This window comes from Aegilops tauschii, chromosome 1 (genome assembly GCF_002575655.3).
Source record: "Aegilops tauschii subsp. strangulata cultivar AL8/78 chromosome 1, Aet v6.0, whole genome shotgun sequence".
Taxonomy (NCBI): domain Eukaryota; kingdom Viridiplantae; phylum Streptophyta; class Magnoliopsida; order Poales; family Poaceae; genus Aegilops; species Aegilops tauschii.
The window spans coordinates 480,088,931-480,233,109 of NC_053035.3; the positions used below are offsets into that span (position 1 = coordinate 480,088,931).

Consider the following 144,179-nt stretch of genomic DNA (forward strand, 5'->3'; position numbering starts at 1 on the left):
TGTTCATACACAAAATGGACTTGCCGAGGCATTGATTAAAAGAATTAAATTCATTGCCCGACCGCTCCTTCAGGGTTGTAATTTACCAACTACATGTTGGGGCCACGCGGTGTTACACGCGGCTAATCTCATCAACTTTCGACCGTCGGCCTACAACATCCACTCTCCTGTTCAACTTGCGCAAGGGTCGGCACCGAAAATTTCCCACCTTCGTAGGTTCGGTTGCCAGGTATATGTACCAATACCACCCCCTCAGCGATCGGCGATGGGCCCGCTCCGTAAGTCGGGGATATACGTTGGTTATGAGACTGTGTCCATAATCAGGTATCTGGACCCCATGACAGGAGACTGTCACACGGCTCGTTTTGCTAATTGCATTTTTGACGAGGATCTTTTCCCGACTTTAGGGGGAGAGAATCAACCCCTTGATGCTAAAAGTCGAGAAATCACGTGGCAAGCCACGGGGATCCACGCTCATGACCCGCGCACTGCTGAGACTGAGAGAGAAGTCCAAAAGATAATAGATTTGCAGTCTTCAGCAAATCAACTGCCCGACCACTTTAGTGACTTAAAGACTGTGACAAAATCGCATGTGCACGCGCGCAATGCACCGGAAAGGGTTGAATTACCGAAGAAAAATGATGGTATGCCCGCTCCCGTCCAAAGGCCTAAAAGGACGAGAAATCCGGCTTCTCAAATCCCAAGTACTCGGGGACGCCCGACGAAAAAGGATAAGAGAGATTTATCACAGCCTGTCGCCAAAGTACCCCAAATTGAAACAGGGAGCCAGTCGAGACCTGGCACAAGTACGGAAAATTCAGTGCATGAAATTCCGGACTTAAACTTTCCCATAGGGGAAACACCCAGCGGAGATGTGAGCGCACACATTGGCACGGGAAATCTAAAGGACCTTGCTCCCATAATGGGAAATTTGGTAGAGCAAGTGTTTGCGCCTGATGCGCTCCATGACGAAATGTCCATAAATTATATTTATACGGGGGAGTCCCTGAACCGAGCAACGGTGATTGTCGACATCAACTTTGCTACGAAAATTGCCTCAATCATAGATCTTGACCCTGAGCCTAACACGCTCGCTGATTGCAAGAAAAGGTCGGATTGGAAAGATTGGCAGCAGGCAATTACTGCCGAATTATTCTCTCTCAACAAAAGGAAGGTGTTCGGACCAGTTTGTCGAACTCCTCCCCACATTCGCCCTGTTGGCCATAGGTGGGTTTTTGTTCGAAAGAGAGATGAAAATAATAAGGTAGTACGGTACAAAGCAAGGCTCGTTGCTCAAGGGTTCACTCAACGACCAGGTGTCGATTTTGAGGAGACTTATGTTGGAAATATGCCCTAGAGGCAATAATAAATGGTTATTATTATATTTCTTTGTTCATGGTAATTGTCTATTATTCATGCTATAATTGTATTGTCCGGAAATCGTAATACATGTGTGAATACATAGACCACAACCTGTCCCTAGTAAGCCTCTAGTTGACTAGCTCGTTGATCAACAGATAGTCATGGTTTCCTGACTATGGACATTGGATGTCATTGATAACGGGATCACATCATTAGGAGAATGATGTGATGGACAAGACCCAATCCTAAGCATAGCATAAAAGATCGTGTAGTTTCGTTTGCTAGAGCTTTTCCAATGTCAAGTATCTTTTCCTTAGACCATGAGATCGTGCAACTCCCGGATACCGTAGGAGTGCTTTGGGTGTGCCAAACGTCACAACGTAACTGGGTGACTATAAAGGTGCACTACGGGTATCTCCGAAAGTGTCTGTTGGGTTGGCACGGATCGAGGCTGGGATTTGTCACTCCGTGTGACGGAGAGGTATCTCTGGGCCCACTCGGTAATGCATCATCATAATGAGCTCAATGTGACTAAGGCGTTAGTCACGGGATCATGCATTGCGGTACGAGTAAAGAGACTTGCCGGTAACGAGATTGAACAAGGTATTGGGATACCGACGATCGAATCTCGGGCAAGTAACATACCGTTTGACAAAGGGAATTGCATACGGATTGATTGAATCCTCGACACCGTGGTTCATCCGATGAGATCATCGTGGAACATGTGGGAGCCAACATGGGTATCCAGATCCCGCTGTTGGTTATTGACCGGAGAGGCGTCTCGGTCATGTCTGCATGTCTCCCGAACCCGTAGGGTCTACACACTTAAGGTCCGGTGACGCTAGGGTTGTAGAGATATATGTATGCGGAAACCCGAAAGTTGTTCGGAGTCCCGGATGAGATCTCGGACGTCACGAGAGGTTCCGGAATGGTCCGGAGGTGAAGAATTATATATAGGAAGTCCAGTTTCGGCCACCGGAAAAGTTTCGGGGGTTACCGGTATTGTACCGGGACCACCGGAAGGGTCCTGGGGGTCCACCGGGTGGGGCCACCTATCCCGGAGGGCCCCGTGGGCTGAAAGTGGAAGGGAACCAGCCCTTAGTGGGCTGGGGCGCCCCCCTTGGGCCTCCCCCCATGCGCCTAGGGTTGGGAACCCTCGGGGGGGGGGGGGGGAGCTTCCCCCTTGCCTTGGGGGGCAAGGCACCCCTTCCCCCCCACTTGGCCGCCGCCCCCCTTGGAGATCTGATCTCCCAAGGGCTGGCGCCCCCCCAGGGGTCCTATAAATAGTGGGGGGGGGGGAGGGAGGGCAGCAACCGACGGCCTTGGGCGCCTCCCTCTCCCCCTGCAACACCTCTCTCTCTCTCGCAGAAGCTTGGCGAAGCCCTGCCGGAGACCCGCTACATCCACCACCACGCCGTCGTGCTGTTGGATCTCCATCAACCTCTCCTTCCCCCTTGCTGGATCAACAAGGAGGAGACGTCGCTGCACCGTACGTGTGTTGAACGCGGAGGTGCCGTCCGTTCGGCACTCGGTCATCGGTGATTTGGATCACGGCGAGTACGACTCCGTCATCCACGTTCATTGGAACGCTTCCGCTCGCGATCTACAAGGGTATGTAGATGCACTCCTTTCCCCTCGTTGCTAGTAGACTCCATAGATGCATCTTGGTGAGCGTAGGAAAATTTTAAATTATGCTACGATTCCCAACAACTTATTCCCCAGTCATGGATGGAGTTACCTTTAGATACTTGATCTCGATGGCAGTAAACATGGGCTTGAAAATGAAACTAATGGATGTTGTCACTGCTTACCTATATGGTAACTTGGATTCGAACATATACATGAAGGTTCCAGAAGGTATCCCTGTTCCGAACCATGATCGAGCAAATAGGGGTCTATACAGTGTTCAACTTCAAAAGGCACTGTACGGACTCAGACAGTCCGGTAGAATGTGGTACAATCGCTTAAGTGATTTCCTTCATGAGAAGGGCTAAAGATTGCCCATGTGTTTTTATACGGCGATCCCAAGATGGATTCTGTATAATCTCGGTGTACGTGGACGATTTAAACATAATCGGTACACCTGAGGATATTGAGGAAGCGAGTTCCTACCTGATGTCGGAATTCGAGATGAAGGATTTGGGTAAAACCAAGTTCTGTCTAGGTATGCAACTTGAACATTCCCCTGATGGGATTCTAGTGCACCAGTCGGCCTACACCCAGAAGGTGTTGGAAAGATTTGGATTTGATAAGGCATATCCTTCTAAGACCCCGATGGTCGGAAGATCTTTACAGCCAGACAAGGACCCGTTCAGGCCAAAGGAAGAGGGGGAGGAAACTCTGGGACCAGAGGTTCCTTACCCGAGTGCAGTTGGAGCACTCATGTACCTCGCAAATTGTACACGGCCAGACATTGCTTTCGCCGTCAGTTTGCTTGCTCGGTACAGTTATGAACCTACCAAAAGACATTGGAAAGGTGTCAAGGACGTCTTCCGTTACCTGCAAGGGACCAAAGATCTTGGTCTATTTTATAAGAGGAATCAAGACCTATCTATTATAGGCTATGCCGATGCTGGGTACCTGTCGGACCCGCATGATTGCAAATCGCAGACTGGATATGTTTTCCTTTGTGGTGGAACTGCGTTTTCCTGGAAATCGTCCAAGCAAACACTTGTGTCGACTTCCACGAACCACTCGGAAATCATGGCACTATTCGAAGCGTCAAAAGAGTGTGTATCGCTTCGGCGGATGATCGGCCACATTCAGCAGACATGTGGGCTGAACACCGTACAAACCCCTACCATTATCTATGAAGATAATGCTGCTTGTGTTGCACAAGTCCAGATGGGTTATGTGAAGAGTAACCTCACAAAGCATATTAGTCCCAAGTTCTTCTATGCACATGAGCTGCAACAGTTGAACGAGGTGAGAGTTTTGCATACTAAGTCCTGTGACAATCTTGCTGATATGTTCACTAAACCATTACCGGCATCAACCTTAGAGAGGTGTGTGCGTGGAATCGGTATGATGAGACTTAGAGAGATGCAAGGTTCAGGGGGAGAAACTTCACAAACTCGTCGCTAAAATCTCAATCCTGATGATCGAGTACTCAACTTGATGGTTGAGTGGATTGTACTCTTTTTCCCTTAAGTGAGTTTTCCTGATGTTTCTCACACGAGGTTTTTGACGAGGCAATTCGTGCAATACAACAACGTATACTGTGTGCTCTTTCTCCACATTTTTTTCCCACTGGGTTTTTCGGAGTTTTGAGGCATGGATATACGGATAATTACCCAAGGGGGAGTGTTGGGAAACCGGGGCCACCGAGGGTGGCGGCAGCCTCGTGCGTATCGCACGGGCTAGCCCCTCCCGTTTCCCCCACTTTACGTTAAGTGGGTACTTATCCCTTGACCCCTACCCCTATATAAAGCAACGAGGAGCCATCATTGTAATCTTTGATCATTGATTAATAAAGCTGGTCTCCTCCATCTCTCTGTGTCATTTTACTTTCGCATACTTCGACTACTTCGACTACTTCGTCTACGACGCTCGCTCTCGCTCCGCAACCTCGGACCGGACTCGCCGGCGGAGTTGCGGAACAAACCTGTCCCGGTTTTCCATCGAGCACGGAAGGCCGGTATCCCGCGTCACAGGTGCAACTTGTAGCGGTTAGAGATGTCTAGTGGAACATATCTATTTCGTTTCACCGATTGGTCAGAAAATGGATGCCTATTTCGTTGATCTATGTACTGTATTTTGCTGCATCGATTGGTCCCTGTCGTGCCAAATCTGCAGCCCCTGTTGTGCACAGTGCAACCCTCTTGCATTCATGTCTGTTGGCTTTCCTTTGAGAAACACACGTTGGATGAACAGTTGCTTCCTCCAGGAAGAAAGTCGGTTGTGAGCTTCTGATTGAGAGTGTTTGGCATGGACTCGTTTAACCGTGCGTGCCCGCAAACTCCGGCGAATTTTCCAACAGGAATCTGTGATGTCAAAGCTAGCTAGGTGGCAACAACTAGCACCACCCCCATGGGACATTTGGACCCATGCATGCATACATACAATATATATACTGGACTGGAGTGCCTCCATCTGCGTGGAGAGACCACTGCATCTATCAGCAATGGCAACGATCAGGGCCACCACCGTCTTCGTCGCCGCCGCCGGACCGTCGCAGGCTCTAGGTAATTCAGCAAGCTCATCATCCGTAGAAAATGTTAGTCGCGTCTCATGTCCTGTGTTAGAGTCACCATGTGGTCAAGGTGTTCATCGTATTTATTTGGCATGCTTAGTTGGTTTGGAGTTGTGATGAAACTTGAGGCTGCGGCAGTGTGTGCGTATCGTGCAGAGCTGCCAGGGGGGCATCATTTATCAGCGGGGAACGGGAGAAGGGTGGCGCCGGCTTAATCGTGTAGCCGTGTCAAAGGCTGTTGCTCGTGGCCTTGCTATCGGCCAGTAGAGAGCAAATAGACGTACGTGTGTCTCTCTATTAAATGACTTGTAATCAGTTGTGTAAGCTAAGTAGAAGAAAAGAAAAAGGCAAGTGTGTGCGTGACACCAAAAAGGTATGTCCATTGTATCCTGTGTGTACTAGTGTGTGTCTTCTTGGGAGGGGATTTTCTAACGGAACCAGTTTCTACCGAGATCCTGCATGCACGCCATGTGTGCACGTACACATATGTGATACGTATTATCAATTGCTATACTATGCGTTGTGTGACTCATGTACATCATATTATCTTCTCTCTGTGACGTGTGGGACAGCTAGCCCCACATCAAAATGACTAGTGGGTATGTTTTATAGCCAGAAGGTAGTATGGCATGTTTTGAACCAACCCAAAAAAATTCCATTTTACTACCCTGAAAAAAGTTGGTGGTTCATATAATCCCCTGATCTTTTTTTTGGTTCCCTTACCCCCCTAAACAATCCCAAACCGGGCAAAAACCGTCCCTGGCTGGTTTTGCCCATACCGGATGCTGACGTGGACACAGTCAAAGGCGGTATTTGGCCTGCGGGTGGGTCCCTCTCAGCTAGACACTCTCATTGACTGTTGGGCCCGGTCAAATATGACACATGGGGCCCACATCTCGGTTGCACGGAGGTTAACAAGGGACTAATTTAGCCCTAATTGCATCATTAACAGAAGGGGACCCACATGTCAATGTCTCAGACTAACCCTAGTGATGAAGGGGACCCACATGTCAATGTCTCAGATTAACAGAAGGGGACCTAAACTAATGATGCCACATCAGCGCGGTCCTGCTCCGAGGTCGCCGGCGTGGAGGGCTTCAGCGGTGGCGCATCAGCGCGGTCGTGCTCAGGCGCAACCATGCGCAGAGGAGGCTGGGGCGACGGTCAAGGCGGCTGCAGAGGTCGTGGCCTCCCGTTGACCAGAGGCGGCCGGCCAGGGGTGTGGATGCGGTAGCATGGGCTGGCCATGGACGTGGAGGTGGCGGCGCTACAGCGATGCAGGCGGCGCGGGGAGGCGAGGGACGACCAGATCTGAGGGTGGCGCCCCCATCTGATCTGGTTCCGGCCGGATCCGGACTCCGGCGGCGGTGTGAAGATGGTACGGCGGCGAGCTTGTGGCGGCGGAGTGACCTGTACCGGAGAGAGAGATACGAGGGAAGAGAGAGGGACTGAGGGAGAGGAAAGAGAAGGGAGGAAGGAGAAGCGGGGCGCTCGGGGCCTTGGAACTCCGGCAGTCACCGGCGTCGGTCGGAGGCAGGGCAGGGTTCGAGTGCGAGGGGGCGATGCTCGGGGAGGTAGGCGACGACAAAACGCGGTCCACCTGATGGAGGCCCACCCACAGGTCAAAACCACCATTTGACTGTTGCCACGTCAGCGCCAAGATGAGTCAAAACCATCCAGGGATTGATTTTGCCCGGTATAGGATTGTTTAGGGGGTGAAGGGAACAGAAATAAAAATCAGGGGGTTATGTGAACCACCAACTTTTTTCAGGGTAGTAAAATGGACTTTTTTCAACCAACCCGAAGGAGAGTTACATCTCACCCATCCACCCACACTTCTAAGATTGATTATGTAGTTTGTAGCAATTATATCTCTTGAACCAAATATCCGATTGACAAACCATTTGAATATTAGTATTCACAATTTAAATCTTCAAAAAGAAGATCAGTTTTGAATACTTTAGAAAAAAAATCTAATTCCAATTATGAAACCATATTGAAAATTATATGAAACTATTACATATGTGTTTCATCGTGTTTTTACATGTTTCATTATTTTTTCCATTACATTGTTTCACTACTTTTTCATTCCGGATTTCAATACTATTTTCATTCAGCTTTCATTTCTATTATTGAACCTTTCAAATAAGTTTCATTTTGTTAAATTATCTTTCATGGTTGGGCTCGGTACAAGTGTTCTCTTCACATATTTTTTTATATGATATTATTTCCATGTCATCGCAATTTTACATTTTTTCAGTATTTATTCATACATTCCCTTTTGCATGTTTCCCGTTATTGTTTCATTCCACAATTCATCCATGTTTCATCTCGGATTTTATATAAGTTTTATTATGGTTTATTACATTATCTTTTGCATGTTTTTATTATTTGTTCACTCTGGTATCAATGTCGTATCATCTCACATTTCGTATAAATTTCATTATGGTACCAAATATGAATTTAAACTTGTTTGGTACATGTTCAAGTTTGATCTTCTTTTAAAGATTTAAATGCCATGGACACGAATCTGCAAAAGGATTCTAAATTGGATCATTGGTTCAAAAGTTAAAAGTGTTATAAATTTTATAATCAATATCTAAAAGTATGGGTGGATGGACCGAGGGATGAAAGAATAAAATAGTCTGAGTGCAATGAATGTCTGCTCCTATAAAGTGGGTGGTCCCACTAAAACAGTACTCCCTCCGTTCCTAAATACTTGTCTTTCTAGGCATTTCAAATGACTATCACATACGGATGTATGTAGACATATTTTAGAGTGTAGATTCACTCATTTTATTCCGTATGTAGTCACTTGTTGAAATGCCTAGAAAGACAAGTATTTAGGAACGGAGGGAGTAGAAAATAGTTGAATTCAGTAGAGTACTCGTATACTACATTATACGTACTTGCACACATGGCATGCATGCAGAATCTTGGTAGTAACCCGTGCCGCTAGAAATTCATTACGAGTTTCTTCTTCCCTTCCCTGGGAAACTCCAACATCATCTACAACACGTTAAATCAATTTCTACTCCCGGCATTCACAAATAAAAGATGTTTTCAATATTTTAATATGAACTACATATGGGCCGAAATGAATGAACAAATACACTAAAACATTTCTATATACATATGATTTACAAAAAATTAGAACATGTTATATTTGTGAATGGAAGGAGTACTATTAACCAACAATGACACGCTGCATGCAGGGCTACCCTGCCTGAGAGTGGCCAAGGCTACGAGGCTGAGTTGCAGGTGCAGCTACTCCAAGGACCTCAAGAACAAGGTGTCCTCGGCTCTGGCTATAGCGGTAGTCAAGGGTGCGCCGCTGCTTGCTGAGACGAGTGCCATGATGGTGGCGGCGGGCCCGGTGCTGACCCCGACGCTAGTCCTAGCGCTGGTGGACGAGCAGATGTGGGCCGTGGGTACTGAGGTGAGCAACGACCTGCTGGGGTGGATCCTGGTGCAACATACTTATTCCTGGAAAATCAGCTAGCTATATTCTATGTCGATGTTAAATAACTACAGTGTTAAGGGGTGTGTATTTGTAATGCGGATGTTGCCGCTGGTATGAAGCAAATTCAGTTGTATTAATCTACTTGTTGAATGTCTGTGCGTTGTCACAGGCCTTATAGAAAATATAGAATGGACTATATGGAGATATAGTGATACCATTAATGTAAGAAAAGAATTACACAATAAAACCAGGTGTTACCGACACAATTAACATTGGGATTTCAAAAGTATCAGACCCAGTGACAAAAGACTCTACCACTTGCAAAGCATGAGAAACACCAAATAGCCATGTGTGTTTAATAAACATGCAACTAGATTATTGACTTCTGGTGCAAGTGGGAGACTGTTGGAAATATGCCCTGGAGGCAATAATATTTGTATTATTATATTTCCATATCCATAGTTATAGAGTTTATATTCTATGCTATAACTGCTATGATCTTGGAATATGCGGTTCAGTGGAAAATTCATATGCACGTGTGGAATGATAAATGGTTAAATAAAAGGTTCCTAGTCTTGCCTCTAGGACTAGCTTAAGTGTTGTTGGTGATCACGTTTTTCGGATTTTAGGATATCGTAAAGTGTAACGATAGTCCTAAAACAACATTGAAATTATGACTATGGAAGAACGATCATATTGAATCGACTCAAGCTTGTCTGTTATGAGTTGAGTTAATATCGCATGTAATCAATTGTAATAACACGGAGTGTTATTGTGTGAATTTGCTCCTTAGACCATGACAATATCATAGTCACTTCTTACCATACGGTGGGCTTTGGGGTTGCTCAAACGTCACTTATAACACGGTGATCATAACGACAACTTACATGTTCATCGGAAAATTTGACAAGGGGCTAGATAGCTCGAGAATGAGATTTGCTCCTCTGACGATGGGAAGTTATTCTTAAGGACCTCTCGGTGGGACGACATCCATCATCGTCTGGCCAGACACAGGTGACTACATCACGTGGATGCCGGAATACTAACGACAAAGAAGAACAAAACCGATAATGAGGATTTCAGTATAGTGAGCATGTGTTGGCTCAGGAGGATACAGATGCATCCTGGTTTTTCTGAAGTATCACGAAACAAAGGGAATATCACACGATAACCATAGGTTCACTTGAATATCATTCATGTGCTCATAGGGATCGATGTGGATGTCCACGGTCCTGCTGTCGGTCATTGAGCGAAGAAGTTTCGTTCATGTCTATGAGTTACCAAACCTATAGGGTCAAAAGCTTAAGGAAATCACGATCTGCTGAATGTTAGTAGGAAGGGACTGATGATAATATATTTGTGGAATTGTTTTATTAATATTCAGAATAGTTCCGAGAGAATCCGGAAGCGTTTTGGGATCACCGGAAGGGTTTTAGAGCATATCGGGTAATAATGGGAATTACCGGTAAATAATATATGGGTGAAAAATGTTTCCGGGGATGTTAACTATATATATAATGGTCTGAAAGAATTTAGAATAATTTTATATTAAAGTTAATATCAACGGGGTTTAAAAGGCCAAGAGGTGGAAGACAATTTGGGCCACAAAGGGTCCAAGTGCGGAGGCTCCTCTTCCCTAAGGAAGGAGGCCAAATTGGGCGGAAAAGGAGCCCTCCCTCTTCCCTTCAACCTATATATACTTGAGGTTTGATGCTCTTTTAAATGCACAAGTTTTGGAGCCTCCTCTAGTTCTAGTTGGTCCTAGTTGACTAATTAGAGCTGGACCAATATCTTAATCCTCCTAATTAGAAGCCCCGTGTGGTTCTAATCTCCTCCCTCTAATTCTTCACTGATGATTAGCTCTGGTCGGCAAAGGTTGCACGCTTGCCACCAAGTAGAGAGGTCGTGCTTTCGGTCTTCGGTTCGAGGGACTGTTAGTGGGTAGTTTGCAGGATCATTCATCGACGGTTCGAGGGACTCCAAGTACGATCTACACCGACACGTTCTTCTTCTGCTGCAACTCGAGGACAGTAACGATCATGATCACAACCCGTTATGCATCTTCATATTGATCTTGGGTGTGCGTAGGCGCGATTTTTTCCTACTATGTTTCTCAAAATATTCAGTGTACTATTCATTGCGAATCCTGCTGCTCGTAAATGTTCGGTTTAGAAGAGCAATGGTTAGGATTGATGCTCTAGCTCTAATTTTAAACGGGTACACTATATAGCGGTATCGATGTCTAGTTTTTCAATACAAGTTGTATCTTTTTGCATAATCTAGAGTAATTTTTGGAATACGTTGAACACTTTCTAAAAACATGATTAACATTTTTTTGTCAAAAATCTGTTTTTGATGCGCACTTTTTTCTTATACATTGTACATTTTTTATACATTGAATCTTTGTTTGTAAACGTTAAACACTTTTCAAATACATGATTAACATTTTTGTCAAATATATGTTTTGATGTCTACTTTTTTTGTACATGTACTTTTTTTTGGTGTACATATGAAATATTTTATACATATGTTTAAATTTGTTAAATACCTGCTAAACTTTTTTTCAAATATTTGTTTTTGATGCCTAATTTTCATACACATTGTAATTTTTTTGTCTTCATCTAAAACATTTTTACATAGTAATTTTTTTTCAAATACATGGTTAATAATTTATAAATATGATTTTGATATTTAATATTTTTCATACAGGTCGTACAATTTCTGCATAGACCAGGAACATTTTTTTTACACATATTTAATATTTTTAAATACAAGATTGACAAATTTTCAAATAGATGTTTTTGAACATTTTATTACATGTGTTAAAAATATTTCCAACCAGAGAATACCCCCTCCCACTTATGCGGGAATTGGTTGATAAATATTTAAGTTTTTTTTGAGGGATAAATATTTAAGTTGATAACATGAGAATCAAACTTTTTAATACGTATGACTTATTATATTTTATTATGCATAATTAAAAATATATTTATTGAACATAAGTAGAATAATTAAATAAAATATTTTTCATGAATGGTTGAAACTTGTGGTGGGTCTTTTCCCATGCATGATTACATGTTTACGTGGACCTTATCCTACTCGTAATTTTACAGTGAGGTGACATGCTTACATGTTAAGGTAAATAAGTTAGTGATGGTGACTCTCTTAGGTATATAGGATATGTTAAAAATTGTCATTAACATTTTTTCAATTTACGCTAACAATTTGTTTATATTGTGTTTACATTTTTCCAATTCATGATTTCTTTAAAACTTAGTAATTTTTTGTTTTTAAATATATGTATTTAGATTATTTTCAAAATTATATGCAAATGCGAAAAAAGAACGAACGAGGAACCTTCTTCAACGTGTTGTATCTCTCCTTTCCTCCTCCTCAAGAAACTACTCTCAGGCAACTAAGGTTTCTCCTCCTCCCCTCGGCGTCACTGCTGGTCCGCCTCGCCTCCCATGGCCTTTGGGCCTTGGAGGTGTGGAGGACCCCGGCCCCTCCCGGCGGGAGGGATCCAACTCCGTTCTTGTTTTGTTCAACGTCTCAATTAGGGTTGCATGCGTTGTAGCGGCGATGTCCCCTAGTAGGAATAATGTCTTCCACGTCTGATCCTTATCCTAATGGTGTGTCTAGCTAGCATCATCAGAGGGTGAGTGGTGGTGTGTTTCCATCGGATATCACGGGATTGGATCGGTGCTGGTCTTTGGTGGGTCTGTTTGGATCCAGTTTTTGTTCGCCTTCGGTTGTGTGTCTACATATTTGATCCTTCTAATCTAAACTTCTCTACATTTGTGACGGATGGTGCTCTGGTGTGCTGGTACTTTGGGGCCTTAGCACGTGGACTTTCGGACTGTCTACTGCAACAACGTTTGCCCGGCTTCTGCAGTGGAGGGGCGATGATGGCAGCGCACCTTCAGCTCGCTTTAGTGCTTGTAGTCATTACTAGATGGTCCACGGACATGGTGTAATTTGTGTTACTTCTAGCATTCTGTGTATTGCCATTACAGATGATGAATAGATTGGGAATTTCTATCATACAAAAAGAGAGAGAAAATGAACTAAGAAGCAAAACTAGAATTGAAAGAGACGAACGAACGAACGAACAGAAACCCAAGTTGCAACTAGGCCGGCCCAGTAGTGCGTCCTTGACGCGAGGCTGCACTAGGTCTCGCATTAAGCCACGCATAGCCGCGCCCCTCCTGACTTCTTAAAGAAGAAGAAGAAGAAGAAGAAGAAGAAGAAGAAGAAGAAGAAGAAGACTGCCCCTCTGGCCGGAGCTAGCCATGACCAATAGGCAATAGGAGACCTGGCCGGCCGTCGCCTCCTGCATCTGCGTGCACGCGTGCGTGTGTGCAGTGGCGGACCTAGGAATTGAAGTTAGCTAGGGCGAACATTTAACATCTAATTTTTTTTGGGTACAAATGCAACTCTATTCAACCAAAACTCATAGCATTCAACAACAAAAGAGAAAAATTCGTATTTATTTCTGAATTTATTTCAGAATTTCCGGTGATGTGCATTCAGTGGAAGGAGACGTTCCCATCGACGACGAGGTGCATACGGTGACTTCGTAAATTTCAAGATGATATGTCGGCTTAGTCTTTCGAATGTGCTCATAGGGATAGGGTGTGCGTGTGTGCGTTGATAGGGGTGAGTGTATGCGCGTGTATACGAGCGCTTGCGTCTGTACTATGTTAAAAAAACAAAAGAATAAAGAATGTCTTAAAACCTACTCCCTCCACCCGCCAAAAAAAAACCGACTCCCTCGGTTCCATAATGTAAGATTTTTTTGACACTACACTAATGTCAAAAAATGTCTTACATTATAAGACGGAGTAGTAGTAAACTGCTAATATGGACTCTTGTTGCTTGAAATGGTCACTTATGCCACAATACGATCCCATTTCAATTACCAAACGAGACATGCAAAATTGATCGGGGAACGGCTGGGTCTGGCTAGGTCGAGGGGAACGGCTGGAAGCGATTTCTTTATCGATTGGAAATTTCGAGAGCAACTAGTTAACGAGCGCTCCTTCGGGAGCCTCGCAACGATCAGCGCCACTTGGCGCGATCTCAGCCATTCGCCACGTGTCGCGCTCTGGACGCTCCCTTCGGATTTTGTTTTTTTATTTTTCCGCATGCGTTTTCGGCTTTTTAAACGTTTTTTCCGGTTTTTTCGACGTTTTGGTTTTCCCCCGGTCTTCCTTAGCTTTTCGATAATTTTTTTTTGCATGAAAAAAACGCGTTTTCTTTTTTTTTTCTTTCGTGAAAGTCACGGTTTTTCTTCCGTGAGAGGCACGGTTGTGCTTTAGCGAGAGTCACGGCCACGCTTTTCAGAAATTTTTTGTTATTTTTTCTTTCGCGAGAGGCACCGTTGTGCTTTCACGAGAGTCACGGCCGTGCCTCTCGGAAAGGGAAAAACAAAACATGTTTTCTATTTTTTTTCTTTCGCGAGAGTCACGGTTTTGCTTCCGCGAGAGGCACGGTTGTGCTTTCGCGAGAGTCACGGCCGTGCCTCTCGGAAAGTGAAAAAAATGCGCGTTTTTTATTTTTTTCTTTAGCGAGAGGCATGGTTGTGCTTTCGCGAGAGTCACGGTCGTGCCTCTCGGAAACGGAAAAAAACGCGTTTTCTGTTTTTTCCCCTTCCATGAGAGTTATGGTTTTGCTTCCACGAGAGGCACGGTTGTGATTTCACGAGAGGCACGAGCGTGCCTCTTTCGGAAAGGGAAAAAACATGCTCCCGGTGCGTTTTTTTCGCCCGGTTTTTTCGTCCGGTTTTTTTATGAAAAAAAGTTCGTTAAAACCTACTAACATGGGATCTAGTTTTGAAGATCTCGACGCGAGGAATCCAATGATGAAAACGGTTGGAGATTTGGACGCACGGTATAAGAGATAAAACATTTTGGATAAACGGATCTACGAAAAAAGGGAAAACTTTTAGGTTGCGACAAGTGGCGCGCTGCATGTGAGCCATTTGTCGCGACATGTGAAAGTGGAGTGTTCTTGGGGAATTTCCTTCTCTGTCGTCCCTCGATTGCAGATCGATTGGGCACTTGGGCCTGTACAGTGGGCTGTAGTAACTAATAAACATAGCCCAATCCACCAGCGGATCAGCCCAAATCTCTTTCTCCCTCAACCCTTCGATGCAGTCACACAGAAACAGAGAAACAGCGCCGCCGCCGCCGCTGCCTTTTTGTGTTCTGACGCCTGCCAGGGGAAAGATACATAGGTGAAGTTCGATACTCTGCTGCCGGCGACCCGGGGCGGCCGCCCCAGCTCGCCCCAGTGGTGGGTCCGCCACTGCGTGTGTGGCCTTTCTAGTCTCCACGAGTCTACCTATACATGGATTCGACCGTGGGTTGCAGCTAGCTAATACGCGTTGCTGCCTGGGGCCTCCGTTCGAGTTTGACTCCAGTACTATTTGATCGGACAGGCGCGTGTCGTGCGCCCCCCGGTGCAGCCGCCGCCGTCTGACTCGGTCGTGTCGCCCCCATCTTGCTCCCTACCACCGGAGCGACTAGCCAGCTAGCGACCTAAGCATGCATGCAGCTCGGTGTGGCGTTGCAGGCTGGCGCATCGTCACGTCGACAACACATGGCACGGGGGCAACTGAACCACGAGGGGCGTGTTTGGTTGCCCGCATAGGCCTCGACCAGGGCCGCCCGGAAAGTGATCTGCCTGTTTGGTAGCCCGCATACACTATTGGGCCGACATCGCACGCTTCTTAAAGCATCTCTGGGCCTGGCTCACTGGAAACGCACGAATCGGCAGTTTCTCTAGGGCCAGGCCCGAGCGGTGCACGTGGGCGGCGGCGGTTGCACGCGCGCGGCCATGCTCGAGAAGCCGCGTTGCTTACCGAAGCGCCGACAGTTATTAGCCTCACCGCTCCTTCTCCCCACTCTTCCCCACTCTCCCAACTCTCACCGGCGGCGGTTGTCGGTGTCAAAACCGGTGGATCTCGGGTAGGGGGTCCCGAACTGTGCGTCTAAGGTCGATGGTAACAGGAGACAGGGGACACGATGTTTACCCAGGTTCGGGCCCTCTCTATGGAGGTAATACCCTACTTCCTGCTTGATTGATCTTGATGAATATGAGTATTACAAGAGTTGATCTACCACGAGATCGTAATGGCTAAACCCTAGAAGTCTAGCCTGTATGACTATGGTAATGAGCCTCTATCTCTTCCGGATTAAGCCCTTCGGTTTATATAGACACCGGGAGCATCTAGGGTTACACAAGGTCGGTTACAAAGAAAAGAATCTTCATATTCGGTCGCCAATCTTGCCTTCCACGTCAAGGAGAGTCCCATCCGGACACGGGTGCAGTCTTTGGTCTTCGCATCTTCACAGCCCATCAGTCCGGCCCATGGCTAACAGACCGGACGCCCGAGGACCCCTTAATCCAGGACTCCCTCAGTAGCCCCTGAACCTGGCTTCAATGACGAGGAGTTCGGCGCGCAGATTTGTCTTCGGCATTGTGCTACCTCTCGAGCACTGCGTTGGTTTTCCCTTGAAGAGGAAAGGCTGATGCAGTAAAGTAGCGTAAGTATTTCCCTCAGTTTTTGAGAACCAAGGTATCAATCCAGTAGGAGGCCATGCTCGAGTCCCACACACCTACACAAACAAATAAGAACCTCGCAACCAACGCGATAAAGGGGTTGTCAATCCCTTCACGGTCACTTACGAGAGTGAGATCTGATAGAGATGACAAGATAATATTTTTGGTATTTTTGTGATAAAGAGTAAAAGTAAAGAAAGCAAAATAAACGAAGATAGAAATAACTTGTTGTTGGGAGATTAATATGATGGAAAAGAGACCCGGGGACCATAGGTTTCACTAGTGGCTTCTCTCAAGATAGCATAAGTATTACGGTGGGTAAACGAATTACTGTCGAGCAATTGATAGAATTGAGCATAGTTATGAGAATATCTAGGTATGATCATGTATATAGGCATCACGTCCGTGACAAGTAGACCGAAACGATTCTGCATCTACTACTATTACTCCACACATCGACCGCTATCGAGCATGCATCTAGAGTATTAAGTTCATAAGAACAGAGTAACGCTTTAAGCAAGATGACTTGATGTAGAGGGCTAAACTCATGCAATATGATATAAACCCCATCATTTTATCCTCGATGGCAACAATACAATACGTGCCTTGCTGCCCCTGCTGTCACTGGTAAAGGACACCGCAAGATTGAACCCAAAGCTAAGCACTTCTCCCATTGCAAGAAAGATCAATCTAGTAGGCCAAACCAAACTGATAATTCGAAGAGACTTGCAAAGATAACCAATCATACATAAAGGAATTCAGAGGAGATTCAAATATTGTTCATAGATAATCTTGATCATAAACCCACAATTCATCGGATCTCGACAAACACACCGCAAAAAGAAGAGTTACATCAAATAGATCTCCAAGAGAATCGAGGAGAACTTTGTATTGAGATCCAAAGAGAGAGAAGAAGCCATCTAGCTAATAATTATGGACCCGAAGGTCTGAGGTAAACTACTCACACATCATCGGAGAGGCTATAGTGTTGATGTAGAAGCCCTCCGTGATCAATGCCGCCTCCGGCAGGACGCCGGAAAAGGCCCCAAGATGGGATCGCACGGGTACAGAAGGTTGCGGTGGTGGAATTAGGTTTTCGTGGTGCTCCTGATGGTTTGGGGGTACGTAAGTATATATAGGAGGAAGAAGTAGGTCGGTGGAGCCACGAGGGCCCCACAAGGGTGGAGGGCGCGCCCCCTGCCTCGTGGCCTCCTCGGTGATTTCTTGACGTCCACTCCAAGTCCTCTGGATCACGTTTGTTCTGAAAATCACGTTCCCGAAGGTTTCATTCCGTTTGGACTCCGTTTGATATTCCTTTCCTTCGAAACACTGAAATAGGCAAAAAAACAGCAATTTGGGCTTGGCCTCCGGTTAATAGGTTAGTCCCAAAAATAATATAGAAGTGTATAAATAAGCCCATTAAACATCCAAAACAGAATATATAATAGCATGGAGCAATCAAAAATTATAGATACGTTGGAAACGTATCAAGCATCCCCAAGCTTAATTCCTGCTCGTCCTCGAGTAGGTAAATGATAAAAACGGAATTTTTGATGTGGAATGCTACCTAGCATATTCCTTAATGTAATTCTCTTATTTGTGGTATGAATATTCAGATCCAAAAGATTCAAGATAAAAGTTTAATATTGACATAAAAATAATAATAATTCAAGCATACTAAATAAAGCAATCATGTCTTCTCAAAATAACATGGCCAAAGAAAGTTATCCCTACAAAATCATATAGTCTGGCTATGCTCTATCTTCATCACACAAAGTATTTAATCATGCACAACCCCAATGACAAGCCAAGCAATTGTTTCATACTTTTGATGTTCTCAAACTTTTTCAATCTTCACGCAATACATGAGCGTGACCCATGGACATAGCACTATATGTGGAATAGAATGGTGGTTGTGGAGAAGACAAAAAGGAGAAGATAGTCTCACATCAGCTAGGCGTATCAACGGGCTATGGAGATGCCCATTAATAGATATCAATGTGAGTGAGTAGGGATTGCCATGCAACGGATGCACTAGAGCTATAAGTGTATGAAAGCTCAACAAAAGAAACTAAGTGGGTGTGCATCCAACTCGGTTGCTCACGAAGACCTAGGGCAATTTGAGGAAGCCCATCATTGGAATATACAAGCCAAGTTCTATAATGTAAAATTCCCACTAGCATATGAAAGTGACAACATAAGAAACTCTCTATCAATGAAGATCATGGTGCTACTTTGAAGCACAAGTGTGGAAAAAGCATAGTAACATTGTCCCTTCTCTCTTTTCTCTCATTTTTTTATTTGGGCCTTTTTCTCTTTTTTATGTCCTCTTTTTTTCCGTCCGGAGTCTCATCCCGACTTGTGGGGGAATCATAGTCTCCATCATCCTTTCCTCACTTGGGAAAATGCTCTAATAATGATGATGATCACACTTTTATTTACTTACAACTCAAGTATTACAACTCAATACTTAGAACAAAAATATGACTCTACGTGAATGCCTCCGGCGGAGTACCGGGATATGCAATGAATCAAGAGTGACATGTATGAAGGAATTATGAATGGTGGCTTTGCCACAAATACGATGTCAACTACATGATCATGCAAAGCAATATGACAATGATGGAGCGTGTCATAGTAAACGGAACGGTGGTAAGTTGCAAGGCAATATATCTCGGAATGGCTATGGAAATGCCATGATAGGTAGGTATGGTGGCTGTTTTGAGGAAGGTAATGGTGGGTGTATGATACCGGCGAAAGGTACGCGGTATTAGATAGGCTAGCAATGGTGGAAGGGTGAGAGTGCGTATAATCCATGGACTCAACATTAGTCATAAAGAACTCACATACTTATTACAAAGATCTATTAGTTATCAAAACAAAGTATTATACGCATGCTCCTAGGGGGATAGATTGGTAGGAAAAGATCATCGCTCGTCCCCGACCACCACTCCTAAGGAAGACAATCAATAAATAAATCATGCTCCGACTTCATCACATAACGGTTGACCATCCGTGCATGCTACGGGAATCACAAACTTTAACACAAGTATTTCTCAAATTCACAACTACTCAACTAGCATGACTCTAATATCACCATCTTCATATCTCAAAACAATTATCAAGTATCAAACTTCTCATAGTATTCAACGCACTTATAAGAAAGTTTTTACTAATCTTGGATGCCTATCACTTTAGGACTAATTTCTCAATTTAAGCAAATTACCATGCTGTTTTGTAGGACTCTCAAAATAATATAAGTGAAGCATGGGATAACAATAGTTTCTATAAAACAAAACCACCGCCGTGCTCCAAAAAATATAAGTGAAGCACTAGAGCAAAAACTATATAGCTCAAAAGATATAAGTGAAGCACATAGAGTATTCTAATAAATTCCGAATCATGTGTGTCTCTCTCAAAAGGTGTGTACAGCAAGGATGATTGTGGTAAACTAAAAACAAAGACTCAAATCATACAAGACCCTCCAAGCAAAACACATATCATGTGGTGAATAAAAATATAGCTCCAAGTAAAGTTACCGATGAACAAAGACGAAAGAGGGGATGCCTTCCGGGGCATCCCCAAGCTTTGGCTTTTTGGTGTCCTTAGATTTACCTTGGGGTGCCTTGGGCATCCCCAAGCTTTGGCTCTTGCCACTCCTTGTTCCATAATCCATCAAATCTTTACCCAAAACTTGAAATCTTCACAACACAAAACTTAACAGAAAATCTCATGAGCTCCGTTAGCGAAAGAAAACAAAACACCACTTCAAGGTACTGTATTGAACTCATTCTTTATTTATATTGGTGTTAAACCTACTGTATTCCAACTTCTCTATGGTTTATAAGCTCTTTTACTAGCCATAGATTCACCAAAATAAGCAAACAACACACGAAAAACAGAATCTGTTAAAAACAGAATAGTATGTAGTAATCTGTAACTAACGCAAACTTCTGGAACTCAGAAAAATCTACCAAAATAGGAAGACCTAGATAAACTTTTTATTGATCTGCTGCAATTGGAATCAATATTTTATCACGTTCTGGTGATTTTTAACAATTGTTTTCGTGAACAGAAAGTTTCTGGAATTTTCAGCAAGATCAAATAACTATCATCCGAGAAGATCCTATAGGTTTAACTTGGCACAAACACTAATTAAAACACAAAACCACATCTAACCAGATGCTAGATCAAAGATTTATTCCTAAACAGAAGCAAAAAACTAAAAACTAAAAATAAAATTGGGTTGCCTCCCAACAAGCGCTATCGTTTAACGCCCTTAGCTAGGCATAAAAGCGAGGATAGATCTAGGTATTTCCATCTTTGGTAGGCAGTTCTTCAATAAGGCACCTATGACCCCTAGGAGTTTCTTTATTTTTATTAATTATCAACCTTCTAGGCACGAAATCGAGAAAATCATTTGTAGCAAACGGTTCCTTAATGATAGCAAAAAGATGGGGATGAACACTTATTGATTTGAGATCCGCAATTTCCTTACTAGAGGATTCACCCTTATTTTTAGGAACACACATAAACTTGGAAATTTTGGTAGGAGGATTTGGAGTATTCTTCATGGAAGAAAAAGCGGTTCCCAAGTTGGTAATGATACCCTCAAGCTTATCGATTCTAGTGGAATCTTGATCTATTCTTTCATTAACTATGGGTTCCTTTTCTTTAAAAAATTTCAACGTGACTCCTACCTTAGATCCATATTGGGTAATTTGGTTGTGGATCTTTTTATCCAAATTCTCAATCAACTCTACGGTAGCAACTTTATTTTCAATAATTTCAAGTCTTTGCATCACATGCTCCAAAGTTAACATAGTTCCATTAACCAAAAGAGGTGGAGAGCCAAACAAATCTGTCATAGGATTGTAAGAATCAAAAGTATGGCTACCTAAGAAATTCCCTCCGGTAATGGTATCAAGAATATATCTATTCCAAGGTGTGACGCCTACATAAAAGTTGCGAAGAAGTACGGAAGTAGATTGCTTTCTAGTAGATTTATTTTGAGCGTTGCAAATTCTATACCAAGCATCTCTTAAATTTTCTCCTTCCCTTTGTTTAAAATTGATAACTTCATTCTCGGGAGACAAAGGAGTAGATAAATGACTGGCCATGACGACAAGTGAGCGGAAAAGAGGCGAACGGAAAGAGAGGGCGAATAAAACGGCAAGGGTGAAGTGGGGGAGAGGAAAACGAGAGGCAAATGGCAAATAATGTAATGCGAGGGATACGAGTTTGTGATGGGTACTTGGTATGTCTTGACTTGTGCGCACTCTCCCCGACAACGGCGCCAGAAATCCTTCTTGCTACCTCTTGAGCACTACGTTGGTTTTCCCTTGAAGAGGAAAGGGTGATGCAGTAAAGTAGCGTAAGTATTTCCCTCAGTTTTTGAGAACCAAGGTATCAATCCAGTAGGAGGCCACGCTCGAGTCCCACGCACCTACACAAACAAATAAGAACCTCACAACCAATGCGATAAAGGGGTTGTCAATCCCTTCACGGTCACTTACGAGAGTGAGATCTGATAGAGATAATAAGATAATATTTCTGGTACTTTTATGATAAAGAGTAAAAGTAAAGAAAGCAAAATAAACGAAGATAGAAATAGCTTGTTGTTGGGGGATTAATATGATGGAAAATAGACCCAGGGACCATAGGTTTCACTAGTGGCTTCTCTCAAGATAGCATAAGTATTACGGTGGGTAAACGAATTACTGTCGAGCAATTGATAGAATTGAGCATAGTTATGAGAATATCTAGGTATGATCATGTATATAGGCATCACGTCCGTGACAAGTAGACCGAAACGATTCTGCATCTACTACTATTACTCCACACATCGACCGCTATCGAGCATGCATCTAGAGTATTAAGTTCATAAGAACAGGGTAACGCTTTAAGCAAGATGACATGATGCAGAGGGCTAAACTCATGCAATATGATATAAACCCCATCTTTTTATCCTCGATGGCAACAATACAATACGTGCCTTGCTTCCCCTGCTGTCACTGGGAAAGGACACCGCAAGATTGAACCCAAAGCTAAGCACTTCTCCCATTGCAAGAAAGATCAATCTAGTAGGCCAAACCAAACTGATAATTCGAAGAGACTTGCAAAGATAACCAATCATACATAAAAGAATTCAGAGGAGATTCAAATATTGTTCATAGATAATCTTGATCATAAACCCACAATTCATCCGATCTCGACAAACACACAGCAAAAAGAAGAGTTACATCAAATAGATCTCCAAGAGAATCGAGGAGAACTTTGTATTGAGATCCAAAGAGAGAGAAGAAGCCATCTAGCTAATAACTATGGACCCGAAGGTCTGAGGTAAAATACTCACACATCATCGGAGAGGCTATGGTGTTGATGTAGAAGCCCTCCGTGATCAATGCCCCCTCCGGCAGGACGCCGGAAAAGGCCCCAAGATGGGATCTCACGGGTACAGAAGGTTGCGGCGGTGGAATTAGGATTTTGTGGTGCTCCTAATGGTTTGGGGGTACGTAAGTATATATAGGAGGAAGAAGTAGGTCAGTGGAGCCACGAGGGGCCCACGAGGGTGGAGGGCGCGCCCAGGGGGTAGGCGCGCCCCCTGCCTCGTGGCCTCCTCGGTGATTTCTTGACGTCCACTCCAAGTCCTCTGGATCACGTTTGTTCTGAAAATCATGTTCCCGAAGGTTTCATTCCGTTTGGACTCCGTTTGATATTCCTTTCCTTCGAAACACTGAATAGGCAAAAAAACGACAATTTGGGCTGGGCCTCCGGTTAATAGGTTAGTCCCAAAAATAATATAGAAGTGTATAAATAAGCCCAAAACAGAATATATAATAGCATGGAGCAATAAAAAATTATAGATACGTTGGAGACGTATCACATTGCAAGGCGGGTTCCCCTTTCCGAACTCCAAGATAGTCTGCGGACATGAAGATTGTATCCGGACCTGTAACACACACCACACACAACCGCAGAGAGAATATAATACTCCCCGAGTCCAATCCGCTGACAACTTTTTACAACGTGACATCACGTCTGCCCGGTCATAATTTCGGACCGTTTTGTTCTGCCGTTCCACGTTTCGAGACGCGGTTGCCATTGGCACGTCTTGTCGAAGCAGAGATCGTGTCCCCTTATTGCGGGAGTCTCATCAATACGGGTATGGGTAACCCAACCGTGCCGTTAACACAACCCTTGGGAATAGGCGAGTTTTAGGGCGAGTGGGGAGGCGTTTGGCATTCGCGGCCTTTATAAGGGGATAAGGATTCGTCCTCATTCACCTACGCCTTCTCCTTCCTCTGCCCATCCATTCTTGAGCTCTAGCGCCCAAGCTCTAGCTTTCCCCGCCCGAGAAAACACTCCAACCATGTCCGGATCCGGAGCTGGAGGCAAGTGGATGGCCTCCTCAGTTAAGAAGAGAGATATCAAGGAACTCCGAGAGGCCGGATACCTGGCCAAGGAGATCGTCCACCGACTCCCGGCCAAGGGACAGATCATCCCTACCCCCGAGCCTCATGATAGGGTGGTGTTCCTCGCACATTTCGTCCGGGGGCTGGGATTCCCTCTCCACCCGTTTGTCCGCGGACTGATGTTTTACTACGGGCTAGACTTCCATGATCTAGCCCCCAACTTTATCCTCAACATCTCGGCATTTATAGTCGTGTGCGAGGCCTTTCTCCGTATCCCGCCTCACTTCGGCCTGTGGCTGAAGACCTTCAATGTGAAGCCTAAGGTGGTGAGCGGTCAACAAGCAGAGTGCGGAGGCGCCATGGTGGGCAAGATGCCCAATGTCACCTGGCTCGAAGGCTCCTTTGTGGAGACGGTGAAGGGGTGGCAGTCGGGGTGGTTCTACATCACCGAGCCACGCGATACCGACTGGGCGGCGGCCCCCGAAATTCTGATCCGGAGTTCCGATGCGGCTCACCTCTTGGCAAGAGAAGGGCCTAACCTGGGGTTCTTCGAACGAGCTGACTGGGCTCCACACGTGCGTCCAGAACATGATAACTAAGAAAATCAAACTTGTCAACATGGTCCAGGTTATGCTCATCCATCGGATCCTTCCGTGCAACGCCGGACCTGCTATTTGTGGGAGTTCGATCCGGCCAAGCACCAGACGCTGCTAGAGCTCTTCGGCACGACACATGAAGACATCTGGAAAGTGCTCTTCAAGGCCGGCGAGGCGCCACCGCCTACGACCGAGGATCGTGGGCTTAGCTTAAAGCGCCAGGCTAATTCGGTAAGCTCTTTCGTGTTTTCAAGGTATAGCCTTCACTGGCATATTTTGAGGAAGGAGTCTAAGCCTCCCTATCGATTTCTTTTAGGCCTGGACCGACATAGCGGGGCGGATTAATTGTCCAGCTCTGCTACCCGAAGATCAAGAAACCCCACTCCTAACGAAGATGCTGTTTCCGGCACCTTATGATGTGCCAGAGAAGAAGGCCAAGAAGACGGCTAAAGGGACCAGGAGTGGCCTTCGCCAAAAGGGTGCTTCAGACATGTCATCCGAAGACGAGACTGACTCTTCGGCCGCCGAAGACGACGGCGAGGGGGAGGAAGAAAGTGGCTCCCCCCTGAGGGGGGAAGGAAGAAAAGGGGGGCCGCCACAAATCTGGAGGCGAAGGCGCCCAAGAGGGGGAAGGGCTCCCTTGCGGATAACTCCGCGTGGGACGTCGATAGCAGTCCGGAGCGAATGCCCCAGACCAAGCCTCGGGCCGCCTCGTAAGTACCCCAAATCTTATCTGCATCAGATGCCTGGCCTTTCCGCTTTGTAATATTAATATGTTTAAACCGTGCCATTGTAGTCCGGCCCGCGATAGCTCCCCGCTATCCTCAACAGAGGGTTCGCTAGACTCAAAGGAGATGGCTAGCATGTCACCACCGCCCGCTCACTCTGTCTCGCCCAAGGGTGATGACGAGGTGGTGTCCCAAAGGACCTTCCCAGAGCGGGGGGAGGTTCCGGAGATCGTCAGGGTGGCGCCCCAGGATGACTCCTCGGCCGCCGGACACATGGGGAAAAAGCCCCCATGGGGACTGGTGATGGGGGCCAAGTTCCATTCGGCCCTCAGCCGGATACCATTCCGGAGACCTACACGGCTCCGGAGTTCAGTGAACGGCCTTCCCCGAAAGGAGGAGGTGTGCCTGTTCCGCCGATGACCTCTGTCCAACCAGAGGCACCGGATAATCTGCTGGAAGCGCTGGGAGGCGCCTCCATTGTGGATGAACACCGTGCCCTTATGGGTACGGTGATCGAAAAGGTTCAATCCGCCAAAAGCGGACTGACCGAGGCCTGCGCTAGCCTTTTAATGGGCTTTGAGGTAATAATCGTAGAAAGAATATCAGAGTGTAGACAGTAGCCCCTGATGCTCTGTTCGGTGTTCGGAAAGAAAAAGCCAAACCGAGGATCAAAACAATTTTGGCAGGAGTCTAACATAATATGTCTATGTGAATGAGCAGGCGTCGCTGCTGGCTGCTGCCGCTCATACTGCGGAGGTCTCCGGCCTGAAGTAGAGCCTGGAGCGGGCCAACGAAGAGCTCGGCCTCGTAAAGAAGCAGCTGGAGGACAGCCAAGGTATGCAGTAACCTGCGCGTATATTTTAGGAAGAATGAATGTTTCGTGCGGACTAAAGCGTCATGAACTTTGTTAGGGGCCACGACCGAGGTGGTGGCCCTCAAGAAGGCATTAGCTGAGGCCGAGGACAGAGCGGCCAAGGAGCGCGCCGCATGCGAGAAGCACAAGGCCCGGGTCGACGAGGTCTAGCAAGAGCTCCAGGACGCCGTCAAGAAGTACGAGTCATTGGAGCGTGATTCTAAGACGCAAGCGTCCGAACTTGCGAAGGCCCGCCAGAGCGCACGAGATGCCCGAGCCGAAGCCCAGAGCGCCCTCCAGGAAATCCAGGCGGCCCGGAAGATCGCGGCGGGTAAGGCTTTCATTATGCAAAGCAAGTCTGTGAAGGAAACATTCCTTTTACTTACCCGAATTTGGGCTCTCCAGGGGCGTTTGCGGATTTGCCGCGTAGCATATCGGATGCTGCCGAGTTCTATCGAGCCGAAGAAGGGAGTTCTTCGGAGAAACTGTTCTGGTCTCAATACCTCGGACCAGAGAACATCCGGTGCCCTTCAGCGACCAGCTGAAACAGCTGGTCGAGCTATACAAGGCGACCGAGCTAGCCATGAAGGACCTAATAGTCCAGCTATGGCCTGCCGAGCCTATGCCCAGCAGCTACTTTGGACTTGTGAAGCGGCTTGTTAGTGCCTGCCCGCGGCTTGAAGTCATAAAGCGGTCGGTCTACATTGAAGGTGCACGGATGGCCTTCGCCCGTGTCAAGATGCACTGGGTGAAGATGGATGCCAAGAAGCTGATGACCGAAGGGCCGCCTGAGGGCAAGGAGCACCGCCGACCCGAGCTATATTTTGATGGTGTCCTGGAGGGATCCCGCCTTGTGGCGGAGCAGTGTGTGAAGGATGTTATATTTCCATGAAAACATTCATGTTATCCTGTCTTGTAACATGAAACAAGGTCGTTATGTAATATAACGCTTGTGACTCTTAAAATTTTACCTCATGTGCGACCATTTATGTAATCTGAGGGTTAACCAGTCGTCGGCTTCTGCCCCCATGTAGACACTACGGGGGTGTTCGGGATAAATCTAAACACTCTTTACTCCACATCCTGGTCCTTAAAGGAGGTGTTTAGTGCAACGAACAAGGCAATCGGACTATACGGCTTTTATTGCCCTCACGTAGCGATAGGGGTTTGACGATAAGAATCTTGGCGAAGCCCCTGGTATTCGGAAGACCGAGCTAGGGGCGCTATACACGCCTGATCGGATAAAAAACCGATTCCTCGCATAAAGCGGAAAAAAGCTTTAAGGATTTGAAACCTCTCAAACAGCTGACCGGCTCTCGCTGCATCATGACAGTCAGTTTTCGGCTTTCTCTACTGAGGTGCTCGTCCAGAAGAACCGGGGCACAATCGCAGTAGTTCTCCCTTTACTACCCTAGCCGATATAGCGGAACGTAAGATAGTAAGCACAGGAGCCGGGCAACCCAACTATTGACCAAAGACATGATTCGGAGCCGATGCATATAATGCTATAAGTTCGGGGTGCCGAACCGTACTATAAAAAGTGTTCGGACTTTGTTGCCGTACTGCGGGGCGTGATGAAGCCCCTGGCGAATTGATACGTACCAGAGTGTACGGGTTCGATGAGTAATAAATACAAAGGCAAGGAGAAAATCAAGTAATAAGCTGATGCTACCATTTATTTACCATTGTAATGTGATTAATACGTCGAGGCGTACTTGTACAAGAAATGCGATAAGCAAGTAAGGCTATTTAACGTGCCATGACCAAGAGTGAGCTGCGTGCGGGTATGTAAAACAGGTATAGAAATCGTTAGCAGAGACCACCTGGGGATTCCCTTGTACGCCAAAGCTCCTTGCCTCCTTGGTGTTTTTATCCTTTGACAGGATCAGTGGTCGGGCAGTCGAAGAAGGCCTATGTAAAATAAACCTGACAAAGGAAAAAGGAAATATTGACAGTATATGTGTGTCCGGGATCGGTCGAGCCGAACTGTGGACAACAAGCTAGCTGTGCCTCCGTCGATGCCCATGGGATTTCTAGTGCGTAATTATGTACGCGTGGTACTAATGCTCCTGCCTGATCGGGGCTAGGACGGAGGCCAAATTGCTAATCGAGCTCTTGACGAGCCGAGCTGTCCTGTTGCAGCGTAGTCCGGACCTTCTTGACGGTGTCCAGGGGCTCGGCAGCTAGATTACGGTTCTGCTTGAGAAGGCCATTTTGTACTTCTGCTGCTAGGGCGGCGGTGTGCTCCTCCGTACGGAGGGAGCGTTCCGTATTTCCGTTGACCGTAATGACGCCGCGTGGACCAGGCATCTTGAGCTTAAGATAGGCATAGTGTGGCACTGCATTGAATTGAGAGAATGCGGTTCGTCCGAGCAGTGCGTGATAGCCGCTGCGAAAGGGACGATATCGAAGATTAACTCCTTGCTTCGGAAGTTATCCGGAGATCCGAAGACAACTTCTAATGTGATTGAGCCCGTATAGCGGGCCTCTACGCCTGGTATGACTCCCTTAAAGGTAGTCCTTGTAGGTTTGATCCATGATGGGTTAAGACCCATTTTGCGTATTGTGTCCTGATAGAGCAGATTGAGGCTGCTGCCACCGTCCATGAGGACTCGCGTTAGGTGGAACCCGTCGATGATTGGGTCTAGGACTAGTGCGGCTGATCCGCCATGCCGGATACTGGTCGGATGATCCCGACGATCAAAAGTGATCGGACATGATGACCATGGGTTGAATTTTGGGGCGACTGGCTCTATCGCATAAACGTCCCTTAGTGCGCGCTTGCGCTCCCTTTTGGGGATGTGTGTAGCATATATCATGTTCACCGTTTTGACTTGAGGGGGAAACTTCTTCTGTCCCCCTGTGGTTGGCTGCAGGGGCTCCTCGTCATCGTCCTCGCTCTTCGATCCCTTTTCCTTATTCTCGGCGTTTAACTTGCCAGCTTGCTTAAAAACCCAACAATCTCTGTTAGTATGATTGGCTGGTTTGTGCGGGGTGCCATGAATTTGGCACGGGCGGTCAAGTATGCGGTCCATGCTAGATGGTCCCTGATTGTTTTTTTGATACGACTTTTTCCACTGACCGGACTTGGAGCCACTAAATCCGGCGTTTACAGCAGTTTCCTCGGTGCTATCGCCATTGCTTCGGCGTTTGTGTCTGCTATGTCGGAGCTTGGTGTTGCTGTTTTTGGCCTCGGAGGGGCCTGCCTCGCTGGCCGTATTTTTACTACGAGCCAGACAGCTATCCTCACCCACACAAAAGCGGGTCATGAGGGCCGTGAGGGCGGCCATAGATTTCGGCTTTTCTTGGCCGAGGTGGCGGGCGAGCCATTCGTCGCGGATGCTATGTTTAAAGGCCGCTAAGGCTTCGGCATCCGGACAGTCGACGATCTGGTTCTTTTTAGTTAGGAACCTAGTCCAGAACTTCCTGGCTGACTCCCCGGGCTGTTGAACTATGTGACTTAAGTCATCGGCGTCTGGCGGCCGAACATATGTACCTTGGAAGTTGTCAAGAAAGGCTTCTTCCAAGTCCTCCCAGCTGCTGATGGAATTTTCAGGCAGGCTGTTTAACCAGTGCCGAGCTGGCCCTTTGAGTTTTAGTGGGAGGTATTTGATAGCATGGAGGTCATCTCTGTGGGCCATGTGAATGTGAAGAATAAAATCCTCGATCCATACCGCGGGATCGGTTGTTCCGTCGTATGATTCAATATTGACGGGTTTGAACCCTTCGGGGAATTCATGGTCCATTACTTCATCAGCGAAGCAAAGAGGGTGTGCGGCGCCTCTATATCGAGCCGCGCCGCGACGTAGCTCCAATGGAGTCCGTCTGTGGTTATCGGCTCGAGCGTGACTAGGTTTGTCACGTCCGAATAGGTAGCCATCGTCGTGTGCCGAGGCACGTCCTCGCGATCCGTAGATCGATCTTGTATGGCCTGCTCTACTGCCCAGGGTTTGCCGGAGGTCGTATGTATGACCCCGAACTGTTTTGTCTCTATTTTTCCATGGCGGCGGGGCAGGCTGTTCGGCTTGAATTGCCGCTCTATCCCGACCACGAGGTGGTCGATCCGCCACACTGTCCTGACCGCGTAGTGTTCGGTCGGCTGCGTTACGCGAGGGAGGTGTGGGCTCCGGTGCCTCTTCATCAAACTGAGGTAGCAACCTTCGCTTTGGGTAACTCTTGGCTGGGCGTCTGAGGCCGTATTCTTCGGCTGCCAGGACATCAGTCCATGTGTCGACGAGCAGATCTTGGTCAGCTTGAAGCTGCTGCTGTTTCTTTTTCAGGCTCCTTGCGGTGGCTATTAGCTGGCGCTTGAAGTGCTCCTGCTCCAGGGGTTCCTCAGGCACGATGAAGTCTTCGTTGCCGAGGCTCACCTCCTCCTCGGAGGGCGGACGGTAACTACCGTCCTCCGAGTCTTCTTCTATGGCCTGTTCGTCAGGGCTGGCGTGCCCTGTTTCCCGATTGTCTCGTTCGGCAGTTTGTTCATCGGGTTCTTCTGTGTCTTCGGCACCATCCGGAGTGTTGTCGTCTCCTGTGCTGGTGTTGCTATCCCTGCTGCGGCGGGATTTAGAGCAGCGCCGCTGACGCCGGCGCTTTGGTTGTGTTTTAGGTGGGTCCTCCTTTGCTGGGTTTTCCTTGTCATCGCCGCTATTATTTTTCGGCGTATCTACCATGTAGACGTCATATGAGGAAGTGGCCATCCATCGTCCGGTGAACGACGGGTTTTGGGCCTCTTCGTCTCCGACATCGTCATCTATACCGTCGATGTCTTCGGAGTCATAGTCAAGCATGTCAGTTAAGTCTTCGACACTGGCTATGAAGTGGGTGGTGGGTGGGAGGCGAAATTCTCCCCCATCATCAGCCTCTGGCTCGAACCGGACATAATTCGGCTGTGAGTCCCCCGCCAAGGACAGATTTCTTAACGAATTTAGCACATCGCCCAAGGGCGAATGCTGGAAGATGTCTGCGGCGCTAAACTCAAAGATCGATAAGCGATCCAGGTCGGCGTCCGCGGATGCACATGGCTCAGAATTTTTGACCAGAGACGAGTCCAGAGTTCCGGTGACAAAGACGTCGTGTGACCTTAGGTCTGTGCTCGGCTCCAACGCCGTGGAATCTGCGGCCTCCGCGGTGGGGTTGAGGCTCCCATCCTTGGTCGGCGCAATATGCTCCGGATCTACGGCCAGAGCAGTTACAGGAGCAATCTCCTGGATGCGGCTCGATGACAAATTTAGGTCATGTTCATCGGGGTGAGTAGGAGCGGTCGCCGCGGTCTCGAATCCGGCGAAGATCAAATCTCCACGGATGTCCGCGACGTAATTCAAGCTCCCAAATCTGACCTGATGGCCAGGGGCATAGCTGTCGATCTGCTCCTGGTGGCCGAGCGAGTTGGCCCGCAGTACGAAGCCGCCGAACACGAAGATCTGTCTGGGGAGGAAGGTTTCCCCTTGGACAACATTGTTGTTGACGATTGAAGGGGCCATCAAACCTTTTGGGGACGGCATAGTGGAACCCTCAATGAAAGCACCAATGTCAGTGTCAAAACCGGCGGATCTCGGGTAGGGGGTCCCGAACTGTGCATCTAAGGTCGATGGTAACAGGAGACAGGGGACAAGATGTTTACCCAGGTTCGGGCCCTCTCTATGGAGGTAATACCCTACTTCCTGCTTGATTGATCTTGATGAATATGAGTATTACAAGAGTTGATCTACGACGAGATCGTAATGGCTAAACCCTAGAAGTCTAGCATGTATGACTATGGTAATGAGCCTCTATCTCTTCCGGACTAAGTCCTCCAGTTTATATAGACACCGGGAGGATCTAGTGTTACACAAGGTCGGTTACAAAGAAAGGAATCTTCATATTCGATCGCCAAGCTTGCCTTCCACGCCAAGGAGAGTCCCATCCGGACACAGGTGTAGTCTTCGGTCTTCGCATCTTCACAGCCCATCAGTCCAGCCCATGGCAACAGGCCGGACGCCCGAGGAACCCTTAATCCAGGACTCCCTCAGCGGTGGATCGGAGCAGAGGAAGAATACCACCGGACTCCATCACCGGCGGCGGCGGATCGGAGCAGAGGAAGAAGACCACCAGACTCCATCAATGGCGGTAAGCACTTCTCTCTCTTCGACATGCATGCTACATTCGATCCACGGCGATAGATTCGATCCACGGCGGAGGGGAATGGGGAATAGAGGTAGATAAGCATAGGGGTAGTTCATACTAGTTCATAGCAGTTCATACGAGTCCATACATGCAAGATCGGAATGCAGAAGGGGGATTGGGGGATAGGGGGATAAGGGGTGGACAACGGACACCAGCTGACCGCGGCAGCCATCACCGGCGTGCGGAGCTGCTGGTCGAGCCGCTGGCCTTCATCTTCTTCTTCATCACCGTGCGGGCCGGCGGGTCGTCGTCGTCGTCCTCGGCGGAGTCGAGGTCGATCTGCCAGGTAAAACGGCCTGGCTCCGGCGCCCTCGCTGGCATGTGCACCGCTTCTTGTTCCTCCCCCTTAGGCTCCCCGCCGATGACCGCCGGCGGCGCGATAGCCGTCTCCCAGTACACTGCGACACGACGGTCATTAGGAGCCCAGTAGGTCTTGTACTTGCACCACTTCTTCCTCTTTTTAGCGTCGTCGGAGACGGCCTGATTCATGGCCCAGTGAATGATGTCAACTGCCATCGCGCCCTTCGCTGGGTCAGGAATCAGCGTCTTCAGCTCTTCTTTAGTGGCCTTCATGAGCACTGCATTAGATTCGTTCTGCATGTCCGACATGGAGCCGAAGTTCGAGCACACCTCCATGGTGTTCTCGAACTTGGTGCTATCACCAGCCGACCACCCGAGGAAGAAGGCCCTCCGGCCAATACCCCAAGGGAAGGGGTTGGCGTTGGAGCTGGAGCTAGAGCTCATGGCGATGGGGAGGAGGAAGATTGACAGTGAGAGAAGAGAGGGGGTGGGTAAGTAGTGGTAGGCAGGGTGAGTAAATATAGGAGGGATGGAGAGGAGGAGAAGAGTGACAGTCATGCCGTTTTAACTACAAGCTCTTCAATTAGCCATGAACTCTGTGCTGTGCGTGACTCCATGAATTGTGTGCAGATCGAGAAGAGCAATGAGATGGGCTCGGAGGTGCTCCCGGTCGTTGACAACAAGGGCAAGCAGCCCCTGCACCCAATGCCCGACGAGGTTGTGCTGCCGCCCACCGCCAAGGAAGACCCGAAGACGCCTGAGGGTGGCGACGATGAGGTCATGGAGGAGGCCCCCAGCAACAAGCGCCGCAACTACGGCCACTGCCATCAGGAGGATGGCCCAACTCACTTCTGCAAGGTCATCCTTGCACCGAAGCTTGAGTGCATCCCGATGCCCCTGGACTTCACCAAGCACTTTGTCGCGGTGCCGACGGAGTTCAAGCTCAGGAACAACACCGACTGCTCCTGGAAGGTGACGGTCAAGCTGATGAACGGCAGGGTGACCCTGGATCAGGGTTGGGCCACCTACGCAGCCGTTCATCAGATCAAGATCGGCTACATGGTGACGTTCAAGCTCCTCACTCCCGACACCCTCAAGGTCATCATCTTTGACGACGATGGCATTGAGGTCGTCAACAAGTGCGGGAAGCACGACGAAGCCTTCACCGCCAAGGAGTAGGGCCGGGCCACCTCTTTCCAGCGTACTATCGAGTCTGCTTTGAACATGTTTATGGTTTATGTGTTGAACTGTTATGAAGTGTGGTACTGCTTATATCTGAATTATGCTAGTTGATGCTCTGTTTATACTCTGTTGTGCTTATGATGTGTGCTGCCGAAGTGTGGTGGTAACCTCACCAACTAGCCAAAGAGGTTACCACACACCAGGCGTTGCATACAACCAAACACCATGCCTTGGGTTTGTCCACTAACATGCAGGCAACCAAACACCAGGCAGTGTGGTTCTGCCCATGCAGGCAACCAAACAACATGCAGATGGTGCATTTGAGGCTGCATTTGCATAGCTAGGTTGGGTGGAGAAGTGTATGCAATGCGGGTACGGTAGCGCACGGCAACCAAACACGCCCGAGGTGTTGAGATGCATGCCTGAGCGGGTTAGTCCCATGATCTGACCGGTGGCCCCCGCCCACCGGTATGCGCATGTACGACTGTCCCAGATTTTTCTATTCCACACACTTGAGGCGTGTTTGGTTGCAGTAGTGAATAGTACCTGCATTGTATACACATCTCAACCCAGCCCGACTCTAGAAAAACAGTCTCATATGCGACATCTGCAGATTGTTTGGTTGCCTGCATATGGACTTCCTGCATTAGGGGTTTAACTTTGACACTTTGTTTGGTTGCCTGCATTGTCTCGGCGCATGCAACTACACGCTATTTGGTTGCCCGCATGGGGTATGATTAAGAGCTAGCACTTGCACTTAGCACACAAGGTTAAGAGCTAGCAGAGGAAGGGGGAGAAGAAATGCAGTGTGCGTCAGACCATGGCGACTGCGGTGGATAGTGGCCGTGGCGCCGTGTCCGACATGACGAGCATGGAGTCGTGGGCGAGCGACACCATCGGCGGCACGGTGAGCGACACTGTTGGCGAACTAGTTGCGGTGCTCGCGCAAAGATAGTGGACAGAGGAGGAGAATGCAGTGCTCGCGCCATGGTATCGTCCGTGCAGTAGGACGAGAGAGGAGGCCGAGATGATCGACGCTGGAAACGACTCCAGTGTAGTGGGACGAGAGAGGAGGCCGAGAGAAGGCCAAGATGATCGACCCCATCGGTGACAGAGAACAGAGGAGAAGAACCCCGTCAGTGTGCGCGCCATATGGCGGCTTAACTGCAGTAGGATCATGGAGAGCAGGCCGAGATGAACGACGGTGACGATGATGCTACCGCAGCAAGATGCGAGAGAGGTGACCGAGAGAAACCATGCCGGCTAGAGGAATGATTAAGCGGTGTCTTAAATCACAGCACACATATCGATATGTACAGCCATGAGAAATATGTAGATCTTCTCGTCTATGATTGTCAAAACAGGAAACTTGCAACACGAATGTTGTGCGGAACTGCGAGAGTAGGCTTCTGGTCAAAGGAAATTTCAAACGATCAATCGTGCGCGAGGAATCTGACAAAATTCGTCCAAAATAGCTGCAAACGGTAACAAGAAATTGAGCATATACGTTCGACGAAACTACAAACCGATCGCCTGAATGGAACCGTAGCATCGATGTGCATCTTTTTCTTGTAGAGCTTACCTCGAATCGAAACACCGTTGTGTAGATTAGAGGGACAAGGGAGAGAGCAGAATAGATAGGAGGTTACTCGAGGTTGAAAAAGACACCACTTAATCACCTCGCATCCCTCCCGTTTCTCCTCGTGCAAGGGTCCGCTCGCTGCGCTTCCGCTCGGTCTGACTCGAGAGATACTGCCGATTCGGCAATTTCCAGCGGGCCTCCTCCTTAACACTATCCTTTATCCTTTCAGTCCATTGGTCCTTTAGATCAATTTCGGAATTCTCCCCCATTAATCGTTATGCTCAATAGCTTCTGTCATTCTCCACACAAACAATGTACCAAAGTAAGGTGTTATAATAGCCAATGAGATGACATTGAACCTCAATCCTTATAGTACACGTCCTACTTCGAAATGGTAAACTTATTACATTATGAGAGGTGGTTCATATTAGACTATTAGTGGTCCCACAATTCCAGGATGCAGAAGCTTCCAATAATCCTATTCCTATGTGGGCTACATGCTCACGGAAAATATTGGGGGATAAAGACTTTAGTGAGCGGATCGGGCAAGCATACTTGTAATACTTGTAGCTAACTATAGCGCCTAGTAGTATGTGCGAGTGACTGGCCATGTTTACGTGGATTTGTTTCGTGTACGAGTGGAACTGTGTGTGTGTACGATCGAATGCGCATGCAAGAGACGAGCCGGCCGGGTTGTGTACGTGCGGCCTGACTAATGCTTGAGCACGTCGGGGACGTCGACGGGGTACCGGTGGACGCAGGAGGCCCATGGCCCGTCGAGAGCCGCCGGCGGGCGAATGCACTCCCAGGCGGCGCTGTTGCACTTGAACCCGGAGCCGAAGCCGATCATCCACACGCGGTCGCCCTTGCGCATCCGTCCCTTGGCTTCGATGTAGGCAAGCTCGTACCACACTGAGCTGCTCGACGTGTTGCCGAAACGGTGCAGCGTCATTCTCGACGCCTCCACCTGCTCGTCCGACAGCCTCAGGCTGCGCTGGAGCTCGTCGATCACCGCGCGCCCGCCCGCGTGGATGCAGAAGTGCTCGAACGCTGTGCGGAAGTCGGGGATGTACGGCCTGATCCTGCTGCTGCCGACCACCTTGCGCGCCACGTAGGACAGCGCGAACAGCAGCTGCTCCGACGCCGGCAGGACCAGGGGCCCTATGGCCGTGATGTTCGCCCTGAGCGCGTCGCCGGCGGTGACTATCAGGTCCTTGGACAGGTTGACCCCGACGTTGCCGCGGTCGTCCTCCTCCTGGTACACGCAGCGGTACGCGCCGTCCTTGGCGCCGGTCAGCGTCCGCACGACGCGCGCGAGCCGGAACCGAGCATTGCGGCTGTTGGTGGACAGGAGCACGGCGGCGCCGCCAATGCGGAACAGGCAGTTGGGCAGGAGCATGGCGCGCTCCTTGCCCATGTAGTAGTTGGGCGTGATGGTCTCCGTGGACACCACCAGCGCGTTGGAGCCCCCAGGCGTGACCTGGAGCAGGTTCCTGGCGAGCTCCACGGAGATGAGCCCCGCGCTGCAGCCCATCCCGGCAAGGTGCACGCTGCGCACGTCCTCGCGGAGCTTGTACCGGCTGACGACCATGTCGGCGAAAGACGGCGTCGGGGCGAAGAGGCTGCAGTTGACGACGAGGATGTCGATGTCCTCCCCGGAGACATTGGTCTTGGCGAGCAGGTCGTCGATGGCGGAGAAGACGACGAGCTCGGCCTCGTCGCGGGAGGACTCGAGATCGCGTTCCGGCGGGATGTAGTGCTGCGCATCGGGGAGGCAGGTCTCCTCCCCAAGACCGGAGCGCTCGAGCAGCCGCACCATGAACCGGAGGCTGCGCTCGTCGACGCACGTGCTGGCGTGCTCCTGGAACGCGGCGAACGGGACGCGGAGGCCAGGGCTGGGGCGGAAGCACGCGTAGTCCACCATGTACACGGCGCGCGGCCGGAGGCTGAGGTAGACGGCGGCCACCGCGGCCGGGACGAACGCGGCCAGGAACACGTGCACGGGCCGGATCTCCGCCGCCTTGAGCATGAGGGGCACTGCCACGATGGGGAGCATGCTGCTCACCAGCAGCCGGTACAACGGCTTGTGCTGGGCCGAGGAGCTCATGCGGACAGTGCGTCCTGCTCTGTGTCGTCTGTGTTGGAGGTGTGTCGCCTGGCCTCACGGGGGGAAGCAATTGAGCCAATGGACCAGCCGTTGTGCACACAACAAGAACAAGTACAGTTGCATGCATTCCAAACACATGAATGTTGCGTCGTGCAGTGAACCTCTTGCGCTAGCTGGTTGTTTGCATTGCGATTTGCGAGTAGGTCTGGGCACTCCTCCGGGCCAGTGTCGTGCAGCAACCACCCGGCTACGCCTGCCGCCTTGGAAATGGAGGATTGGAGCGGATGTCAAGTTATCAACCAAATCATCTCTCAATATGTCTTTTTTCTATCAAAAAGGCCGAAGACCATATTTTAAGCAGTACAGCCCCTTAAAATCCCCGTGACCGCGATTCGCATAGCAAATCACTGCCCTATAGAAGAAAACGTCGGTGATGGCCTGTATAACACCCATGTTCTCGCCAGACGAAGTTGTGGAACACAAATCTCACACACTTACCGACGAGGTCGAGGCTAGCCAAACTTCATCTGTCAGAATTGAAGTAGGAGAACAAACGCGCACAACCACGTTGTCCGTCCAGTAGGACACCGCGACCGAGATAAACACGTAAAACGCCATCTTCGACACGATTCTGCACTACTTTGGGAATGCCTAGTAGTGGCGGGATGAAAATGCCAAACAGTGGCGGGCCACGCTCTCAGGGGCGCCTGCCACTAACCTCTCACCGCTGCTAACATAGCATCAGCGACGGGTGTGTGGGTCTATTGTAGTGGCGGACGAAGTTTAGCGCCTGCCACAACAACTGTAGCTAGCAATTCCCGCATTTCTCTCTGCCCACCACAGTTGTGCATAGCAGCAGGGGCAGACACTTTTGGTGCCCGCCACCGGTAGTGATTTAGGCCTATAGAAGAATTGCTGCAGCAACATCATTTTTTGCTACGGTGGCAACATTTTAATGACGCGGTTGCAACATTTTGCACTTGATCATCACATTGCATACAAGTCAATAAAATAATTAAGAGTATTAGTGAAGGAAACATATAGTATAAGAAGTGCGGGACAACAAACATGCATGTCTCAACACATAATCAATAGTTTCACAAGTTGTTTCGGAGCAGTGTATCTACCGACTTGGCTAGTTGCTGGCAATCGATGACCGCAATATGTCCTCGACTCGGTGAAGTCGTTCTTCATCTGGCTCTGCCTAGCAGTGGAACTTCCCATCCTCATTTACAACCTCCTTGTTGATGATTTTGGCCCACACCTTTTGGAGGTGCTCATGCTCTCTTAATAATCCCCCCTATGTCCATGTACCTCTCCATCTCCTCGGACCACTTGATGATCTGGCTATGATTACACAAATGTTGGCTTTTCTTCAAAATGTCGTCCATGATGGCCATGGCACAGTAGCCAGACCTTTGGGAGGTTTTAACATTTGGCTCTTGGTAGTAACAAGCGCTAGTGATGAACTTGAATTTTGAATGATGTGTGAGCGTTTCTTTGAATTGCTTACACTTGCATAGAGCATCATTCAGACTCTCCTTCAATATGTTCCAAAACTTTTGAGGGTCTCTCTTTGAGTCAAAGAAATAAGCTAACCCTTGCGTCGGCATTAGTGCGATTACAATAGAGTGGCAGTCCCTGCGAAGAAAGTACAAGAAATCAACAAGAATGAGATCATACCACAAGGTCATGTGTATGTTTTAGAATAAAGGAGTGAACGCTAAAGACTTACTTGTCGCAGTATGGCACGAGATATGTGTCCTTATGCGGATTATTCGCAATCATGCATGGGAACATATAGTCTACGATGAGGTTCTGGCTTGTTGTGGATTCCATGTTGTGACAATGCATGTAAAAAGGATCAGGTAAGGCCACATTAACATGCCAGAGTAGGAGATCTAAAGCTCGATGAAGTTTCCAACACATCATTAACTGCGGGGAGACTGCGCCGACATAGAAGATATTTGCATGGACCACCTCATTAAAAGGCAGATCAAGTGTATCGTTCGGAAACTCCACAACAAAATTATAACCCTCTATAACCTTGGTCGTGAACTCTGCGTACCTTCTTTTGACTTGTCTAACACGTCTTTGCGTAGAACCTGAAGTTCGCTCGAGAGGATCCCCAACATGGAGTCTGATAGGCTCGCTTCACCGGGCTTATACACATTCCATGTGCGCCTTTCGTGGACGACAATGGGCACAAATAGTTTGTCTGTGTATGGTCTAGAATTGTCAGGCTGATACTTCTCCAATGATGGTGGAATATCTTCGACTATGTTTGCGGCGTCGGCAAGGTTGAAAATGGGGTCAAGGTTCGCGAAGCCGGGATCACCATCATTAACAGATAATCTGCGGGTAATCTCCTCTATATCACTAAGTGGCCACTTAAGTAGGTGGCCCTGCTGGGCCACTTGTTTTAACATAATGACATCCTCTTCAGGGGGGGGGGAGGCAACGTCTATGATTCAAATCCCGTGATTACCTTTAGCACCTGCACCCTCTCATGTCTAGTGGACGGGCGACCCCGTGCATCATTCTATTACCATCGATAAACGGGATGACTTGCCCCTTGGCAATCCTTGTCGTCACGCCATCCACCTTGGCAAACAACCACCATGAGATATATTGCAATGATGGTGACTGTTGACTGTTACTAGACTGCCTGGCCATTTGGGGAGGACTCGGTGTGCCATGTGGAAATAGTTTAGCTAAGTTCTTTTGAACTGATGCATCTACCCTTGCATCTACCGTGAGGACTAGTCGTTCTTGCACTTTGGCTTCAATCATTTCATTAACCATGCTTTTCATTCTAGCTTTTTGAAGTTCTTTGGTTTGGAGATAAACGTCGTCCCAAGCCTACAGTTGTGAGCATGATGAGATGTGTATGTACTAGGCAAGGCAGACATACTGCTTCTAGTGGTATCACATCGTAGCCAGATAAGGGACATGACGGGGCTTTGTAATCCTCCTATAAGTGACACTTCAACAACCTACAACCCCATAATTTCCTGGATATGCCCATCCATATTCCATGGCATGTGAGCACATATGGATCCCCATCCCTCCATGGAAAGCGAAATAAAGGCCGAAATCCTGAGCTGACAGCTTGTCCCGACCAGGTCCGCCTACCATGGGCTCCACCTGTCGGCGCAGAAGCAACATAGTCGTTTGACCAAATTGACTGTTCAGATTGGTTGGGTGAGAACTAAGCATTCACCAACTCCAATTTTTATAGAAATAGAGATAGATTTTTGCTGAGTTATTCTAGTTGAATTGAGAACCTTTTCACATGAAAATGTTTTGGATGTTCAAAAAATAAACTATGAGAAGTTGGACCTTCAAAGCCAAAGTCATACGGTACCAAGGATCCGAAGTCTTTGCTCCTAAAGGTCGTTCCACCTCACACCACCCCTCCCATGTGGCAGAGGGCAAACGTCCCTTGCCTTTGCAAAGATGTCAACGAGGATAAAATGAAGGTATTGTGCATGGAGAAGGTTGTGTTTGTCACCAAGTATTGTAAGAGGCCATTCACGCCTGGATCCAAGTGTGGAAGTAAGCGAAACTAATGTTATGTTAGCCATATTCAAACAATATAATTTTGATTTATGTATATTTCTTCATGTTATATAGAGATGCTCTTTTGAATTCATATGATTGACAAATATTTTTGCGGTCTACACCATTCCTAATCGTGCTTGATGCTATCTAGGTCCTATGAGGAGGAAGCAATGGATTTAGTTCATTTTTTCTGCCTTCACTATACCTTCCTTCTAAGATCTATAATGTGTGGACTTGGCTGAGAAATGTTTGTGCTGCACAAACTTTGTAAAAAATAATTTTAAAATTATAATAAAGTTTTTTCCTCATATATCATCGTATCTTTCAAGGTGTAGGTTCTCCCACACATTTTGTTGATTTGCTGAGATTTGCAATTTGCTCAAATTTCTTGGAGAAGTCTAGCTGAGAGGACAATTGAGAAGATAGTAAAAATTTCTCATTAAACTTCTCTTTTCCAGGCATGTTTGCAAAAGACCCATCATATGTCACAGTAAAAAAACCACCATGTTGAATGGATTGCATACATAATTTTTAGATTATTGTGAAATAGCTTCACTAGTGGACTCTGCTTCTGGCGTCACTGCCACCTACTGTATGGGTCTGACTATATCACATCTTGATGTGAGATAATTATCTCACATTTAAGTGATGTCAGCACCATGTCACAATAAATAAACCAACCCAGCTTCTTATGTCTTGTTTGTTTTGTCAGTTTCTTTTGTTGTTGTCCAGCCCACCACAAACAACCCAACGAGACAACCCCCTCCCAACTGGGCATTTATTAATGTTGCTGCACAGGAAAAAAAGATAAAAGAAAAAGGCCCCAATTGCGAGTGGAGGATGGACTTGCAACTGGGGCAACTACAACTACAAAAGCCTGAGTTGTGAGTCAAGTGTAGACTTGCAAATAGAGCAAGTACAACTAGAAAGTCTCAGTTGCGAGTGGACGGCGGACTTGCAACTAGGGTAACTACAACTAGAAAGCCCCGATTGTGAGTCGGTGGTGTACTTGTAACTGGGACAATTACAACTATAAAGCCCAGTTGCAAGACGAGGGTGGACATGCAAGTGGGGCAACTGCACTACTACAAGCCTCAACCGTGTGTCGAGGGTGTACTTGTAATTGGGGCACCTGCTACTGCAAAAAAAGCCCCCAGTTGTAAGTCGATGACTGACTTGTAACTTGGGGAACTACAATTACAATGTCAGTTGTGAGTCAACTGTGGACATGCAACTGGGGCGTCTATACTACTACAAAAGGCCCAGTTGCGAGTTGAAGGTTGACTTGCAACTAAGACAACTATACCTACAAAAATAGCCTGCGAGTCAAAGGTGGACTTGCAACTGAGGAAACTTCAAACTACAAAAAAGACCTACGAGTCAAGAGTTGACATGCAACTGGGGCAATTACAACATCATGCTCCAGTTGTGAGTCGAGGGTGGACATGCAACCGGGCAACTACACTACTACAAGCCCAATCGCGAGTTAAGTGGTCTTGCAATTGGGGCAACTACAACTTCAAAAAACTCAATGGCGAGTCGAGGGTGGACTTGCAAGGGAAACTACTACTAGAAAGCCTTAGTTGCGAGTCGATGGTGGACTTGCAACTGGGGACATTACAACTCCAAATCTCTAGTTGCGAGTCGACGGTGGACATGCAACTGGGACAACCACACTAGTACAAGCCCCAGTTGCGAGTCGAGGGTGCACTTGCAACTGGGGCAACTACACTACTGCAAGCCCATTTGCGAGTAGATGGTGCACTTGCAATTGAGGCACCTATAACTCTAAAAAGAGCCCCCAATTGCGAGTTTAGGGTGCACTTGAAACTGGGGCAATTACAATTACAAAAGGACCAGTTGACAAAAGGACCAGTTGCGAGGCGATGGTTGACTCGCAACTGGGGCAACTACAACTACAAAGACCCCAGTTATGAGTCTAGGGGCGGACTTGCAACTAGGGCACCTACAATTACAAAGAGCCTAGTTGTCAGCCGGGTGTGGACCTGCAATAGGATTCAGACACCCCCCTCCCTAACACTAAAACATTCACTTGCTCTTTGTGTGATGTAAGAATTGCGGTGGATCTGAACACTACCACACATAAAAACAGATTTGTATACACCTATCTTATGCTACTCCAATCCCAGGTTTCTGATCTTCCTACCTCAAACAAAAAAACCCTAAGATGCAATGAGAAAAAAGAGGACAAAAAGGGAAGGAGCACTCACTCTACTGGCGTCCCCTACCATCTCTGCCACCTCACGTTTACCAGATCCAATCGCCCCGACTTTGGATTCACGTCACTCGAGAACGGAAGAATAGGGGACGAAGAGGAAGAGGAAAAGAGAGAGCGGCGACGGGAGCTCTCCAAATTCTAATACACAACCCAAAACAAACAACGAAGCCGGACCGCAGCACACAACTTGAGATGCGTCCCAAAAACAACTCAAAAAACGGCCCGCTCTATCTCCACCAAAGTAGAAAAAGGCCCGACGGCTGTGACAACGCGACGCGAACAATAAAAAAAAGCCGCTATCACCAGTACACGAATTTTACGAATAGACTATATCGGACCGTGGATGTGTTTTTTGTGTGCATGTGCTGTTATTTTTTTTAAGTGCGCCTGTGCTGACTATGTGCATCTTAATTATGCAAAGGTAGGGTGTGCTCATTATAATTGTATCCTCTTGATGTTCCGTTTCAAGACAATAAAATTGTCAGCAGAGCTCACAGAGGATTGTCTGCCACGAGCCACTTAATCCCACCAATCAACATTCGCCGCCAGGACCAGAAACCGTATGCGTGAAAAGCACTCGTACGTGTCTGCTGAAATCCGGGTGGCCATTAGTCAAGTGGACAGCTTGGTTGGACTTGGCCAAGTGCACATCAAGCTCTGAAAACCTCTGATGCGACTTACTAAGGCCCCGCTTGAAAGCCCCGAAAAAATCTTACAACCGTAACAAATTGCAACCGCATAATACTGGTGTCCAGTAATATATAGCAGAATACAATTTCCGCTTGTAAATTCTGTCCTTCCCCTCCGGTTCCCACGTCCCTGTAATCACGCGTCTTCTTCCACATTGACTGCCGGCTGCTGCCGCCGCTATTGTCCACCCCCACCACCCCCTCCTCCTTCCTAAGAGCTTTTCCAGCCATGCCCCCACCCCCCCCCCCCCCCCCCGCGACTTTTTCGGATCCAACGCTAAAAAACGCCTCAGTCACGCCCTCAGGATGCCGAAATCCGCCGGCTCGGCCTGTTTTTGGGCCCGGCGATCGCAGGCCGAACCCAGCGCACTGGAGGCGCTTGGGGGCTCCGGTGCAGGGGGAAAGCACGTCTGGTCCATACCGTCAGGCAAAAAGTCAAGTCTTTCTTCCAAATTCGCGTCCCACCCCCGCGCGCTCGGCCTCCAACCGGCTGATCCCGACGCCGCCCACCGCCCGCCACCGCTAGATAGCCCATCCCCGCCGGAAAAAGAGCAGAGGTTTCGCCGAGGCAGCCCCTCCACCACCAGCTGGGCGATTTTTCCGGCGTTTCCGGCCGCGGAGGGGCAGTGTTGCGGCGGGTACGCGTGTTGGAAATATGCCCTAGAGGCAATAATAAAATGGTTATTATTATATTTCCTTGTTCATGATAATTGTCTATTGTTCATGCTATAATTGTGTTATCCGGAAATCGTAATACATGTGTGAATACATAGACCACAACATGTCCCTAGTGAGCCTCTAGTTGACTAGCTCGTTGATCAACAGATAGTCATGGTTTCCTGACTATAGACATTGGATGTCATTGATAACGGGATCACATCATTAGGAGAATGATGTGATGGACAAGACCCAATCCTAAGCATAGCACAAGATCGTGTAGTTCATTTGCTAGAGCTTTTCCAAATGTCAAGTATCATTTCCTTAGATCATGAGATTGTGCAACTCCCGGATACCGTAGGAGTGCTTTGGCTGTGCCAAACGTCACAACGTAACTGGGTGGCTATAAAGGTGCACTACGGGTATCTCCGAAAATGTCTGTCGGCTTGGCACGAATCGAGACTGGATTTGTCACTCCGTATGACGGAGAGGTATCTCTGGGCCCACTCGGTAATGCATCATCATAATGAGCTCAATGTGACCAAGTGTTTGGTCACGGGATCATGCATTACGGTACGAGTAAAGTGACTTGCCGGTAACGAGATTGAACAAGGTATTGGGATACCAACGATCGAATCTCGGGCAAGTAACGTACCGATTGATAAAGGGAATTGTATACGGGATTGATTGAATCCTCGACATCGTGGTTCATCCGATGAGATCATCGTGGAATATGTGGGAGCCAACATGGGTATCCAGATCCCGCTGTTGGTTATTGACCGGAGAGTCGTCTCGGTCATGTCTGCATGTCTCCCGAACCCGTAGGGTCTACACACTTAAGGTTCGGTGACGCTAGGGTTGTAGAGATACTAGTATGCGGTAACCCGAAAGTTGTTTGGAGTCCCGGATGAGATCCCGGACGTCACGAGGAGTTTCGGAATGGTCCGGAGGTGAAGAATTATATATAGGAAGTCCAGTTTCGGCCACCGGGAAAGTTTCGGGGGTCACCGGTATTGTACCGGGACCACCGGAAGGGTCCCGGGGGTCCACCAGGTGGGGCCACCTATCCCGAAGGGCCCCATGGGCTGAAGTGGGAGGGGAACCAGCCCCTGGTGGGCTGGTGCGCCCCCCTTGGGCCTCCCCCTTGCGCCTAGGGTTGGAAACCCTAGGGGTGGGGGGGGCCCACTTGGCTTGGGGGGCAAGCCACCCCCTTGGCCGCTGCCCCCCTTGGAGATTGCATCTCCTAGGGCCGGCGCCCCCCCAGGGGCCCTATATATAGAGGGGGGGAGGGGGGGCAGCAGCAGCCAAGCCCTGGCGCCTCCCTCTCCCTCCCGTGACACATCTCCCTCCTCCCGCAGCGCTTGGCGAAGCCCTGTCGGAATCCCGCTACTTCCACCACCACGCCGTCGTGCTGCTGGATCTCCATCAACCTCTCCTTCCCCCTTGCTGGATCAAGAAGGAGGAGACGTCGCTGCTCCGTACGTGTGTTGAACACGTAGGTGCCGTCCGTTCGGCGCTAGGATCATCGGTGATTTGGATCACGACGAGTACGACTCCATCAACCCCGTTCACTTGAACGCTTCCGCTCGCGATCTACAAGGGTATGTAGATGCACTCCTCTCTCTCGTTGCTAGATGACTCCATAGATTGATCTTGGTGATGCGTAGAATTTTTTTAATTTCTGCAACGATCTCCAACAACGCGCCCACCGCGCCCGCAAGGTGTTCAGCGATTTGCCTGCCTCGGCAATGGACTCGGACGACGAGGAAGCGCTCGCCGCGCTGCTGGAGGAGGAAGCCGAGGCCGACGTCCAGGAAAAGGAACATCTCATGGTCCTCGCCGCCCTCGCCGGTCTGCTGGCGAGCAATGAAAAGCCGCGGCGAGGTGGCTCAGCGCCGGGGCGGATGAAAGCAAAGAACCGGCATCGTCTCGAAGGCTACTGCATGCTCTACACCGTCTACTTCGCCGACGCTCCATTGCACGGCGACAAAACATTTCGGCGCCGTTATCGGATGAGCCGAAAGCTTTTCCTCAGGATTGTGAATTCCATCCTGGAATTCGACGGCTACTTCAAGTGCAAGAAGGATTGCACCGGCAAACATGGATTCACCTCAATCCAGAAGTGCACGACAGCGATGAGGATGCTTGCATACGGAGCTCCCGGTGATTCACTCGACGACTATGAGCGCACTGGCGAGTCCACCACCATTGAGTGTTTCTACAAGTTCTGTCGGGTAGTGGTGGTAGTGTTTGGACCGCAATACTTGCGAACACCCAATGCGGAAGACACTGCTCAGATCCTAGCACAGAATGCAGCAAGAGGATTTCCTGGGATGCTTGGAAGCATCGACTGCATGCATTGAAAATTGAAGAACTGCCAATTTGCTTGGCAGGGGATGTACAAAGGCGCCAAAGGCGGTTGCAGTGTCGTACTTGAGGCGGTGGCACACAGGACCTCTGGATTTGGCAATCCTTCTTTGGTATGCCAGGAACTCACAATGACATCAACGTGCTGCAGTGCTCCCCTGTCTTTGCCAAGCTTGTTGAAGGTCATTCTCCTCCGGTGAACTTCAAAGTCAATGGGCGGCACTACAATAAGGGGTACTACCTAGCTGATGGCATCTATCCCAGATGGTCTACATTTGCGAACACTATCTCAAACGCTGTGCCAGGAGGCAAGAAGTCCCAGTTTGGCAAGGTTCAGGAGGCTTGCATTAAGGATGTCGAGCGAAAATTTGGTGTGCTCCAATCTCGATTTGCTGTTGTCCGGTACCCTACTCAGACCTGGTCGAAAGATCAAATGTGGGAGATCATGACTTGCTGTGTCATCTTGCACAACATGATCATTGAGAGCGAGCAGGAAGAGCCAGTGTTTGACACTGAACCATATTACCGGCAGGGTCCTCTAGTCGAAGTTGATCATGAGCTACCGGCAACCTGGACTGCCTACCTCAGTATGCATCAGGAGATCCGAGACCCACAGGTGCATCATCAACTGCAGCAGGATCTGATGGAGCACCTATGGAGGATTAAGGGCGACACCTAACTCGACGTGTGATGAAATATGAGTTTTTATTTGTTGAATTATATAATTTATATTGAACTATTTGTTGTTGCACTATTTTGTTGAACTATTTGATTTTCTATGATGAACGATGTGATAAAAAAAATATTTATGTTAGAATTCAACGCTGAACCATGTCGAATATGGGTCGATTCTCGCCGAAAGTGGGCCGAAAACTGGGCCGATATCGGCGCCTGGGACGACGGCTGGATGCTCAACCGCCCAGAGCCGATTCGACCGCCGGCTCGCCCCCAGGCGGCGTTTTTTTTTTTTTTTGCCTCGGAGGGACCAACGAACGGAGATGCTCTAAAAACGGCCGAATCGTTCGAGCGCGTCGTGGCTGCCGCACTCAAGAGGCTGCCCTTGCAGTTCCTACTGCCCGACACCATCCCGGCTTCCACCTCTCTGGACAAAGCCGTCGACCGCGCGCAGCCGGCGGAGAAGTCGCACGGTGGCGGGCAAGCTCGACTGGGTCATCGGCTGCGACGAGGAGATCTGACGCATGGTGCGGATCCTATAGCGCCGCGCACGAAGAACAACCCCGTCCTCACCTAGCCGCCGTCGCGGTCAATGTCGCTGGCGCCTCGCCGGCACCACAACCAGTCATCGTCGCGGCCACTCCATCATGGACACTGGCGCCAGAGCCTGCCCGTCCTTGTGGTTGTGGCGGCGAAGCCGTCGACCTCGCCTATGCTCAAAAGAGGAGAGGATTACGGGATGGTGAGCTAAACGACGGGCGTGGGTCTGTATCAAATACCGAATAATTACGGGTGTAATCGAGCAAACCGGTGTAAATGTTACGGACAAAAAACGATCAACCAAGCACCCATGCGTAGCCGGTCTGGATTTTCCTTACGAAGGAGTATATTTTACCGGTGTATTTGCCCTGAAAACGACAATCCAAGCGGGCCCTAAAAGTGGCATTCTTACTGGTTGTCTGGTTCATGCATGCATCCTACTCCTATTTTGACAAAAAAAGAGATGAACTAGCCAATTAGCTAGGTAGCTAATTGGTGTCAAAGGCGGCCCCGTTTTCTTTGTCGGCAAAAAGATTAGTGTGACGGTCTGATGGATAAGTAGAAAGCTCAGACTATTGGAGGAGAAAAAAAAAACAGGACAATAATCTATTCTCCACCAGGAGAGGTTGACAAAGTTGTACATTTCTTGCATGCATGTCCAGTGTACCAGTACTACCACGGGGATAAAGTTGTTATTTTGCATTTGCATTTGGCAGGTCCGTCCATAACTACTAGATCGGGATCGCGCCGTGGCACGAGGGTACCGGTCCAAACGTTTGTATGCACATAATAAGAAGATACTTAACAATGCATGAACATAGAAAGCATGTTTCACGATAGGTTAGCACCAAATATCTTAGGCATAGAAGATACGACAACACGTCGCTTAAAGACAATTTACAACTATGCATAGATAACTTTAAGTTTTAGGCATAACGTAGACATTTAGGCATAGAAGATATGACAACACGTCGCTTATAGACGTTTTAGGCATAGAAGATACGGCAACACGTCGCTTACAGACAATTTACAACATGGGTCTTGCCGTCCTCATGAACAACGCGTTCATACTGAGCCGGTGATAGTCCAAGGTGTGCCAGAAGCATGCCAAGAACTGCCGTGTGTGGGATCCTAAACACTCGCTGGGTGTCCTGCAGTTCCCAATAACATAAAACATAAGGCCTTGGGGGATTGCCCAAAACAATTGCATTACAGCATGGGAAAGGAATCAGAGAAATCAGTTGCGGATAAAAGCAACCATAGTGATAAAAAAGATATGCCAAGCCTATCGTTTAATCAGGATTTTGTTTAGGATGTGCCAAGCATTTAAAAAAAACAGACTATGAATCAGGATTTTGTTGCAAACAGACTGAATGATGGAATGAGAAGAGGAATATATTCATGAAATAAAGCAAGAGAGATAAAGTTGAAAGGAAAGAAGTGCAGAGCTTGCAGGTGAAAAACATCATATAAAATGTATAATCACCAATCAGGCAATTTCAAGATATCATGACTTATTGCTGTGATTAAAACAAAGCTAGTTGATGAATGATTGGAATTAGCTATTTCACTGAATAAATATATTCATGGCGTAGTTTCAGTTTTGTGCCATGAAGAGAGGCCGTCGAGTGTGATATCCAGAACAGAGATGACCATATATATCAAGAATGGTGAGGTATGAAGAAAACAAACTCTCTAAGGAACACATGCAGGTAGGTATTTTTTTTCCTGGATTCTATTGCTTCTACCTGAATCTCAAGGTATACAGTGACAGCCACGATTAACGGAATTAAGCAACAACGACATGCTCTCTGATTTCAATGTAACATGTTTCAATTCCTCTATAACCCCTGTGTTTTATCAAAACAAGCGCACAAACAAGATAATCATCGAAACAATACTATGTTCTCAGCAAGGCTATGTGCATTCTTCTCAAGTCTGAGATATGCACGTACAGTGGTCTTAGATCAATTGATAATCACCAGAACTAACTACAATACATAGTCTGTGAATCAAAAGTGAGAAAATACCAGGAAGATGATTTGTGTAGTTGCAGGAGCTCAGGGGAAAGGAGAGTAGGCGGACCTGCTTGCTGGAGCTCCTTGACTGGCCAGTTGAACGTGCAGCCACAGCCGAGAGAGTGCTACTACCCTACATGAGAGCATGTTAAATGGAAAAAACTCAAATCCCTAACAAGAACTTTTTTTGAAAGATCCATAAAATCCAGATCGGGATAGGGGGACTAACACGAACTCATCCTTCACGCGAGCACCGCCACTCGATGGAGATGGTTGGTACCCCACGCCACTCCACGCATCATCATATTCCTCCTTCACGCGAGCACCGCCGCTCGGCAGCCTCCACATCCGCCGGCTCGGCTCCCTCGGCGGCCGCTGTGCCCCACGCCGACATGAGCGCCCATCCAAAGGGAAATAAAGAAGTAGACAACAAAACAAAGAGCGATGTTAATATAACCACATCATTCAATTCACATGTCAAGATACAATAGGAAGTCTTTCCACCAAGCGGTTTGATACATATAATTAAACTCAGGAAAATAATTTTCACCACTTATAGATAATAAGCAGCTGTAAGGGGGCATGTAGACAACCGCATACCAGTATAGATGCAAATAACTTCCAAAATAAACGTATGCCACAGGAAAAGTAAACTCCAACATATTACCAAAGAGACAATAAAAGCTCTAAACCAAAAAATCTAAGAAATGCTCAATTCAGTTTACTTAATAGTTACGAAATTAATTATTCTCGGTCAGGTGGTTCTGGTATACTTAAGAAAACACTTGTAGACTTCAAGTACAGATAAATACTCAAGCTACATGGAACTATAGTCAACAACATAGTTCTATAATAACAAGTGATTCCAATTAAACACAACTGCTCAGAACCATGGAACTGGAGCTTTATAAAATCATGCTACTAATTATCTTAGACACCAATTAAACTCATATGCGGACCATGGTCAACTGTGGGTTTATACACTCGTCAGAAATATTGGCCACTAAAAACATAACAACATTAATACAGTCAACACATACCTCAAGTACTGAAGGACTGAGGCACTGATCATCTATCATCTGTTTGACTCGTTTTCACTTCTGCATACGCTATTTTTATAAAGTGATCGAGCAGGGGTGCAGCATCGTCGAGCAGGGGCGGCGGCGACAGCCAGACCACCTTGAGCACCACGGTCCGGAAGCCAAGAGCATGAGCAGACCAAAATCAGAATGGATTAACCAGGAAACCCTAGACAAATCCCTAAAAAACAACAAAGCCCTTGATGAGCACATACACATCACAAAGGGAAAGAAAAAACAAGGGAGCAAATAATCACCTCAGCCATCTTAGAAGCCCACTCGGTGTGCTCCCTCACCGGCCGACCCGCAAGACAGCCCCAACGCCACGCCACCGTCCCAACCGTGAAACAGCCAGAGAAGCAAGGAAGATGGTAAGAAACAAGCGAAATAAAAGGTAGTGGGCTCCAATACAAACATTAACCAGCCTAAAGACGTTGTTATTAGAAACATGACACCGTGGTTTCTGCTGGTTTATCAACAAATTAAAACAAGCCATTGAACCGACAACTTGCTTACTCTTAACCAGATGAAATCAAGGACTAGCAACAAACAATAAAAGTCAAGAACAACTTATATGCAATAAAGGTATGAGAGAGAAGAAATATTCACATAAGACGACTATAAACACTGGAGCATAAATAAGCAACACCTTTAAATACAAATAAAAAGGGTCCAGGGTTCAATGCATAGTGGGCTCAGATTTGCCTTTCCTCGATCATATAATCTACCCCCGCCATCTCTTGTCACCAGATTAATCTGTTTATACAGTGGAGATGCCCTGGTTATCACTCAACAAGAATGACCATCCAAGGACAGAACAATAAGTATCACATGATCAAAAAGGATTCTAGAGACAAGAGGGAGGACCCAACTTGATACCCACAGGTGCCTTGATTGCTCAAAGGCACACTTATTTCAGCCACAGCGAATCATCATCGCCCTAGCAAGGATGGCTTCCGACCGGTGGGGCACGTGCGAATAAAAAGGGTTCAGGGTTCAATGCACATGGGCTCAGATTTGCCTTTCCCCGATCATATAATCTACCCCCATCATCTCTTATCACTAGATCAATCTGTTTATACAGTGGAGCTGCCCTGGTTATCACTCAATAAGAATGACCATCCAAAGGACAGAACAATAAGTATCACAGGATCAAAAAGGATTCTAGAGACAAGAGGGAGGACCCAACTTGATACCCACGGCTAATCATCATCGCCCTAGCAAGAATGGCTTCCGACTGATGGGGCACGTGATTCAAACGCGGTGGCACGAGATATCTCATTTTGGGAGTAACTATTCATTACTGCAGGAGTCCAGGCTCGATCCAACGACCGAGATCAATCCGGAGCGAGATCCGTCGCCCAGAATCGCATCAAGCAAACTGATCCGACGGCCGAGAGTCCCTAATCGCTGTGAGAGCTCGGTGAGACATCCTTCTCTTATTTCTGGACTTATTTCTGGATTTCTGGATGGATCACCGGATCAATATGTTCTTACGAGGGTTTAACTGCCCTGGTTATCACTCATTAGAAATGACCATCCAAGGACAGAGCCACTAAAATAAGAACGTGATCAAAACAGCTCAAAGAAACGAGGGAGGATCCAAATTAATACCCACAAGTGCCTCGACTGCTTGAGAGCATGCCTATATCAGCCATAACTGATCATCATAGCCCTGGCCATGTCCCATATAGTAGCCGAAGCAGAGCAGGGGAAGATGGAGCTCACAGAGGGAGGTTGTAGCCGAGGCAGTACTCAGAGGGCACCGAGGTTGCGCCTGAACGCCATCCAACCAGTGAGGAACCACGTCGGAGTTGCGCCTTGCACCATCCCGCCGACGAGCACGAAAGCCATGGGCACCGAAGTGGCCAAGGAGGTGAGGAGGTGATGTATAGCACATCTAGGAGCACCATCAGAGACAGCCGGGGCAACGAGCAGGCATGGAGAGAGGTGAGGCGGCAGGGAGAGGAAAGGGCGCGACGCGAGTGCAGGCCTGCAGCGAGCGGAACATCAGCTATTTTTTCTTTCGGAGTATATAGGAACTATCAAACATATCATATAAGTGCAATCATCTTTGAAAATATAAGAGAGCACACAAATCACAGAGCTTGTTTAAGATAGTTTGTCACATCAAGTACTTTAGATAAGAAAAGCCTAACCCAGAATTACAAATAATTGGAGCGAGTGATAGATTTATTATTCTGATAATTTGGTAGTAACTATACATAAATAATTCATTTGCCAACAGTAAAAAATATGCGATGCATTATTTACACAAAACAATATTTTTTGTATAGGGCCAGAAAGATATTTCAACATTCAAATCAACAAGGCTGAAATAATCTAAGAGTATTATCACTACAGAGCAACAATTTATGAACTCGCTGTCAGTCAAAAGTAATAATACATGGAAATCTATCTTGAAGTGCAAGAGTTCAATTTAGCAGATCTGACACACCAGACACGAATGTGCTTACCTGCTTTCCCAGGCGGGCCTAGTCAGCTCTCTTTTAGCTGCAATCAAATATAAGATTTGTTAGGACATTCTTGTGGGCAAAATTTATCATCATGCAAGCAATGGGCCTATCTATTGGCTGCTTGTAGTGCCTAAGGTAAAATCAAAAGGCCTTTTACTGCCACCTTGCATGAAGAGTTTCTATTCACACATGTGTACTGCTATATGAACCTGCACATGCTGACTAATTAAACAACAAAAGCCACAGAGGTGAACTGACCTTTCTCTAATCAGACTCTATGGACAAACCAAGAAGCACAGATAAATACGTTGTTGGGCAGAACACATAATCTAGTACGGTATAACACTGACTAAGCCTAGTTTTGTGGCCGGAAGGAGAGACCAGAAAGCTATATAAAGCACACGCCCAAAGAAACTAAAACTGAGCAAAGCATTGACTGAATAGGTAGCAAAGGCACGTATATCCAAATTCCATAAAAAAACGAAGGAGGTATAATCACTAAATTAGAAATCTAATTAACTTAGTAAACAAACCTAAATTAAGCAGCCTAACTCAAATGGACAACAGTAAATTGAAGCCTACATGCCTCAATATCACAACAGAGGATGAGCAGGACCAACCGACAAACCAGCAGGCTATTGGTATAAAGCCAAAAATAAATAGTAAACAAAACAAAGAAAAGAACAAAAGCACCCAGAATCATGTGCAAATGAACAAAAAAACCTAGGGCCTAGCACGATCCAGACAAGGAACAAGAAGGACACACCTATAATCCAGGAATTAAGGAAGATAGGACACCACATAAATCCAACCAGGGAATAATACCCTTTGCCTCTCATTGGCAAGCCTGCACACAATAGACCGAATCTAGCAGCGTACTCATATAGAAAAGACAAGGAATATACACTACTTCACAAATGTAACCCTAGGTCTGGAAAGAAGAGAAGCACAAAGAAGGAGAGGAAAAGCAGTCGACCTGTACATCCCTGGATGAAGACGCAGCAGGCTGGCACAGATCGAGCGACGAACTGACGAGAAGAACAAGCACCTGCAAACGATGGATCAATCCGCAGCAAAATCAGAGACAAAATCACGGTTAAGCTGCAGGGAATGACCAAGAACGGGGCAAAATAAATGCCTACCCACAAATTGATGAACGCACCATCAGATCTAGCGCAACGACGGCAAGAACAAGGAACACCGGCGTCGCACAGCGAATCCATCACATTTGACGCAGTAGGCTGGCACAGATCGAGCGACGAACTGACGGCAAGAACGAGGGGGACATCTTCTTCCTCCCCCATAGCCTCACGTTCCTCTCCCCGTTGCTCCCCCATCGAGCTCGAGCTCGTCCATGGCCGCCGCGGCGGGCGGGGCCACGGTCATCGGCCATGGCCATGGCCATGGCAAGCGGGACGGGCGGGGCGGCCCCTTGCTCCCCAGTCGAGCTCGAGCTCGTCCATGGCAGCCGCGGCGGGCAGGGCGGGACAGCGGGGCCGCGCCCATCGTCCCCGAGGAGGTTGACCCGCGGCGCCCACGCCTCCAGCAACCGCGGCGCGAATCCGCGGAGGCGCGCCCACAACCGGCGACGCCCTCTGGCGGCGATGCGCGTGGCGGCCGTGGACGGGGAGGATGGCCAGCGAGGAGTGGCGGCTAGGGTTCAATCGGGGGCGGGGCGAGTGGGCGCCTGGGAGAAGACGTGGTGCGTGGTCGCGGGGAGGAGAGGAGGCAGGCGGCGACGCGCGAGAAAGGGAGCGAGGCGGCTAGGGTTTCACCACGGGCGTAGCCGCCTTTTATACCCCAGGAAGCGAAATGACGAAAATGCCCCCGGAGGGGCAGCGTAATTGCGAGTGGTGGCACGATACGGGAGTAACTATTCGTTCCAGCAGTAACTTTTTTTTTATCCGACGGACGAGGTCGTTGCAGGGGTATCCGACGGCCCAGGATCCATCAAGCAACCAGATCCGACGGCCAGGAATCCCAAATCGCCGAGGAGCGGCCTGAGGAGCTTCTATTCTTATTTCTGGATATTGAACCATATTATATGAATGAAAATGGAAAACATGTGCTCAGCATCCACAACTCCACGAGTGCTTGCTTATTATCCTCGCACATCCATGCACGTACAACGTCAAACCAACACGATCGACTGGACGTCACAAGAGCATATCCAATCCAGTGATACACGCACTCACATGATCCTGATCTTGTTTTTTAAAAGGGAACGGACGAACTTGATTTTTTTTTTGAGAAACACGAATTTGAATAGCTGATGCAGGCATTCAGCCCATGTATGTATGTATGCATCCGTAGCAAAATCCAGCACCCACACCCTGTGAACCGTTCGGGTTGATTAATTCCTGGTGAAAATGTTTCAGAAATTTCTGAACTAATTGGCAACTCAAACCGCCATTAGCTGCATGCTGTCGATCTTAGAGTTAGATAGCTTTCCGTCGAACCAAGGGCCGGCGCGCGCACGGGAGGTCGGCGCAGGCCATGCAGCGGAAACCTAACATATATACAATATCCGACCGATCAGTGCTAGCTACTCCATTACCAGCATCAACATGATCCTCACTTGTTAATATCTTGTCAGCACCGCCCGGGCCCCGGCGACCATACCGGCCGGGCACCACTTCGGAGTTCGCCGGCCGGCCGGCCAGCCGTCTTATCGCACGCTCTGGGGCCTTGTGGATTGGTGGAACCCGCGGAAAGTGCACTGGACAACGGAAAAACGACGTAGCAACGACTACCAAACCGATCTGATATGCTTTATCTCGCGGGTGCACGTCGCTCTAGTGCTACACCAGTTTCGTACGGCTCTTCAGGCACACGCCTATATAAACCAGTCACCTCCAGCTTGGAATGGCATCCCATGCATTGAGATATCGAGCGTTCCATCTGTTGGTCACTCGCAAGGCTGCCGTGGCATCTGCGTTGAGCAGATCACTTGCTGTAGATTGCAGGTACAGGTTCCTGAGCTTGCATGCGCATGGCCAAGGCTTGCGTACTCCCCGGTGTGGTGCTTGTGGTGTTCGCGCTCCTGCTTCTCTCCTGCGCTTTCCTGGCGGCTGAGCCGGCTGGCCGGCAATGGGATCAAGGGAGAGAGGCCGCGATGACCATGGCGAGAGCTCGAGGGCGTTTAGCGAGGAAGGTGTTGCGGGAGGGGATGGTCCAGGCGGACGGCGACGGCGACATTGCCGGCTCTAAGAGGAAGAGCCCCGGTGGCTCCGACCCGCAGCATCATTAACTGATGCCGAGGTCACGTTGCATGCAGTTTCTTTACACCTGGCATCATATACATGGGACCTCAATCCCTAAATAGACGAAGAGATGATTTTGTATACCACGCATATGGACCATACGCATAGCCCGGCATCATATGTTTACATACATCATCTTTGATATATATGTACGTACCATATGCTAGGAGACGCAGCACAAGTTTGTGCAACAGATCAAAATGTTGTTACTTGTTTTCTCATAAGGAATAAATTTCAATTTTCATCCACATTTGGCCACCCCTTTGCATAAGTTTCAGTTCTGTGGGATTGTCTATCATAGTCGGTGTCCAACATTTATTTTAGTATCCTTACCACATTCTAGTATTTGGATCAACAATTTTAAATTCCGTGTTCAACTTGTACATAATTTATGCACCAGAACATTTACTTAACTACGGACTGAGCATAACTTAGATGGCTAGTCAGGTTGGAACCTGCACATCCGGGTTAAGGTCCTAAACTTGGCATGGTTTGTCGCACTTTCCTAGGTTTATTTCAGTCTTTATGGTGCTACCCTTTCAGCGGTATGGTGTGTCCATCAACGGCGATGCGTCTGTGGTGACCTAGACTTAGCATGGTTTGTCGCACTTTCCTAGGTTTATTTCAGGCTTTCTGGTGCTACCCTTTCAGCAGTATGGTGTGTCCATCAACTACGATGCGTCTATGGTGACTAAGTCAATCTCTAGATGGCTCGGTCTCTTAGAGATGCTTATACAGGTAGAATTAGTGTGTGAGCATGTATATGAGCGTATACTCACACCAAGTTGTGAGAGAGAAGTCATGGAAGTAGCCCATGGGCAGATCACTCGCCATTTTACTCTATGTCAGTTCCCCTCGCCTTTCAGCTCTTCACCTGACATCACCATGACTAAAAGTTGCGCCGGAGGGGCTTGGGGGTGAGCATGGCAGCGACAATGATGGGGGCGATGGTGGTTTATATACCCGCAAAGGGGGCATGCTCCAGCGGGAAACGGGGGCTGATTTCCCGCGTGTTAGTGGGAAATGGGTGCTGATTCGCCATGTGCTAGTGCGAAGCGCGGTGGCGGACATTAATTGGCACTCCTCCTGATGGAAATGCAGTTGCAACATTAGCTTGAGTGAAAACAGCAGCTGTAGCTGTACGTATGGTCGCACCATTGACCGGGCTATGCGTGGAAGGAAGAGGCTGGGGTGTAACTTCTCTGCCGCATGGGCGATTGGCAGATGGCATGCGCTCCAATACAACACCTCCAGTCTCCAAATATGGAAGCTCGTGAGCTAGATATGAAGCGCCCTTCATAAATATGATAACTCGGGTCATATGACGACTCTGTAAGAGTGTATTTTTGGGCCAGGATCCTCATATTGGCGGCTATTATGCCCATTGGCCCGATATGGCGACTCTCTTAGAGTTGCTCTAAAATCTCCCCGTCTTACTTACAAACGTTAATGTGGATGACCCATACAATATTCTGTCTATAAACAGTCAAATTTTAGCCAAAACTACATGTGAGAGAAAATCACATACCCACATCTATACAACAAAAAAAATTACCGTATGTAAAAATTGTCACCAGAATTTATGAAGATCTAGATGGATTGTTCTAGTGGATTCAAGGAAATTACAAGCTCAATGGCCTTTTTTACAGGAGGGACTATTTGTCAACTACCTATAGAGAACTGCTGGCAAAACAAGGAAAGGACACCACCATACTTTTATCGCTCAAGAGTCATGATCGAAGACCAAAAGAAAGGTAAATCACTACAAAATTGTCAGCAGAGCTCATAGAGAATTGTCTGCCACGAACCAATTTCTTTCTCCTATCAGCGTGCGTCGTTAGGACCAGAAACCGTTTGCGTGCTGATATCGCGGTGGCCATTAGCCAAGTGGACAGTTTGGTTGGAATTCAATTTAGGTTACAACTGTCTCTCCAACTGAACTTTTGAGTAAGTGGCCAAGTGGACAGTAAGCCTGTGACGTGACTTACTTAAAAGTGAGAGAGGATCTAACAATTTGATATCAGCTAATTGGCCTAAGAGGCGTCTATGTTTGCTTTGTCGGCAAAAAGAAAAGAGTGATGGTCAGATGGATATGTAGAAAGTTCAAATTATCCTTCCGGATATAGGATTTCTACTCAGGTTAGTGGAGGAAAGTGTGGAGAGATGACTTGCAATACAATGATGATGTATTGATAGGGTGCTGGTGCACGTATATATATTACAAGGGAAGGCCTCTACCTCAACTATACAAGACTAGGAGGTGGGCCACAACTCCAATACACGTGCAATACAAAATATATACCCAACACCCCCCCCCCCCCCCCCCCCCCGCAGTCGAAGCGTCGCTGGAGACACAGAGACTGGACCGAAACTCCTCGAAGACGGGAGTAGGCAATCCCTTAGTCATCACATCAGCAAACTGTTGCGTCGTCGGCACGTGGAGAACCTGAACACGGCCAAGGGCAACCTGCTCGCGCATGAAGTGAATATTGAGCTCAATATGCTTCGTCCGTCGATGGTGCACCGGGTTGGCGGAGAGGTAGACCGCGCTGACGTTATCGCAGTAGAAAAGAGTGGCCTTGTGAACATCACAAAGCAACTCCTGGAGCAGCTGACGTATCCAAGAGCACTCGGCCACAGCATTAGCCACGGCGCGATACTCTGCCTCGGCGCTGGAGCGGGAGACCGTGGGTTGCCGCTTCGATGACCAAGACATCAACGAGGGCCCAAGGTAGACGCAGTAGCCTGATGTAGAGCGTCGCGTGTCGGGGCAGCCAGCCCAGTCAGCATCCGAGTAGGCCACAAGGTCGGTGGAGGCGGAGGCCGTCAGGGTGAGTCCCGAGGACATGGTGCCGCGTATGTAACGGAGAATACGCTTCACCAGAGTCCAGTGAGAGTCACGCGGGGCGTGCATATGGAGGCACACCTGCTGAACAGCGAACTGCAGGTCGGGACGAGTCAGCGTCAAGTACTGTAAAGCACCGATGATAGAGCGATAAAACGCTCCATCGGACGCGAGAGACCCCTCCAGAGCAGAGACCTTCGCCTTCGTGTCGACGGGAGTGGGCGCCGGCTTGCAATTAAGCATACCGGCACGCTCAAGGAGCTCGTGGGCGTACTTCTGCTGATGCAGAAAGAAGCCGTCAGCCCGGCGGATCACCTCGATGCCGAGAAAGTAGTGTAGGGGCCCCAAGTCCTTGAGGGCGAACTCATCACGATGACGAGCAGTGAGCCGCTGAAGGAGATCGGTGGCGGACGCCGTGAGGATGATGTCGTCGACGTAGAGCAGCAGATATGCAGTGTCAGCTCCCTGATGATACACAAAGAGTGAGGCATCGGAGCGAGTAGACCGAAAGCCCAGAGACCGCAGGAAGGCTGCGATACGCGGGTACCAAGCCCGAGGCGCCTGCTTCAACCCGTACAGAGAGCGGGGGAGCAAGCACACAAAGTCGGGGTGCTCGGCGTCGACGAAACCAGTAGGCTGCTCACAGAACACCTGCTCGGCGAGATGACCGTGCAAGAAGGCGTTGGAAACGTCCAACTGATGCACAGGCCAGGCGCGCGAGACGGCCAGCTGAAGGACGGCGCGGATCGTGCCCGGTTTCACAACCGGGGCGAAGGTGTCGGTGAAGTCCACGCCCGCGCGCTGCCGAAAGCCACGAACCACCCATCGAGCCTTGTAGCGCTCAAGAGAACCGTCCGGGCGAGTCTTGTGGCGAAACACCCACTTGCCAGAGATGATGTTGGCACGGAGGGGTCGCGGAACAAGTTTCCATGTGCGGTTGCGCTGTAGGGCATCGAACTCCTCCTGCATCGCAGCCAGCCAATGGGGATCCCGAAGGGCGGCACGAGCGGAGGTAGGGATGGGTGATGGCGTCGATGTCGAGGCAGCGCACGCATACTCGTCGGAGGAGTAGCGCATGCTCGGCCGATGCACGCCGGCACGGGCACGGGTGACCGGGCCAGCGAGGGCGGCGGGTGCCGCGACAGCGGGGCCACAGCGGCGGCGGGGGCCACGGCCACGGGGGCGCCCGCGGCGGCGGGGGCTGCGGTGTCAGGGGCGGGGCCTGCGGCGTCAGGGGCCGCGACGGCGCCAGCCGAGCCAGCCGCGGAGGAGGCGACGGGCGAGGTCGAGGTCGAGCCCGTCGCAGGAGTAGCAGCGCCGGCCGGGGTGGCGGGTGGGGTGCCCGCTGGCTCGACCTCGGGCGAGGGAGCCGGGGATCCGGGGGCCCGGTCGGACTCAACCTCGGGTGAGGGAGTCGAGAACCCGGGAGGGGGCGGCAGAAGGCGCCGGGGGATGCCGCCACGTATCGCACCAGGTAGGGGGCACGGGGGCCGGAGCTGAAGGAGCCGCGGCCGGAGGAACCTGAAAAAAAGGGAACACCGTCTCGACGAAGTACACGTGCCTCGAGGTGTACACACGATGAGTGACAGGATCATAGCACCGGTAACCTTTGGTGTTGGGAGGGTAGCCAAGGAAGCTGCATGGGACGGAGCGGGGTGCAAGCTTGTGTGGCATGGTGGACGTGGTGCTAGGATAACAGAGACACCCTTATATGCGAAGACCATCATAGGACGGTGGTGTACCGAAAAGAAGGTGGTGAGGGGCATAGTTCCACCGGGGACGACACAGACGAATGTTGACTAAGAGAGAGGCAGTGGCGAGGGCATCGGGCCAGAACCGAGCGGGCACGTTTGCATGAAAGAGCAACGTGCGAACGCAGTCATTGAGAGTGCGGAGAATGCGCTCGGCGCGGCCATTCTGTTGTGAAGTGTAGGGGCAAGTCAGACGGAAGATGGTGCCGTGAGAGGCGAGAAGTGAGCGAAAAGCGACGTTGTCAAACTCTTTTCCGTTATCGGTTTGGAGTGCAAGTATGGGGCGACCGAACTGAGTGGTGACGTAGGAGTAAAAGGTGGTGAGTGTGGCTAAAGCATCGGATTTACGACGAAGAGGAAAAGTCCACACATAATGAGAATAATCATCTAAAATCACCAAATAGTATAGATAGCCCGTGTTACTCGCAACGCGAGACGTCCAAACATCACTATGAATCAACTGAAACGGAAAAGTGGAAACTGAAGTAGACGCACTAAACAGAAGACGCACGTGCTTGCCCAAACGACAAGCCTCACAAGTATGCTCGTCGAGCTTATTACATGAGAAAGAAAAACTACTAAGAGTCTAACGCAAAACGGCGGGGTTGAGGTGGCCCAAGCGAGCATGCCAAAGGTCGACGCCGGCGGAGAGAGCGACGGGTGTGGAAGTGGACGCGGCGGCGTGCATGGGATAAAGCTCGTCAGGGCTATCACATCGGTGAAGCACCATCCGGGTACGGGCATCCTTCACAGAAAAACCAACACCGTCAAATTCAACAGTAAGAGGATTCTCACGAGTAAGACGACGAACAGAGACTAAGCTAGTGACTAAGTCAGGTGAAACAAGAACGTTAGACATAGTGATAGGTGTGGAACTAGAAGGAAAACTAGTGCTACCGACATGGGTGATGGGTAAAGAGGAACCGTTGCCAACGGTGATGCGAGTGGGAGTGTGAACGGGAGTGGAGGAGGAAAGGTTACCGGGATGAGCTGTCATGTGCGCAGTAGCACCCGAGTCCATGTACCAGTCGCCTCCACCGCCATAGTTGCTCGGCGACGGCGCCGATTGTAGGGCGGCCAGGAGGGCAGGGTCCCACGGTGCAGGTGTCGGCGGTGGCAGCTGGCCTCCATAGGGCGGCGCCTGGGCGGGCGCGCTGTAGCCACCGAGGGGTGGCGGCGCGAGCGGGGCACCGTAGGGCTGGTAGGTGGTGCCGACGAACGCCTGGTGGCCCGCGGGACGGGGGCCAAGGAGACCCGGTGCAGGAGCCCGCGGGACGGGCATATGATAGGCGTGGACGACGCCCGTCCATGGGTTATACCCGGCGGCCCACGGCAGAGGCGGCTGCGGGAAGCGGGGCGCCCCCTGCACCTGGCGCCTGCTGCTGCTGCGGCTGCTGCTGGCGGCGGCCTCCGCCACCCCGCCGGTTACGCCGGCCCCCGCCACCTTGCGGCTGCTGGGGAGGCGCGGGGGGCGCGGGCGGCAGCGGGTAGTAGCCGGCGGGCGCGGGTGGACGGGGGGCGGCCGGAGGAGCAGGGCCGCCGTGGGTGGTACCGGCGGCGAGGTCGGTGTGCTGGTCAGCTTCGTCATCCGGCGCTCCTCAAGTTTGAGGTACACGATAACGCGCTGGAAAGTGGGTTGCGGCAGCAGGGTGAGGTTGGACGCCGCGTTGCCGAAGTCCTCATTAAGACCGGCGGTGAGGGTGCTCAGCATGAGGTCGTCAGAGACCTTGGCGCCGATGTCGCGAAGCTCGTCGGCGAGCATCTTGAGCCTCGTGCAGTACTCGTCGATGGTGGAGTTGTCCTGGTGACAGCCGAAGAACTCCTGCTGCAAGAAAACAAGGCGCTGAAGTTTGTTGTCGGTGAAGAGCGTGTTGATCTTGCCCCACACGGTGTAGGCGTCGTCGTCCTCGGCGACGACCGTGTGGAAGATGTCCTTCGAGCCGTCTGGTAGAACCAACGGATGATCGTGGCCTCGATGGCGGACCACTCCGGGTCGCCGCGCATGTACGCGCTGTCCACGGAACCGTCGATATGCTCAGTGAGATAGTACTCGCGTAAGACGAGGTTGAAGTAGGTCTTCCACGCGTAGTACGACGTGCTGGAGCTGTCGAGACGGATAGGGACTCGGGCCTCAATATTGAGGTCACGGATGGCGGCGGCTGAGGGCTCGGGGCCAGCGAAGGGGTTCGACGAGTGAGTCATGGAGGAGCCGGGAGAGGAGGGCCACGACATGGCGGCGACGTGCGGGTGCGGGTAAGGTTAGGGTTGGGAGAGGAGATGGCCGCAGCGGCGGGGCGCGGCTGCAGCGGGTACGGTGCGTCGGCTAGCGATGCGGCGGCGCAGGATGCAAAAAGCAGCGTAGCTAGGCGCGCGATGGGTCAACGCGTCAACGCGGCTGGCTAGTGCGATGGAAAAAGCGGCGGCGCGAGAGCTGCGTTGCAAGGCGCGCAGGGTGCAGCGGCGGGGATTCCCGCGGGCTACGGGACGCGGGCATGCAGGGGCTCTTGGCGCGGAGCGGCGGGCAGCTGCGTGGGACGCGCGGGCTGCAGCGGCCTGGGACGCGCGGGCGGAAGCGGGTGGTGGGGTGCGGCGGCGGCGGCAACGGCAACGGCGCGTGGAGGCGCGGCGGCAGGGCGGCTACCCTAGGGTTAGACCGAAAAGGATGATACCATGTGAAGAGATGATTTGCAATACAATGATGATGTTTTGATAGGATGCTGGTGCACGTATATATATTACAAGGGAAGGCCTCTACCTGAACTATACAAGACTAGAAGGTGGGCCACAACTCCAATACACGTGCAATACAAAATATATACTCAACAGAAAGAAATACAGGGCAATAGTCCATTCTCCACCAGGAGAGGTTGACAAAGTTGTACATATTTTGTGTATGAATTTTCAGTGTACCAGCATTACTAGGGGCATGAAAGTTATTGTACTTTTCCATTTCCATTTGGCAGGTTTGTCCATAACAATATCAATCCATATTTTATGAAAGAAAAGGAACTCTCAGCCAGTGTGCTCAGCATCCACAACTCCACGAGTGCTTGCTTATTATCCTCGCACATGCATGCACAAGAAAACAGCACAAACCTTGTGGGCCTTTGGGTTGATTAAATCCTTGTGAAAATGTTGTTGAGATCTCAACTGATTGCTAAGTCAAACGACCGGCGCCATTAGTCGCGCAAGATCGAGCCTAGCGATATGAAATGATAGCTTTCCGTCCAAGCAACGGCCGGGCACCACAAGGAGGTGGCCAACGGATGCACGTACGGGTGGTCGGCACAGGCCATGCAGCTAAAACCTGACATTCCCGATTAGTGCTAGCTACTCCATTACCTGCATCCACATGACCTTTACTTGTTATTATCTCTGGCCAGCACCGGCCGAGCACCGGCGACCCTATCGCGCACCACTTCGGAGCTCGCCGGCAGGCCCGCCGTCTTATCGCACACCGGGCCCGTGGATTAATTTGGTGGAACCCATGGAAAGTGCACACGACAAAGTCACCTAGCAACGACTACCAACCGATCTGATCTGATATCTTCTATCTCTTCGTGTGCACGTAGCTCTAGTGCTACACTAGCTACTTTCTTTTCTGGAAGATGCTACACTAGCTTTGTACGGGCTCTTCAAGCACACGCCTATATAAACTAGCCACCTCCTGCTCGGAATGGCATCGCATGCATTCTGGCATGCACCCAGCACATATCTATCTACTCATCACTCGCAGAGTTGCCTTGGCATTTGCGTTGAGCTAGAAGGTCACTTGCTGTAGAATATTGCAGGTAGGTTCCTGAGCTTGCACGCACATGGCCAAGGCTTGCGTACTCCGCGGTGCCGTGCTGATGGTGTGCGCGCTCCTGCTTCTCTCGTCTGCTTTCGTGGCAGCTGAGCGGGCTGGCCAACAATGGGATAATGGGAGAAAGGCCACGGTGACGGCATCGACAATGGCGACAGGGCGTTTGGTGAGGAAGGTGCTGCGGGAGGAGGTGGTCCAGGCAAACAACGACGGTGTCGTCCACATTGGCGGCTCTAAGAGGAAGAGTCCCGGTGGCCCAGACCCGCAGCATCATTAACTGAGGTCGAGGTCTCCTTGCATACAGTTTCTCTACATGGGACCTGAATCCCAAGATAGATTGATCGATCAAGTTTGTTTTCTTGTCTTGGTATAGCGAAAGAGATGGTTTTCTTTCGCAAGCATATATGTATACATGTTACATACACCATATAGTAGGAGACGCAGCACAAGTTTGTGGAACAGATCAAATATTGTGACTCGTTTTCTCGAAAGGAATACAATTTAATTTTTCGTCTGCATTTTGCCACCCCTTTGCACAAGATTCAGTTCTATGGGATTGTCTATCATAGTCGGTGTCCAAAGTTTACTTTTATCTCCCTGCGACATTCTAGTATTTGGATCAACAATTTTTCATTCCGTGGTCATGTAGTACATAATATACACCAGAACTTTCTGTTAACTGTGGAATGAGCATAGCTGAGATGGCTAGTAGTGGTGGAACCTGCTCATCCAGCACGGTTGGTTGCACCTTCCTATATTTATTTCATGCTTTCTAGTGCTACTCTTTCAGTGGTATAGCATGCCCATCAACTACAAGGCATCTGTGTCGACAGAGTTTTGGATTTCGTCCAAATTTTCTGATTTTCATCCGAAATTCGCCCTTTCCGTTCAGGACCGGTATAAATGTAAGCCGGCCAAACTCAGCCCTTTTTGAACTTGTGGCCCAGCCCATGGTGGAGCATAGGTCGTGCATTCAGTGGCGGAGCCAGGAAAAATGAGTGAGGAGGGCCAGAGTGTTGTTAATCCTTGTTAAGGAGGGCCAGCCCACTAGATTACACTAATTTAGCAGCCCAAAATCATCTGTATACATGCATATTAGGCATAACTCACTGTTCTTAGGGGGGGGCCAGGGCCCCTGCTGGTCCCCCTGTCTCCGCCATTGCGTGCATGTGCCCGGTATAAGACTGGAGCATCGCAACCCTAAAGCGTCCCTCCACTCCTCTTTCTAGCCGGCGGCGGCTGCTGGTGACGCGAGCCGAGGGAGGCGAGGCAGCGCCGCCTCCTCCCATCTTTCTCCACCGGCAGTCCGCGTCTTCATCCTCATTCTCCTACTTCCCATCCACTTCTTCCATGGAGCGCTACCACAAAAGAAGAATGCTCGGATCAGGTGGTGCTAGACTGCTAGAGAACCAGATGTAGGTGCCGGCGTTGAATGCTTTGAAAGCTTTGCATCGTGTGTTTGAGCTTGATGACAATGAAAGACCCAGCTTGCACACTGTGATTTGTATTGTTAATTCTGGAATTCGTTGATTCGGCTACAATTTTTCTTCCCTTGAATGTGATTTTGGTGTACATTTTGGTTATGTTTGTTTCATAACTTTTTGAGAAAATTTCGGTCATTTTTCATTGAAATTTTGGTCATTTTTCTTTCTAAATTTCAATTTCAGTCTGTGCTTTTCGTCCAAGTTTTTCCGAAATTTTTACGGAATACCGGATTTCGCCCTTTTCATTCTGGCCCGGTAAAAACCAAAAATGAAATCCAAAACCTTGGTGTTGACTTGTCAATCTAATCTATCGGGTCGGTATTCCAGAGCTGCTTATAGGGGTAGAATGGGCGTGTGTGTGCGCGCGCGCAACTATGTCAGCGCATGCGTTTATATATATTCTGGTTCTCAAATAAAAAATAGTTGGCTTACCTAAATGCACACTTCGAGACGAAGTAGTGAGAGAGAAGTCATGGAAGTAGCCCGTGGGTGAATCACTCATTGTTTTACTCTCTGTTAATTCCCCTCGCCTTCAACTCTTCCGCAAACATGACCATCAAAAAAAGTTGCAAAGGAGGGGCTTGGGGGTGAGTGTGGCGGCAACGGCGATGGGGCCAATGGGGATTTATGTACTCACGAAGGGGCACGCTCCAGCAGGAAACGGGCTGATTTGCTGCGTGCTAGTACAAAATGCGACGGCGACCATTAATTGGCGCTCTTCTCCGTGGAAATGCAGCTGCAACATTAGCATGGGCGAAAACAGCAACCATGTGTATGGACGCGCCATTGACCATGCTACGCATGGAAGGAAGAGGCTGGGCTGAAACTTACCTCCCGCACGAGCGAATGGGGATGGCGCACGCTCCAAACCAACGTCCCCAGCCTCCAAATATGGAGGCTTGCAAGCCAGATATGAAGTGCCCTCCATAAATATGGTAACTTCGAGTAATATGGCGACTCTGTTAGAATGTGTTTTTGGGTCAGAATCCTCATATCAGCGGCTATTATGACGATCGGCCTGATATGACGACTCTGCAAGGGTTGCTCTAATATCTCTCCATCTTACTTACAAACATTAATGTGGATAACCCATACAATAATATGTCCATAAGCAGTCAAATTTTAGCCATAGCTACATGTGAGAAAAAAATTACATACAACATCTATACAACAACAAAATTACCGTTTGTAAGTTATCACCAGAATTTATGCATGTCTAGATGGATTGTTCTAGTGGATTCTAGGAAATTACAAGCTCAATGGCCTTTTGTAGAGGGTCTATTTGTCGACTACACTATAGAGAACTGCTGGCAAAACAAGAAAAGGACACCGCCTTACTTTTATCGCTTATTAGGAGTGACACAATCGACGACCAAAGAAAGGTAATACTACCAAATTGTCAGCAGAGCTCACGGAGAATTGTCCGCCACGAGCCACTTTCCTCTGCCTATCAGCGTGCACCGCTAGGACCAGAAACCGCATGTGTGCTGATATCGCGGTGGCCATTAGCCAAGTGGACAGCGTTTGGTTGGACTTGGATTTCTGTTACAACTATCTGTCCAACTGAACTTCTGAGTAGGCAGCCAAGTGGATATTAAGTCACTGACGTGACTTACTTGAAAGAGACACAGTAGCTAGCCAATTTGATAGCAGCTAATTGGCCTAAGAGGCGCCCATGTTTGCTTTGTCGGCAAAAAGAGAAGTGTGATGGTCAGATGGATATGTACTAAGCGATAAAAGTAAGGCGGTGTCCTTAGGTTAGTGGAAGAAAAAATACAGGGCAATAGTCTATTCTCCACCAGGATTTTGTGTATGAGTTTCCAGTGTACCAGCATTACTACCGACATAAAAGTATTTGTTCTTTTCCATTTGCATTTCGCAGGTCTGTCTATAGCAATATCAATCCATATGATATGAAAGAAAAGGAAACCCGTCCAGCCTGTCTGCTCAGCATCCACAACTCCACGAGTGATTGCTTAATTATTATCCTCGCACATGCATGCATGTCCACCAGAACATATCCAGTGATACACACGCACATTTTTTTAGGAGCGGCTATAGGTCAATCAACTGAATTCCACGATGTGGTCAGTCGATTCCTACAAAGAAGAAATGGAAAACTGACTGACTCAAAATTAGGGCCAGTCGATCAGCCCAACACAGAAACATATCATTCAGCGTTGTTTTTCTGTTTCTTCTGCCTTCTGTGCCGTCCAAAGCTAAACGGGCTAGAACCCGCCAAGGAAGAAAACCCACCCACTCAAAAGGAAATCCAGCCTGTGTGCTCAGCATCCACAACTCCACGAATGCTTGCTTATTATCCTCGCACATGCATGCACAAGAAAACAGCACAAACCTTGTGGGCGCTTGGGTTGATTAAATCCTTGTGAAAATGTTGTTGAGATCTCAACTGATTGCTAAGTCAACGACCGGTGCCATTAGTCGCACAAGATCGAGCCTAGCGATATGAAATGATAGCTTTCCGTCGAAGCAAGGACCGGCGCACCACAAGGAGCTAGCTACCAGATGCACGTACGGGTGGTCGGCACAGGCCATGCAGCCAAAACCTGACATTTCCGGTCACTGCTAGCTACTCCATTACCTGCATCCACATGACCTTTACTTGTTAATCTCTGGTCAGCACCGGCCGAGCTCCGGCGACCCTATCGCGCACCACTTCGGACGGAGCTCGGCCGCCGGCCGTCTTCTCGCACATCGGGCCGGTGAATTAATTTGGTGGAACCCGTGGAAAGTGCACGGAACAACTCGGAAACGACTAGCTACCAACCGATTTGATATGCTTTATCTCGCGCCCCTGCACGTCGCTCTAGTGCTACACTAGCTACTTACTTTTCTGGAAGGTGCTACACTAGTTTCGTACGGGCTCTTCAAGGACACGCCTATATAAACCAGCCACCTCCTGTGCGGAATGGCATTGCATGCATTCTGGCATTCATCCAGCACATATCTATCTGCTCATCACTCGCAGAGTTGCCCTGGCATTTCCGTTGAGCAGATACTTGCTCCAGGCACCAGGTACAGGTTTCTAAACTTTGCATGGCCATGGCCATGGCCAAGGCTTGCGTCGTCTGCCGTGTGGTGCTGGTGGTGTGTGCGCTCCTGCTTCTCTCGTCCACCTTCGTGGTGGCTGAGGCAACTTTTGGACAATTGGATCATGGGAGAAAGGCCACGGTGGCGGCAACAGCAATGGCGACAAGGCGTTTTGTGAGGAAGCTTCTGCGGGAGGAGGTGGTCCAGGCGGACGACGACGGTGTCGTTGACATTGGCGGCTCCAAGAGGAAGAGCCCTGGTGGCCCAGACCCGCAGCATCATTAACGGTGTCGTTGACATTGGCGGCTCTAAGAGGAATAGCCCTTGTGGCCCAGACCCGCAGCATCATTAACTGAGGTCGGGGTCTCCTTGCATGCAGTTTCTCTACAACGGCATCATATACATGGGACCTAAATCCCAAGATAGATTGATCGATCAAGTTTGCATTATTGTCTTGATATAGCGAAAGAGATGGTTTTGTTTCGCAAGCATATATGTATACATGTTACATACACCATATAGTAGGAGAAGCAGCACAAGTTCGTGGAACAGATCAAATGTCGTGACTCGTTTTGTCAAAAGGAATAAAATTTAATTTTCCAATCGCGCTTTTCCACCCTTTTGCGCAAGTTCCAGTTTTTTCTTTTTGACTGGTACACACGTTTCAGTTATGTGGGATTGTCTACTACACTAGTCGGTGTCCAAATGTTACTTAAGTCTCCCCGTCACATTCTAGTATTTGGATAAAAACCTTTTCATTCCTTTTTTTGCAGGGAAAAAAACTTTTCATTCCGTGGTCAACTTGAGCATTCAATATATACTGTGGATGCATTTTACTCAATCCGATGACAAATTTTCGCACACAAACTTCAGGACGTAACGTTGTAATCCTTACACACTGATTGTTTAATTTTGACCGCACGACCCACACTGATTGTTCTTACAAACTGCTGCTAGTTTTATCTACATTATTTATGGCCTTTTTCAAAGGGGATACAGACTAGTATTTGTCAACTAACCTAACTGATCCGGAAACCTTATGTAAGACCTACACTACTGAAAAACAGTACTACTTTCTGCCAACGCAGCAAAGAAGGGTGTACGCAGCACCAAAATTGCCGACAAAAGATGAAACCGGCGTGGCCCTATTTTATCCACACATAGACGAGATGATGGACGACCAAAAAAAGGTAATACTCCCTCCATCCCGAATTATTTGCCGCAGAAATGGATGAGGGAGCACTATAAGATTGTCAGTATGTTAATTAAATCCGCCTAAACGTGCACCGCCGCCACCAGAAACCGTAGGCTGTGTGAAAAGCACTAGTACATGCTTGTATGCTGATATCCTTGTGGCCATTAACCAAGTGGACAGTTTGGTTCGAGTTGGGCTTATCAGCTGTCTGTCCAACTGATTTGGTCAGCAAAACTGGCCAAGTGCACATCAAGCTCCAAGCCCCTGACGCGATTCAAAAGTGGCATGTGTGCTGGTTCATGCATGCCATTCTTAATTAAAAAAAGCGGGATGAGCTCACCAATTAGCTAATTGATCTAGGTAAGAGGTAGTCTTGTTTGCTCTGTCGACAAAATGAAAAGGGTGACGGTTTGATGGATAACTCTAGAAAGTTTAGACTGTCCTTTCCGAAGAAAACATGTGTTGGTTTATTACTCAATTTTTGAATAAGCAGGTTAAGCCAGTTAGCGACCCTGGTGGCGCGGTAAGTTTGCCCCTGGCCCGCCCTGCCTCCCAGCGCCTTCTCGCCTTCTCGGAGCGAAAATAGTTTAACCTCCTCATGGCCGCGGAGTATATTTAGGATTCGAGAGGTGCGAGGAGGATAACCAAATTTATCCTCCTCTAAAGCTTTATTGGGGGTCGGTTACACATTTCCTAAAGACACTCAATCCTGCTCGGAATGGCATCACATGTATTCTGGCATACTCTCGGTATATCGAGCGCCCATCTACTGATCACTCATAGAATTTCCGTGCCATTATTTGAGTTGAGCAGATCACTTGTTGTAGATTTGGGTTCCTAAATTTGCATATGCATGGCCAAGGCTTGTGTATCCCGTGGTGTGCTGCTGGTTGTGTGCGCGCTGCTGCTTCTCTCGCCTGCTTTGGTGGTGGCTGAGCCGACTGGCCGGAAACGGGATCATGGGAGAGAGCCCATGGTAGCGGCAACGAGAATGGCTGTGGCAGTCCGTCGGGAAGGTGTTGCGGGAGGAGATGGTCCGGACGGATAGCGACGGCAATGTGGACATTGGTAGCTCTAAGAGAAACAGCCCTGGTGGCCCAGATCCACAGCATCATTGACCGATGTCGAGGTCTGGTTGCATGCTGTTTCTATACAACAATATGTTTGCCCGACATCATGTACAGGGTACCTGAATCTCAAGATCGATCGATGGATCAAGTTTGTCTTCTTGTCTTGATGTAGCCGAAGAGATGGTTTTGTTTGCCATGCATATGTATACATGTTACATACATCATCATCGATATATCACAAGTTTGTAGATCAAAATGTTTTGACCAATTCTTTCAATGATTTTATTTAATTTTCATCCACTTATTGCCACCCCTTTCCATAAGCTTCAGTTCAATCATAGTCAGTGCCCAAAATTTATTTTAGTCTCCCTGCCACATTATAGTATTTGGGTTAACAATTTTGCATTCCATGGTCAACTTGTACATAATTTATACACCAGAACTTTTAGTTAACTATGGATAACGAGCATAGCTTAGATGGATAGTAATGCTGGAACCTGCTCATTCGGCACGGTTGGTCGCATTTTCCTGAATTTATTTTAGGCTTTCTGGTGCTACTTTTTTAGCGGTATGGCCTGCTCGTCAACTACGAGGTGGCTGTAGCGACTTAGTCAATCTCAATATCTATCGGCTCGATATTCCAGAGATGCTTGGGGTAAAATGAGTGTTTGTGCATGTATGTGAGCATTTGCGTCAATACTCCGCTTCTCAAGAAAAACTTTTAGTTGACTTAGCTAAATGCACACTTCCAGACCAAGTAGTGAGATAGAAGTCATGGAAGTAGCCCATGGGCAAACCACTCATCGTTTTACTCTACTAGATGACTAGTTGCGCCAATGGCGCAAAGGGCGGGAGGGGGCCAAGTATTGTGAGAATATTTAGACACCCAAGTCGAAAACCAAATGTGGCCAACACTCCCGCATCCTCTGCTTGGAAGCCGCCTTTTCTCACCGGATCTAACATAGATACACTATTCTTCAAGAGAAAATTTCAGAGAAAATATAAAGCATGGAAGGCTTTAAGTTGTACTATTGAGACCATACCACCATATCATCATTTAGTTTCTTTGGAAATCTAAAGGTCTAAGAGGATGGTATATGTGAGAAGCTGTGAATCCACAACAAAAAACTAAACTAACTTCCAAACAAACATTTCAAGTTTGGAAGCCACAAAGAAGCAGCCCAGATCTCTCGTTGTAGTGCAAGTACATGTCCTTAATCCTGCATCCACAGCCCATAATTTTTCAACACCTAAATCCACGAAATCCAACCGAAGGAAATCCTGCCAGAAACATGCACCGTGGCTTACGTCTCCGAGAAGGACTTCTTGGCATTCTTGTGCAGGTTGGACACAGCAATCCTCGCTGCGAGCTGCAGAAGAACCACACGGGCGTCTTCCTTCACCTTGCCCTTGGGGAGGAGGGGGGCAACACTTGCAGCGCCGCGACAAGGCTTTGCGAACGCCGCCGGCGAGAGCGCGCAGCAGAGGGCGTCGAGAGTGGCAGCGGCCTCCGCCTCGGCGCGGGCGTAGTGGCGGCGCGACTCGAGGCAGCACACGAAGCAGTCGCGCTAGAGCAGCACGCTATGCACAGATGTGTAGGCAAGTAACAAAGATTGGTCAAAGCGAAACAAATTATCCAAAAAAAAGAAAGGTTTTATATATTTTCAACCTACCCAGCCATAAAATCAGAGGCTTCTTGATTAACAAAATAAACACACAATTAAGCGGGCATAGGATGTGTACAATCATGTACTGACAAAGATCAGAGGGGTTAGATTATGTTCAAATGAGATAAATCATCAAGGTTCCAATGATAGAAAACGTTGGGCCCGATGCAATGATTAATGTTATAGCACACAGGCAAGCTAGACATCTTTTCTGTCCCTCTATCCCTGCTATTTGAAAACAAGGATCTCCACTGATAGAAAGATGCCAAGGAGAACCAGAATAAGGACAATAAGCAAAGTGAACATTTGAAAAATAAGAACAGAGCATCTTCAAGACTACCTATGTACTCATTCAGAAAATCAGAAGCACCTCAACTAACAATTGAAAAAGGTGCCTGAAATACAATCCCATACATTCTACATGAAGCTATAGGCATAAATAACAACCAAGGCAAAATCAAAAGAACTAAAAATATGTGCAATACATAATACTTTTAGGAGATCAGGTGTACAGTCCCATACAAATATGAGGCATGTGTCATACAATCTCTAGATTCAAAAGAGTTGCATCATACCTATATGTACACAGTTCCTAATGCATTCACATATTTTTCTTACAACCCATACGATAATCCAAGCAAGGTTTTTCTTTCTTGACCTTTATCACGAGACAAAATGCAGTATAGTATACCCAAGGAATAAAGTAAAAAGTAACAAAATAATGTCTAGTACTAACACCACGAGCTTAGAGCATTATGTGTGTTGTTGTACAAATGAAACAACCTTGTAACATTGGTACAGTCGCGCTGCCTACACACCACAAGATAATCCTTGTTAATAAATCCCCCATTGCAAGAAACAAAAGATGGTTCATATAAGCAAGCACAACATTAATTTAAGTCAACTATGTGTTCGCATGCTAGTTTCTTATATAGAAAGGTGAGGTACTTGAGGTTTGCGTCAGGGATGAAAGCTTAATTAGTACATTAATAATAATGGCATTCTCGCAATTATCATTTGCGTTAATTCACAAAAAAAGAAGAAGAAAACTATGCATTTGTGTTGCTACAGCCTAGCTACCTCCTACCGGTAGATAAACATGGAGAAAATGATCTTTGAGTGGAGATGGTAACACGTTGCATGTGCAGTTAACACGTTACCACAAACCATTTTAAACCAGAGAAGATCTGAGTTGTACCAACACATAGAAGAAGGATACGGAACAAGATGGAGACTCCAAGACCTGCGTCAAGAGCATCGGAAGGTGAAGAAGCCAAAGTAATAGGCAGCGACACCAGCCATTTGTTGGCAGCATGAACTGTAAGTGCGTAGCAGATCCCCATCGCTGTTAGAGGCAACATGCAAGCATTAATTAAGAAACAGATAATGGACTGTAACAAGTATATAGCACATTTGTTGATTAAATTGAAAATGTTGTTATTAATTGTTCTGACCTAGATGCTATTGGCGAGTATAATTAGTAAAGGTACTGTAGGTTTGATCCTGAATTGAAGCTAATACATTTGTGAACAAAAATTAAGTATTCAGGCGATTCAGCAGGAACATAGGTACCTTCTAATTAAACAAAATGCTACTCAGAAACTATCACTACTAGGGAAAACCTTATACACAGAAATTTAGCAGTAGCGCGTGTTAAAAAAGCACGCTGATGCTATGTAGCAGTAGCGCGCTGATGTAAACAGCGCTACATATACAGTTGTAGCAGTAGCGCGCCTAAATATAAAAGCACTACTACTAAAATTCCCCCGGCTTAGCCGATAGGCTACACGTAGTAGTAGCGATCTACGTCGAACCGCGCTGCCGCTACTTGCTTTGTAGCAGCGCGTTTACGCTGAAAGGCGCTACTGCTAAAGGAAATTAAATTAAATGGAAAGCAAATAGAAAAGTAAATGAAAATGAAAGAAATAGAAAAAGGTGAAAGGAAAAAATAAACTGTAAAGAAAAATAAATGAAAAAGGGGAAAAAAGAGAATGGAATAGCAGCAGCGCGTATCGAGGAACGCGTTGTAGCTAGCTTATCAGTAGCGCACTTCCTAGAACACGCTACTGCTACTTCTGACTTAACCGCGCGATTCGTTCTTCCCCACGACCACTTCCCCCAAATCCAACTCCTTCGCGCTGTCGCCGCCGCCATCACCCGTCGGCTGCCACGCGCTCTCCCATCGCTCTCCGCACACCCTCGACGCCGCCCCCGACCCCAGATTCGACGCCGCCCCCGACCCCGACCTCAACGCCGCCCCCGACCTCAACGCCGCCCCCGACCCCGACCTCGACGCCGCCCTCCGCCGCGCGCCCGAGCCCCGACCCCGACCTCGACGCCGCTTGCCCCTCCCTCGCCGCAGGCACCCGAGGTGAGCACGCCTGCTCCTCCCCCTCCCCTACCTCTGCCTAGGGTTCTTCAAATTTTAGTTGCATCAAATTAGTTAGGGTTCATCTATGGGTGGAAACGAATCAGATGCGGATGTTATCGGATACGGATGCGGCTCGGATGTTTTCTTAGATGATGAATAAACACTATTGTAATGCATAATAAAACGAGTAAAATTTGACCACTTATTTCAGTTTTAAGTTGGATAATTGGAATATCCGCTACCACTTTCCACCCCTAGGTTCATCAAATTAGATGGTAATTAGGGCAGTAGTTCCTAGGTACTAATTAGTTAGTAAGAACTAGGTACTAATTAGGTACTAGTTTATTTTTATTTATAATAAGTTTATTTTTAGTAAAAACTAGTTGAATTAATAGAACTAGTTGAACATGTCACATTTGTTGTTATTTTTTTAGTTAAAGCAATTATTCTCGCATCGACGTCGATGATGCCTATCCCGCATCCCCATCGTCGTCGACTCGGCGGAGGACACCTGCTTGACCAGATGGGCCATGTCCGGGACTGGGCTCCGCCAGGCTGGTACTGGGAGGCGCTACCTACGGGGGGGGGGGGGGGGGGGGGGGCTTGGTGAGGAGTCAGCCCGTCGTTGACCCGAACCTTCTTTGGTGGCGGTCGCGTGGGCCAGTGACGGTCCAGAGGCTCGAGGACCCCGCGGAGGTGGTACGTCACCGTGTCAGTGAGGAGGGCGCGCATGTCCGTCACTACTTGTTTGCGTTGGAGCACGGGTTCTCCAATTCCTGGCAGGTTCTCCAGGGATCTCACTGGACCTATGATCCTGTGATGGTTCCTTCTCTTTGGGTGTCCACGGCCCGCGCCGATACCCGTCGTGTGCTAGGGTTTTAGTTGTATTAGTGGTGTTATATGTATGATACTATTCGGGATGTATTAGTGATAATATTCGATGATGTACGGATGCATGAGATGATTTACTTTTGCTTATTGAATGCATGCTAAATTGAATACTTACTTATTTTACGATTTGGTTTTACTTATTGAATGCTCATGTCAATATGAGTCCTATAAGGTATTTTGAAATGTATATCTTGTGTTGCTCAAATAGGATATGTGCTTACCCAAGTGGCCGGTCATGTTTGCAGGTTACACCTCCGAGTGGCCTATGTTTTGCCAGAGTGTTGATTCATTTCCGTTCCGGCAAATTTCAGGCGCTCGATATGTCCTATTTTAGCAAAGGTCATGCCGGATTTTTCCGTGAATTTTGGCATGACTTGTGCCAAAATATGTAGGAAATATCGAGTGCCCCGGATTTGTGTGTTGAGTATCCTGGTAGTTGCCTTCGATCGATTTTCAATTAATGTTTCAACTATGAACATAGGAAATGTCTGACGACGAAAAGGATTTCGGTATTTGCGAATACTGCGAAGACGAGCGCGACCTGTGCGACAGAATCTTTCTAGATGATGATAGGCGCTTCAACATCAAGCTGGACGAGAACTTAGAAGTGGATATAGTAAGTCACAACGACAAGTCGTTTTTCGTAATTAAGCATGACATCTGCTTCATTTGCTTCAACTTATAATTTAAATATTTTACTATTCTACTAGCGTATCCCCTATCATGCAAGAGTTTTTGTCTTGGATAAGATAGGTTTCAGTCCTATGAAAACTACTATGGAGGTAAAGAGAGTTTACTTGAAGACCGAGCATGGTTATACTTTCCACGCAAAATTATACAACGCAGACACCTACACATATTTTGGATGCAAAACTTGGCAAGCACTATGCAAGGCTTATGCATTTGAGCCTGATATGTTTATCACCTTTGATATTCGTCCCGAAGATGATATTGAAGGTAATAGAGACATCTGGGTCGATGTGCAGACGCCTCCAGTTATATCATTATTTGAGTTTCTTAACCATATTTATGTCTTCGATATTGTTTATTCAAAAATAGTTGACGACTAATTTCTATTGACAGCTTATTTCCATTCAAGCAAACATGTCTGGCGCTTGGTAGACATGACCGTCCACTATCCCGCGGCTGAACAAAACGGTGAGGAGATAGGTCATTATGTTTCATGGCTTGAGGATCTTCATACTGTCAAGACAAATTATTTTCCTGGACTTAAAAATCTTAGTACTCAAAACGTGCGACCAATAGTGTTCGTACTGAACTATGGTAACATCTATTTAGGAAAGATGGTAAGATTTTTACTATTTGTCCTCAGTACATCTTTTGCATACATTATTTTTTAAGCTAAACTTCATTGCTAAGTATGTTACTATACGATGTTCTTCAACAGGGACTCCCGATGAATGTTGTGCCTCATTGGATCGAGACTAAAGGTCCCATGAGAATTATTAGCTTACGGCCAAGATATCCTACAATGCACTTTAGTGCATTAAGGATTTCTAATAGCAAGGAATGCTTAATAGTGAAAGACTGGAGCAAAATTATGAACGATCGCAGAGAAGTACTAGGGGGCAGCAATCAGAAGCGCAACCCAAGATTAGGAGATAGGTTCATCTGCATGCTCCAACTTGATGAAGCAGGAGTGCTACACATGTTTTATGTTATTTTACCTGAGAGAGAGAGCAGCAGGAGTGATTAGCTAGCTAGAAATGAGTTATGATGATTAAATAGCTAGTGTTGGTGGTAATGATTATGATGAATATTATTAGCTAGTGTTGGTGGTGATTAGATAGCTACTACAGCTAGTGTTGGTGGTGATTAGTTAGCTAGAATGAGTTTGAAGATGATGATGTGTGCTACACTATGACTATGATGATTAAATAGCTACAGTTGGTGGTAATGACTATGATGATGATTAAATAGCTTGTGTTGGCGGATTAGATTCAAGTGGAGGCAACATGTGGTGTACATCGATAGTACTACTAGTCCAAACTAGATCAAGTTTGGATTAGTAGTATACTTTTGACATGCACCACATGTTGCCTCCACTTGAACCTAATCCACCTTCATTTGGCATATGGACATATTGATATAACAACCTCATAATTGGTATTGCACCAAAATTTGTATAACGGCGTATAAATACACTAAAAATTTAAAAAATGAGAAAAAAAATACTAGTAGCGATGGAGAGTAAACACGCTACTACTAGCTATATTAGCAGTATCGCGGGAGTGGACAAACGCTGCGGCTATATGTATTAGCAGTATCGCGTGTCGAACGCGCTACTGCTAAGGAATAGCCGTAGCGCCTTACTAGTAGCGCGGTGTCCCGCGCTACTAGTGGGCATTAAACCCGCGCTACTACTAGGGTTTTCCCTAGTAGTGTATATTTATGTGGAAATTGCATTAGAACTGCATTTAACTTAAAAAAGTCAGTGATGATGGAATACTACCTTCTGTATGTTTTCCTACCAAAGCAACCAAAAATATTTTGAGAAAAGATGGCAGTGCTAGAAAATGCAAAATTGAAATTTGGAACAGAAGAAGAGATAAACAAACCTTCCATAAATCCCCTTTCAACAACAAAGAACTCTACGAATCTGTAGTGTCACAATCAAATTTTTAGTCAGTCATGTGAATCTGTACATTAAATAACCAATTTCTAATAGCACCCCACATTTTTCTGAATGGCTCCTGTGATTTTTTTAGAGTGCATACCAATAGATTAGCTTAACTAAATTATCTCACAATTCCATTAGAGAGTACACCAGCAGCAAGAAAGCATCATGGTTTAGCTTATGCAACTACCAAACTCTGTTTGTTGAAACACAAGAAAAACTCGACTTAACTACATTATCTCACAAAATCGTTAGATACTACAGCTGCAACAAGAAAGCACCATGGATTAGGTTATGCAACTACCAAGATGTGATCCCATGGGAGAAAAAGAGAGCAAGTTGTTCATATTAGCATCATGGTTCAGCTTACACAATTACCAAAATGTCAGCTTAAGCAATTGTGTTATAGTTTCTAGAAAAAGGATATGATTCAGAATCAGCCTACCACAAGGCCAGAGAAATTAATCGTCGTCTGCGTTGGCTTCATCGATTGCACCGTTTTGCTCCTACAACACTGCCTCTTTATCCAGTTTCATCCATTTTGCTCCGGGCTGCATTTTTGCTTCTAAAGATTGCAGAAAGGGTGAAATGCAATTTAATAAAGCTGAATGTTCTTTTTAACATGATTGCGTCTAAACACAATAGCTATTCGCTAAAGGAAAAGGAATCCCATATTCATGCAATCCCTTGTTCAAAAGGATATAAAGAGCCAATGAACTTCCATTGTGGTTAACAACTTCTATTTATTTATGGTCCCACATTGTAACCAACAACCTAAAGCACTGAGCCACTGCACCTTTCATTTGCATTTTCACATAAAATTATTTATCTATCCAACATCTAAACTCAAAGAACATATGCTTGACTGACACAACTGAGCAATAACAGCAGACTGTAACAGAATGGAGGAGACAAGTAGACAACCACACGGACCTTCAAATGCTTGATCAGGGGCTCTAAAAACCCTAGGAACTCAATCCCATCGAGCACCTTGAAGACGTATTCAACATTGATCTTATGTATCTTTCTGTCCCTGCAAACATGTCGTAGGTCTTCCCTGCAAATAAGATCACACTCATGTTACGATCATCATCCCATAAACATCACATAACGGGGAGAAGCCTAATATTATGATCTTGGACGTCTTCCCCTCGACCAAAGAACAGAGCAATTAGCGAAAGACCTCAACGATGCAGATCCTAAACCAGCAGGGCTAACTAATGCGAATAAATTAACTACCGCTATTTTCTGCCCCGAAGAAGCCCCAAATATTTCACACAAGCATCAAATTCGCCAACCAGATTACCAAAAAAACGGCATCAAATCAATAAGGATTACTCCCAAAAACATAGCAAAAACGGGGATGAGGAAGAACAAGGAGATGCAAGGCAGGAGGCATGTCCGTGGCGGAGAAGTAGTGGATGAAGATGCGGACGCTCTCGGCGAAGGTGGCCATGGGGTCGTTGTCCATGACACCTCCGCCTTCCCGCTTTGCCGGCGCCGGCCATGACGACCCGGACGAGCTTGTCCTTGACCAATCCCCGATGACCTAGGGTATCTGATCCGCCTCCACTTCTGCCAACGCCGGCGGCGGCGAAGGCTTGGCCTTGGACCCCGCCCCCTTGGCTGCCGGCTACGTCTCCTTGGTCTCCCCCACCATAGATCCTTGGCTGCTTCTTTTCTGGTCTCCCTCGTGCCACGTCCTCTTCCTTTTTTCTTCCAGCGGCGGCGCAGTCCCCCCGTCGCTTCTTGGTGGTGAGGGCTCACGATTGGGGAGGAGAAGAGGAGCCCATGGCTTCTTGGGTGGTGAGGGCTCACGGATTGGGGACGAGAAGAGGAGGCGGCGGATTGGGGAGGAGGAGAGGAGGCGGGGATTGGGAGAAGAGGATGCATGGGATTGGGGATGAGAGGAGGCTGTCGATAGGCTAGGGGTTTCACCGTATTTGACTGGACGCGAAATTACTAAAATGCCCTCGGCAGGGCAAGAAATTTACAGGCAGTGGCAGCAGCACTATTCATAGCGATTTAGGGGCGACGTGGCTGGCTTCGTCCTGCCTAACACTTCTTCGTCCTGTGATTTTTTTAGAGTGCATACCAATAGATTAGCTTAACTAAATTATCTCACAATTCCATTAGAGAGTACACCAGCAGCAAGAAAGCATCATGGTTTAGCTTATGCAACTACCAAACTCTGTTTGTTGAAACAGAAGAAAAACTCGCGGCTTAACTACATTATCTCACAAAATCGTTAGATACTACAGCTGCAACAAGAAAGCATCATGGTTTAGGTTATGCAACTACCAAGATGTGATCCCATGGGAGAAAAAGAGAGCAAGTTGTTCAGATTAGCATCATGGTTCAGCTTACACAATTACCAAAATGTCAGCTTAAGCAATTGTGTTACAGTTTCTAAAAAAAGGATATGATTCAGAATCAGCCTACCACAAGGCTAGAGAAATTAATCGTCGTCTGTGTTGGCTTCATCGGTTGCACCGTTTTGCTCCTACAACACTGCCTCTTTATCCAGTTTCATCCATTTTGCTCCGGGCTATACTTTTGCTTCTAAAGATTGCAGAAAGGGTCAAATGCAATTGAATAAAGCTGAATGTTGTTTTTAACATGATTGCTTCTAAAAACAATAGTTATTCGCTACAGGAAAGGAAACCCATATTCATGCAATCCCTTGTTCAAAAGGATATAAAGAGCCAATGAACTTCCATTGTGGTTAACAACTTCTATTTATTTATGGTCCCACATTGTAACCAACAACCTAAAGCACTGAGCCACTGCACCTTTCATTTGCATTTTCACATAGAGTATCCAACATCTAAACTCAAAGAACATATGCTTGATTGCGTCTCCTTGGTCTCCCCCGCCATAGATCCTTGGCTGCTTCTTTTCTAGTCTCCCTTGTGCCACCTCCTCTTCCTTTTTTCTTCCAGCGGCAGCGTAGTCCCCCCGTGGCTTCTTGGTGATGAGGGCTCACGATTGGGGAGGAGAAGAGGAGCCCACGGCTTCTTGGTGGTGAGAGCTCACGGATTGGGGAGGAGAAGAGGAGGCGGCGGATTGGGGAGGAGGAGAGGAGGCGGGGATTGGGAGAAGAGGAGGCATGGGATTGGGGATGAGAGTAGGCTGTCGATAGGCTAGGGTTTTCACCGTGTTTGTCTGGACGCGAAATTACTAAAATGTCCTCGGCGGGGCACGAAATTCACAGGCGGTGGCAGCAACACTATTCATAGCGATTTAGGGGCGACGTGGCTGGCTTCGTCCTGCCTAGCACTTCTTGAGGCTTTATATGTTCAATCTCAGTTCCCCTCGCCTTCAACTCTTCTCCTGGCATCACCATAAAAAAAAGATGTGAAAGTGGGGCCTGGGGGTGAGTGTGGCGGCGACGATATACACACACGAAGGGGCGCACTCCAGTGGGAGACAGGGTCTGATTTGCCTCGTGTCGTTGGAAATGGGTGTTGATTTGTCGTGTGCCGGTGCAAAACATGGTGGCGGCCATTAATTGGCGCTCTTCCTACTCGAAATGCGGTTGCATTATTAGCAGGGCAAAAACGGTAACCGTACGTATGGTCGGACCATTGACCAGGCTACGCGTGGAAGGAGAGGCCGGGTTAAAACTTCCCTCCCACACGAGCGATTGGCAGAAGGCGCGCTCCAAGCCAACATCCCTAGCCTCCAAATACAATGGCTCGTGAGCTAGATATGAAGCGCCTCCATAAATTATGGCGGTCATTGGCGAAGTGTGTATTTAGGCCAGAATCATTGTATCGGCGGTTATTATGCTGATTGGCCTGATATGGAGACTCTCCTAGAGTTGCTCTAATATCTCTCCATCTTACTTACAAACATTAATGTGGATGACCCATACTATAGTCTATCTATAAAAAACCGAATTTTAGCCATAGCTACATGTGAGAGAAATTTGCATACAAGATCTGCACAACAACAAATTACCGTTTGTAAGTTGTCACCAGAATTTATGAAGATCGATTTCGAAAAATCTAGATGGATTGTTCTAGTGGATTTAAGGAAATTACAAGCTCAATGTGGCCTTTTGTACAGGAGGGAGTATTTGGTATTTGTCGACTACACTATAGAGAACAGCTGGCAAAACTAGGAAAGGACACCACCTTACTTATATCGCTCAAGAGTCACGATCGAAGACCAAAAGAAAGGTGATATACTACAAAATTGTCAGCAGAGATCATACATAATTGTCCGCCACGAGCCAATTTCTTTCTCCTATCAGCGTGCGTCGTTAGGACCAGAAACCGTATGCATGCTGATATCTCGGTGGCCATTAGCCAAGTGGACAGTTTGGTTGGACATGGATTTAGGTTACAACTGCCTGTCCAACTGAACTTGTGAGTAAGTGGCCAAGTGGACTTTAAGCCTATGATGTGACTTACTTAAGAGAGAGAGAGAGAGAGAGAGAGAGAGAGAGAGAGAGAGAGAGAGAGAGAGAGAGAGAGAGAGAGGAGCAAGCCAATTAGATAGCAGCTAATTGGCCTAAGAGTCGGCCATGTTTGCTTTGTCGGCAAAAAGAGAAGTGTGATGGTCAGATACTCAGATAGATATGTAGAAAGCTCAAAATATCTTTCTGGATATAGGATTTCTACTCAAGTTATTGGAGGGAACAAATATAAGGCAATAGTCTATTCTCCACCAAGAGAGGTTGACAAAGTTGTACATATTTTGTGTATGAATTTCCAGTGTACCAGCATTACTAGGGGGCATAAAAGTTGTGGTTCTTTTTCATAACAGTATCAATCAATATTTTATGCAAGAAAAGAAAATCCAGAATGTGTGCTCAGCATCCACAACTCCACGAGTGCTTGCTTATAATCCTCGCACATGCATACACAGAAAAACACAGCACAAACCTTGTGGGCGTTTGGGTTGATTAATTCGTGGTGAAAATGACGTTGAGATCTCACCTGGTTGGTAAGTCAAACGACCAGGGGATGCACCGAGTTAATACACACGTTGACGTATAGATCTATCGCCATTAGTTGCTCAAGATCGAGCTTAGCGATATGATATGATAGCTTTCCGACGAAGCAACGGCCGGCGCACCACAAGGAGGTGGCCACCGGATGCACGTACGGGTGGTCGGCACAGGCTATGCAGCCAAAACCTGACATTTCCGATCAGTGCTAGCTACTCCATTACCTGCATCCACTTGACCTTTACTTGTTAATCTCTGGCCAGCACCGGCCGAGCCCCGGCGACACTATCGCACATCACTTCGGAGCTCGCCGGCAGGCCGGCCGTCTTATCGCACACCGGGCCGCTGGATTAATTTGGTTGAACCCATGGAAAGTGCACACGACAAAGGCAGAAACGACCTAGCAACGACTACCAACCGATTTGATCTGATATCTTCTATATCTCGCGTGTGCACGTCGCTGACTGCTACACTAAGCTACTTTCTTTTCTGGAAGGTGCTACACTAGCTTTGTACGGGCTCTTCAAGCACACGCCTATATAAACCAGCCACCTCCTGTTAGAAATAGCATCGCTTGCATTCTGGCATTCACCCACCACTACATATCTATCTACTACTCATCACTCTCAGAGTTGCCGTGACATTTGCGACACTGCAGGTAGGTTCCTGAGCTTGCATGCGCATGGCCAAGGCTTGCGTACTCCGCGGTGCCACGCTGATGGTGTGTGCGCTCTTGCTCCTCTCGTCCTCTTTCATTGCGGCAGAGCCGGCTGGTCGACAATGGGATCATGGGGGAAAGGCCACGATGGCGGCAACGACAATGGCAACAGGGCGTTTTGTGAGGAAGGTTCTGCGGGAGGAGGCGGTCCAGGTGGACGACAACGGTGTGGTTGACATTGGCGGCTCTAAGAGGAAGAGTCCCGGTGGCCCAGACCCGCAGCATCATTAACTGATGTCGACGTCTCCTTGCATGGAGTTTCCTACAACAGCATCAGATACGTACATGGGACCGGAATCCTAAGATAGATCGATATCGATCAAGTTTCTGTTCTTTTCTTGATATAGCGAAAGAGATGGTTTTGTTTCCCATGCAAACGTATACATGTTGCATTTACACGGTATAGCTAGTAGGAGACGCTGCACAAGTTTGTGGAACAAGATCAGATGTTCTGACTCGTTGTCTCAAAAGGAATAAAATTTAATTTTCCGTCTGCATTTTGCCACCCCTTTGCACAAGATTCAGTTCTATGGGATTGTCTATCATAGTCGGTGTCCAAATTTTATTTTAGTCTCCCTGCTACATTCTAGTATTTGGAGGACCAATTTTTCAATCTGTGGTCAGTTTGTACATACTCCCTCCGTTTCTAAATATAAGTCTTTCAAGACATTTTAAATGGACCACAACATACGGATGTATGTAGACATATTTTAAAGTAGATTCACTCATTTTGCTTCGTATGTTGTCACTTGTTGGAATCTCTAGAAAGACTTATACTCCGGACAGGTTGTTTAGTTAACTGCAGAGGGGGTATTATGCACCAGGACGTTTAGTTAACTGCGGACAGAGCACACCTCAGATGGCTAGTTATGGTGGAACCTGCTCATCGGGGTTAAGGTCCTAGACTTGGCAAGGTTGGTCACACTTTCTTACTTTTATTTCAGGCTTTTTGGTGATTCAGCAGTATGGCGTGCCCGTCAACTACAAGGCATCTATGTGACTTAGTCAATCTCAAGATCTATTGGCTAGGTCTCTTAGAGGTGCTTACAGGGGTAGAATGAGTGTGTGTGCACGTATGTAAGTGTCTGTGTCTATACTCTGCTTCTCAAAATAAAATAAAAACTCCTAGTTGACTTAACTAAATACACACTTCCAGACCAAGTAGTGAAAGAGAAGTCATGGAAGTAACCCATGAGCGAATCACTTTCACTCTGTCCATTCCCCTCACATTCAACTCTTCAACTGACATCACCAATAAAAAGTTGCGCTCGAGAGGCTTGGGGGGTGATTGTGGCGGCGATGGGGGTTTATTTGCCGCGTGCGGTGGCAAATGGGTGTTGATTTGTGGCATGAGGGTGCAAAACACGGCAACGGGTTAAAATGCGGCTGCGACATTGGTATGAGCGGAAACGGAAGCCATACGGATGATCGCGCCATTGACCGGGCTGCGCGCACGAGAATAAGATGCCAGGCTAAAACTTCCATCCTGGGCGAATGGTTGGAGGATGGCACGTATTCCAAACCAACATCCCCAGCCTCCAAATATAGAGACTCGCTGGTTATATATGGAATCTCCTCTATAAATTATGAAAACTCAAGTCCATATGGCAACTCAGTTGGAGTGCGCTTTGGGCCAAAATTATTATATTGGTGGTTATTATGCACGATCGACCCGAAATGGTGACTCTGCTAGATTTCCTCTAAAATCGTTTCATCTTACTTACATACATCAGTGTTGATGACCCATACAATAATCTGTCTAAAGACAGTCAAATTTTAGCCATAGCTGCTTGTTAGAGAAAATTACAGTCAACATATGTACAACGGCAAATTACAGTCACCACGAGAACTGCTGGCAAAAAAGACAAGGACAACGCCTTACTTTTTCTCACACAGGAGTTACACGACCGATGACCAAAAAGGTTATAGTACAAAATTTTCAGCAGATCTCACGGGGGATTGTCTGCCACGAGCCAATTTATTCCTCCTATCAGCGTCACAGCGTGCGCCGACAGTACCAGAAACCATGCGTGCAAAGCACTCGTGCGTCGACCTGCTAATATCGCCGTGGCCATTAGCCAAGTGGATAGTTCGGTTGGAGTTGGATTTAGGTTATCAACTGTCTGTCCAACTGAACTTCTGATTAAGTGGCCAATTGGACATCATGCTCGAATTAATTAACTGGCTTGACTTAACTCATACTAGAGAGAGAGAGAGAGAGAGAGAGAGAGAGAGAGAGAGAGAGAGAGAGAGAGGAGCTTGTCATTTAGCTAGCAGCTAGCCTTTTCTTTTTAGCTGAGCACCTAGCTTTTTTTTTTTAGCTGAGCAGCTAGCTAATTGGTTTAAGAAGCAGTCAAGTTTGCTTTGTCAGCAAAACGAAAAGTGTAACGGTCAGATGGATATGTAGAAAGTTTAGACTATCCGTCTGGATATAGGATTTCTATTCAGGGTATTGGAGGGAAAAAGTATTGGGCAATACTCTATTGTCCACCAGGAGAGGTTGACAAAATTGCACTACATTTTCTGCATGTCCAGTGTACCGCCACTACTGCGATAAAAGTTGTTATTCTTTTGCATTCGCATTTGGCAGGTCTGACTCTGTCCATAACAATCCATATGAAAGAAAAGGAAAATCAAGCTGTGCTCAGCATCCACAACTCCTCGAGTGCTTGCTTATTACTGGGTAAATTGATGTCGAGGTCTCCTTGCATGCAGTTTATTCAGTTGAGCTCACGGAGTATCCTCTCACAGCTGACCACACGATCGACTGGACGTCACAAGAACATATCCTTATTCTTTACGTTAGTCACGAGAACATATCCAATGATGCACGCACTCACATGATATATACTCCTTCTGTAAATAAATGTAAGACGTTTTATAGATTACTAAAGTAGTGATCTAAAGCGTATATTATTTTTTGCTTTTTGAAAGGGCACGGATGAATTCGAGCAGCTGGTTTTAGAGATCTCTCAACTAGTAATTGGTACCATGCAAAAAAAAAACTAGTAATTGGCAACTCAAAACGACAACGGACCCACAGATCATCGCCATTAGTTGCACGATCGAGGTCGAGATTAGCGCCACGCCGCCACATGGCTTTCCGTCAAAGCAAGGGCCGGCGCACGTACGGAAGGGCGGCACAGGCCATGCACGCCAAACCAAACATATACCATACCCCATCAGTGCTAGTTACTCCATTACCGGCATCCACATGATCTTCACTTGTTAATATCTTGTCAGCACCGGCCGGGCCCCGGCGACCCTATCGGCGCCATTTCGAAGTTCAGCGGCCGGCCGGCCAGCCGTCCTTCTTATCGCACACCGGGGCTGGCAGATTGGTGGAAGCGGAACCCGTGGAAAGTGCACGGGACAACTCAGAGACGACGGAGCAACGATCACCAACCGATCTGATATGCTCTATCTTGCGTGTGCACGTCACCCTAGTGCTACACTATTCGATCGTACGGGCTCTTCAAGCACACAAGAGACGCCTATATAAACCAGCCACCTTCCGCTCGGAATGGCATCGCATGCATTCTGGCATTCATCCAGCAGCACTTGCGTGGCATTTGTGTTGAGCTAGCAGATCAGTTGCTGTAGAGTGGAGATAGGTTCCTGAGCTTGCACGCGCAAGGGCATGGCCAAGGCTTTCGTACTCCGAGGTGTGGTGGTGGTGGCTTGCGCGCTCTTGCTTCTCTCGTCCTCTTTCGTCGCAGCTGCGCCGAGGTGTGGTGGTGGTGGCTTGCGCGCTCTTGCTTCTCTCGTCCTCTTTCGTCGCAGCTGCGCCAGGTGGCCGGCAATGGGGAACAGTGGCGCCGACGATGTTGACGAGAGGGCGTTTTGTAAGAAAGGTGCTGCGGGAGGAGATGGTCCAGGCGGACGACGACGGTGTCGTCGACATTGGCGGCTCTAAGAGGAAGAGTCCCGGTGGCCCAGACCCACAGCATCATTAACTGATGTCGAGGTCGCCTTGTATGCAGTTTCTCTACAACGGCATCATATACATGGGACCTGAATCCCAGGATAGATCGATCGATCAAGTTTGTGTTCTTGTCTTGATATAGCGAAAGAGATGGTTTTGTTTCCCAAGCAAATCTATACATGTTGTATACACAGTATAGTAGGAGATGCAGCACAAGTTTGTGGAAAAGATCAAAAGTTGTAACTTGTTTTCTCAAAAAAGGAATAAAATTTAGTTTTCATCCGCATTTTGCCACCCTAAGTTTCAGTTGTTGTTGTTGTTGTTGTTGTTGTTGTTGTTGTTGTTTTCTTGACTGCTGCAGAAGTTTCAATTCCGTGGGCTTGTCTACTATCATAGTCGTTGTCCACATTCTACTCCGTCCGTTCCATAATCAGAAAACATAGGAGGGGCCGGTGGTTTATAATGCCAAGCAATTCAGGCACAAAAGAAATACCATGGTCTTCTACAAACTGCTGCTACCTGCATCTACTTTATTTATGGCCTTTTTCTAAGAGGATATGGACCAATCCCGAAACTTTATGTAAGATCTACACTACCGAAAAATAGTCCTACTTTTATTTTTGCCGACGCAGCAGCAGAATTGCCGGCAAAAGAAGAAAACGACGTGGCCTTATTTTATCAACACATGGACGAGATGATCGACGACCAAACAAAGTAATGCTACAAGATTGTCAGTATGTTAGACAATTAATTCGGCCTATCAACGCGCGCCGCCGCCACCAGAAACCGTATGCTATATGCAAAGCACTCGTACGTGCTTGTCTGCTGATATCCTTGTGGCCATTAGCCAAGTGAGCAGTTTGGTTGGAGTTGGGCTTATCAGCTGTCTGGCCTACTGAGTTGGTGAGCAAAAGCGCCCAGAAAGGTGGCATTCGTACTGGTTCATGCCTGCCACTCCTGTTTTAACAAAAAGCGGGAGTAGCTAGCAAATTAGCTAATTGACAAAAAGCGGCCACGTTTGTTCTGTCAGCAAAATGGAAAGGGTGAAAGTTTTGATGGATATAACCGTAGAAAGTTCAGACTGTCCTTTTTGAAGAAAAACTTGTTGGCTTATTAAACAGATTTTGAATATCCCTTGCAAAAAAAAAGATTTCGAATAAGGTTAAGCCAGTTTAGTGACATGACAATTTTGTTAACTGAACAAGCCATATAAGACAGACTAATTAAGCATGTCTAGCGCATTCAGGTTTTAATTTTTTTTATTGTTTGGGTTTTCATTCAGTTTTCCCTGATAAGCCAAGAATGTTAGATTTTGGGGTCCGGTTTTTGTTATAAACTGGACCAACTCTCTTCTTTTTAATGAAATGCAGGAACCCTTGCGCTCACACGAGGTTTCTCAAAAATAAGACAGACTAATTAAACATGTCTAGCGCATTCACGTTATCACGTATTATGAACCTAAAGCACATGTGAACAAAGAGAGGATCAGGACAAAAGAACCAGCCTGAAAGTCTGGCGCAACAGCACTGCTGGCCATGGTGATGGTGAAGAGGATGTGTTCTTGCCATGTAATAATCCCCCTCTCTATAGAAAAAATACAAGCACGAGAGGTACACACAAAATAAAAGTAGAATGAGACCGAAAGAAATCAGTGTGTGTCAAAACGCTGTACCCTAAAATGCATGAACAAAAAGGTAGAAAATATGAGAGAGAGATTAAGTGAGAGGAGCATACGAAAATTAAAAAAAAAACTATCTAGAATGTAAAAATTTCTATATAATATTATGTGAGTGCAAGATAAGAAATTGTTATCAAAATCAAATATTAGAAGTACAAGAAAAAAATAGGTACAAAATAAAATAAAAATGCTAGAAAGAGGATCAAAGAAATCAATGAGTGTGAAAATACAATGCCCCCAAATGCAAGAGAGGAAGGTACAAAATGAAAAGGAAAGAAAATTAAGTTAGAGAAACATATGAAAAGAACAAAATGTATCTTGATATGTAATACTAATTTCTATATAGAATATTTTGAGTGCAACACAAGAGATGAGTATCAAAATCAAATATTATTTAGAGAGCAAAGGAGGGGCGGGCAACTCTAGTATATTCCGTAAAGCACACCATCTGTAAGACAACTGTTATTATAAAGAACAAAGGTTAAAATCCCACTCTAGAGATTCTGTAAACCGGATGTTGTTGTAAAAAATTTAAAGGGTGCTAAAAATCTGGCTTCCGACCATTATATTTGGAGAAAGGAGGGAGTTTTGACGGCGCACTCTATCCTGAATGCTCTGAGCACGACTGAAGCATCCCGCCTGTGATACCGCTACCACTTCCTCTTCGATGTGCCGCCTCATGCCACCCACTTAGCTCCCCTCACATGTTGACTCAGACGGCGGTGATGCGAGTATTTTGTTGAGTAGCACTCCGAAGTCGCTCATGACGGCTCCTCCCTCCTCCTCCTAGACGCCTCCATCCCGCCAGGGTTGAATAAAATGACATCTCGGAATAAGAAATCGACGTCGCAAGGTCCTTTAAGCGTGTCTCCCCCTATTCCCTTTGCCCCTCCGGTGGCTTCTCTAGCTCCCAATGCTGCTCCGGCCACCCCACTGTCCTCCACGACCGTGATAAACCCTAGCCCCGGGGATGTGTCCGGTGAAGTGCTCAATAGGTATGAAAGTTTTCCCTTTTTCCCCTTGATTTGTTGGTTCAATTGTAGGAGTAGCAACGCGAGTGTGGCATTGCTACTAGTTAGTGCGTCGGTACGCGCATGCAAACTACTCCTGTTCGGACAAAGGACAGAGACGAGCTAGCCAATTAGCTAGCTGATTGGTGTAAGAGGCGGCCCTTTGCTTTGTCGGCAAAAAGAATATTTTGACTGGATGACTGGATGTGTAGGATTTGTATTCAGGGTATCAATTGGAGGGGCCTATTCTCCACTGGGAGATCTAGCTAGGGTGACGAAGTTGTTCAGTTAGAAGAATACTGTGTCCACTGGATTTGGATGTCCAGTGCGCCGGTACCACTACACAGATAAAAGTTGTCCATCTTTTGCATTTGTTTTTGCATTTTGCATGTCGATCGACCTGCCCATACCAATCCGGATGAAGAAGATGGTCTGTGCTGATCATCATCCACGACTCCACAAGTGCTTTCTTATTATCCTCGCACTTGCATGCATGTGCCGAACCTCAACCCAAAGAAACGACTGGCCGGCCGGGTCCAGGTCACGCAGGTGTGCGCGTCCATGATTCCTTGTTTGTTATTGGAATGGACACGGACGAACTTTTGCACACATGCATGCACCCAATCCATGCAGTCGTGCGTAGCGAAATCCACCACAATGAGAGCGCACGGGAGGTCTCGATCGGCCGGCATGCAAGCAGTGCAAATGTATCCTACCCACGTGCGTACGCTTCACATCGGTTTGTAGTTCAAGTACGTACTAGCTATTCCATTGACGGCTTCGACTTTTACTTGTTAATCTCTTGGCACTACCGGCCGGGGCCCGGCCTGCCGCCTCGGGGTTTGCCGGCCGGCCAACCGCCTTATCGCACGCCGGGGCCGGCGGATTGGTGTAACCCCGTGGAAAGTGAACGGAATAACGCAGATACGACGGAGCTGCCAACCGATTTGATATGCTCCATCTCGCGTACGTGTGCACATACGTCTCCCTAGTGCTAACCAACGCGTTAAGCGCGGGCCAGGCTCTGCGACCAACGCGACGCCTATATAAACCAGCCACCTTGCGCTCAAATTGGCATCCGCATGCATCAAGGTGAACGCTGACGGAGCAGAGTTGCCCTTGCACTTGCGTTGCAGGTTCAAGTTCCTAGAAGCTAGCTAAGCTTGTACGCGCATGGCCAGTGCTTGCGTGCTCCGTGGTGCGGTGCTTGTGGTGTGCGTCCTCCTGGTTCTCTCGTCCGCATCTGCAGCGGCCGAGGCGGCTGGCCGGCAAAGAGGTCATGGGAGAGAGGCCACGGCGCCGGCGGCGATGGCAATGGCAGCAGGTGGGCGCTTCGTCAGGAAGGTGCTGCGGGAGGAGATGGTCCAGGCGGGACGCCAGGGCGACATTGGCCAGTCTAAGAGGACCAGCCCCGGCGGCCCAGACCCGCAGCATCACTAGATGATGTCGGTTCACGGCGGTCTCGTTGCATGCACGCAGTTTTCATGCAACAAATTACGTATCTGCCGGGCATCATAGGGGCCTGAATTCAAGCCGATCTAGCCAGCTTGTGTTCCTGTCTTGCATGCTAGCAAAAGAGAAAATTTTGTTTTTCCCCAAGCATATATGTATACAGTGTACGTACGTCCTCGTTGATATCTACGGATTACCTTTGACTAGTAGTGTACTACCACGTTACGATAGAAGCACCATGTGTGTGGAATGGGTTATATATATGTTGTGAGTGGTTTCTCAGAATGAATACGTTTCAACTTTTATCCGCATTTTTCATGGTTTTGCACAAATCTCAGTTTATTGGATTATCTAACTTGCTTGTCCCAAATTCTTTAAAACTCTGCCACATTATAATATTTCGATCAACAATTTCTTTTCCATTCCCCTAGCTTACTTATACATAATTAGTACTCCCTCCGTTTTTTCTTCATATAAGTTTTTTCAGAAGTCAAAGTACCTCCAATTTGACCAAAACATGTAGGATAAAATATCAACATTCACAATACCAAATAAATATCATTAGATTCATTATGGAGGAAAGTAGTTTCCTCTTAAATGTATTTAGCATTAGATATTGACATTTTTTAATATAAATTTGGTCAAAACCTCCAAAGTTTGACTTGATACAAATCTTATATGCAGAGTAAAAGGAAATGGAGGCGGTATATCAAAACTTTTACCTATCTCGGGTAAAATTGCACGCTTCCGAACCCCATAGTGGGAGTGGAGTCATGTCATTAAATCCCTCGCTCCTGGGTAAATCGTCAACCTTTTTAATCACGTCGATTGTCCTCGCCTTTGACCGTCAATCGACCATCTACATGCCGGGGTGGCTATTATTAGTATCGCAGATGAAACCCTTTAGCAAGTTTAAGGAACCATATTGGTAAACTTCCTGAGTTCGAGAGCCATTTCGAGCGATGCCAAATACTCTAGTTCACTACCATGGACACATTATTCCCAATTTCATGTCATTCTCTTGCGCAAAAACTTAGTACACACTGATACTATGTTTCACAGGGAAACTAACCAATAGTGATTTGCTGGGTAGAAAGCTATCAGCCACTTTCTGGAATCTACATATTCGGTTGTTCGAGGACGCTTGTGGCACAAAAAAGGAAAAAATTGCTCTTTTCCCTTTCCCAAATTTGGAAAACCTCATGTTTTGGAAATACCTTCAAAACCACTTTTTAATTGATAAGGATGGGATTTCAAAATAAAATTTAGAGTTGCCGGAATTTTTACTTTCAAAATTAAGATAACTTTTAGAATTTTTAGTGTTAGCTTTCAACTTCCACGAACTTCGGTGCCAGCCCCCGGAAATTCCAGTGCTATTTTTAAAAACCACATGCCAACCGCGCTATTTCATCACACTTTCTATAAAATTATCAAAGGCTTTCAAAAAAAAATCAAGGTTCCAACAATTTCATCATAGCTTCTATCAAATTTCACAAAATCTAGAAGCCAACTTTCAAAAATCTAGGAACCAAAAACATTTAAAATAATGTAATGTTACTTTGAACCAAAGTACATAACTAAACTTTCTAAACATTATATATGCAGTGGAGTTCGCATAGTTGGTGGTGGGCGTTGTTCCTCTTCATGGTGAGCAACTAGAGGCATGTCGTCACGCTTCGAAGCGGAGGCAATGAGTGTCCCTCGTGAGGTGGGGAGGTGGCATCACGTCTGACAGTGCCGCCCTCAAGTGTGTGGACTCGGCAAAGTATGCTTGATGAGGTGTCTCCCTCCGATGTGGCGGCATTGTTGGGTAGGGTTGTAACTTGTGACCAGGTGCTCTAGTTTAGGTAGCACTCACTGAATCGCAAATGCAGAAGTGCATCAAGTAGATTCATGATCTATCTAGGTAGATTTCCACGGGAGGGAAACTAGGCGGCGTGTCGGTCAACAAGGGGAGGTGAGCTTAGTAGCGTGTCGATTTGTGAGGGGATACACGACGAGGTGGAGCCCAGCGATGCATTACCGAGATGAGGTCAGGGAAGGGTGAGAAAGCAGAGAATAAGGTTGAGAGAGATGGAAAAAATGGGATGTAGTCGTAAGGGGCGTGTGTGGGAACAAGAAAATAAATAGGGTTGGGCCTGGAGCCTTCGGGGAAAGAAAATGTGTGATATGGTGTGACCGCGGTAGGACAGCGATGCAGATAGTCAAAAATTCACTGTGGCCACAGGTACCCATGGATAGCCCTTTCGATCTGTTTGATACTCCCTCTGCCCATGTAAACAATATCAAGCTATTATTTGGTTTTAACTTTGACCATCAGTAGGTAGACTAACAAAAACTACACTACATGTTTCTCAAAAAAATTACTTCCTCCGTCCGCAAATACTTGTCATCAAAATGGATCTAGTTCTACATACATCCCCATTTATCCATTTTGATGACAAGTATTTTTGCGGAGGGAGTACTACATAGTATTACTGAAAATTTATTATTGAAAACTTCTTGTAAATACCAACCCAATGGTATAACTTTTGCTCCAAAAAATACCAACCCAATGGTATTTTTTTTACATATAACCTATTCTTTGTTGGCCAAATTAATAGTTAAATCAGAACCCAAATTACAAGATGGTGTTGTGTACTCACGGAGTGTTCAGCTTTGACTTGGTCATATATACCTCTTGTACAAATTGCCACCTTTATGTATATGAACCTTATGGCCTTCTCAGGAGGATATGAACTATTTGTCTACTTTTTTAGGTAACATGCCCTATTTGTCAACAAACCTAATTTATCCGGAAACATACTTTATGCAAGATCTACACCACCGAACAACATTGTATGTCTGCCGACGAAGCCGAGAAGGGTGTGTTCGCAGCACGTTAGAGCATCTCCAGCCGTTGGCCCCCAGGAGGCGCTAAGAATCAACCTCTGGGGCGCACCGGCGCTAAACCGTGTGCTGGGGGCGTGATACCCCCCGTCGCGGCGTCCACGTTTTTTTGAAAACTTAAATTTTGTCACAAACACGGCGCAAATTAAACCAAACTTCGGCGAGTTCGTTCATATTTAAAATATTTTACAAAAAATAAAAAAACGCTACTAGTCTGCTCCTCGCCGTCTCCCTCGCCGCTCCTCGCCGCCCGCCGCCCTTGCAGTTCTACATGCCGAGGAGGCTGTAGAACCGTGTGTAGTCGCTGCCGTCGTCGTCGTCGTCGCCTCCGCCGCGGCCGCCGTCCCTGCTGCAACCCTCCCACGGTTGGCGCGGCGGGTTGGACGGTTCGGGGGCGTCCTTGTCGTCGTCACTGTCGAGGATCACGACGCCGTGCTCGTCCTCGCGCCCACGTTTGCGGGCGGCTATCTCCTCCAGGGCCCGGCGCTGCCGGACCATCTCATCGCGGAGGTAGTCGTCGCGCGCCCACCATATGGCGTCCTCGTCGGAGAAGCCGCGCCGGGCTATCTCCTCGTACTCCGGGGGGAGGCCGGGCTCCGGCTTGGGCGCGACGAGGACGAGGCGGCCAGAGGCGGGGGTGGAGTCGGCGATGCGGACGCCGGAGCTGCGGGTGCGCCGGCTGACAGGCGTGTCCGGGGGCTCCAGCTTGACGGGGCGGAGGCAGGGAGAGCCGGTCGACCGACCGGACGAGGAGGAGGATGCCCCGGGGTCCATGCGCCTCGGCGTCCACGAGCTCCCACGGCGGCGAGAGAAGGACGGGGGGTCGGGGTACTCCAGCCTCGGCGTGTTGCCGCCCTCGATGTACTCGAGGACGGCCTCCAGCGTGCGGCCGGGCACGCCCCACCATTGGCGCCGCCCCTCGGAGTTGAGCCTGCCGGAGGGCACGACGCCGTTGGTGGCCTCGAGCTGCTCGGCGTGGCGGCGGCGGAAGTATGGCTCCCAGAGCGGGCTGTTGGGGACGTAGCGTGGCCCCTCCCTCGCCGCTCGCGGCAGGGAGGCGCGGATACGCGCGATCTCCGCACGCCGCGCCGCCCCGGTGGGCAGTGGTGGCACCGGGACCCCGCCGGCGCTGATTCTCCACGCCCCGGGCACCCGCATGTCCGGCGGGACCGGGTACTCGGCCTCGAAGAGGAGCCGAGCTTCGTCCTCGTGAAGGTGGCGGCGGCCGAAGCCGTTCGCCGCCGCGCCGTCGCCTGGGAAGCGTTCGGCCATTCTTTGAACTGGAGACGGCGAGAGGAGAGGAGGAAGGGGGGAGAAAGGGCGCGTCGGCGGTGGAGACTCTGTGCGTGCCACCGGCGCGCTGGGGTCGGCTTATATAGGCGGAGGCGTCGCGCGCATGCGTGGCCGCCGCGTTTACGCGTGGCACGCAAGGGGACGTGCGTCGTCTCGTCTTCACTGCGCCGCCCGTGAGGTATCAATGGCGGAGGCTAACCGGCGCGGCAGCGCGCGACAGCTTTGGCATTGATTCGCCGCGGGAAACGAGGCGATGAGGACGACGAAGCGGCGAGAAGCAAGACGAGTCGCTGGCAAGGAGGGCCCACGGCTCTTTCGCGCCAAAAACGATTCGCCCGGCGCCCCCGAGCGCCCCCCAGCACGCCGGGTTCGGGTTGGGTCCGCCGGCGCCAATTTCGGCCGAGCCTGCGAAAATTGGGCCCTTGGGGACGTGACTGGGCTGAATTTTTGGCGCCGGCGATCGAAAAGTCGTCTGAAGGGGCCTTGTTGGGGTCACGGCTGGAGATGCTCTTAACTGCTCTGAAACGTAGAAAACGGCAGTTTTCTTGCCGCACAGAGAGTGAGACGACGATCCAAAAAGTAATACTATCATACTACAAACAAATCAGTAGAGCTAACAAAGACCTGTCTGCCACCTATCGACGTGGCCGCCAGAACCAGAAGCCGTATGCGTGCAAAAAATAAAAACTGGAACTGGAAGCCTGTAAGATGATTTATCCATAGGGGCATTATATTGGTACTGGTTCAAGCATGCACGCTAATCCTGTAAGCTCTATCTAACTAGCTCAAGTATTTAACAACAAAAACCATCACAATTCAACCAACAGTGACAAAAAAAACTACTAATTTACAAACTTTATAAAAACCTATCACTTTGAGTCTAATCTTTGGCAAAAAAAAAAACTACCAAGTCTGATAACATACTGGTTCAGTACGTTTAAATCCATTTATGATAGGTTGGGCCCACACATCAACTTGACCATTATTACAAATGGGGTGCACACGTCAACCCCTCTCTCGCGCGCGCATTTCGATAAGCACCTTGTGTGCATCTAGGAAAGGAGACCTCGTGTTGTTCATCGCCCCGTTGCAGACCTCTGAGCTACGGGCAACCCAGTCCCGGAGCCCACCCTCCATGTCCTTCGCTCATGCCTCCGACAAAAGAGAGGCTCCCTGTGCTCCGTGCAGAAGCCTGTAGCTGCACCTAGGGCCCTCTCTGCAACGCGAGCGACATGGGTGTGGTAGTTAGCCACGCGCCCGAGGTGGGCCGAGGTCCCAGGTTCGATCCATGCGGCGCGAAGCCGTCGGGAGTGAACTGCAGGAGAGCCACCGGGCTCCGTCCTGGAGCGGCGCCCTGGGGCCTCCCTGCGGCGCGTCCCGGCTGGCATCTGGTACTCCGGTGGCGAGGCCACTGATGGTCCGGACAAGAGTTGTGCGAGGAGAAAGGGGAAGCGGGTGGCTGAGCCATGGTCCCGCCAGCATGGCCGAGCCATGGCCAAGCGGTGAGGCAGGCAGGCCGGAGACGTTGTTAGTTGGGATTAGATGGGCCACTGACCGCTAGGCCCACCTGGTTAGATTAGCCTACCTACTAATTATGTTCACTAATTTGTAAAATGTTTAAAAGCCTGAGAAATTTTCTTGAGACTGACATGCGGGCCTCACATATGTCATAACAGTAAATTAACGGAGTTGACTATGCTGCCACGTAAACGCTTACATGTGGGCCAACTCTATCATAATCGAGTTTAATTTCGACTCAATCAGTCCCTAACATGAAGGGGTAGTTTTTTGCCAAAAAAATAGACTCGGAGTGTTTTTTTAATAAAGTTTGCAAAGTGGTGGTTTTTTCGCCATGGTTGGTCGAATTGTCGTAGTTTTTTTTTGTTAAATACTTAACTACTCCCTTCACCCATAATATAAGATACTTTTACAAGCTATGGTAGTTTGCAAGAACGTCTTATATTACGAGATGGAGGGAGTAGCGCATTGGTGTTAAGAGACTGCCCTTGCTTCATTTGTCGGCAAAAAGATGGTTCATTGTGCACACATGCATGCACCCAATCCATGCATGCTGCAGTCGTAGCAAAATCCACCACAAGGAGTGCATATGTGCAACCGCCAACCCACGTCCACGTACGTACGCATGCAGTTTGCTTTGTAAATCGACCAGTACGTACTAGCTACGTACTCCATTACCGGGATCGACTTTTACTTGTTAATCTTGTCAGCAGCAGCCGAGGGCCGGCGACCCTATCCTGTCGATCGGGCGCCACCTCGGATCGAGGTTGCCGGCCGGCCAGCCGTGTTACCGCACGCCGGAGCCGGCGGATTGGTTGAACCCCATGGAAAGGGCACGGAACAACGCAGAAACGACGTGGCTACAAACCGATTTGATATGCTCTATCTTGCCTGTGCACGTCGCTCTAGTGCACCGGTTCCGCGCGGGCCAGGCTTTTCGACCAGCGCGACGCCTATATAAACCTGCCACACCTGCAGCTCAAAATGGCAGCCGCAAGCATCGAGGCGTTGCATAGGTACAGGTTGCTAGCTAAGCTTGCATGCGCATGGCCAAGGCTCGCGTACTCCGCTGTGCGGTGCTGATGGTGTGCGCGCTCCTAGTTCTCTCGTCCGAGGCGGCTGGCCGGCAAAGGGGTCATGGGAGAGAGGCCACGGCGGCGCCGGCAGCGATGGCAATGGCGGGAGGGCGTTTTGTCAGGAAGGTGCTGCGGGAGGAGATGGTTCAGGCGAATGGCCAGGGTGGCATTGGCGAGTCTAAGAGGACCAGTCCGGGCGGCCCAGACCCGCAGCATCATTAGTTGATGTTGGTTCACCACCTGTCACGTTGCGTGCGTTGAGCTTTCATGCAATAAATCACGTTCTTGTCTTGGTAGCAAAAGAGATTTTTTTTTCACAAGCATATGTATACAGTGGACGTCGTCGAGTACTTGTTACTACTAGTGTACTGCTACGTTACCACAGAAGTAGCATGGGCGTGTTTGGTTGCCCGCATCGGGCCCAACCAGGCCCGCGCGGGAAAAAAAAAGCATGTTTGGTTGCCCGTTTTCACTGTTGGGCCTGCATCGCACGCTTCTTAAAGCACCTCTGGGCCTGACTCACTGGAAACGCACGAATCGGCAGTTTCTTCAGGGCCAGGCCCGAGCACGTGGGCGGCGGCGGCTGCACGCACGCGGCCACGCTCGAGAAGCCGCGTTGCTTCCCGAAGCGCCGGCAGTTATTAGCCTCACCGCCCCTCGCCGCTCCCTCTCCCCACTCTTCCCCACTCTCCCAACTCTCACCGGCGGCGGCGGATCGGAGCAGAGGAAGAAGACCACCGGACTCCATCAATGGCGGTAAGCACTTCTCTCTCTTCGACATGCACGCTAGATTCGATCCACGGCGATAGATTCGATCCACGGCGGAGGGGAATGGAGAATAGAGGTAGATAAGCATAGCGGTAGTTCGTACTAGTTCATAGCAGTTCATACAAGTTCATACATGCAAGATCGAAATGCAGAAGGGGGATTGCGGGATTGGGGGATAGGGGGTGGACAACGGACACCGGCTGAACGCGGCGGCCGTCACCGGCGTGCAGAGCGCCTGGTCGAGCCGCTGGCCTTCATCTTCTTCTTCATCGCCATGCGGGCCGGCGGGTCGTCGTCGTCATCCTCGGCGGAGTCGAGGTCGATCTGCCAGGTACGCGGCCTGGCTCTGGCGCCCTCTCAACTAGCGAGGTGGGACTAAACTCCCACCACCACGCCGCTGTGCGCGGCCTTTGGTACCGGTTGGTGGCACCAACCGGGACTAAAGGTGGGCATTGGTACCGGTTCGTGCCACCAACCGGAACCAATTCCCCCCCCCCCTTTAGTACCGGTTGGTGCCACCAACCGGGACCAAAGGCCGCTGCTTCCCGCCCTTTGGGCTGCTGAAAAGAGACCTTTGGTCCCGGTTGGTGGCACCAACCGGTGCTAAAAGTGGGCATTGGTACCGATTGGTGGCACGAACCGGGACCAATGCTCTGTGTATATAAGCTGGACTTGTGAAATTTTTCATTCAGTTCTTCGATCTGCCTCTCTGCTGCCGAACGCCTCGACACCGACGAACACCTCGACGCCGCCAGGCTGCCGGACCTCAACGCCGACGCCGTCGCCATGCCCTGCCCCGACGCCGACGTCGTGAGCCCCTGCCCTGCCCCGACGCCGACGTCGTGCGCCCCTGCCCTGCCCCGACGCCGACGATGTGCGCCCCTGCCTCGACCTGACGCCGTCGCGCCCCTACCCTGCCCCGACGACGCCGCCGTGCGCCCCTGCCTCGACCTCGACGCCAACGCCGCCGCGCCCCTGCCCTGCCCCGACGCTGTGCCACGCCCCTGCCCTGCCGTCAACGCCGCCGCACCACTGCCCGCCGGACAGGCCGGTACTCCCTCCTCCCTCCCACCCCTCTCCTCTGTCCTTCCTTCATGTATGTGATGATGGTGAAGTTGGTTCAGTGCAAAGTTTCAGAGAATTGCATGTTTTCAGCCATGTCCACAAGGTGTTTGATGAAATGCTAGGGTTAGCTAGGGAACTTTGTTTTATGTGAAACTTGGCAGGATGATGTCTCCTTGGATGTTAGTGAAGATGGTCAAGTTGGTTTGATAAAAGGAAAAACTTGTTAGTGCAAGTTTTATTAAAATTTAGTGCTGGATAGAAACTACATGAATTTTTTTGGTGGACTTGCTAGATGAAATTGGGGCTGCCCTTCTGGACTTAAGGGTTTAGTAGGAAGGACTACAAGATGTAAAAAATTCAGAATTTTTTTAGCAAGGAAAAATAGGGTTGTAGTTTAATGCCAAGATTGGACCAAAATTGAAAAATGGAAGTTGTGCTCAAAATTTTCAAATGACCAAAGTGGGTTTTTGAATAAAAATGATCTATAGACATCAGAGGACTTCTCAAAAAATTTGTGGCATTTGAAAGGAATTATTTGAAATAGTTCTAGTGCAAAAAGGTCATTCTAGAGTTTGAAAATACTAATAAAAGAATTTTTTGAGGCCAAATCATTACTACTGATGTTTTTGTTCATAGCATTTTTTTTGTCCATGTATGTATGTATGAATGGATGGATGGATGGATATGGATGTATATACAAAATATTCATATATGATGTTTTTTTGTTCATAGCAATTTTTTTCCATGTATGTATGTTCATATATGCAAAAGTTACATTTAAGAAAAAAATAAGAAAATTCTATTTTTTTATTCTTCTCTTCTATCCCGATAACTTCAACACGAGGGGGGGGGGGTCGATATACTCCCTCCCCGATAACATTATTTTCCAATGTATGTATGTCGTCGTTGTCGATATAACCCCCTCCCGGATAACTTCGACATGAGGGGCGGTCGATATATATACCCCCTCTCGACCGTGATATAACCCCCTCCTGGCATGTGCACCGCTTCTTCTTCCTCCTCCTTAGGCTCTCCACCGATGACCGCCGGTGGTGCGATAGCCGTCTCTCAGTACACTGCGACACAACGGTCATTAGGAGCCCATTAGGTCTTGTACTTGCACCACTTCTTCCTCTGTTTAGCATCGTCAGAGACAGCCTGATTCATGGCCCAGCGAATGATGTCAACTGCCATTGCGCCCTTCGCTGGGTCAGGAATCAGCGTCTTCAGCTCTTCTTTAGTGGCCTTCATGAGCACTGCATTAGATTCGTTCTGCATGTCCGGCATGGAACCGAAATTCGAGCACACCTCCATGGTGTTCTCGAACTTGGTGCGGTCACCAACCGACCACCCGAGGAAGAAGGTCCTCCAGCCAATACCCCAAGGGAAGGGGTTGGCGTTGGAGCTGGAGCTAGAGCTCATGGCGATGGGGAGGAGGAAGGTTGACAGTGAGAGAAGAGAGGGGTGGGTAAGTAGTGGTGGGCAGGGTGAGTAAATATTGGGGCTGGAGAGGAGGAGAAGAGTGACAGTCATGTTGTTTTAACTCCATGCTCTTCAATTAGCCATGAACTGCTCTTCAATTAGCCATGAACTCTGTGTTGTGCTTGACTCCATGAATTATGTGCAGATCGAGGAGAGCAATGAGATGGGCACGGAGGTGCTCCCGGCCCTTGACAACAAGGGCAAGCAGCCCCTTCACCCAATGCCCAACGAGGTTGTGCTGCCGCCCACCGCCGAGGAAGACCCGAAGACGCCTGAGGGTGGCGAGGACGAAAGCACGGAGGAGCCCCCAGCAACAAGCGCCGCAACTACGGCCACTACCATTAGGAGGATGGCCCAACTCACTTCTACAAGGTCATCCTTGCACCGAAGCTTGAGTGCATCCCCATACCCCTGGACTTCACCAAGCACTTCGTCGCGGTGCCGACGGAGTTCAAGCTCAGGAACAACACCGGCTGCTCCTGGAAGGTGACGGTCAAGCTGATGAACGGCAGGGTGACCCTGGATCAGGGTTGGGCCACCTACGCAGTCGTTCATCAGATCAAGATCGACTACATGGTGACGTTCAAGCTCCTCACTCCCGACACCCTCAAGGTCATCATCTTCGACGACGATGGCATTGAGGTCATCAACATGTGCGGGAAGCACGACGAAGCCTTCGCCGCCAAGGAGTAGGGTCGGGCCACCTCTTTCCAGCGTACTATCGGGTCTACTTTGAACATGTTTATGGTTTAGGCGTTGAACTGTTATGAAGTGTGGTACTGCTTATATCTGAATTATGCTAGTTGATGCTCTGTTTATACTCTGTTGTGCTTATGATGTGTGCTGCCGAAGTGTGGTGGTAACCTCACCAACTAGCCAAAGAGGTTACCAGACACCAGGCGTTGCATACAACCAAACACCATGCCTTGGGTTTGTCCACTAACATGCTGGCAACCAAACACTAGGTAGTGTGGTTATGCCCATGCACGCAAGAGGCCATGCAGGCAACCAAACAACATGCAGATGGTGCATTTGAGGCTGCATTTGCATAGCCAGGTTGGGTGGAGAAGTATATGCAATGCGGGCACTGTAGCGCACGGCAATCAAACACGCCCCATGTGTGTGGAACAGGTTATATGTTGTCACTTGTTTTTCAGAATGATAAATTTTAACACTTATCAGCATTTTGTCATCGTTTTTCACAAGTTTTCCTTTTATTGGATCGTCTACCCTATGTGTCCCGAATTACTTTTAGTCTCTACCACATTCTAATATGCCAACTTATACATCTTTAGAATACCTAATATTTTAGTTTTCTCTGGTAAAATTGCATCCTCCCAAACAACATAGCGAGAGAGGAGTCATGTCATTAAACCCCTAGCCCCTCGGTAAATCATCAACCTTCTTATTTATAATACCATCGGTTGCCCTCGCTTTTGACCGTCAATATACCATCTACATGCGGGGTGGCTATTAGCATCATAGATGGAACCCTTTAGCAAGTTTAAGGAACCATATTGGTACACTTCCTGAGTTTCACAGCCATAATGAGCGATGCCAATCTACCATGGGCACATTATTATCTATCGCCATGTGCTTGCGTACAAACTTCGCACACAATGGTAATATGTTTGAGGGGGAAGCCAACCAACACTAACTTGCTAGGTAGAAAGCTAGCGGTCACTTTCTGGAATCTAATTATTAGGCTGTTCATGCACACTTGTGGATCGAAAAAGGAAAATAATTGCCCCTCTCCTTTCTCAAATCTAGGAAACCATGAGTTGTAGAAAACCCTCCAAAACCACTTTCAATTAATAAGGATGGGCTTTAAAAATAATATTTAAAGTTGTCGGAAGTTTCAAAATTAAAGATAATTTTCAGAATTTTTAGTGCTAGCTTTCAACTTTAACTAATTCCGGTGTCAACCCCCAGAAATTCTTGTGCTCTCTTTAAAAAAAAACATGCCAACAGAAATGTCATCATACTTTCAACAATACTATCAAAGGCTTTCAACAAAACTATGTCAAGATTCCCACGATTTCATCATAGCTTTCAACAATTTTCATAAAATCTAGAAGTTATCATTCAAAACTCTAGGAACCAACAGTATTAGAAAAAAAAATCTTTAATACCATCTTTGAAATAAAATATAGAAATGAACTTTTGCAACCTAAAATAAGCAATGGAGTTGGCATAGTTGGTGGCTGGTGTTGTTCCTCTTCATGGTGAGCAGCTAGACGCATGTTGACACACATTGCAACAGAGGTGAGGAGCGTCCCTGGTGAGGTGGGGAAGTAGCAAGACCCCTAATAGTGGCACCCATCAAGTATGGGGAGGTGACGCACGTGCATAGACCAATCCGGGGTTCTTCGAAAAGGAGGTGATCCAGGTTGTGCACGCAAGCATGCACCCGACCCATGCATGCAGTCATAGCAAAATCCAGCACAAATTAATCATGTGCACGAAAATTGTGCATGCATGGATGTCCCTCTTGGAACAAGTTCACGCCTCGCTTTAGAGATAAACCATAAATCATAATATAGGTCGAATGTTACAAGGCAGTCTGACAAAGCGGTTCGCAAGATAACCTGACAAAATAAGCGACACGACTACATATATGAAGGACTAAATACAATGTCATGTCAGGCCCTAAGACACATAAGCTTCACGACAACCCTCAAGAGGAGAAACAGCATGAAGCGTCGATATTGTCGAGTCAAAACTATACTTTATGACCCACTATACTTTAGGACTGATTGGTGTGAGAGGCGGCCCTAACTTTGTCGGCAAAAAGAGAAGTGTGCCTTCTTTTCACCGGATGTATAGGATTTGTATTCAGGGTATTGATTGGAAGGGGAAATAGGGGGTAGTCCATTCTCCACTAGTAGATGTAGGCTGACATCTAGGCTGACGAAGCTGCTCAGTTAGAACTTAGCAGTACATTTTCTGGATGTCCAGTGTACCGGTACCACCACGTACGAGGATAAAGGTTGTCCTTCTTTTGCGTTTGCATTTGGCATGTCAATCCGTCGATGACAAGCCAAAAGGAAAAGAAGAAAAAAAGAAAACCTATGCTGATCATCATCCACGACTCCGCAAGTGCTTGCTTAAGCCATGTACAATGCTAGGTTCTTGAAAAAATAAATCGATTTTTTCTAAAGCACCAACGCCTATTTTTAAAAGGAAAGACGCCTAATTAAGCGTCTACAAATAAGCACCGATGCTTAAGGTTACACTGATTTATTTCTCTAAATACCTTTCCTAAACGTCTTGCATTGTACAAAGACCTTATCCTCGCACTTGCATGCATGCATCATGCATGGATTTTTTTTTTCAAAACTATCACGTTTTTTATAGCAAATTCGGAAACTATAGCACCCAATGCAAAAAAAAAAAAAACTATGACCCTGTCAGCCTCGTGTGGGCCGAAGAGGGTGTTTTCGGTCGGCGGTTGGCCGAAAAGGACTCTTCGGTCACGCATTGGCCGAAGAGATCTGTAGCTGGGCCAAAAAGGCCTTTTTGGTCAGCAGTAACTCGAAAAGTACTCTTTGGTCAGTAGTAGGCCAAAGAGTCCCTGGGGCCCACCTTTTCGCGTGAATGGGAGGCCGAAACTGCATGGCTGCGCTCTTTGGCTTATGTTAGGCCGAAATGGTTTTTTTAATAATTTTGACTTATGAATGTTGTGCAACCATTGCCCATCTTAAACATTGAAAAGATATATTTTCGCACAACCCTTTCCCTCAATATTTTCCCGCCAACTCTTTCCCACCATATGTTCCCGCAACCCGTTCCCCGCCAACCCCTAGCCACCGATTTCAGGATGGACAATAGGATAGTTCCATGGGACGAACTCATCGGTAGTGACACCATACTGAATGAGTTGGCTCACGCATTACGTAGGTTTGGGTGGCCTGAAAGGACCTATGAGGAGGTACGTAAAGAACTGCTGAGGTTGCATGGAAGGTGGAAGAAGGTAGTGCGGACGAAGAGTGAAAAATTCATAAGGACTGCAGCAGAGCATACATATTTATGGATTGCCGACATCGAAGAAGAAGACGATATCTTCATGCCGAGCACCAAGGCCAAGAGTATCAAACCATCGAAGCGCAAGAGTACCACATCGTCGAAGGGCAAGAGTGCTGCGTCGACGGAGGGCAAGAGTACCGCATCGTCGAAGGGCAAGAGTGCTGCATCGACGGAGGATGACGATGATGCCTTCATGTAGTATGTAAGCTGTATTTTTTAAGTTCATCCCTACCGTTTAATTCAAATGTACTTGTATCTTAATTATCGGTTGCAGTCTTTTTGGAAATGTAACTCGAATAACAATGTGGATTAATAGTAATATGTCTCTCGCATACATAAAACAATATATGTCTCCTGATCAGATTCATAAGTCAAAATTCAAAAAGAAAAAACATTTCGGCCTAACATAAGCCGAAGAGCGCAGCCATGCAGCTTCGGCCTTCCGTTCACGCAAAAAGGTGGGCACCAGGGACTTTTCCGTCTACTGCTGACCAAAGAGTACTTTTCGGCCTACTGCTGACCAAAAAGGCCTTTTCGGCCAGCTACGGATCTCTTCGGCCAATGCGTGACCGAAGAGTCCTTTTCGGCCCACCGCCGACCGAAAACACCCTCTTCGGCCCACACGAGGCCGACGGGGTCATAGTTTTGAATTTTTTTTTTTGCATTAGGTGCTATAGTTTCCGAATTTGCTATAGAAAACGTGATACTTTTGAAAAAAAATCTCATGCATGTGCCCAACCTCAACCCAAACCAGTAGCCTGCCGGGTCCAAATCACGCACGTGCAGGTAGAGACGATTCATTTGTGTGTGAAAAGGGACATGGACGAACTTGTGCATGCATGCATGCAATCGTAGCAAAATCCACCACGGGGAGTGCGTGCAACCCACCACCCACGTACGTATATGCAGTATGCTTTATATTTCGACCACTACGTACTAGGTACGTACTCCATTACCGGGATCGACTTTTACTTGTTAATCTCTTGTCACCACCGGCCGGGCCCGCCCAACCCTGTCCTATCGGGCGCCACTTCGGAGTTGTCGGCCGGCCGGCCAGCCGTGTTATCTGACGCCGGCCGGCGGATTGGTGGAACCCCGTGGAAAGTGCACCGAAACAACGCAGAAACGACTACCAACCGATCTGATTTGCTCGATGTCTCGTGTGCACGTACGTCTCTCTAGTGCTACACCAGTTTCGCGCACGCCTATATAAACAAGCCACCACCCGCTCACATCCGCATGCACTCAGGCGTTCACCGAGCAGATATCACTCTAGCATTGCAGGCACAAGTAGTTCCTGGCTACGTTTGCATGCGCATGGCCAAGGCTTGCGTGCTCCGTGGTGCGGTGCTGGTGGTGTGCGCGCTCCTAGTTCTCTCGTCCGCATCTGCGTCGGCCGAGGCGGCTGGCCGGCAAAGCGGTCATGGGAGAGAGGCCACGGCGCCCGGAGCGATGGCAATGGCGAGAGGGCCTTTCGTAAGGAAGGTGCTGCGGGAGGAGATGGTTAAGGCGGACGGCCAGGGCGACATTGGCCAGTCTAAGAGGACCAGCCCCGGCGGCCCAGATCCGCAGCATCATTAGATCACGATGTCGGTTCACGTCCGGCCTCATTGCGTGCATGCAGTTTTGATGAAACAAATCACTTCTTGTCTTGGATATGTACGTATGCAGTGTAAGTCGTCGTTGATATGTACGTACGGAGTACCTGTTACTAGTAGCGTACTACTATGTTTCCACCGAAGTAGCATGGGTGTGGCACAGGCTATATATATGTTGTGACTGGTTTCTCAGAATGAATAAATTAACTTTTGTCCGCATGTTGTCACCGTTTTGCACAGATTTCAGTTTTATTGGATCGTCTACCCTATGTGTCCCAAATTTCTTTAAGTCTCTACCACATTCTAATATTTCGATCATCAATTTTTTTCTTCCCCCTAGCTAACTTATAGTACTTATCATAAGTATAGCAAATCTTATAGTTATCTCGGGTAAAATTGCATCCTCCCAAACCACAGAGCAAGAGAGGAGTCATGTCATTAAACCCTTAGCCCATGGGCCATTTGGAGCGATGCCAGTAGTCCACTACCATGGACATAGTATGCTCAATTCATGTCACGTGCTTGCACACAAACTTAGAATACAATGGTAATGCGTTTGATGGGCAAGCTAACCAACAATGACTTGCTAGGTAGAAAGCTAGCAGCCACTTTATGGAATCTACTTATTAGGTTGTTTGTGCATGCTTGTGGCACGAAAAAGGAAAACATTGCTCTTCTCCCTTTCTCAAAGTTGGAAAACCACATGTTTCAGAAGAAAAAAACCCTCCAAAATCACCTTCAATTGATAAGGATGGGCTTTAGAAATAAGATTTAAAGTTATTGGAATTTTCAGTGCTAACTTTCAACTTTCACGAATTCCGGTGCCAACCCCTAGAAATTCCAGACGATCTTTAAAAAACACATGCCAACAGAAATTTCATCACACTTTCAACAAAAATATCAAAGGCTTTCAACAAATTTTGTCAACGTTCCAACATTTCATCATAGCTTCCAACAACTTCACAAAATCTAGAAACCAACTTTCAAAAATCTACGAACCAACAACATTAAAAAGAATGCTACATCGTCTTTGAAACAAGGTACATAAATGAACTTTCTGAACCGAACATACGCAATGGAGTTTGCATAGTTGGTGGTGGGTGTTGCTCCTCTTCATGGTGAGCAGCTGGTGGCATGTCGTGATGCTTCGCAACAGAGGCGAGGAGTGTCCCTAGTGAGGTGGGGAGGTAGCAAGATGCCCGATAGCGGCCCTCCTCGAGTGTGGGGACTCAACGAAGTGTTCTTGATGAGGCGTCTTCCTCCGAGGTGGCACCTTTGTGAGGCAGGGTTGTGACCATGCACTCTAGTTCAAGTGGCACTCACTGAATCGCTGATGTAGGAGTGCATTAGGTAGATTTCCCCAGGAAGAAGCTAGGTGGCGCGTCAGCACCATGGAGAAGGTATGGGGAGGTGAGATCAATAGCATGTTGATCTGTCAGGGAAGACGTGACGAGGTGGAGCCCAGCGATGCTTTGCTCAAGATGAGGTAGGGTGAGGGGAGAAAGGAGAGAATAAGGTTGAGGTAGAGGGACATAATGATGTAGTCGTAAGGGGCGTGCATGGAAACAAGAAAAAAAATAGGCTTGGGCCTCGTGACTTTGGGGAAAGAAAATGTGTGTTATGGTGCGGGCATGCTAGGACAGGCGGTGCGGGTGGTGTCAAAAATTCATTGTGGCCTTGGGTACCCATGGTTAGCCCTCTTGATCTGTTTGATACTCCCTCTGCACATGTATACAAGATCAAGTTGTTATTTGCTTTTAACTTTGCCCATCAATTGACTAATAAAAAATATTAAAAATAAAATAAACCAATTGTTTCTAAAAAAACATATTATTACTAAAAATGTACTATTGAAAACTTCTTCTAAATACCAACGCAATGGTATAATTTTTTTGAGATGGTGTTGTATAGCTTTTTTTGCGATGAAAATGGTGTTATATACTCACAGAGTGTTCAGCTTTGACATGTCATATACCTCTTGTACAAACCGCCACATTTATATACTTTATTAACGTTATTATTATCGAAAACCCAATTCGGTGCTCAGGCTCATCTGCACCCGGTCAGAACAAAAAATCAAAACAAATACTAAAAAATCCAAAAAAAAAATTGTGTGATAGAAAATTTTATGCGTGAGGTTCACTCCAAATTTTAACTTATGTGGCGACTTGAAAGTCCCGCTAAGGATCGAAGTGCATATTGAAGACGCCCCAACATGTGACTAATATCATACACGCAAGAATCACATGTCGGTAGCAAGATGGATATCACATCAAATACAACATTAACTAAGTAGACGAGAATACAAGCGTTTATTGGCTTACACTTGCCACAACAAAGGTACGTAGGGGCTACAACGTAAGTAACATAATACACCAAACAACAATCATACAACAAGACAGGATCCAATTATGGATAAGAAACAAAGTAGCCTAAAGAGGCCCCAAATAAAGAAAGCAGCGTCCACCCAGCTAATCACAGTCCGCCAACCGGGAACTCATCCTATGATTGTCGAAGAAGAAGAAGAACTCCAAATAGAAGCAACGCATCACTCTCGCGTTAGAGCATCGCTTTACCTGTACCTGCATCCGTGTTGTAGTATCTGTGAGCCTTTTGGAACACATCAATCTCATTAGCATGGGTATCAAAACTAACAATATTTTAATGGGTATGAAATGGTTAAGTGGTATGGAAGCAGCAAGCACTAAGCATTTGTGAACAACTAGCCTACGAGTACTAGAACAAGATGAGATAAGTCCTACCAAAAGGGATCGCAACTAGTATGATCAACAAGTTATCATTGAACACCAACCTACGTATCAATCATAACCCCACCGTGTTCTCTTCTTGATACAAATCTCACAAGAAAAGACGATTACATTTACACACGCGGTTGGTAAGTTTTAGCTAATGTAGTTTGAAGTTCTCTACAACCGGATATTATAAATTTTCAAGTCGCCACATAACGACAGGCATGGCTTTTCGAAAGATTTATCCCTACAGGTACATTGGAAACCTCAACATCGTGATGGCACGACGCATCGTAGGAGTCCGGTGTACAAGTCCTTCGCCAAAGGTAAAACTAGTCCAGAGAGACTTCCCGGTGAGCCAGATCCAATTCGGAGCTGCGCGCACTCGTCCCCAGGCTCATCCGCCTATGCAAAGGCTACGGTTGGCTGAAACCCCGGTTTCCCAAGGGGCGCCGCTGGCTGCTAGGTAGGTGGACCAACTGTTGTCTTTTGCAGTTGGCACAAGTTATGTGTAATTAAAAAAAGAGTCCCCGAGGCGGCGACCCTCTATACGTTCATTTTATTATTATGTTGGCAAATGTTAAAACTAATGTTGGATCTCTCTGGAAAGGGTCAACACTAACATAAAGTGATCAAGGGGAGCCCATAAACCCCACACAGGTTAGGAGCGCTCATCGAGGAACATAACACCGGTATAACGGAAACTAGGGCAGCAAAAGCGGGACAAAACACCAAGCAAAAAACCTCGCCCTCCACCCTTTACCAAGCGTATAGATGAAGTAATTAAATAAGCATGATATAATGACATCCCATGATATCCATGTTCCAAACATGGAACAACCTACACCTGCAACTTGCAACTCTATAAGAGGGGTTGAGCAATCGGTAACATAGTCAAACAAATGTTTGCATAAGAATGTGGAGGTTAGAGGCTTTTCGTGGCAATTGGGAGGCTTGCAAACAAGTGGTAGGTGGCGAGACAAAATGATAGCATCAAGACAACTAGCAAGCAAAGCTAGTAATCATATCCACGGCTATGATCATCTTGCCTGGAATCCCGCCTCGAAGAAGATCAAATCCATGAAGTGTAGTCGAATGAATCCTCACAATTCTGAAACGTTACCGGGAACTAGCGAGAAGAAGCAAACCCGGAAACAAGCAAACGACACGGTAAACCAACAAGCATACTCATGGCATTATGCACAATCAAGTATGATGCATGTCCATTTAAAGATGCATGGCATGGCGAGGTCCAACAACCAAATACTACACATTAAGTGCAGCTCAATATGCAACGAGTTGCATATTGACGAAACACCACATCCAATTATTTAATCCACAGTCTTTTATGAAATCGACAAGTTTAAATGTTGTTAATCATGGCATGAGGTGAAGCATAAGTAAACTACTCTATCTAGGCAATTTAGATTAGGCCGGAAACAACACATAGCAATTCCGGAAATTCCCCATATGCAAATTTGGAATTTGGTACTGTTCTGTCCTAAATCATATTTTATTATTGTTAAACAGGAAAAGTAAGTGCACCATGTTATTCTACACGTTTTTCTAGTCCATTTAGATATATGGTTTATTTAATTCAGAGCTATGGTTAAATAGTTATGAAATAAACTATTTTAGCAAGTCATTAGTGCAAATTCATATAAAGAACATCGTAATAGGATCTACGGAGCTACCAGAATGACCACAACAAGTTCGGGATGGCTACAATTGTAACCAGGAAGACAAAGAAGATATGTGCAACAAAATGGAATTCCATAAGTGCTACCGGATTGTGGGGAAAGAGTAGCCACAAATACTATAAAAATTATATGATTTGGAGTTAGGGTGCAAAAGTTGTGCATGGTGCAAGACATATGGGGTATTGGGAAAATCTGAGCCAAACATTAATTTTGTTTGCTCAAACCTGAGAACAAAATACCCCACTAGAAAGAGCACAAAATTCTGATTCAGAAACATAAGATATTTCTCATGCAAAGCTTGGTGTCAAATCTGCCAACAACACCATCATGCCCACTTGACAGCAACAGAACAGGAGGTTAACAATTTTTAACATGCATGAAGATTACATATTCTAACAGTAGGCATAACCTAAGCAACATTCATATACGACTTTAATTCAAAAGATGAACGGTTGATTTTATGTAATATTTGCAAAAGGCTATGTTATGATGTACACTCCTGGACTTGAATAAAATTTGATGTCAAAATGACCACTGACATTAGGCACTTCAACGAAAAGAAACAGCAGACGCATACATGGATGTCCCTACGCCTCCTTTGCATGCACTAGGTACTAGCCACTACCATTTTGCCGCCGGCCGGGTCACTCGCTCCCTCGTTAGTTCATGCATATATAACATTTATATGAGCTAGAAACCACCATTGTCCATGGGGCCATCCCCCCCCCCCCCAAATCATGTGAGGCATGGACATACAAATTACAATATATGTCTTTGATGATGGCACAATCATCTCCTTGTCCTCCAACATCCACAAGCACGACATCATCATTCTTCAAGGTTTTCAAGACCATAAACTCAATTCTGGCTTCATATTCCAAAACTGTGTACCATCCTGGTGACACGTAGTGAGGTCCTCGAGGACATCCACATCTACCCTAAAAGTGAATATCCATCCATAATTGGAAATGGAAGTTCATTAGTCCATGGGAAAATACCATATGTTTTTTATTCTAAAATCAAAGAAGCTCTGTAGAAAAATTCTTAAAATAATATAGTCCTCCAATTTCTCCATACAAATAGTTTTAGTCAAAGAGAGGTTACATGTGTATTAAGATAGAACCAATTCATAGTACATTTGGTTGATCTTTTTTGGGCTTCAAAAAGATACTAAATATAAGTAACTTTATTTTAACATGTCTATTTTGGGTCCACCATCTGTGTATATCAACAAAGTTGATGCCCGACGAGAGTAAAATATCGTATTCTTCGTTCGTAACAAAGAATAAAGAACATTTGTAAGCAAAACAAAGAAAAGAGAGCAATTCATAGAAATTGACAATCCACCTAGTTTGGGCTTTGCCCATTCAAGCTTTTTAGGGTTTTTTTTCGAATGTCCAGGTTTTCTATTGATTTTAATCCCTTTTTTGCGTCTTTTTGCCGATTTTTATTTTACATTTTAAAGAATTTCATAATTCTTTTAAAATCATGATTTTTTTAATTTTTGAATATTTTGAAAATTCACGAACAACTTTTGAATTCTTTATCAGTTTTATAAATCCAGGTGTATATTTTCACTTCGTGATAAATTTTAAAAGTTTAATAATAATTTAAAACTGTTCATAAACATTTTAAACTTTATGGATATTTTTCTAAATGCACAAACAGTTTTAAAATAGCTATGAATATATCTGTCTTTTTTTAGTCTAGAATACAGTTATCTAAAAGATCTGTAAAAGCAGATGTAACAGGTTTTCTTTGTGGAGCAGAAGTATTCAATCGTTTTTTAAACAATTTTTTAGGGTTTTAAACAAGTTTTCCTGCTAACAGAACAGCGGCAAACGAGCTGCGCAGGCGTTATTGGACCTGACCCGTGTGCGCCATTTGGAAAGGTCCCAGCCTCCCGGGTGTCTCTGACGGAAAATCCTATCTACCACTCATTGCTAGAAAATTGTCGGCCGGACGCTATATCTTCCGTTTTTTCTTTTTCTGTTTCTTTTTTTGGGTTTTAGTTTTCTCCTTGTTCGTTTTTTCAGTTTATTTTTTCTTTCCCTTTCTTTTTTTAAAAAAAATCGCAATTTCAAGACTAATGTTTACAATTTCATAAAAAGTTAATGTTTTTTAAATGTTTACGTTTTCAAATTTTGTTTGGGGTTTCACAGAAATTTTCCATTTTAAAAATTGTTCACGGATCCAAAAAAATTCTTTTTCCCAAATTTTGTTCACAGTTTCAAAATTGTTCCCATTTAAAAAAGTGTTCATGTTTTCAAAATGTGCTTGCATTTTCGAAAAATATATTTTCAAAATAATGTTTGGAATTTTGAATTGTTCGGGATAAAAAGTGTTTGAAATTTCAAAGAATGTTAGGAATTACAAATATTGTTCACATTTGTTAAAGATGTTTTGGAACTTCACAAGTTGTTTGTATTTTCAAAAAATATCCAGCATTCTCAAAAAGGTTTCAAATCTAGTGGCTAGCAGCATGTGTTCAACAGTGCGAGTTTCATTCTCTCGCAAGGGTGCTTCTTTTATTTTTTATGTCGTGCGCTACAAAGCACTACTTGTTGTCGCCCCCGGCCCTGACCCGCAGCAACACCACCACCGAGACTCCGAGAGGAGTCTGGCAAAAAAAAGAGAGAGGGGAGAGTCCGGCCATCTCGACAAAGATCTTGTTGGTACACATGGCCCAAAATATGTCACAGTCGTCTCGTCTGCCATTCATATTTAGAGGGTATCCACTCCAGCGTATATATGTAAAGCATGTGGTACTATTCTTCTCGAGGGAAAAGTATATAGCTACTGGCATGGCATCCAACACACAGTTTGTTTGTTGCCGTCCAAATCAAAAGGCGGCGAAGTGGCAAAACGATAAATCTTACGTGCCATGCCAATGCATGCCGCATGCGTTGTAGGTATTGAGTTGCAATGGCAAGAATTCGATTCCACGTACTACTTCTGCTCACATTTAATTTGTTCCACTGGGTTTTTGAAGATACTACTCGCTCCGGGTTCATTTATAAATCGGCAATCATCAATGGAAATTATTCAGAGTTGGATTACATTTTCGTTTACTCACCAGCTCAGGCTTTTGATCTAAAAACTAATTAATGGTGCAGCTGGCCAGTTTTATTCCACAGATTAAGCTCATGAGGACCAACCTTGTTAGCCACTCTCCGGCTAGCAACGTTGCCATGATGGGCCGCTAGACGGTCAGAGAGCGAGTGTGGTGGGGAAGCAGCTGTCGTGCACACAGCTGAGCACGTCGCGGTAGTCTCTATCGACGGTGAAGGAATCGTAGACGTTGCCGTCGCTGCTCTTCTTGTACTCGAACAAAAGCGACGAGTGGTTGAAGGCCGTGAGCTTGACGAAGCCATAGTCTTGATCCCTGAAGACGCTCCATCTGGGGATGGCCGTGGTGTAGCTGGAGAGGTGGCTGCCGCCGCCGCCCGCCACGACGAAGATGGTGCCGTTCATGGTGCCCGAGTAGTGGCTCCGCTCGCCGGTGACGCACTGGCTCTGGTAGAGCGGGCATGTGCGCTCGTAGTTGTGGACGTGGCCGAAGAAGGCCATGTCGACGCGGTACCGCTGCCACAGCTTCTGCAGGCTCTCCCGGCCCTCGGGCTCCTCGAAGGAGCCCTCGGCGGCGTACCACGCGTTGGAGGAGTAGCCCAGCACCCGGTGCGCCGCGAAGATGAGCCATGGCTGGTGCTTCCGGTCCACCGTGGAGAGGCACTCCTCGATGAACTTGTGCTGCGGAGTCCCCTCACGCCAGTCGTGCCCCGTATCCGCCACGCAGAACCGGAACATCCCGTAGTCCACCTTGTACCTTTGATGGCACCCATTTCAAGCCCAATAGGTTCATAGGAGTATATAGAAACAAATAGGATTGAAAAATGTGTGTGCGTACCAGAAGTTTGCTCTGTTTTCAGCTGGGTAGTAATACATAGTCTCGGCCGGCACACCACACTCGCCGCCGGAGTCCTTGACGTCGAAGAATCCACCGGTGTTGGGCCAGTCCCTCTCGTGGTTACCGCTGCACACGGAAGACAAGGACACATTTTTACATGACACTGCTCCATATGGACAAGAGGTCGGGGCGTGATCTATGTATCTATAACGTACCTCGCAACCATGTAGGGCTTCCTGGCACTGATGGGGGCGACCTGCGCGGTGAACTGGTCCCACTGGGAGAGGTATCCGTTGGCGTAGGGCATGTCGCCGATGTGGAAGACGATGTCGTAGTTGTCCAAATCTTTGACCAGCGTGTCCGTCGTGTTCAGTGACCCCGGCTGGTAGTTGGCGAACTCATTCGATCCGTCCCTCTCCGCCTTAAAATGAAAAGGCCAGACCATGTAGGGCATATATGTCGGTTTCCATTTTTCAACATTTGAGTGTAGGACAGTTCCTTTATTTCATGTCAGGTGAAATTGGCTTGCATGCGTCACAAAGAGTACTACGTACCTTTCCCATGTCACCAAAGACGATGATGCGTTGCAGTGAGTTTTGTCCAGGGGTTGGCGGCGCCCGGAAAGTGTAGGACTTACCCCACACCATGGTACCGTCGGAGAGCTCGTGCCCGCTCTTGTAAGTGTACCTGCATTGCAAACGAACTGGTCTTGAGTGATCCATTTTTGGGAACTACTACATTTTTCCAAGGAATTGCCTACTCTTTGTTGGGCCACAGGTCCCTCATGAAGGCCGTGTGGATGAACCCGGGGTCTCTCCACCCAACCGTCCTCGCCGGCTCGCCTGGATGAAAATGAAAACACACCATGAACCACGCTCGTGAGCTTCTCTTGTTTTTGGACATCTTCACAAAGAAAAAAAAAAGGTACGTACCGCACATGCTACCGCGGTTGAAGGTCAGCGTGCCGGCGGGCGTGCGGGTGGGGTTCCTGACCCCGCCGCCGGGGGCGACCATGCCCCACTCCACCAGCGGGTAGGCCTCGTCGATGTTGTAGCCGCTAGTCCACGTGACCGTCATCTCGTCGTGGGTCTTGCCCTGCGCCAGGCGCGGGAACACCGGGGCATTGGGGTTCTTGAACGCCACCGCCTTGGACACCGCCACCAGCTTCGGCTGCAAAAAAAGGTAGTCAAACACATAGCCAAGATCACTTCACATGAAACAGTTGAGATCGTGACAGTGCAGTAGAACTAGTGGTTACATTTTCGAAGCCGCCGGTGAAGAGGGCGAAGGAGAAGTCGGAGCGCTGGTTGATGATCTGGAACCGGATGGTGCCCTTGCCCCAGTAGCGATAGTTGGCCGAGTAGTTGGCGTACTGATACTGCATCCACACCCACACACACACCAACAGACTAGTCATGGCCGGCGACGTGCATCGATCCATATTAACTGGCAATTGCCATGCATGAATTTCAGGAGAAGATATGTAATTAGTCAACCGACCTTGATAGGCGCTGTGCAGAGTCCCGGCTCGTCGGCGTTCCTCCGCGGGTTAGGGCACGAGCCCGAGCTGCATGCGCACAAGCGATACCATACATATTAGTATTCCTCCATGCCCCAGAGGATCCTACAGGGGTTAGAATGCTAAGGGAAAAGGCGTATTTTACATGAAATCGGCAGGGGAGAAGACAGCGATCCAGTCGTCGCTGGAAGGGTTCTCCCAGCCGTATTTCACGGTGACCCATACGGTGTCTTCGCCCTGTCAGATGCATCTGCGTTGCTTAGATTTCTTTACATAACACAGAATTAACAATGTAGAGTAGCACTTTATTCTTACAATTTTGCTAAAGCACATGCATCATCACAAATGAGTCCAGCTGTATTTCTCATCAACTTTGTACACTCAAAAGTTCACGATTTGTATTTGTTCGTTCACTTTGTACTCTAAAGTTGTACCAAGTGAGCAACAATTAATATGGATTGGAGGGAGATATGGTGTGTCCTGGCTATTTGTCTAGCAAATGAACTAGCAAGGGAGTATTAGTGAGCAACTGAGCAAGCTAATCAATGTACCTGGTCGCCGAGCAACGCCGGCGTCACCCGCACGTACGCGGAGCCGTGCAGCTCCACGGTGGCCTTGTGGATGGCGATCTTGGATAGCGGCTGGATCCCCTCGGCCGGCGACGCGCTCACCATCGCCGCCGACGCTGCCGCCATGGCCAGCACCACCACCAGAACGACATGCAACATCTTCCCCATGGTCAACACCGTCACAGCCCCCTCCCGTATCTTGTAGGCACTGGCAGGCAGCTGCTCCTGCTCCTTGGCTCCAGGCTGGTGAGAGTCCGGTGTATGCCGGCCGGCCGGCCGGCCTATATGTAGTACGTGCTGCCACCAAGTGGCAGGCCGCGTGAACCACGGGCTATGTTGAAAATTGGTAACTACGTACGTATACAACTCGATCGGTAGCATCGTGATTCATGGAGCACGTTGTTATGGATCTCGGCATGTGCTCTTGCTTTCTTTGGGTACTCTTCGTTTATCAGTCAAGTCACTCTCTGATGACTACTCACACACACTCTCTATATATGTCCGAATTATTGATTTTAGTAACTTGGATTGGATCAGACGATCAATCAATCGCGACCGGGGATCAGCGCACGTACACAGGGCGCGCAGCATCGACCATGAGAAGCCTATCCGGCATCGATCCGTTATTTATGATGTGATTCATGCGATTTTAGTAAGAGCTAGTACTTCCTCCGTCCGAAAAAGCTTGTCCCTCGAATGGATGTATCTAGCACCAACCAGCATCAAGTCTGCACCACAAGTGGAAGGATAGATATTATAGTCTCGGTCTCATCCACAAACATCACATGTGACTCTAAGCATCTTGAACGCTATCCAAACTGTTGGTGGGAACACAAGAGAATGCTATCCAGTATCGATCGATCGTTCGCGGGTCATCAAACCGGTCAAATTGTGCTGTACTACCTCCTTTCGGGTTTATAGGGCTCAATTCAAAAATCTCATCAATCAAGGTAGATGATGAGTGGTGGAATAATTTTTGTAGTTTGCAAAAACACTCAATTAATGCACTCGTTTTCCTCAAAAAATTATGTTTACCAATGCATTAATTGCAATGCATGCATGCATGAAGTCCATGCATTGGTTAATTTTCTCTTAATACTTGCATGCAATGATTTAATGCACCTTGAAATCTGAACATGTGGTAGGGAACCATTAAATTGAGACTTAAAATGAGAAATCTAAAATTTTAAGATAAGCCCTATAAATCAAAAAGGAGGGAGTATTTTGAGAGCCAGAAAGTTTGCAAACTGCACTTGAAATCTCGGCCTCCGAGTTCTTTTCAGAGACAAGTTGGTGTGAGTGCTGCGATTTCACTAGTAAGTGAGTAGCTAGTAGTTGGTCAACGAGCATTACGTCTACATCACAAGTGGACGGATGGAGGTTAAGAGTCACATGCAGTTGGGCGCCAATAGGATGGCAGCATGGCATCGACCTGATCCATGAGTTTTTCAAGGTTTGCTTGTCATGTGTAATGGTCGGGGGAGGAGAGGGTTGGATCCAGATTCCAAGGGTGGTGCTGGTGCACCAATACGCGAGATAGATAGGGTGCCGTTGTCGGGGCGTGGGAAACGACTCCCCTGATAATACTAGCTACGCCCTCAGTGACATGTGGGCAATTTTGTTAGTGTATGGCTATAAGGCCTTTTGTGCAATCTTTGTTCTGGTTGTGTTACTACTAACAACACCGCCTACTAATTGTTGTTGTGACTTCGAGGCCAACCATTTGTGTAAAACGATCTCAAAGAAGCCGTCTAAGCAAGTTCCAACTTCAGAAGACCACTCACCAAAAGCAAGGGTGTCACCACGAGAGCGTCCAATGCCTCTGAATTTAGTACTCCCTCAGTAAGAAATATAAGAGTGTTTAGATCACTAAAGTTAACAACTACAGAAGAGCACTCGGCTACTTTGCTAAGGCTCATTGTGCTATAATCTGTTGACAAAAGAGTTGTTCATGATCTTAGCAAAGTAAACAGTGACAAAACAAATCAGTTTTGTGGTCACTGGTCACTAATGACGCCAAAAGAAATTAAGAGGAACTGCATCAAAGAATAGGATTTCTAAGACCTCATGTCTATTGAAAATGAATATATTCATGATGGTAGACAGAAAAAAGCAGTCAGTGAAGTAGGAATAGGTTCTTAATTTATTTTTTTATTAATTAAAAATTCACACGAAAATAATTCAAGATTTTTAAGCTGCCATCAAGAAACATCTTGTTAACAGATGAGTACCCCTCTGTAAAGTAGTGATCTAAAAAGTCTTATATTACTTTTCAGAGGGAGTACCATTTTAGACATTTTTTGTTTGCATTTAGTGAGTACCATTAGACTGGAAGTGAGACGGCACATGATACTTATTTTGCAGTTTGCACCATGCTTATGAATGCAAATCCAAATTAAGACTATCTTCATGTGCACTAGTGTATCTGATTGTTCATCCCCATGGTAAATTAATTGCATAATCGGAGCTTACAACATCAGAAACTCATCTAGTTCTGCTCATAACATCAGAAAACGATAAATCTATTTGATTTGTTGTTCCTCTCAGTCCTTGCTTGCTGAGTCAGTTGCTTGACCATTTGCCCACCACGAAATTAGGCTTCATGAATTTTATCTATTGACTATATATGCTAAAACTAAATCTGTTGGGCAACGGCTGCACCTTAAAAGATGATCTTCAAAAGCATGAACACGGCGAAGAGAGTACATACCCCACTGATAAAGAAGATTGTAGTAGCCCGGAGTCTCACATTGAAAGTACTCGGCGATACCAATGTTCACCCCGTGTCAACGGATATGCCTGTAACCTTCAGCGTTGACGACGCCCTGACTTATGCTGGCGTTTAGCATCGAGATTCTGAGAGCTTGTAAACCCCTGTGTAATTACCATCATACCTCAAGATACACCGCGTGGCAATCGTATAGAGTGAAGGTCACATTCTAAAAGTTTTGCACGTTTGGTTGTCAATACTCTAAATCGTCGTATATTACTGTGAATGCTGAGGGTTTAGAGTTGCACAACAGATGCATTACTTCCATAGTAACACAAGGGATTCTTGTATTTATTGTTTGAGAGCTGCTATGCAGACGACGGTTCTTGCACGATTTTTGGACGATGCTACATATCCAACCATCCATCCATAAACTAAAGTGCAGCACACCACCAGATCGACTGTCGTGCAAGAATCAGCCACAGAAGTAACAGCAGTTTCGTTATTGTTTTCATCTTTTTTCGTTATTGTTTTCATCTTTTTCATGACGGAATCTGCGATAGCGCGGACATGGGCGGCTCGTGCTGCTGAATGGTAATGTTGATGACACAATGTGTAGTGGGGTGAGATGAGATTACGCTCAGATTTGAGTGTCTGAGAACTGATACCTACTAGCTGATAAGTAACTAGAGTCTTTGGATTTTAGTAGCCAAAATGCTGGTAACATAAACAATTGCGTGACTAGGAATGGTAACATAAACAGTTCCGCTTGTATTCAGGAATGGCTAAATTCATATCACCATTCCCATCCTAGCTGTATCGCCCAGGAAGGCGGGGAAAATGATGGCCAGATGCATCCATTCTGCAGTCAAGATCGATCGAATCATGGATGCCGGTAGTCTGTGTGCAATGCTCTACCATTCGTTCCCTACTCATGAAGCAGTACAACCTTAGAAACTGGTTGGAATGTTACATAATTACAAGAACTACACACCAGGTGCATTGCCAATTCCACACAAAGACCGTGCACCCACCTTGTTCCTTCAGTTACGCGCTACGAAACTCTTCCGTACAGGAAATGCAGCATAACATAGCTCCCGATTCTTTTTACAAACTCGTGGATAGCATGACCCCAACCTAACAAGAAACCACACGAGATGTGAAACCAAACGTTTCTGTGATGTTTACTACTGGATGTTCCTTGCCCGCATCAATGCTTCTATTTTCTGGACGTCTTCGGGCGCATCCACACCATGGGCATCATGGTCCACCTTGATAACCTGCAAACGTCAAGGGAGGAAAAGAACGCTCAACCCAGCACGATAAAGCATACGCATCAATTTTTATGAGGGGACACAACATATAAAGCTGCATATAGTACAGAACACGTAATGTACAATACAACCTCTGTAACTAAATGTGAGACGTTTTTGAAATACAAGCTGACACCACTGAACAATGGGCAGTTGCTACTGCATTCTTTCTAAGTGGTAGCTATAGTTCAATGCATACTTTTGCTACTGCATTCAAATCAATACCTTAAATTTTCCAGGCGAAAGATGGCCAATCGAAGAAGGCCCTTGTGGAGGCGATGGGTACTGAAGCCAGGAGTGGGAAAGGCGTAATGGAGACAAGGGCGGTTGCCAGGAGCTAGGCGGCCGCGCATGATGGCCACTTCATCACCTACAACCGTCGCACGGGGAAGGAGACAGCTACTACAAGGGCGGGAACTGAAAAGAAAACCTGGTCATCAACATGACCGGCGCTCGCAAGGCAGTGCAGATGTGTTCCCTTGCGGTCGGACTCTTCCTGTCCGTGCTGCCGGTGACCTCCCGGCAGCTGATCGACCACATGAAGCAGGTCTGGAAGGTGCGTGGGAGCCTGGAAAACAGCCAACTGGAAGCAGAAAAGGGGCGCAAATTCATCCCCGAGTTCTCGGAGGATGGAGACCGGCAACATGTCATCAAGGGCGGGCCATGGCAGTACAAGGGGGGCACCTTCCTGGTTGTCGGCCTGGGGACCGGGGATGATCCCGCATCGGCTGTCTTTTCTCATGTGCCGATGTGGGTTCAATTGCGGGGAATCCCTTTCTACCTCCTCACTAAGGAGTTAGCCTTCAGACTGGGTGAGCAGGTTGGCCTGACGGGGATGATCGACCCGCATGCAAGAGGGAACAAGTTTCTCAGAGTGAGAGTGCAGCTACCGTTGTACTCTACCCTGCAGGAAGAGATCACGCTGACTGATGAGATCACAGAGGAAAAGCTTTTGGTAAATTTACGTTCTGAAAGACTGCCTAATTTCTGCTTGTTATGCGGATACATAGGCCAAATGGGAGCCAGGCGCGATCCCCTAATGAAGAAAAGAACTGACGTACTCCATGGAGCTCAGTGTGCATCGACGACCCACGGGCCTGGTCCTTGCCAGACAAGGTGGGGCAGGGCCGGCCCTTCAGACACCGACCTTGCAGCCTAGGCCAAAAGAGCTTGTCGAGCCCGTCGCATATCGACCGCTCTGGTGCTGAAGGCGGTAGAGCAGGTGCATGAAAATGTTGCCCGCCTTTCGGTGGGCGACAGGATGGAGACAGACACCAACCCAAAGTGTCACGATGCCAACTTCATGGTGGCTGCGAGTACGGCTACCATTGCTGCTGTCTCCCTGAGTAGGGAGAATCAGGGGATCAGCATAGCTGATGCCAAGGGCGCCATGGCCTCAACTGCAACCCCGATTGATGCCTCCTCCAACCTGAAGGTCGGCCATGACATGGCTGCTGTGGACCTGAACACGGCAGCCGGAAGACAGCAGAACAGATGGAAACAACTCACCTCCTGCCTGAACAGGAGGGGAGTGACAACCAGAAGACTGATGAGCTGGCGTCCAAGCGGGAAGCGATCCAAGCGACGCTGGCAGCCCCCATGCCGGGGTCTACACTTGAGCTACAAGCTGCTGGGAACGCCGGTGGCAATGCAACTTGCAAGGAGAACAATGTCACTGCTTCCGTGACTACTCCACAGGTGGGTGCAAACCAGGAAGTTGAATTGGAACCTTGTGAAGAGCGCTGGGAGCAGTGAGGCGATGCGGTCGGATGCCTCAGCTCAGGATGGTGGAAACACTTAGAATCGTCACTTGCGTGCTGTGTGGGGAAGGGATGGACTAGCAAGAGCAGCAATGACAAGAAACAAGTTAACTTAAAGAAGAAAAGCATCAAGAGGAATGCGGCTGCTAGGAAGGAGGTTGCTGCTTCAGTCCTCAACAAGCATCTGGATAGGTATAAGAATCAAATGGATGTAGAATCTGAGAGTGTGAGTCTTTATGTAACAGTGACTTAGTGAGTAGCAAAAAGGGTAGTGGAAGAAAAGAGAAAGAATGGTGGAAAGGGAGCTGCTGGAGAACTGACAGGCGGGAAGGACAGCGCCCGTCAGGAGCCACGAATCTCTTCGCCTGGAACTGCCGAGGACTGGGGCAGCCTCAGACAGTTCAGGAGTCGATCCGCCTAGTGAGGATGTAATGTCCAAAAATCGCGTTTTCCACTGAGGTGAGGCAAAATAAAGACATGATTCTAAGTTTGTGGTCATGTTTGGGTTTGCGGTGTTGTTTACCAGTGTTGTCTGCAAGGGAAAAGGGTGGCCTAGCTCTGTACTGTGATGCAAGTTTGAACGTCAGTGGGGTGGCCTAGCTCTTTACTGGGATACAAGTTTGAATGTCAGTTCGATAAACTTTGGTGAGCACCATATAGATGTCAGAACTGAGGAGGCTGAAGGTCAAAGATGAATGTGTACTTTCATCTATGGGGAGCCTAGAGTTCAGGACAGGCCGGAGATATGGAAACTGTTAAGGAGGATAAAGCAAAGTGTATCAGAACCATGGCTTCTGATTGGCAATTTTAATACGGCAATGTGGCAATTTGAGCACCTTTCAGCCACTAAAGGAAATGAAAAGCAAATGGAGAACTTCAGATATACTCTCTCTGTTTGCAACCTCCATGATTTGGGTTATTCTGGAGTGCCATGGACATACAATAATAAGCAGGGAGGCACCAGAAATGTGAGGGTCAGATAAGATTAGACCGTGCAGTGGCTTGCCCTGCTTAGTCAGGTCTTTTCTCTGATGCCGTGGTGCAGCACCTTGTGACATCGAGGTCAGATCATTAATCTCTCAGTGTCCTGGTTAGCCTTGAAAAACTGAAGCAGAAAACAATTTTCCACTGGCATTGTGCTTTCTATGAATTAATGTGGGAGAGGGAAAGCACCCTAGCTGATGAAATAAAAGATACATGGGGAGGGCATGTTGTGGCATCGGATCTTGCAGCGATCAACTTCTGGCAACGATGAATTGTTTGAAGAGTTGGGTAAGGAGAAGTTTGGGGCTGTAAATAAGGAGATTGAAAACCTTAGAAAAGAGTAGAAGGTTTGCTTGCTGACAGACTGCAATGGGAGCACCAGTGTGTGTCTAAACGGCTGGACGAGCTGCTGCTCCGGGAAGAAATGGTGTGGCGGCAACGTTTAAGAGTGGCTTGGTTAAGCATGGTGACCAAAACACTAAGTTCTTCCATCAGAAGGCTACATGGAGAGGAAAAAAGAATAGAATAAGAAGTCTGAAGAAGCAAGACGGTGGATTAGAGGTGGATTATTTCAGCATGCTGTTTACCAAAAATGGTATGGTTGTTCCAGAGTAAATCGCTGATCTTATGGACCAGAAGGTCCATGAGGACACAAACAGTGTTTTGATTTGCGAGTTGGCCTTTGAAGGCACCTGGGGCTGATGGCTTTCCAGCACGTTAAATCGGGGGATGCTGAAAGAGGAAGTTTTTGCTGAAGTGAATAAGTTCTTCCAGGACGGTGAATTGCCAAAAGAGACAAATGAGACCATCAGTGTGCGTGTTCCTAACGTAAAACAAGCTGAGGAACTAAAGGACTACCGGCCTACAGTATTTCATTGTGCAATGCCGTTTAGTATAAAGTTGTGACCAAATGCCTAATAAATAGGTTGACACCCTTGCTGGACGGGCTCATTTTGCTCACACTTTGGAGATATTGGCATCTCAGGAACGATGTCATCCACGCAAAGGGAGACGCTACTATCCAACAATCGGTTCAGTTCCTCCTAAGGTATGTTGAGCTGCTCAACTCTGACCCAGATGTCGCTGAGTCAATTTGCTTGGATGAGTAAAAAGGGAAGGGAGGACATGCACGGAATTCTGGATGCGCGGGCGCAGCAACTATAGCCTGGGAACATCCTGCTGAGGGATGGTTGAAGATAAATTTGGATGGACCCTTTGTTCCTGAAACTAAAGCAGCTAGTGTGGACGCTGTGCTTTGCGATCATTTGGGAAATGCCCTGGCTGTTATGGCGAATGCGTTGAACACTTCTGTTGATGCAGAAGAAGCTGAGGCTCATGCTTGCTTGGAAGGAATCCGTTTGGGAGCAAGCCAACTTCGACAGGCCTATAATTAGTGAGCGACTGCAGTTCACTCATTGCTGCCTTGAGGGGGAGTGGCTGTAACATGTCTCGTTTAGGTGTGGTTTATAGTGATGCTCTCCCAGAAGCTTCGAAATTGCTGGACTGTAGGTTTGTTCACATCAAAATAGATCAAAACCGTGTTGCTCATGATATTGCTACTTATTTTCATCAAGCTGGCAATTGAGCTGAGTGGGACTCACAAGAACCTCCCAGATTGCTCATGCAATAGCTAGAGATTGTAAATCCCCAAGTTTGGATCATGAATAAGATCTCTTTTGACCTCAGAAAAAACATAGCTTAAATTTTTTCCAGGAACTAGTTGCCCGGGAGCAACAGATGATAGAAATTTCTTGTTTGTACAAATACTGAACAGCGAGAAGCCAAATTACCTTCATCTTGTAGCCGTTCTCAAGAACTTTAAGTTGCTCCAGGTCCTCTTCTAGTTGCAATGGGGTTGGTGCAAGCTGTGGATAGATCTTCAGAAACTTCGAATCAAAGCCCTACACAACAAATGTCAAAGCATTAATTGTGGGGGAGCTTCAGCACAAAGGTAATATTTACAACAAAATAAAGAGGCACACAGGTCACAGGGCACTCAGTTATCAGAAGGGTTGGTCATGTACCGAAATCCCAAGATGAAGAAGATATGGGAAGTGAGGATTGACTTTCCCTGATCTGCAATGTTGAAAATTCCAAAACTGTAAGCACAAATGAGGTTACCTGAAGAGTTAAAACAAATTTTAGTATCTCACTTGTTAAATGGGATCAGCCCTCTTGAGAAGTATATTGCATAACCCTGGTTGTCTACTACACACTTCACTCGGTTTGTGTCAAATGCATCATCAGGTTTTAGTGCTGTGGCAGCTGTGCTGAAGACTGCATCAGGAGCTCGCTGAAGATAAAATTGAGCACATCGTAAATGCAATGAAAAGAGATCAGTTAAGAAGAAAGAGATGTCAAAAAAACTGGAATGAGTAGAAATATAAGGCAAAAGGCAAAGCGGAATCTCCAGTAAAATTAGTACGGCAAAGATACAAAATGCAAATCATCACAATCCACTCGGAAGACTTCATCTCAGTTACTTGAGGAAAAACAGTTTGCTTATCAGAAGAGTAAGAAATAACAAAACTAGAGTTCATAACTACCTGCAGTGCCATAACCACACCGTCTATTATCTCTGGTTCAATAAGAGGCTCATCCCCTTGAATGTTGACAACAATGTCGTAATGTTTCCTGAGCTTTTGAAGTGCCTCACAGCAGCGTTCAGATCCTGCATTTTGAACCACATGCCAACAAGCAAATAAGGAGATTACGAAGCAGTCATAAAATGATACCTGAATTACAAAATCATCCAAGATTACCATTTTGGCATGATACTGATGTCATTATAACATCAGCTCCAAATCCTCTACAGCACTCAGCAATTTTCTCATCATCCGTTGCCACAACTGGGGACAAAAAGGAAAGAAATACCAACAGTCTTAGCATTAGAAGCATGTTGCTGCAGATTTAGAAGCCTCTCTGAACACATCAGAGAAAACAGAGTATGGCAACATGACAAGTGTTCAAGATGATCAAAGAAAGAAATCAACTTAAAAACAAGGATTTGCATATTACAGAAATGTTTTGCACATAGTAGAAATAAACAAATAAGTAGAAATCTGCTTACCGACATGGTCTAACGAAGAAGCTAGCATAACTCTTTCCCAGGTTCTCTGAAAAGATCCAAGAAGCCAATGGTGAGTTTGAGCCTTTGAGGATGATCTAGTCAAGACGTCAGGTACAGGTAAGGCAATTATTAGCTATGCTGATTGCTAAGCTAACCGAGCATCAAATCCTAGCACTAACTAATAGGGCACTATATCCATCATTTCATTAAGAATATAAAAGCTAACTTGGAGTCCCATCCTCCCAATTCAAAATCACATTTATCAGCCACAAATATAACTCAATGCTTGAGCAAATGTTGGTACTAGATTCACCACCGTATAAAGCAAAGTGCAGTAGAAAAGTTCAGTAGAACCACGGGACTGGGGCTCCACGTTTGTTTGCCATTAGATGGCACCTCGAGATCTGCACCGTGCAGAGTCATTTGGCCAAGGACCGCTAATCAAGTAAAGTAATTTCTTAATTTATGGCGTTGCATACTGTTCTTTGCTGCTCCTTGTCAGACGAGTGAATTATTAAACAATAGTTTCTCTCTCGACTGAGTACTGCTGTTGTGGCAAAAGGCTGTTAGCCGAAGCATTGTGCAGCACAACAATTTAAATTTTCTGTCACGTACTCCCATGCCTGAAGCCATTCTAGCTAAACAGCCTGCAAATTGCACATATTGGCACACATCTCCAGGCCGTCGTTTCTGAAACCGATGGCATCTAGAGGTGGAGCCGGGGCACCATGGTTCTAAAAAATGGCTCTCAAACTGCAGCCCAGAAAGAGGTGGTAGAATTTTGCCCACTCAATAAATTATCTGAACAATTCAGCCAGAAAGGATTCTTCAGGGAACACATACGTCTGCAGCAGAATAAGCAGCCACGACTTCATCCTTTCGGTTGGTAATAATAACTTAACAGCAACACAAGCATCCATATCTGACGATCTCACACGAGTAAGCAAGACGTGCAGTACGGTGTCCAGAAATCCTACTAAAATTCGACCAACAGCTTGCAGCTACTCGCTAAGTTACATTCTGAACAGGACGGGACAGCAACGAGAAATCCTAACCCGAATCCACGGGAAAGAACTAGCATTGCTCGGCCACAGCTGCGGGCACAAGCTGCCACTGCCATTCGCTTCCCGTTCGATCGCCAGCCGCCGCTCGCTCTCTTAGATCGGGTGCTAGAACGCGAGGCAACGGACGGGGTGTGTAAGAAGGTGGACACGGACCTGTATCATGGGCTTGCCGAGGATGAGGGCGAGCGGCTTGCCCTCGAAGCGGGAGGAGGCGTAGCGCGCGGGGATGATGCCCACCGCCAGGCTGCGGAACCCGCGGGGCCGGCGGTACAGGTAGGCGGCCGCGGCCGCCGCCGCCGCCGCGCCGAGCGCCAGCCCGTGGAAGATCCACACGCGGCTCCCGGACCCCGAGGACTCCGACGGCGCCGGGCAGATCGGCATCGCGTCGGCGGTGGCGTGGATCCGGCGCGGCGAAGTGTGTGCTGTTCGAGTGGGAGTGATCCGTGCGGCCGACCAACGTGGGCGTTGTTGTGTCGGTACAGCCCAGCCCAGCCCAGTTAGCGCATCGTCGTCGGCTCAGGGATGAGGATTTCGTTGGCCCAGCCCACAAAAGTTTCCTCTGCTTCCTTGCCGTGGGGTTTCCTTGTGTGTGGTGAATCATCAAAACCAAAAACATTACTCAAAATAATCAAAACCAAAAAAAGAGAGAAAATTTGCCTAGAAAATCTCAGATCTACTTTTTTTGATGAAACCAAAACTACAAAAATCCATGAAAATTATTATTAAATAAAATACATCAAGGTCTCCAAGGGGTTGATTGTCTTCTTCGTCCCGAGCGGGTTGACGGCGCGCCAGGGTTGTTGTCTCTGCATCAAAATTTGGAACTTCAAAAAAGTTCCGGAAATAAACAAATGAAAATTTTGAAATAAAAGTTTAATAATTCATAAATGAAAATGTTTGCATATTCAGAAAATATTCTCAACTTTGAAAATAAATGTTCGGAAAATAAAAAAAGTTCATGATTTTTTAAAAAAGTTCATGTATTAAAATGTTAATGAAAATGGAAAATAAATTGCTAATTCAAAAAAATGGTCATGAAGTGAAAAATATCCTTAAATTTCAAAAAATGTCCATGACTTCCAAAATAGTTTATTGATTCAAAAAATGATCACGCGTTTCAAAAAATATTCGTTAAATCAAAAAAAAATGTTTGTGAATTTGATAAATTGTTCCACCAAACAATTTCCAAAAAAATGTTCGCCGATTCCAAAATAAAATACATCAAGATCTCCAAGGGGTTGATTGTCTTCTTCATCCCGAGCGGGTTGATGACGCATCAGGGTTGTTGCCTCTAGGTCACCGGAGCCAGCCAGTCATTGTTGACCGTGGACGGAAAATCATCAAGTCTACGATCATGTCGGACCGTCGCCTTGGAGAATAAATCATCAAAGTCGTCGCCGCCGGAAGGTTGTGAAGGTTGCTTGGGAGAAACCATGCCTAGGATCAAGATCATACAAAGTGAACAATGACGCATCTTTGTTTAATGATAGTTCTGGAGCTACTGTTGTCGTCGTGCGGAATTGTCGAGGAGAAGAAGTAGCTGGAGTGGCAGAGCCCTTTGTATATGCGGATAACACAGCTCCGATAGAAGCTCTGGCTATACGCCGAGGTTTGCAGATCATGCATCAAATTGGTTGCTCAAAGGTGATTTGTTGAATCTGCTTGTTTAGAACTTATCACAGCCTGCAACGGGAAAGATTGATATATTGCCACCTTACTCTACGATTCTGGCATACTGCTTCCAGTATGCTTATGACATTTCTTCGATCCATTTTCAGCATAATGCCCTTGCACATTTTTTAGCTAGACATGTTTTTGATCCAAACTTGATGTACATGTGGGGCGATGATCCCCCTAGCTTTCTTCTTCTGCGTGTTTTAAAGATGTGAGCTCCCAATAAAGTGTCAAGTGGCTTTCCCTTTTAAACAAGGAAAATAGAAGCAGCAGCTCCTGCGTCATGTCATGTCATGGGAGGGCATGAGCCCTGAATCAAGATTAACACGCATGCCGAACATGGTAGTACATGCGCACTGGCTAGCAATAACAAGGTGTTACGTGCAGGTAAAAATGCCTACGAGAGCCGCCGGTGCCGTTCGCGCGGGGGGCCGCGTCGGCGTCAAACAAGTGCTCACTACACCACGGTCGTTGATTGAAGGCACTTTTGTAAGGGCACCTTGAAAACGCCTCCGATTGATCAGTTTTGGAGGCGTTTTAGGAAAGTGTGCCTCGGATTGATGCAGCTTTGGTGGCGTTTTAGGAAAAATGCCTCAAATTGATGCAGCTATGGAGGCGTTTTAGAAAATTGCCTCGGATTGAATGTGCTGACCGCAGGTGGCCGAGCTGCTGCTATGTGCACGAATGAGACTCGCGGGTGTCGCCGTTTAATCGCAACGTCGAGGCAGCCGAACGCCGGCGCTGGAGAAGACGGTGACGTTGTTTTGGACCGTCGGACATGCCTGCCTATGTATGTTAAAAGACAGGACGTCCCTTCCCATCTGAGTACAAACAGCTAGCTTGTTGTACTGGTCAGTGGTCTACCGTTGCACACAAGAAGTCCTTTGTTCGAATCACGCATTTGTTTTTTTTTTTTGCTCGCTCGACATTCGTGCTTAAATTTAGTCCCATACTGCTTACGGACTAAGAGCTGGACATATTTAAAAGGAGGAATCATGGTTAGAGATTCAGAAATTACATCTACTGGTGAACTATGTCAGTTGCATACGGCGTACCGAGTAAGAGTTAGCCATATATAGGGTTGACAAATGGAATGGATAGATGGGGTACAGTTTCAGAGTTTGAGCTGAGCAGCAAAGCAAACCACGAGGCGACATACAACGCATAGAACAACGGAGCTTTTAAGGCGATTTCAAAACGCCGCAGTATTCCCCGGCGTATTTCGATAGCGCCTTGACCTGACCCTTTCCCTTCTCGACCATTTCTAGCATTTTACAGAAACGCTGACAAAAGCATTCGAAGGCATTTTTACGTCTTCTGGAGGCGATTTAGAATGCCTCAGAATATCATCCGTGTTGTAGTGGCTGTCGACGATCTCTGAACAAAAGAAAAGAAGCCTTGACAAGGAAGGCGCCCTTGATTCTTGGTGGAAATCACGGGTTCGTGTAACACTTGGCACACGACCGGAGACGTTGACCATGCATCAGTAAAGGCCGCTGCATCACCGTCTGGTCCACGCGTACCGACATGTGTTGTACGGGCGAGTAGATCATGATTCATCACGCGTAAAACTATCGTGATTTTATGTCAGAAGAACAAGAATGTTCTGGACGAGACAGCTTAATTACTCTTTCTGTCTCAAATGTAAAAACGTTTTTTACACTACTGTAGTGTTAAAAACGTTCTTATATTATGAGACGGAGGGAGCAGCTCACGCGCCCTAATTAATTAACAGCGTTCGTGCGAGGAACGCCCACATGTATGCACAATCTCTTGGATCGCCGTGTCACTCACCCGGCTCGCCGGAGCGGAGAGCAGGCGGGCAGGCGTCGCCGCCGTGTCGTACGTCCAAGCCAAACCTATCCGCAAATCAGCCAGCAATCGTAGACAGGACACATGCATGGCTGCGCGTCGCTCCATTCCCGGGCACGACGCACACGATTCGGATGCCAGACCCGTCCGATTCTCCGATCCGCTGCGTGCGTGCGGGCGCACACGAACCACCCGGCCGACGGCGACGCTGAAAGCGACCGGCGGGGCGTCGCCAGCCACCGCCGTGTCCCCCTAAACGACGGCCGCCAGAACGCTCGGGCCACCACCGGGATTTTTCGTGTGGCGGAGACGGGCGGTGACCCGTCAGCACGCACCAACCCCCGGCTGCCGTGGCATCTGCCTCCTGGACGCACGCGTTCCTTTCCCCCGTGGCGTGCACATCCGCAGCGCTAGCCAGCCAGCCACCGTGGCGTCCCATTCGAGCCGCTCCCGTCACTCACTGCCGGCCGGACTCGGGGGCCACCAGAAAATCTCAAGAGAGATCTAGAAGAGAAGCTCAGCATTTTTGTGGTGGTGCGGCGGGCGTGACCGATGTGCATTTCAATTTAGGAATGTATTAGACGAGTGAAAAAGATCATAGTCGATGGTGTACACACTACACAGTATCTTAATCCACGGCGGGACGCAAGTTGGGGTTGGATAAGCGGCAAGGCGGCTCTGACTTGCCAAGCGGGGATTACTTTAACCCTTCCAGCTTCCAAGCCAACTTGGTCGGCTCGATTTCCCGAGACCGCTCGTTCATCAGCCTGCTGGATCGATCAAATGGCCAAAAGTCACCTATAAAAAGGCTGGGTCGATCAAATAGCCAAACTTCAGCAAAATGTGAGAGAGACACTGGACCATGGCTCCGCCGATCGGCTATTCCAGACGCTGCCATCCACGAGCCCGCACGCAAGGTCGCAAGCAAGCACCAGCCGCCGCAAGATCTACATGCGGCTCTCCGACCCCAAGGATTCTAAGAGCAACTCTAGCCGATCCCCGCATCCTCCTGACCCGCAAAATGTTTTTGCAGTTCGCGGAAAAACGTCTTTGCGGATCGGTGCGGACGGCCGCAGTTGCAGACCCCGCATAATGGACCCGTAAAAAAGATATTCTCAGAATATGCTTTTTTACGGGTTAGGGTTGCAGCGTCTGATCTGGCGCATCTCCTCCCAGCCCGCAAAACTAAAATTTGCAACTCAATTTGATCTAGCATATTGCATTGCTTTGACAACATTGGGTACAAAAAGCATCACCAAATCTTTGCTAGAATAGCAAGACCAAAGAAAACAAGAACTACAAGAATGCATTTTAGAAGATTTCCAATTTCCATAACTGCTCCCACTAGTTGAACTAATATCTTCTCCATGCATTCGTTGTTGATCTGTGGATTCTTGATTTTGCATTCTTCTTTCTTCATCTTTGGTTCGGAAGAAGTAGATGTTGCTTCCCCCCTAGTTGCACATGCAGCCGCATTATTGCCTTCGATTGTACTAAGGTGTGCACTAACATCTATTAAATTTCTTTCTATCAACAAATCAATGTATTGCCCCTCCCAAAACCAAAATGAGCATCCTTCGTCCTACACAAAAGAATGAGCAAGCTCGAAGTGAGCCACCGCAAAATAGCTAAAGAATGAACTGTGAAACGAGCTACCGCAAGTGCACGTACCCCGTCGTTTTCGCATTTGAAGAACACCCATCTGGGGTGCTTCGGCGTGCTCGAAGTGAGCCGCAACACTTTCCGCGTGCAGTCGTCGCACTCTATGAGCGGCATCGGCAAGCCACAAAGACGTTGCGCGAGCGCCGAGCCCGGTGGACGGCCGGACGAGTACGGCGGGCGGCGACGACGGTCGGACGAACTCGCACCTGCATGCGGTGATGCGCCCTTGCCTGGGCTGCGGGAGAGAGGCTCCCCGACCACTCCATCGCTTGGGGCAGCAACCGGCGGCCGGAAAAAGCCAAATCCGGCGGCCCGCGATGAAGTGCCGCAGATCTGCAAATCCGGTGGCCCGCCGACGCAGGGGGGGAGGGGGAGGCCTCGTGCGCGTGGCGGCCTTCCGGCTTGCTCCTGCCGGCTGTGGTCGCCGGAATCTTGGGCGGCGGCGCGAGAGGGGAAATTTTTGCGGGCCGGGGCGGGATGCGGGGTCTGATCGGGCGGGTTTTTCCGCCCCGGCCCGCATTTTGGCGGTTATTTTACGGGTCGGGGCGGGATGCGGGGTCTGCTAGAGTTGCTCTAACGGCACCGGGCAGATCGGCATCGCGTCGGCGCGGCGGGGGTGGCAGCACGATAAATCCAACCGAGGCCTCTTTTGCTTTGTAGGATTTTTGTAACTATTCTATATGATAAAGTTTTCATAAGAAAAATGTCTTTCGAGCCTTTTTTGGTTTGTATGAATGAACTCTTATTCCTAAGATATGAATTAAAATATGGTTGGCATTCTTAAAAAATGAAAAGAAAATTTGAAAATATACGACATAGATGAGACAGACCATATTTGCAAGATGGATCACTCGTGAATGAAGTCAAATTCATAACATAGTTCGAGAGAGAAAAAAGATGAATTCGACTCTGATAGTACACAATATTAATTGGGCTTTAAATTTGGCCCATTACCACTGTCGATACTATTTTTTTTAGTTGGGTTTCAAAAGGTACTTGATTTTTCTGACATTATCAGTTCATGTTGTGCCCATCTGCGGACTTTTAACAATATTTGTTTGAAATCTTTGTAAGTACAAGCTGATGCCGGGTGCATTATATACTTACCAAGGGAGATTTGTTGTCGGTTGAAAAAAGGGCCGCGGTTAGCATCTTGGGCCTAATATTTGAAATGAACATAAACAATTTGCAGTGTTTTTTTCAGGCTAATTGTTGCTATGGAGAATGGAACGGCCATGCTATTGATAAAGAACAATCTCACAAATTGGATCTCTCTTCTTGTCCTATTATTGCTGAAATTAAGAGGCACATTAAAAGTCTAAGGAATGTCAAGCTTTGTGTACCTTGTAATAGTACTCCCTCCGTTTAGGTGTGTAAGTCATCTTACGAAAACCAAATAATCCCAAAACACTTAGGCGCGGTACATTAACTCTTATCTCGTTTCTTGTTTTGTGACATATCAACCAATAAGAGATGTGGGTCATGCATGCTTTAAATAATTTGAGACTACCAAACACGACATGCATTGGTTAGTTCGTTGCATGCACTGTTATTAATTAGCAAAAACACATTAAGTTCTCTCGTTTTCTCCTCCACCTTGGTCACGGTGCGCAACGTAAGATGACTTATACACCTAGAGGGAGTAACATGCATAGATGCATGAAATTGAGTGATACAAATACTATTTAATCATGAACGGTATATATCCAGTTATAACTTCTTTGACGGCAAGCGATTTTGCTGGTTAAGAAGGCACAAAGACTGTTGAGAAGGAAAGAAGTGGAAAAGAGTTTGTATTTGTCGTTGTATCATGAAAATTCAAATGCCACCACGCTTGACACGCATTTTTGAATTAAAAGAATAATTTGATCAATGCGTCTATATTTTTATTATTCTGTGGCAATGCATGAATATACGTCAGTGCATATGTAATGTGTTGGAAATACGGTGCAATTAGAGCTTTATTGCGATGACGATACTTTCACAACGAAATTGTCATGAATACTAAAGTATCGTCATCGCAATAAAGCTCTAATTGCACCGTATTTCCAACACATTACATATGCACTAACGTGTAGCCTAGGAAATGCACGTGAGAGAAAGTCGTCGGTGCAGCTTGCTCAGTCTACGACAGCGTCAAAGAGCTCTTGTGAATGAAAGAAAAACATCTCGCCAACAAAGCCACCCTTGATTCTTCGTTGAAATCATGGATTAGTATAAAACTTGGCACACGGTGTTGATCTGTTGCACGAAGGCTTATGCGTCGTCCATGCGTAAGCATTACACGAGTGCTCCCCCATCCCAGGTTTTCTTTTTAACATCAATATAGACGCAAGCGCTCATATATACGCGTATAAGATGGTTGCATGGCCGTATGATGCACGCGAACCCAACATTTGTTGGCTACAATGAAACCATGCATGTTTCACATATAAAACTGCTGCGATTTTCTGTCAGAAGAAACGACGTCTCCCCGGCCCTAAACAACGGCCGCCACAACCCTCGCTAGGGAGGGCCACCACCGGGATATTTCTCGTGGCGGAGACGGGCGCTGACCAACCCCGGCCTGGCTTCTGTAGCACGATCTCTCGCCGAGTCGCCGTGGCGTCCCATTCGAACCGCTCCCGTCACCCACTCCAGAAATCTTTCGACAAGTCTAGAAGAGAACCTCAGCATTCTTGTGGTGGCCCGGCGTTTGTTTTATGCTTAGACAAGCGGGGAATCTACAAGAGAACACGCCTCAGCATTTTTTTGTGGCGGTGCAGCTTGTGATTTACTAAGAACAAGCAAGTGAAAAAGATCTGCATGTGTCGACGGAGTACATACACTACACAGTATCTTAATCCATCATGGGACATAAGTTGGGGCTGGATAAGCGGCAGGCAAAGCGGCTCTGACTTGTCAAGTGGGATGGATTACTTTAGCCGTTTCAAGCCAACTTGGTCGGCTGGATTTTTCCAGACCGCCCGTTCATCCTGAACCGGTAATATGTACATCGACATATCTCAAACTCCTGACGTCCCAAAATCGACACTTATTTTGAGACGAAAAGAGCATGTAACAAGGACGCAACGGTAATGTTATTTTGTTAAAGCATCTCATATGTAATACGTTGTTACAAAAAGTGGAACACACTTCTAGCAAATCCATGTGTGTGTCTAGAAGTTTTTGGAACAGCATTGATTTTATCTTGTGCACCTTGTATGTAAATGCAAAGAAATATTTTTTGTGAGTGCACATACATAGGGGGCGCTAACCCTAAACCTCTAGAATGCTTGTTAATCATATCAAAATATCTTGTTATGTTGTATCTAGTCATATTGTCATCAACCACAAAAAAGCGGGAGATTGAAAGGACGTCCGCCCCTGGTGAGGGTTTTGATAGTAACGATTAGATGACTAACTATATTTTTGAGTGTGCTTTCAACTTATACATCTAGGGAAGCGAAACATTTTGTTGGTAGGTGACACCCTAAGCAAGAAGGATGCATGAAGACGGGTTACATCATCGTCTCCACCGCTTTCGGTTGTCTATCTACTTACTTTACTTGTTGTTTTTCCTTGCTTGTGTGTTGCCTTGTGTAGCTTCCTAGCTTGTTGTAATGCATCATATAGGGTTATATCGGGCCAATAGCTCCTATGCGACACATTTGAGGTGAATTGGCAAGAGTGCGACGTTGTTCGAGCGAATGGCTATGGTGCGACAATTTTGAGCAGGTAAATAGCCCACGCACGACATGGCTGTTAAACTCAATTGATGCCTTCGTTAGCTGTTGGGGGCTGGACCCACCACTTATCCACGTAAGCGCGGGACCCACCACTTGTCTATTCGCGGGACCCACCTCCTCGCAGCTAGAAGAGACGAGCGCCCGTGCCCGTCCGCCCGCCGCCGCCCATTCATCCCCTTTCCCCAATCTTTCTCTTCTCCGGCGACCTAGCACAAATGTCTACCTCCTCCGCCACGCACTCAAAATGGCGACAGTATGGACCAGTGCTGCTCACAAGGTGCCCTGACTGCCCACGCCCAGACCCTCTTGAACGGTTGGTCACTAAGAGGGATGACAATGGCAATCTTGGGCGGGAATTTGTGAAATGCTTGAGCAAACCAATGGCAGGAAGGGATGGCAAGGTTAGATCTCAGTTCTTAGCCCGTTCTTTCGTTGTCTTTTGCTCTGATTTCTCCATATTTTGTTTTTTCTCCTCGAATTTGGGATTTAGGGTTCATGTTGTTCTTTTCAGATCTTGAAGAAATGTTACCATTTCGAGTGGATTGATGAATATGTTGATAGAATTCAGTTTGAGGGCTACGTTGATTCGAGCGTGGCCGCAACCTGGGAGCTCAATTTGGGCGGGGTGCCGCCGACTGCTGTGGAGAATACGGGGAGCTCGGGCGGAGGGGCGGGCAGAGTCGTGCCGATGGCGATGTATGCGCGCAATGCTGAACTGCATGCGGAGTCCGAACTGACCGAGGAACTGAAGAAGATCAAGAAACATCTAATGCAGATGATCGATTTGCAGAAGCAAGCAAATATCATGGCAGGGGGATTCTATTGTTGTATCATTGCTTTGTTTTTGTTTTATTTGTTGTTCATCCGTCATTAGAATGGGCATTTAGGCCTGTCAGGGTAGAGGATGTGATCTGTGCGCCATGCCAAGTTATGTATCTGAATTGAAGCAGCAATTTGGAACACAAATTATTCAGTGTTCATGCTCTGTTTCCTCTGTTTTTGTTCTTCAGTTAATAGAGTACACACCCAAATTCAGTTTCTAGTAAAAAACAAAATTGGGCTGCCGAATAGATGTTGGGCCGTGACCAGCCCACCCGCGTAGGGGCACCAGCCCACCTCTAACTTCGGCAAATAAAATGGGGCCCAATAAAATGTTACTTGTTTTTATTTTGGCCTTTTTCTTGCACTAAATTTTGTGATGGATCATTTTTTGATGCACTAAAACTAAATGTTAATTGTTTTTATGCATGTCTACGGTTCCATGAACTAAATGAGTTGCATGCTTGCATGAAGTGCCCGAAGTAAATTAGTTTGCATTCCTAGTTGCACCCATGTCCATAGTGGGTTTGCATGGGGCTCCTAGTTGCATGTCCATGAGGTTTGGCCAATATTTTGATGATGGTGTGTGTGGTGATTGGGGTGTAGAAACCCAGGCCCGTAGCAACCCATAGCAATACATGAATGATAAGCAAAAACAACCCATAGCAATCCACAAATAATAGCACGAAACACACAATATATATAGTAGCAACGATTATATAGAAGCATAACGATTGCAACCCATAGTTCCACGATAGCCTTACAACTCCATGATAGCCTTACAACTTAAAGTACTAATAAAACTTAATAATAGTAGCATAACGATTACAACTTAAAAAAACTAATACGATAGATCTATTGCAAGCTAGATAGATAGGGGGGCACCAAACGCGGGTTCTTCGGGTTCTTCTCCTCCTCCTCCTCCTCCGGGGCCACCTCGATCCTCCGGGCGCCGCCCTTCACTCCTCCCCGTTGTTGATGGGGTACGGGAGCGTGTGCATAACGCCGTTGTTGGGGAAGATGTCGTTGAAGTCGGTGAAGATATTGTAGGTTGTGAAAGCTATGAACTCACAACCAACCCAATACGCTCGCCCGAGGAGATGGAAAGCATTGAAAGGGTTAGTGAACGTGGCGAGGAGCCCAACCACAACGCCGTTGTGTTGACCTCCTCAAGATGGTACATCCGAGGAGAGCTGCGGGGGAGGTGGCGGAAGCCGGCCGCAAGGAAGAACTCCGTTAACTCCCTTGCGCCTCTCCACCTCGAGATCGCCCAAACCCTAAGGGTTCTCTCTACATACACTCCGGCCGGGTAGAGCCTTTCCGGCATGGTTGGGGGGAAGCGGTAGGTGGGGCCGTTGTACCGCATGGTGGCGGGGTGGCTCGAGGACTCGATCGGGTTTGATGGAGAAGAAGGAAGAAGGAGGGCAGAGGAGGCAGAGGATGGGGTGTGGATGAGGAGGGAGAGGAAGACGATAGTGCCCGGCTTAAATAGCCCAAGTGCGACGTGGTTTCACCCCGTAGAATTAATGGGTGGGCGGCGTTTGGTGGCGCCCCATGAAAGTGTGTACATGAGCGTGGGAAACGGGCTGCGATCCTTCTGTGCCACCGGTCGCGGGTCAAGGGGGACGGGCTCACGCACGCGTCTGTGCCGTCGTGGGTCAAGGGGACACGCCTGCCCTGGGTTCTCTGCGTGTGCCGCCCGTGCATTCATGCCGTAGCCCATTAATTTGCACATCTTGCTAGGGCCTGGCTAGAGGGCAACATTCGGTCGATGGGAGACGTGACAATAATGGACGCCTTCATTTGCCCATCTTGTAACGGGCAGCACGCCGTTTGAACTGCATCGATACCCCATGCCAGTATTGCGTCCTCAAAGAGGAGCACGCCATGTACAACACGCCATGCAGCGTTGGCTTTTTGGTTGTCTTCATCGGGTTGCTGCATTGTGGCCGGGTGCATGCTTTGATGCGACGATGCATCAGTTCTAATGGTAGGCATGCGACAGCTTACTGCGTCGATAGGGGTGGCGGAGTAGGGCTACGTCGAGGGCATGCATGCAACGCATGGGCGCAGTTCTGCGGGTGGGCATGCATGCTGCGGGTAGGCACGAGCACGCATGCAACGATGGAAAGGGCACTGCGTAGGCTTGGTCCATGCACCGCGTCAACACTTGCCGTTGGATTCAAATGAACGGTCCTGATGCCCCAACGAGAGAGGCTGATCCAAACCCCACCGATTCAACCAATCAGCGCGTCTCATGCGGATCGATGACACTGATTCAACCAATCAGCGCGTCTCATGCGGATCGATGCACACTGCAGCTAACCCTAGCGCCTGATCTCAACCGTCCACGCACAACGATCGACGACCCGGTAGTGTGCGGGGTTTTGAGGGGTTTTGACTGATTAGGGTCGAGCATAACTAATTCAAAAAAATCAAAAAAATATAAAACTTGCGCACATAGTCTTATTATGTCGTATAGTAACGAGAAAAAAAATATAAATATGGTTTACATACATTTTTACGAAAAATCCTTCACAAAATTGTCATTCCTCGAACAATGTAGTATGGAGTTCAAGGGAGAGAGTAGTGGGCACCCGAGAGTATGTGGGGTTTTGAAAATGAAAAGTGTGAAAACCTCACCAAAACTTCATTTTGGATTGACTAAGAAAGATCTTAACTTACTTTTCTCATTTTCATGTTTTAAACTTGTTTTATATATAATTTTCTATTAAACCTTGTTTTTTTCAAAAAAAAGAAAATAATAGAAAATTAATTCAATAAATAGCGAGACTTTAGATTTACACTATATAGGTAGAATAGATGTGTAGAAAAATTATTTGGCTGGTTTAGACATGGTGCCAAAAAAACTTGCTTAAATATGAGGCCGTTTACCCTACCTTTGGAGGTCATTTGAGACACACTTTTCATGACTATGAGTTCAACTTACCAAAAAGGCTCGGAATGATCAGCAAGCAAACATATTTCAGTTGAGGTACTTTAGATAGCATTAAAACATCAATACCCCATCCCTAATTCAAATTTGAGCCCAAATTTGAATTTGAATTTTATTTGGCTGGTTTAGACAAGGTACCAACAAATATTATTACATGCCCCAAATTTTCAAACTGTTCTTTGTTCTACCTCTTCCTACCACGGCGCGTGCCCTTCTTCGCCTTAGCACTTCTTGTTTTTGGTTCTACTACACACACAAGTTCACTTATCATCTTGGTTTTCTTCACTGGTCTTTTCAACACCTCGCCAACACCCTAGTGATCAGTGTCTTCAGTCTCAATGTTGACAGGAGTTTCAGTTTCTTCGGTGTGTACCTCAACATGGGTTTCTTCAGTCTGAACCTCGACACGCTCAGGTTCAGTTTCAACCTCGAGAGCAGTTTCTTCAGTCTGAATGTTGACTGCAGCATGATTTTCTTCAGTCTGCTCAGGCTCAGGCACACTTCTCTTCTTTCTACCGCCATTGACTCTTGCTTTTTTTTGTTGGCCAACACTGTTCAACAACAAGGGGCTGACTTGCTCGCTTCCTGCTGGCCATTGGGAAAATGTTATAGATATAGTAATTGGAAAAAAGCACCAAATCAAAACACGGACAAGTAAACAAGAACATACTTTGGCTTATCAGGAGTGTAACGGCATTTGACAGATCCCACTCTGTGCCCAAGTTCCTGGCACAACTTGCATCTGTTTTTGTTACCTTTTTGGGCCCTTTTTGGCTTTCCATCTTTCTTTCCCTTCTTACTACTCCCACCTTTCTCAAACCATGCCTTGAATCTACTCTGTTTAGGCCTGCCAGCCTTTCTTTTCGTCAAGGGAGGACACATG

The 144,179-nt window shown here is 47.5% G+C and overlaps 4 protein-coding genes and 1 long non-coding RNA gene across 5 annotated transcripts; 1 reads left to right on the forward strand and 4 right to left on the reverse strand.

Moving 5' to 3' along the window:
* Nucleotides 1-35,809: 35,809 nt before the first annotated feature.
* On the reverse strand, nt 35,810-37,508 carry LOC109782561 (3-ketoacyl-CoA synthase 6-like). Its single transcript, XM_020341184.3, has one exon. The coding sequence runs from the start codon at nt 37,506-37,508 to the stop codon at nt 36,114-36,116; it is 1,395 nt and encodes a 464-aa protein (XP_020196773.1). The 3' UTR covers nt 35,810-36,113.
* Nucleotides 37,509-62,382: 24,874 nt separating this feature from the next.
* LOC141039160 (uncharacterized) lies at nt 62,383-63,904 on the reverse strand. Its single transcript, XM_073506469.1, has 3 exons — nt 63,727-63,904; nt 62,654-63,616; nt 62,383-62,417 (listed from the first exon to the last, which is right to left on the reverse strand). The coding sequence occupies exons 1-3, from the start codon at nt 63,902-63,904 to the stop codon at nt 62,383-62,385; spliced, it is 1,176 nt and encodes a 391-aa protein (XP_073362570.1).
* A 25,154-nt stretch (nt 63,905-89,058) lies between these two features.
* On the forward strand, nt 89,059-89,727 carry LOC120969006 (uncharacterized). Its single transcript, XR_005763218.1, has 2 exons — nt 89,059-89,184; nt 89,249-89,727. It is a non-coding gene; the product is annotated as an uncharacterized lncRNA (long non-coding RNA).
* Nucleotides 89,728-116,732: 27,005 nt separating this feature from the next.
* LOC109782559 (nucleotide pyrophosphatase/phosphodiesterase) lies at nt 116,733-120,123 on the reverse strand. The gene is made up of 10 exons (XM_020341182.4): nt 119,727-120,123; nt 119,321-119,412; nt 119,157-119,223; nt 118,915-119,034; nt 118,589-118,826; nt 118,417-118,498; nt 118,211-118,343; nt 117,872-118,077; nt 117,657-117,782; nt 116,733-117,575 (listed from the first exon to the last, which is right to left on the reverse strand). Exons 1-10 carry the CDS (start codon nt 119,910-119,912, stop codon nt 116,960-116,962), a joined length of 1,866 nt encoding a protein of 621 aa, XP_020196771.3. The 5' UTR covers nt 119,913-120,123; the 3' UTR covers nt 116,733-116,959.
* Nucleotides 120,124-123,383: 3,260 nt separating this feature from the next.
* On the reverse strand, nt 123,384-131,095 carry LOC109782558 (3-deoxy-manno-octulosonate cytidylyltransferase). Its single transcript, XM_020341181.3, has 8 exons — nt 130,799-131,095; nt 129,582-129,627; nt 129,274-129,360; nt 129,058-129,182; nt 128,665-128,804; nt 128,536-128,587; nt 128,302-128,412; nt 123,384-123,734 (listed from the first exon to the last, which is right to left on the reverse strand). Exons 1-8 carry the CDS (start codon nt 131,024-131,026, stop codon nt 123,642-123,644), a joined length of 882 nt encoding a protein of 293 aa, XP_020196770.1. The 5' UTR covers nt 131,027-131,095; the 3' UTR covers nt 123,384-123,641.
* Nucleotides 131,096-144,179: the final 13,084 nt, after the last annotated feature.

What these genes read in the sequence shown, in the direction of transcription:
- LOC109782561 (XM_020341184.3), bottom strand. Translation starts at nt 37,508, where the DNA reads ATGAGCTCCTCGGCCCAGCACAAGCCGTTGTACCGGCTGCTGGTGAGC.
- LOC141039160 (XM_073506469.1), bottom strand. Translation starts at nt 63,904, where the DNA reads ATGTCGTGGCCCTCCTCTCCCGGCTCCTCCATGACTCACTCGTCGAAC. An exon ending in CTACTTCAACCTCGTCTTAC is followed by an intron (nt 63,617 to 63,726) that starts GCGAGTACTATC and finishes TGGTTCTACCAG; the next exon opens with ACGGCTCGAAGGACATCTTC. An exon ending in GCACATGACAGCTCATCCCG is followed by an intron (nt 62,418 to 62,653) that starts GTAACCTTTCCT and finishes TTTTCTGTGAAG; the next exon opens with GATGCCCGTACCCGGATGGT.
- LOC109782559 (XM_020341182.4), bottom strand. Translation starts at nt 119,912, where the DNA reads ATGGGGAAGATGTTGCATGTCGTTCTGGTGGTGGTGCTGGCCATGGCG. An exon ending in TCTGCACAGCGCCTATCAAG is followed by an intron (nt 119,035 to 119,156) that starts GTCGGTTGACTA and finishes GTGTGGATGCAG; the next exon opens with TATCAGTACGCCAACTACTC. An exon ending in AAGCCCTACATGGTTGCGAG is followed by an intron (nt 117,783 to 117,871) that starts GTACGTTATAGA and finishes TTCCGTGTGCAG; the next exon opens with CGGTAACCACGAGAGGGACT.
- LOC109782558 (XM_020341181.3), bottom strand. Translation starts at nt 131,026, where the DNA reads ATGCCGATCTGCCCGGCGCCGTCGGAGTCCTCGGGGTCCGGGAGCCGC. An exon ending in TTCTTCGTTAGACCATGTCG is followed by an intron (nt 129,361 to 129,581) that starts GTAAGCAGATTT and finishes TTTTGTCCCCAG; the next exon opens with TTGTGGCAACGGATGATGAG. An exon ending in TTCTTCATCTTGGGATTTCG is followed by an intron (nt 128,413 to 128,535) that starts GTACATGACCAA and finishes TTTGTTGTGTAG; the next exon opens with GGCTTTGATTCGAAGTTTCT.